Below are 144,179 nucleotides of genomic sequence, written 5' to 3' on the forward strand. Positions count from 1 at the left end.
GACAGGCGTGCGGCTTCGTACGCCTTCGGATCTTAGATGCAATACTTTGGCGCCCGCTGGGTGGAGTTTGCGTCGTTTTCCGCGTCGGGTATGCAAATTAGCGCTTTACGACGATCCAAGAACGTACACGCGGCCGTCGCATTTTCTAACGTCGTCTGTAGTCGTCTTTTTCCGGCGTATAGTTAAAGCTGGTATTTTGCGGCGTATAGATAGACTTGCCATGTTAAGTATGGCCGTCGTTCCCACGTCAAAATTAGATTTTTTTTTTTTTTGCGTAAGTCGTCCGTGAATAGGGATGGACGTAACTCACGTCTAAGTTCAAAAAATGACGTTGTCATTCGGCGGGGGAAGCGCTTCATTTATTTTTATTTTTTTTTAAAGTGTATTTTGTGCGTGTACTCGAGAGAGGAGCCGGACTGCAGGAGTTGGGAGTAGGCAGGCCTCCCCCAGAGGCAATCTGCCACCTTTCTCCATGCCCCGGGTGGCAATGGCGGGTGTGTGAGGGGGTCCTCCCACACAGCCCGCCCGCCCTACCTGCTCCGCTTTGAAGCCCAACAGGGCAGAGGGACTCCCTATAAGGGAGTGAGAGGATCTAGCCCACTCAACCAGCCCCGTTAGTCCTTCGCCTCTCTTTTTAGAGACCGCGTGGTCAAAGTGCGTGCATGTTAACCCAATTTCGAGTGCGTGTAAGTGTGGTGGTTTTTGTGGGAGGGGGGTGGGCTTACTAAGCGCAGGCTTACCTCGCATAGCACACCCACCAGGAGCCAGGCTGAGACCACCAAACTCAATTCACATGTAGCCGAGACCGGGATCCGAACCCCTGGCTGCAGAGGTGAATGGCTTGTCAGCGCAGTGCCAATCGCGTTGAGCCACCGCAGCTCCCTCGGGGGACGCGCTTCATTTAAATGAAACCCGTCCCCTGATCGCCGATTTGAATTCCACCGCCAGAAATACACTACGCCGCCGTAACTTACCGCGCAAAATCGTTGAGGATTCGAAATTCCGCAAGGTAAGGTACAGCGACGTAGCGTATCTCTGATATGCTGCGCGGATCCAACAAACATATGCCTAAAACCTTTCTCGGTTCACGTACACACGATACGGAAGTTACATTTCGTCCAACCTGCCAATTTTCGGATCATTAGTATGGTGCTTTTGACAGCCGATTCCGGTTTTTCGTCTGACAAAAGCTGGATGTGCAGACTATAACATTTTTGTCGTACGTGAACGTCAGATTTTCGTTTTAATTAGTACGGCTTTCATACGAAAAAAAATTGTAAGTGCAAGACTATGCAGGCTCAGAAACTAAAGAACACAAAACAAAACTATTCAACACATTACATCACTTCTGAAGTTGTATTCTGTCGTACGAGAATTTTCCTATGGTGAGTAACCGCTTCACTTTCGACATGAGACTAGCATGCCACAAAGAACGGACGAACGGTCATCCAAAAATCTGATCGTGTGTAGGAGACTTTATATTGCATTTCATGTTGGCTAACTATGTCAATGACCCTCCATGGTAGGGTGACCAGACATCCTGGTTTCCGGGGACAGTCCCCGGATTGCAGTGGCATGGAGGGGGGGCATCTGGTACTCTCGCGCCAGGTGCAACATTTGGAGGGCGCAAAATCATTACTGTGCCCCCAAGTGTGCTGTGTTGCCCCCTCCTGGCCCAGGGACTCCTGTAGTCCAGCCTGTCCCCCATGTAACGAATCACAGCACAGTGATTGGACAAAAGAGGCGGGATATATAATTTCTCCAATCACAAGCAGGGGCGGGGACTGTGCTCCTCCAGGTATTCCCGGCCAGGACAAGTACTGTCAGTGAGTAAAGCGGTGATGTGGTGGCCTTTTTTGGGGGCATCAGATTGGCCCGGGGGAAGGCTGTGTCAGTTTCATTCCGGGACACTGTATTGTCCTGGATTGAAGGTGCCTGGGACAGACCTGCAAAATGCGGGACTGTCCCGGGCAATCCAGGACACGTGGTCACCCTAGTTAGACCCCTTTCACACTAAGGAGTTTTTCAGGTGGTACATCGCTAAAAATAGCGCTGCTATACCGCCTGAAAAACTCCTGCCCAGCAACCTCAATGTGAAAGCCGGAGAGCTTTCACACTGAGGCGATGCGCTGGCAGGAGAGAAAAAAATCTCCTGCAAGCAGCATCTTTGGAGCGGTGAGAGGAGCGGTATGTATTTAAAACAATGGGAAACCGCGGTAATACCGCCCGCAATGCGCCTCTGCAGAGGCGCATTGCGGGCGGTATTAACTCTTTATCGGCCGCTAGCGGGGGTTAAAACCGCACCGCTAGCGGCCGAATCCCGCGGCAATTACGACGATATAGCGCCGCTATTTTTAGCACCGCTATACCGCCACCGATCCTCCCGCCCCAGTGTGAAAGGGGCCTTAGTGTAGTGGTCAGTGTAGGAATCAGGTAGGTCAGTGTAGGGATAGGATAGGTCAGTGTAGTGGTCAGTGTAGGAATCAGGTAGGCCCCAATAGCACACCACCAGCTGTAGACTATAGCCGGAAAATTTCTCTGCCCCATCTGTTACAGCATAACAAAAAATTACAGTCACTGCCACCCACATGCCCAGTTGTAAAAGCTGCTGGCTTTACAACTCCTGCCTGTCCGTCTGGTGGATTCTGCCTCCTTTCGTGAATTTGCAGAATGACCACTGTTACATAGGGAAAGTCTCGGAACTCATCCTAGGTCACAGGATAGGTCACAGTCTCATGGAAAGGCTATTTTTGAGGCTTCTGTTGGTCAAGACAGGAGCGGTGGAGATGGGGGCCACCTCAGTGATGCATTTCTGAATTTATTTAGTTCTCGCTGCCCAGGAAAGTCAGTTTCCACATCCCATCGGCAGCGTCTGCATCATATGGTGGGAGATAATCTAGGGTAGGGTGACCAGACATCCCCAGTTTCAGGGGACAGTCCCCGGATTGAGGACACTGTCCCCGGACCAAGTCTGTCCCCGGATTGAGGACACTGTCCCCGGACCAAGTCTGTCCCCGGACCAAGTCTGTCCCCGGATTGAATTTGTACAGGGGCTGGGGCAATTTCAAAGACAGTCAGTGCAAAATAAAAAAAAATGTAATCTGAATTACACCCCCCCCCGCGCGCGCTCCGCCACTAGTTTAGGGGGGTGTATTTTTCCCATTATCCGTGCCCCTTTCTGATGATCATGTGCTGGTCGAAGCAGAGGGAATATTTCCTCAGTTTCGGGTGCATGCCCATTCAGCTCCACTCGCATGTTCTTCTGCCTTGGCTCAAGTCCCGGCCAACCGCATGCCTGCTTATATCCTTGGCTTTCCTTTGTGATCTTCCTCCGCTCCCCACCCAGTAGTAGCCGGGGGCCCGGAGAGTAAGACTTGATGGGCTGTGAGGTGGTGCAGCAGTGGCGTGGGGGATTGAGCCACTTATTGCCGCTATTACTAGTAAAAAAAATATGTCCCCGGTTTTCATTTTAGAAATCTGTAGGTAGATTCAGAAAGAGTTAGGCCGGCTTATCAGTAGATAAGCCAACCTAACTCCGAATCTACGCCGCCGTATGTTTAAGCGTATGGTCAAACAGAGATATGCTTAAACATATCTAAGATAGGCCGGCTTGCGCCGTCCTATCTTAGATTGCAATTTTTCGGATGGCCGCTAGGTGGCGCTTCCATTGCGGCCGGCGTAGATTATGTAAATGAGCTTGTACGCCGATTCCCGAACGTACTCCCGGCCGCCGCAGTCGAATTACGTTGTTTCCATAAGGCCTTAGGCGGCCTAAAGTTATTCCACCTATGAGGTGGAATAACAATGTTAAAGTATGGCCGCCGATCCCGCCGCGAGGTTCGAATTTTTTACGTCGTTTGCGTAAGTCGTCCGCGAATCGGGAGTTACGTCGTTTACGTCCACGTCGAAATCAATAGGCCCGTACAGCATACTTAGCCGCAATGCGCACTGGGAAATGTAGGCGCCCGGCGCATGCGCAGTAGCAGATAAACGTCAAAAAACGTGAGGTCAAGCCTCATTACCATACAACACACCCCCCTCCAACCAATTTGAATTAGGCGCCCTTACGCCCGCCGCGATTACACTACGCCGCCCTAAGTAAGGAGGTAAGTGCTTTGAGAATCATGTACTTGCCTCTCTTACTTAAAGCGGTGGTTCCCCTAAAAATAAACTTTTAACATTGCTTTTCCCACATTAATTACAATTAGAATCGGCTGGTTTTATAAAAAAAAAACGTCCGTACATACCGTTTGCTATATTCGTTCTCACCGCCACTTCCTGGTACGATGCTGGCGGTGGGCGTTCCTAATTGATGGACAGGCATCCGACCGACGCATACATCGCGTCACGAGATTCCGAAAGAAGCCGAACGTCGGTGCGGCTCTATACGGCGCATGCGCACCGACGTTCGGCTTCTTTCGGCACCTCGTGACGCGATGTATGCGTCGGTCGGATGCCTGTCCATCAATTAGGGACGCCCACCGCCAGCATCGTACCCGGAAGTGGCGGTGAGAACGAATATTTTTTTTTTAATAAAATCGTATTTAATGTGGGAAAAGCAATGTTAAAAGTTTATTTTTAGGGGAACCACCGCTTTAAGGCGGCGTAGTGTAAACACGCTAGGCTACGCCGTTTTAACATTGCACGGCCGTACCTGAATCTACCTACTGGTCACCTTAATCTAGGGGCCAAAAACAGGTAGTGGGTAGTGTAGGAATCGGGTAGGTTAGTGCAGTGGTCAGATAGGTCAGTTAGGGTTGCCACATCATCCCTTTAAACCGTAGGAATCAAGTTGGTCAGTACTACTGTACTAGTGGAAGGGACTTAGGGAGTGTTAAAAGTCTGGCGGGGGAGGGGTTGCAAGTTTCTTGCCTTGTCCCGGGCGCTGACAGACCATGGCTACACCACTGACTGCATATATAATTTGAGGAAAATATGCATATAAAATAGTTTAACATTTGCCAATAAAAAAAAAATATGTCCCCGGATTTAATTTAAAAAATCTGGTCACCTTACTCCATGGCCTTTCCATACTCTCCTTCCTATGTGTGAAGCATGGAATAGGCCCACCTCAGAATACAATACTAACACACTCCTCCCATAGTGATTCTGTCTGTAGAGAGAGGACACAGTGTACAGTAAGTGAAAGCAGGAACTCAGTCACGTGTTTCCAGAATCCAGAGGGAACTTCCTGTCAGTTACACCCCCCACTTTTACCTCAAAGATTACCTCAGACAGTTACCTCAGAGAGATGAGTGTCCTCCATGTCATGTCAGGTAAGAGATCGTTCTCCGAGCCACAACTCCCATTATATCCCAGTAATATCTCATTCATGTTCCTGGGACACGTCTGACTGATATTCCATGTTATAGTTCAGTCAGGTACACCCGTCTTCTCTCACAGTGATTGGGCCTCCTCCGTTCCATTGCACCAAGCCCCCCATTCACACTCAATCCGACTTTGAAATCATGTGACTTCACTTAAACTCATATGATTTCAAGACTTCGGGGGGCTGACATCTTCGTGACTTAATGCACAGATGTCTATGCAAGTCGTACCTGAACTTGCAAACAATAGCGCAGAAACCTTTTTTTCCAAATCGCACCGATTTTAAAAGTTCCATTGCCCACAATAGAGTGAGACTTGTCATGCGATTTGGACCTGTCAAATCGCATGACAAGTTGCACCGGGGTCATGGGGTCATGGGGTTTTTAGCTAAATAGCTTCCTTTACCTTACTGCAGTTCTGGTTTCATGTCCTCATTGTACGTTTTTGCTTTGATTTTGCTGTAATTCCTCTCTGTTCACTTCCTGGTTGTCTGTTTCCTGATCACCAAAGTACTGGGAGATTTCTCACTGTGGTGACTAATCAAGGAGGTGTGATTACTGTGTGTCTAAAACTTCTCAGCACTGAGGCCCCATTCACACCTAGGCGTTTTTACGCCTGAAGCGCACTGCTCACAAACGCCAGAGGGGAGAATTAACATCATTCCCTATGGTGACTGTTCACACCTGAACGCCCAAACGCCTGTCGCGCGAAGCTCAAACAAGTCCCGGACCTTTTTTTGTCGCACGTATCGTGCAGTTTGGGCGTATTTGAGCGTTTTTTTTCCCCATAGAAAGTAATGGGAAACGCGCGAATTGAGCGTATCGCGCGACAACGGGCGTTTGCTACGGGCGTTTCGTCGCTTTAATAAATAGAACTTGTCGCCCATGCAGAAGATTAAAAAAATCTACCAACATAGCAACAAGTGATGAAAAGATGATAATTTTTCCTATTGGCTAAAATAAAAAACGCCGAAGTACAAAAACGTCGCACGACGCTGTATGCAAACGCGCGCGACAAAACGCCAGAAAAAAACGCCCAAAAAAACGACCGAACGACCGACGCTCAGGTGTGAATGCAGGATAAGGATGAGCTCCGGCGTGTTCCTATAGTACACGTGCAGAGCCCGCCAGGAAGTGAGCACGGCGCTGCGCTAATCACAGCCAGGGAGACATTGTCCCGATGCTCGGCTGCAGGGATCGTGCAATGTCTCCCTGGCTCCCTGGCTGTGATTAGTGCAGCGCCGTGCTCACTTCCTGGCGGGCTCCGCACGTGTACTATGCGAACACGCCGGAGCTCATCCTTACTCAGCACCAATTCAGTTTCGTTTTGCAAAACCTTCACTGCCCTCTATTGGCTCTTTGTCTCTGTACATCAGAGAACCAGGAAACAACAGCAAAAACGAAAATAAACTGTAGGTACATTATATGACTGTTTTTTTATCTATGTTTAATCATTTTTAAAAGGAATCAGTTAACTTTTATGTCTCTATACCCTGTAAACAGTCATTTCAGCAAAAACATTTTTTTCCTTTAGTGACTTTTTAAGCACCCACCCTGTTGTGCCCATTATTAGGGGTTCCCACCATCCCTGTGATGAGTTCCCAGGTCTGTACACCTGCTGTGCCCATTATGAGAGGTTCCCACCATCCATGTGCTGCGTTCCTGGGTCTGTACACCTGCTGTGCCCATTATGAGGGGTTCCCACCATCCCTTTGCTGATTTCCCAGGTCTGTACACCCGCTGTGCCCATTATGAGGGAGTTCCCACCATCCCTGTGCTGAGTTCCAGGGTCTGTACACCTGCTGTGCCTATTATGAGGGGTTCCCACCATCCCTGTGCTGAGTTCCAGGGTCTGTACACCTGCTGTGCCTATTATGAGGGGTTCCCACCATCCCTGCTTCATTCAAATAAGAAAACATTTCCATCTTGAATGTTTGAACTCTCTCATCTACACAGTCTAAAAGAAAATTGCTTTGTCCTCATTATCATTATTCATGATTAGAAATGTGAACAAATATTTTGAAACCAAACATTTTTGAACAAAAAAGTTGCAGTGTATGGCCGGCTTAACACCTAGGCCCCTTTCACACTGGGGCGGGAGGCGCGGTGGCGGTATAGCGCCGCTAAAAATAGCGGCGCTATACTGTCGGATTTGCCGCAGGATTCGGCCGATAGCGGTGCGGTATTAACCCCTGCTAGCGGCCGATAAAGGGTTAATACCGCACGCAATGCGCCTCTGCAGAGGACTTTTACAATGTACCCCATTACCAATTCACATTGGGGGGGGGCGGGATCTAGGGGTCTTCCAGATTCCAATAAGCCCCCCGCCCACAGACCACCACAACCACCGGGGAAGGGTTGTGGGGATGAGGCCCTTGTCCCCATCAACATGGGACTGTGATGTGCTGACCTCTCCCGAATCCTCCCACCACCCAACCAAGTGCACAGCAGGCTGAAATAGAAGCACGCATGGTCATGTGACCTTTTTTCCTCCCACGTTCTAATGTAAAAATGCTCAAGTAATTGGTAAAATACAGACAGAGACTGGAGTTCGGCCTATTTTTCTTTATTTAGTACAGCTACTTATATATCACTGACAGCTTACAAAAAGCATTACATTGGTTGTACATTCATGACAGTTTCTGCCCACAAGGAGCTTACAAAATACCATTACCAAAACAACTAAGCCATTGTGGCGCCCTAAAGGCAACAGGAATATGGAGGAGCCCAATGTCCTTCAGCACAAGAGTGGTGTTATTGACAGGGCTTCCGTTATCCAGAACTCTGAGATAGCCTAGTTTGACTAGTTGTAGAACTAAAAAGAACAATCACAACAATGAAGGGACAGATCACATGACACTGACATACTCTGTAAGCCAGGGGTCTCCAAACTGCGGCCCGAGGGCCAGATGTGGCCCTTTGCGAGCCTTTATCCGGCCCTTGGGGCACAATTCCTCCCACTGACATGAGGCACTATTCCTCCCATTGACACCAACAATGGGGCACTATATTATCCACTGATACCAATGATGGGATACTATTCCTCCTATTAATAGGGGGAATACTCCTCTTCTTATTGACCACCAACCCTAAGGCCATATTTGTTCTCACTGACGCCGGGCCCATGACATTTTCTTCCCTTGCTGGCCCAATCCGGCCCTCCTAAAGTCTGAAGGGCAATAAAGTGGCCCTTTGTTTGAAAAGTTTGGAGACCCCTGCTGTAAGCCATCGATGGGGATGACCTCCATATCACTGATGAAGATAATGATTGAAAGGCTTGGAGCCTATTGCCGCGTACACACGCTCGGAATTTTTGACAAAAAAATGCTGGATGGGAGCTTTTTTTCAAAAATTCCGACCGTGTGTAGGCTCCATCGGACATTTTCTGTCGGGATTTCCAAAATTTGAGAGCTGGATCTCAAATTTTCCAACAACAAAATCCGTTCTCGTAAATTCAGAGTGTGTGTAGACAATTCCAAAGCACAAAATTCCACGCATGCTCTGAATCAAGTACGAGACGGAAGCGCTCGGTCTGGTAAAACTAGGGTTCGTAATGGAGATAGCACATTTGTCACGCTGTAACGGACTGAAAATCACAAAGCTGAAAAACGCGAATTGTCTCTCACCAAACTTCTACTAACACGAGATTAGCAGAAGGAGCCCAAAGGGTGGCGCAATTGGTATGGAACTTCCGTTTTATTGTGCCGTCGTACGTGACCGCGTTCTTGACGTCCGCAATTTCCGACAACATTTGTGCGACCGTGTGTATGCAAGACAAGTTTGAGCCAACATCCGTCGGAAATGTATCCACGTTTTTGTTTTAGGAGTGTCCGATCGTGTGTATGTGGCATTAGAATTTGTGAAACTCTCGTATCGCTACTAAAACATCAATGAATGATCCTCTATGAACTGAGCATGATGACCTCCAAATCACCGATGAAGATAATGATGGAAATTGTGTATCCTATTACTGACCAAAGGGAATACCTTATGTGGTGCTTGTAGTGGTTCCACGTATTCATATAATTTGTGAGACTCTCAGTAATAAAACACCAATGGATGATCCTCTTCTAACTAAGCACAATGACCTCGATATCACTAATGAAGATAATGTTTGAAATTTTGGAGCCTATCGCTAACCACAAGAACCAAGATGGTATGATGGGAATATCCTATGTGGTATTTGTAGTGGCCATGTACCCGATAACCATTCACATTAGGGGGGGGGGGGACTGCAATCTGGGGGCTTCCAGATTTCTATAAGCCCCCCCGCCCGCAGACCCCTGGAAACCACCGGCCAGGGTTGTCCCCGAAGAGGCCCTTGTCCCCATCAACATGGGGCAAGGTGCTTTGGGGTGGGTGGGTGCAGAGCAGAGCCCCTCAGCGCCAAAGCACCCAACCCCCATGTTGAGGGCATGTGGTCTGGTATAGTTCAGGAGAGGGGGGGCTGCATGCTCGGTTAAGGGTCTGGTATGGATTTTGGAGGGGATCCCACGCCATTTTTTTGTTAAATGTTGGAGTAGAGGTGTCCCCTCCAAATCCATACCGAATCGAAGGTTTTTTTTTGTGAATTTATTTTAGCCGCCTGATAGCTTATGACTCATCTGTTGCTAAGGACACAGTGGCTGGCTTCCCAACCCGATCCTTAGCAACCAGCTATATACAGTGAATGTAAAAAGAAAGACGCAAAATCACAGTAAAAAACGTAGAAAGCATAGCAAAAAGCATGACAGAAACGCTCAAAAGCAACATGCATAAATGTGACTCGAGCCTTAATTTGGGCTGATCAGGGGTAAACTATAGTGTAATAAGGGGTTCAATAAGAACAAATTTTATTAAATAACAAAGAAAACAAACAATTTTGTCTGGTAACTTTGACATCATATGCAGATCAAAGCTCATCCTTTTGGTTTGCAGATGATTGGAACACAGTGGACTAACTTGCATATAAACAAATGGTCCCTTTTCTTTACATAGCAAATTCCGGCTGTCATTTTGACAGCTGGAAATCACCAGCAATTGATGTCAAATTAAGATTCCATTTATAATTAAAACATTTCCCACACTCCGATCATGCAAACCCATCCTCCTAATTGTGAAGTCTCTGGTGTTTAATAAGTTGTCTTTTCTCGAAAAAACGCTTTGCACACTCTGAACACGAATAAGGACGTTCGCCAGTGTGAATTCTCTGGTGCTTAACAAGGCTTACTTTGTGAATGAAACTTTTCCCGCACTCCGAACATGAATGACATCTCTCACCTGTGTGACTCTTCTGGTGTGTAAGAAGTGTCTTCTTCAGAATGAAACATTTCCCGCACAATGAACATGAAAAAGGGCGCTCGCCCGTGTGGCTTTTCTGGTGATTAAGAAGGTCTCCTTTTGTTGTGAAAGAATTGCCGCACTCTGAACATGAATAAGGTCGCTCACCCGTGTGAATTCTCTGGTGTGTGAGAAGTGTCTTTTTCAGAATGAAACACTTCCCGCACACTGAACATGAAAAAGGACGCTCGCCCGTGTGGCTTCTCTGGTGGTTGAGAAGGTCTCCTTTCGCAGTGAATGAATTACCGCACTCTGAACATGAAAAAGGACGTTCACCTGTGTGAATTCTCTGGTGTTTAATAAGGTTTCCTCTTTGACTAAAACACTTCCCGCACTCTGAACATGAATAGGGACGCTCACCCGTGTGAATTCTCTGGTGGAGAAGAAGTTTTACCTTATCGGTGAAGCATTTCACACACTCAGAACATGAATAGGGGCGCTCGCCGGTGTGATTCCTCTCGTGCCTGTGAAGCGATTGTTTCTCAGTGAAACATTTTCCGCACTCTGAACATGAGAAAGGGCGTTCACCCATGTGACGTTTTTCGTGTCGGAGAAGGTATATTTTCTCAGTAAAACATTTCCCGCACTCTGAGCACGAGAAAGGACGCTCACCCGTGTGACTTCTCTGGTGAGTAAGAAGGTCTTTGTTTTTATTAAAACATTTCCCGCACACTAAACAGGACAATGAGCTCTCTCCTGTGTGAAGTCCTTCATGACTTAAAGAAGATTCCTGGGGATTAGACGGATCTGTTGATCTAACCATACGCTGAGAATTTAGTTGTACTTCTGGAGTAACAGAATGTGATTGTTCGGAAGGTTTCTTGGGATTAGAAGGACCCGTTGATCTTAGATGGACATCTGAAGTCATAGTATGGGATTTATCAGAAGGTTCCTCAGGATTAGAGAGGTCCATTGATCTCCCCGATTGGTGAGGTCCCCGATATCTATTATGAGTAATGAGATTTACTTCTGGAGAAAATTGAGTGATGTCATTATCTTCTGCATTATAATTTGGAGATGAAATAAAATGTCCTTCAGAGATATTCCTGTTATAAGTATAGTGGCCATCTGTTGGAAAGCAATTTTTTAAATAAACATGTTATAGGTATTTATCATGCCTTACATTCAAGAGTCATAAATGATGGTACAACACTCAACAATTTCGCAGAGATCTGGCATGGAACTTAGAGCAGTTATGACACCAAACTATGAATACAAACCATAGCAATGATACAATACACCCCAACTATACGGGGTAAGAGTGTTTGTACGTTGATGATATTCCTGTTGTTAGAATAAAGATTGACCTTCCTTGACTTTTCATAAAGTGCACAAAATCTCAATCTTATTTGTTGGAAACATTACGTTATATTGAGGAATGGAGATGAACCTTTTATATGGTGTACAGTATCTCCTCATTTGTTGGGAACATGACGTTATATTGAGGAACGGAGATGGACCTTTCATATGGTGTACAGTATCTCCTCCTCATTTGTTGGAAACATGACATTATATTGAGGAATGGAGATGGACCCTTTATATGGAACATTTAGCTGTGGAGAAGATACATCGATGATGTTGTTATGGTCATCCTCTAAGTCTCCTCAATTTTTTTCCTTACTGAAAGCATTTGTTGGGAATATGATATTAAATTGAGGAATGGAGATGGACCTTTCATATGGTGTACAGTATCTCCTCCACATTTGTTGGGAACATGACGTTATATTGAGGAATGGAGATGGACCTTTCATATGGTGTACAGTATCTCCTCCACATTTGTTGGGAACATGACGTTATATTGAGGAATGGAGATGGACCTTTCATATGGTGTACAGTATCTCCTCCTCATTTGTTGGGAACATGACGTTATATTGAGGATTGGAAATGGACCTTTCATATGGTGTACAGTATCTCCTCCTCATTTGTTGGGAACATGACGTTATATTGAGGAATGGAGATGGACCTTTCATATGGTGTACAGTATCTCCTCCTCATTTGTTGGAAACATGACGTTATATTGAGGAATGGAGATGGACCCTTTATATGAAACATTTAGCTGTGGAGTAGATACATTGATGATGTTGTTATGGTCATCCTCTAAGTCTCCTAAATTTTTTTCCTTACTGAACGCATTTGTTGGGAACATGACATTATATTGAGGAATGGAAATGGACCTTTCATATGGTGTACAGTATCTCCTTCTCATTTGTTGGGAACATGACGTTATATTGAGGAATGGAGATGGACCTTTCATATGGTGTACAGTATCTCCTCCTCATTTTTGGAAACATGACATTATATTGAGGAATGGAGTATCTCCACGTTTTGCTTCATTGACATATGTAATTTTTCCATTCATGTAACAATATTGTAAAAATACAATTGTAAACTGTTTCTCTATTTATTGTTTATTACTTACTTGTATCTATATGTAGAGAAGGTTCCTCCTGTTTGCTGTTCATAATCATCTCCTCCTCCTCCATAGACTGCTGATCTCCACTCACCAATGTCTCCTCTTCTTCCTCTTTAATCTCAACTTTGATGGCTTTTAAATCTTCATCCTAAACCCCAAAGAAGGCAGAATACATTTGTAAAAAGGGACCCAGAGAGTGCATAGTATAATGTCCTCTTATTGATTGGAATACTTTTTGTAGGTCTAAATGCTCAGTCTCATCTACCTGATGATGGTGAGGGATGGTGTGATCTTCCTGTGTGGAATTCCGGGAATACAGAGGACGGGGACATCTCTCTGGTGGGTTCCCATTACTGGATCCATCTGTAGGAAACACACACACTGACTGAATACATTGTTTCTATGTGTTTATCAGATGATGGGGGATCTAGGTGGAGCCTCCGTACTGCTCTCTCCTTTACAATAAAGTCTCCTCTTACCCGGTGATGTGAGGGGCGGCTGATTCTCCATCATGACGTCCTTGTAGAGATCCTTGTGTCCTTCTAAATACTCCCACTCCTCCATGGAGAAATAGACAGTGACATCCTGACACCTTATAGGAACCTGACACACACAATGATACAGTCACCATCCAGACACATCCCTTGTCTGTTACTGGATAATGTCCCAGAATTCCCGGAATCCTCCTCACCTCTCCTGTCAGCAGATCAATGATCTTGTTGGTGACTTCTAGAATCTTCTTGGCACTGGTTACCTTTGCTGTCCGGCGGTGAGGTGGAGGCACTGTGATGGGTGATGTTCCATGAAGAATGCTGTTGGGTGTTAATGGTGTACCAGATATTTTATTCACGACTTTATAATCCTGATATAGAGAAGGAAAAAAGAAATATCAGTACAGACTTTACAGAATCCTCCTCATCTTCCTGGTCAGATAAGATAAGAGTGATGTCATGTGACCTCCCAGAATCCTCCTCACCTCTCCGGTCAGCAGGTAGATGATCTCCAGTGTGAAGTCCAATATCCTCTCAGTCACGTGACTTTGGTCTTTATCCATCCTTAATAATGTCATCATGTAATTTATTCAGAACTCTCCTCTCTATAGACAGATAAACTGAGAATTATCTGGACTGTAATGAATAATTTCTACGAATAGTTCCTCCATAAGTCTGACACCTCAGTCAACTTCTTAAACTATATTATGTCCTTTTGTGTTAATACAACGTGAAGAAAATGAGAGATCCCCCTTTAATAGGCAAACCTAGACAAGTTTTTTTTTGTAGGTCTGGATAGAGAGGACAAGGGTTATATCCTTCGTAAAATCTAAACTCTGGTCTTCCCTTCAGTTTTGCATAGGTGTACAGGCTCATCTCCTGGATCTATATTTAGGATGTATCTGGTCTATAAACCAGAGGCCCTGGATGGACAGTTGGATAAATAGTTCTATATTTAGGATGTATCTGGTCTATAAACCAGAGGCTCTGGATGGCCAGTTGGATAAATAGTTCTATATTTAGGATGTATCTGGTCTATAAACCAGAGGCTCTGGATGGACAGTTGGATAAATGGTTCTATATTTAGGATGTATCTGAATTATAAAAGACATTACAGTGACTATGGTGGAAGAGGATGGACATGACGGGGGGGGGGTTACTGGGTGTAAATATAAAATAATATCTTATTACCTCCTCTGTGCCAGTTCCATTAATGTCTTCTCTCTACTTCCTCCCAACTCACCTCTCACCCACAACTTCCTTTTTATATGTGACATCACTTCCTGTTTTTCCTCAAATTACTTCCTGTTTGTTCCTCATTACTTCCTGTCTCTGCGGTCCATTGACAATTCGTAGGATCACTCTACGGAGAATAGAAGATCAGCAGCCTACATTTCTACAGTACTTTGACTGCTGCTTCTTGGTGAATTTTTTTTCAGTTGTGTTGTCTATAAAAATTCAAATAATGAAAGTAATTTGTGTGTACAATTTATAAATGGAAAAAAAAAAACGAAAAAATAAATAAATAAAGTAGAATATTATCTTTACAAATATACACTCCTTAAAGCGGTGGTTCACCCTCCTTAACATCATTATACCATTACATCCGGCATCGTAGCGCGAGCTACGGTATGCCGGTCTTAAATTTTTAATCCCCGTACTCACTGTGCTATCGATCATTGAAGTTTCCGACTCCCGCGGGGAATGGGCGTGCCTATGGAGAGGGAGGATGATTGACGGCCGGCTCTGGCACGTCACGCTCCCCGAAGACAGCCGGAGTAGGTCTCGGCTCTTCACGGCGTCTGCGCACAGGCTATGCGCAGGCGCCGTGAAGAGCCAAGCCTATTTCGGCTATTTCCGGAGGAGCGTGACGTGCCAGGGCCGGCCGTCAATCACCTTCTCTCACCATAGGAACGCCCATTCCCCGGAATCTTCAATGATCCATATCACAGTGAGTACGGGGATAAAAAATGTAAGACCGGCATACCGTAGCTCGCGCTACGATGCCGAATGTAATGGTATAATAAAAAAAAATCATTTTTTTTTTTTTTAACAGGGTGAACCCCCGCTTTAATTATTTATTTTTTATACAGGAGCCTTCAAAGCATTGCACCTTCGATCAGTAGATTGCAGGTACAGTATCAGGCTCCTGCAGACACTTTCTCCAGCTTTCTGCCCATACCGCCATACAAGCTTTTAGTTACAATGCTGGAAGAAGTATCAATGGACTACATATGTGCTGATCACGGCACTTGTACTTCAATCAGAACTACATGTCTGTCTAATGGGGTGGTGGACGGGACCTCCCAGTTTTCATTATCTGCGCAGGTGGAGCCCTGTACAACTCCAAGTTAAACGTGACAGCGGCTGTGGGAGGAAAGGAACACCCAGCACACTGTCGGGGGATGGCGAATGAAGGGGGAACCATCTCTCAAAATGTTTGTTGTGGGAAATTCGACAGCAAATGTTCGATGGAGCCTACACACGATTGGAATTTCCGACAACAAGCTCACATCGAACATTTGTTGTCTGAAATTCAGAGCGTGTGTACGCGGCATTAGATTGTATCGTTTTTTTAAGCCTGGGTATGCCCAATATGCTTTGTTTAGTATAACTACATATTTTAAAGCCACTGATAGAGATGATCTCTGCACCACTGATGAAGATAATTACTGTGAAATTATGGAGCCTATCACTGGGACCATGAGGAGAAGAACCAATATGGCAGCCATGGAAATATTCCATGTAGAATTTGTAGTGGCTCAATAAATCCTCAGAATACTAGCTGACATGTGTGGAACTGAAATTTTCTGGACTCTCCATACAAGGAATACAATACCAATAGTTGACTCTCTATAAACTGAGCATGATGACCCCCATATCACTGATGAAGATAATGACTAAAATGATTGAGCCTATCACTGACCATGAAGAGGAAAACCAAGAAGGCAGCCATGGGAATTTTTCCATGTAGAATTTCTAGTGGCTCCATGAATCCCTAGAATATCAGCTGACACATATGGAAGTGGATCTTCTGGACTCTCCATACAAGGAATACAACACCAATAGTTGAATCTCTATGAACTGAGCATGATGACCCCCATATCACTGATGAAGATAATGATTGAAATTATGGGAGTCTATCACTGACCATCAGGGGGAGAACCAAGATGGCAGCCATGGGAATATTCCATGTATAATTTGTAGTGGCCCCATGAATCCTCAGAATATCAGCTGACACAAATGGAACTGAACCTTCTGGACTCTCCATCTCTCAAATACAACATCAATGGTTGATTCTTTAAACTGAGCATGATGACTCCCATATCACTGATGAAGATAATGATTAAAATTATAGAGCCTATCACTGGCCATCAGGAGGAGAACCAAGATGGCAGCCATGGGACTATTCCATGTATAATTTGTAGTGGCTCCATGAATCCTAATGCCGCGTACACACGACCGTTTTTCGGGTTCTAAAAAAATGAAGTTTTTTAAGGGTCTAGAAAAAACGACGTTTTTTTCAACCCGATCATTAAAACAGCCTTGCCTACACATGATCGTGAAAAAAAATGCTCTAGCAAAGCGCGGTGACGTACAACGCGTAAGACGGCACTATAAAGGGGAAGTTCCATTCAGATGGCGCCACCCTTTGGGCTGCTTTAGCTGATTTTGTGTTAGTGAAAGACAATTTGCGCTTTTCTGTCTGTTACAGCGTGATGAATGTGCTTACTCCATTACGAACGGTAGTTTTACCAGAACGAGCGCTCCCGTCTCATAACTTGCTTCTGAGCATGCGCATTTTTTTCAGAAATAGAGCATGTTCGAAAAAAAAATTGCCCATTTTTTAGATCGTGAAAAATGCTCTGAAGCCCACACACGATCGTTTTTAATGACATTAAAAACAAGTCATTTTTTAGAACCCGAAAAACGGTCGTGTGTACGCGGCATTAGACTACCACTTGACACACGTGTGGAACTGGACCTTCTGGACTCTCCATCTAAGGAATACAACACCAATAGTTGACTTGTAGTGGCTCCATGAATCCTTAGAATATCAGCTGACACGTATGGAACTGGACCTTCTGGACTCTCCGTCTAAGGAATACAACATCAATGGCTGACTCTCTATAAACTGAGCATGATGACTCCCATATCACTGATGAAGATAACGATTGAAATTATAGAGCCTATCACTGACCATCAAGAGGAGAACCAAGATGGCAGTCATGGGAATATTCCATGTATAATTTGTTGTGGCTCCATGAATCCTTAGACTATCACTTGACACATGTGTGGAACTGGACCTTCTGGACTTTCCATCTAAGGAATACAACACCATTTGAAATTATGGAGTCTATTACTGACCATGAAGAGGAGAACCAAGATGGCAGCCATGGGAATTTTCCATGTAGAAGTTATAGTGGCTACTTGAATCTTTAGAATATCAGTTGACATACGTGTCGAACTGGACACTGACCATGAGGAGGAGAACCAGGATGGCAGCCATGGGAAAATTCCATGTAGAAGTTGTAGTGGCTCCATGAATCTGAGCATGAGGACTCCCATATCACTGATGAAGAAAATGATTGAAATTATGGAGCCTATCACCGACCATCAGGAGGAAAACCAAGATGGCAGCCATGGCAAAATTCCATGTAGAAGTTGTAGTGGCTACTTGAATCTTTAGAATATCAGTTGACATACCTGTGGAACTGGACACTGACCATGAGGAGGAGAACCAGGATGGCAGCCATGGGAAAATTCCATGTAGAAGTTTTAGTGGCTCCATAAATCTGAGCATGAGGACTCCCATATCACTGATGAAGATAATTCTTGAAATTATGGAGCCCATCACCGACCATCAGGAGGAAAACCAAGATGGCAGCCATGGGAAAATTCCATGAAGAAGTTGTAGTGGCTACTTGAATCCTTAGAATATCAGTTGACATACGTGTGGAACTGGACACTGACCATGAGGAGGAGTACCAGGATGGCAGCCATGGGAAAATTCCATGTAGAAGTTGTAGTGGCTACTTGAATCTTTAGAATATCAGTTGACACACGTGTGGAACTGGATACTGACCATGAGGAGGAGAACCAAGATGGCAGCAAAAGGAATATTCTATGTGGTTTTTGTAGTATCCCCAGGTTAAGTTAAAAACTCTCTGTCTTAGTATTAAAACACCAATGGCTAACCCTCGGTGAACTGAGCACATTCCGATCACCAAAAATCTAAGAATTATGGCCATTTTTTTTTTTTAAAACAAGACTCAGAGTATTGTAAAGTAATAAGATTTTTTTATTTATTTTAGAAAACCAGAACAAATAATTAACACAATGAAATGAAGTTAGGATCTACGTACGTTAAATCTTGTATAACTAAAGTAAAAATAAATATATTGAAGTTAATACTGTACATTAAACCGATGAAAAGCCAAACAAAGAGCAATGACGTGCAGCAGCCAATAGCAACCCTTTAAAAAGAGATGTCTATGTATTCCTAGGCGTGGCCATATATTGGATTCCCGGGTGCTATCTGTGTGAGTGTGGGACCAACTCAGCACTGTTTGTTTAGAGGACTATATTGCTATAATGTAATCCATGCAGACCTACAGCTATCACATCACACCCTGAAAATTTACATTATTTAAACAGACTACTAATATGCCTATCTACCCCCCCCCCCCCCCCCCCCCGGAGAGTTCACTGGGTTACAGTCTTTTCCTACTATGCTTACATTTCTTGGTCTACATACCAACTAAGGGCCAGATCCACAGAAGAATTACGCCGGCGTATCTATTGATACGCCGCGTAATTTCAAAGTTCCCACGTCGTATCTCTGTTTTGTATCCACAAAACAAGATACGACGGAATCTGGGCTCGATCCGACAGGCGTAAGTCTTAGTACGCCGTCAGTTCTTAGGTGCCATTTTCCGCTGGCCGCTAGGTGGCGTTTCCGTCGAATTCCGCATCGAGTATGCAAATAAGCTAGATACGGCGATCCACGAACGTACGTCCGGCCGTCGCATTTTTTTACGCCGTTTGCGTTTGGCTTTTTCCTGCGTATAGTTACCCCTGCAATATGAGGCGTACTCAATGTTAAGTATGGCCGTCGTTCCCGCGTCGAATTATGAATTTTTTACGTCGTTTGCGTAAGTTGTTCGCGAGTAGGGATTTGCGTAGAATGACGTCGCCGTCGTAAGCATTGGCTTGTTCCGGTTTAATTTCGAGCATGCGCACTGGGATACCCCCATGGACGGCGCATGCGCCATTAAAAAAAACGTTGGGTCAAGACGTATTTACATAAAACACGCCCCCATCACATTGATTTAAATTGCGCGCCCTTACGCCGCCAAAATTACACTACGCCGCCGTAGCTTACGGCGCTACTTCTTTGAGGATAAGGAAAATACGCTGTAAGTTACGGCGGCTTAGTGTATCAGAGATACGCTACGCCGGCCGCAACAATGCACCGCGCTACGAGGATCTGGCCCAGAGTGTGTTACAAGGGGCACCTACTTCCCCTGATGATTTTATTCAATATTGTGGAGAATGCAAAATAGGCAATAAGGAACGCTCCAATGAGCAGGGTGCGAGTGCCAGGAACTGTAGAAAACGGATGTCACCAGCTAGCAGGACACAACCGGAGAGGCCCCAGTGATAACTGAAATGTCAATTTTGTCATTAACCACTTTAAGGTTCGGTTCCCTTCGGGTCTGGTATGGATTTTGAGGCGAATTCCAAACCACAGTTAAAAAAACAATTGCGTGGGGTCCCCCCCAAATGCATACCAGACCCTTATCTGTGCATGCAGATCAGAGGGGAATAGCAAGCGCCCCCCTTCCTCCTGAACCATACCAGGCCACATGCCCTCAGCTTGGGGGGGGGGGGGTGCTGTCCCAACCCCAAAGCACCTGGTCCCCATGTTGATGGGGACAAGGGCCTCTTCCCCACAACCCCGGACAGTGGTTGTGGGGGGGGGGGGCTAATCGCTTGTTTGTTCCCTCACTTTCCTGACCTGCTGGGCTGCATGCTTGGATAAGGGTCTGGTGTGGATTTGGGGGGGGGGGGACTCCATGTCATTATTTTTAAATCTTAGTGTAAGGTTCCTCTCAAAATCCATACCGGACCCTTACCCTTCCTCCTTAACCATACCAGGCCACAAGCCCTCAGCTTGGGGGGTGCTTTGGGGTGGGGGGGGATCATGCCATTTTTTTAAATCTTAATGTGAGGTTTCCCTCAAAATCCATACCAGACCCTTCTTTGAGTGCCCCCCCCCTCCTCCTGAACCACACCAGGCCACATGCCCTCAGCTTGAGGGGGTGCTTGTTTTGGGCAGGGGGGGTCCTGCCCTCCCAACCCCAAAGCACCTTGTCCCCGTGTTGATGGAGACAAGGGCCTCTACCCCACAATCCTGCCAGGGGTTGTGGGAGCTTATCGTTATCTGGAACAAGGTGCTTTGGGGTTGGGGTGCAGAGCCCCCTCCCCCATGTTGGAAGCATGTGGCCTGGTATGGTTTACTGGGGGGGGACGCTTGTTTGTCCCCTCCCTTTCCTGACCTGTTGGGCTGCATGCTTGGAAAAGGGTCTGGTATGGATTTTGGGGGGCTCCATGCCATTTTTTTAAAATCTTGACCCTTATCTGAGTGCCCCTCCTTCCTCCTGAACCATACCAGGCCACATTCCCTCAGCTTGTGTGGGTGCTTTGGGGCAGGGGGTGCTCTGCCCTCCCAACCCCAAAGGACCTTGTTCCCAGTGTTGATGGGGATAAGGGCCTCTTCCCCACAACCACGGCCAGTGGTTGTGGGGGCTTATTGGTATCTGGAAGCCCCCTTTACCAAGAGGAAGAGGCTCTTGGGAACAAGGTGCTTTGGGGTGGGGGCATGGTATGGATGGGGGGGCCATCCATGCCAAAGCTTGTTTCTACATTCAGCTGTCAGCGGGAAAGCCCGCTGACAGATGATGACTCATGAGTTGTTAAGGGGGCAGTGGCCGGCTGAAAGACGCATTGATGTGAACGTGTCCCATGGGAAACCATGTTGAATGGACTGCGGTACGTTTCTGCAAAAAGCATTATAAAACGCATAGGTGTGAACCGAGCCCAACATTTACCCCCCCTAAAAAATATATTGTTTTCATACATTTCTTCTATGGACTCACTAATTCCAGTTATCAACAGCATCCGAAGCTGTGAGTTCTCCGATGTCTGATTTCCTTTATCTTTAAAACAATTACCACACTCTGAGCCTGGAAAAAAAATCCTAATTGTGAGTTCCCTGGTGTAGAACAAGCTGTCTTTTCTCAGTGAAACATTTCCCGCACTCTGAACATGAAAAAGGACGCTCACGGGTGTGACTCCTATGGTGTGCTAGAAGTTTACCCTTCTCAGAGAAACGTTTTCCGCACTCTGAACATGAAAAAGGACGCTCGCCTGTGTGAATTTTCTGGTGTTTGACAAGGGCTCCTTTGTGAATGAAACATTTCCCGCACTCTGAACATGAATAAGGACGCTCCCCAGTGTGCCCTTTCTGGTGCTGAGCAAGGCCTCCTTTGTGAATGAAACTTTTCCCGCACTCCGAACATGAATAAGGACGCTCGCCCGTGTGACTCCTGTGGTGCTGAAGAAGCGTCTTTTTCAGGATGAAACATTTCCCGCACACTGAGCATGAATAAGGACGCTCACCAGTGTGACTTCTCTGATGATTAAGAAGGTCGGCTTTCATAGTGAAAGAATGCCCACACTCTAAACATGAAAAAGGACGCTCCCCCGTGTGAATTCTCTGGTGTTTAATAAGGTTTCCCTTTTGACTAAAACATTTCCCGCACTCGGAACATGAATACGGACGCTCACCCGTGTGGCTTCTCTGGTGCAGATGAAGTTTTACTTTATCAGTGAAACTTTTCCCACACACTGAACATGAAAAAGGACGCTCACCCGTGTGGCTTCTCTGGTGTTTAATGAGGCCTCCTTTGTGGCTAAAACATTTCCCGCACTCTGAGCATGAATAAGGACGCTCGCCTGTGTGACTTCTCTGGTGTGTAAGAAGTGTCTTTTTCAGAATGAAACACTTCCCACACACTGAGCAGGAATAAGGACGCTCGCCCGTGTGACTTTTTTGGTGATTAAGAAGGTCGGCTTTCATAGTAAAAGAGTTCCCGCACTCTAAACACTGAAAAGGGCGCACACCGGTGTGAATTCTCTGGTGTTTAACAAGGTTTCCTTTTTGACTAAAACACTTCCCGCACTCTGAACACGAGAAAGGGCGCTCACCTGTGTGACTTCTCTGGTGTATAACAAGGTTCCCCCTCAAAGTGAAACATTTTCCGCACTCTGAACATAAGAACGGACGGTCGCTCTTGTGACTTTTTCGGTGTACGCGCAGTGCTTTCTTTTTAGTGAATGATTTCCCACACACCGAACATGACAGTGATTGCTCTTCTGTGGGATTTCCATCGTGGCTTGAAGAAGGTTCCTTCGGATCAGATGGACCTGTTGACCTTCCCTTTCTCTGAGGTTTTAGATGTATTTCTGAAGTAACATTATGTGATTCATCAAAAGATTCCTCAGGATTTGAGGGATTCGTGGATTTATCTGAACTGTGAGGTCCGTGATGTATATTATCTATAATGGGATTTACTTCTGGAGGATATTGTAGGACGCCATAGACTTCTGGAGATACAATGAAACGTCCCTCAGAGGTATTCCTGTTCCCAGCATAGTGTCCATCTGTCGGAAAGCAATTAAAACAAAATGTTATCCGTGTGCTTCCTACCTTTCATATGGTGTACAGTATCTCCTCCTCATTTGTTGGGAACATGACGTTATATTGAGGAATGGAGATGGACCTTTCATATGGTGTACAGTATCTCCTCCTCATTTGTTGGGAACATGACGTTATATTGAGAAATGGAGATGGACCTTTCATATGGTGTACAGTATCTCCTCCTCATTTGTTGGGAACATGACGTTATATTGAGGAATGGAGATGGACCTTTCATATGGCCTTCTCCATGTCTGTCTGTCCACCTGCAAGGTGATTAATGTGGCCAGTCTCTGGGTGGAGACCAAACCTGATTTAAGCCAGCCAAGCCTGAAATCTCAGTATCTCCTCCTCATTTGTTGGGAACATGACGTTATATTGAGGAATGGAGATGGACCTTTCATATGGTGTACAGTATCTCCTCCTCATTTGTTGGGAACATGATATTATATTGAGGAATGGAGATGGACCTTCCATATGGTATACAGTATCTCCTCCTCATTTGTCGGGAACATGACGTTATATTGAGGAATGGAGAGAGACCTTTCATATGGTGTACAGTATCTCCTCCTCATTTGTTGGGAACATGATATTATATTGAGGAATGGAGATGGACCTTTCATATGGTGTACAGTATCTCCTCCTCATTTGTTAGGAACATGACATTATATTGAGGAATGGAGATGGACCTTCCATATGGTGTACAGTATCTCCTCCTCATTTGTTGGGAACATGACGTTATATTGAGGAATGGAGATGGACCTTTCATTTGATGTACAGTATCTCCTCCTCATTTGTTGGGTACATGACGTTATATTGAGGAATGGAGATTGACCTTTCATATGGTGTACAGTATCTCCACCTCATTTGTTGGGAACATGACGTTATATTGAGGAACAGAGATGGACCTTTCATATGGTGTACAATATCTCCTCCTCATTTGTTGGGGACATGATGTTATATTGAGGAACGGAGATGGACCTTTCATATAATGTTCATTTGTTGAGAACATTGGGCAGTGGGGCAAATACAATCATAATGTTCTTCTTCTTACCAGTTCGGGTTTTTCCCTTACTAAAGGATGTGAAGTTCTCTATGTTGAACAAGGGCAGCACAGACTTTGCCTAATCAGAGGAATAGCGGTCAAAATCTGTTACAGAAATTATCTGTTGCTGTAAAAGTAGTGAAAACGAAGAATGTTATTGAATTGCCTTTTTTCTATTGGGATTAGGAAGGAACTATTTAACTTTGTTGGACTAAATTTAGCCAAGCTTTATATACTGCCTTCCTCTGGATCAAGAGAAAGATTTTTTTTTTTTCGTCAATGAACTCGATGGCCATATATCATTTTTCTACCCATGTATTAACATTAAATACAAATGTAAAACGGACTCTACATTATAGGCTGTTATGCAACATGTTTTTTAAATACCTTCAGTGTTTATAACTTACTTGTGTCCAGATGTAGAGAAGATTCCTCCTGTTTACTTTCCATAATCATCTTCCCCTCCTCCATAAACTGCTGATCTCCACTCACCAACCTCTCTTCTTCTTCCTCTTTATGCTCAACTTTAATGTCTTTCAGTTCTTCACCCTAAGCCCCAAAGATAACAGAATATACTTGTTACAAGGAAAACGATTATATAGAAGAATGTCCTGTCAGAGCTTGGAATGATTTTTTATGTCTACAAGCTCAATTTTACCTACCTGATGATGGTGAGGGATGGTGTGACCTTCCTGTGTGGGATCCCGGGAATACAGAGGACGGGGACATCTCTCTGGTGGGTTCCCATTACTGGATCCATCTGTAGGAAACACACACACTGACTGAATACATTGTTTCTATGTGTTTATCAGATGATGGGGGATCTAGGTGGACCCTCGGTACTGCCCTCTTCTTTACAATAAAGTCTCCTGAGAGCCTCTCGTACTTCAGACTGTGGGATACAGACCTGCTGCTTGGACCTGGTTCCTGCACCAAAAATGTAAGCCACCAGGGATCAGGACCCTAAAGACTGCAGACCACCACGCGCCCAGGACAAAGGTTTGCGATATACCAGGTCTAGTGAGCGGATTCAGCTATGTTTGTTCCACTGCTAGTGATCCGATGCAACCAGAGACTACCTTTGCCTAACAACCCTAAAAGTAGTTCATTGTATGCCGTTCTAAAGAGATGGTAACATGTGCACCACCGTACAGTTTGGGCCCCACTGTTAGCTTGGAATAGAGGACATGGAAAAAAACATCTCTCTGGTGGGTTCCCATTACTGGATCCTTCTGTAGGAAACACACACACTGACTGAATACATTGTTTCTATGTGTTTATCAGATGATGGGGGATCTAGGTGGAGCCTCCGTACTGCTCTCTCCTATACAATAAAGTCTCCTCTTACCCGGTGATGTGAGGGGCGGCTGATTCTCCATCATGACGTCCTTGTAGATATCCTTGTGTCCTTCTAAATATTCCCACTCCTCCATGGAGAAATAGACAGTGACATCCTGACACCTTATAGGAACCTGACACACACAATGATACAGTCACCATCCAGACACATCCCTTGTCTGTTATTGGATAATGTCCCAGAATTCCCGGCACCGCTCACCTCTCCTGTCAGCAGATCAATGATCTTGTTGGTCACTTTTAGAATCTTCTTGGCACTGGTTTCCTCCGTTGTCAGGCAGTGAGGTGGAGGCACTGTGATGGGTGGCGTTTCATGAAGAAAACTGTTGGGTGTTAATGGTTCACCAGATGTTTTCTTCACTACTTTATAATCCTGTGTAAAGAGAGAGAAGCTATTATCAACCCAGACTTCTCGGGATCCTCCTCATCTCTCCGGTCAGGTCTGTGTTTTATTAATAGAGATAAGAGTGATGTCATGTGACCTCCCAGAATCCTCCTCACCTCTCTGTTCAGGTCTGTGTTTTATTAATAGAAATATGAGTGGTGTCATGTGACCTCCCAGAATCCTCCTCACCTCTCTGTTCAGGTCTGTGTTTTATTAATAGAAATATGAGTGATGTCATGTGACCTCCCAGAATCCTCCTCACCTCTCCGGTCAGGTCTGTGTTTTATTAATAGAGATAAGAGTGGTGTCATGTGACCTCCCAGAATCCTCCTCACCTCTCCGGTCACCAGGTGGATGATCTCCATAGTAAGGTCTATTATCCTCTCAGTCATGTGACTTTGGTCCTTGCCCATCATTGTAGATGTGGTCATGGGATCTGTACAGGACTCTCCTCACTGTAGACAGATAATAAACTGAGAATTATCTGGACTGTAGTTGGATGAGTAATGTCTGCACAGAGTTCCTCCATATTTCCAACATGCATTTCCCTCCATATTTTCAAACTGCTTACTATACTATATTACAGGCCTTGCGTAAGGATGCTACTGGAAGCAATTGGGAAATTCTATTTAAAGCGGGGGTTCACCCTATAAAATAAAAAAAAAAATTTTTTTTCTTCTAGCCTAAAATTCGGCATTGTAGCGCGAGCTACAGTATGCCGGTCTTAATTTTTTTATCGCCGTACTCACAGTGTAATCGTACATAGTAGATTCCGACTGCCCACGGGGAATGGGCGTTCCAATCCAGACGGAAGGTGATTGACGGCACGCTTCTCCGGAAATAGCCGAAATAGGCTTGGCTCTTCACGGCGCCTGCGCATAGTCTGTGCGCAGGCGCCGTGAAGAGCCGAGACCTACTCCGGCTGTCTTCGGGGAGCGTGACGTGTCAATCACCCTCCCTCTTGAAAGGAACGCCCATTCCCCGCGGGCAGTCAGAATCTACTATGTACGATTACACTGTGAGTACGGCGATAAAAAAATTAAGACCGGCAAACTGTAGCTCGCGCTACTATGCCGAATTGTATGCTAAAATGTTGTTCTGCAGGGTGAACCACCGCTTTAATTAGCAACCACAGACAAACTTTTTTTCTTAATCAAACAGCTTAGGACACAGGCACCTTTAAGTCTTGACCATGGATTATGTGCCACCACTTTTAGGTGAGGACACTGGCAAACAAAGTTGTAGGGACAACTCCTATATCCCTCTTACTCCCAGCAATCCTCAGTTTTTTGCAAGTGTCCTTAAAAGAGAAGTATGGGAATCAGTTTTTTTGCAGAATCATACTTACCTAGCTCTGATGCTGCATCTGTCTCCCGCCGGCTCTAACACTGAGAACTGAGCGATCAAACACGGCGGATCACTCAGCTCTCACAGTTCTTTGAGCAGACCAATGGTGACTGTCAGAAACTGGCTCTCTGCTCTGCCCCCCCCCCCCCCCTACGCTTACTAGAGTACCAGAGAATATAACAGGAGATTCTGAGCTGTGGAGACTGAGGTCTAGTTTTAGAGGAATGGGGATTACCAGAGGAGATAACGGGAGATTCTGAGGTGTGGAGACTGAGGTCTAGTTTTAAAGGAAGGGGAAGTACCAGAAGAGATAACGGAAGATTCTGAGGCTTGCAGACTGAGGTCTAATTTTAGAGGAATGGGGAGTATGTAGAAGGAGATGCGCCAAACGAAGTGCAGTATGCAAAAGTTTAATTTAAAAATTATGTCATAAACAATAAATTGGTTACTCACGAAACTGAGCAATAACACAGGCAAAATAGGAAAAGGAGCAGGCCCGGTGTCACAGTGTATCATCAGCAAATCCGAGGGTTCAAACCGGCAATTCTCAGCAACAAATGCTGGATGTAATCGAAATCCAGGGTCTCAGGAGCCTCGGGGAGCCACAGGAGAACAGGGAACCGTGGATGCTGCTTCAGAGCAGCGTGCGTTCCAGCGTGGAGCGCAGCATGCCGTCGTTACACCGGAAGTGACGTGGGGAGTCGGGCCAGCCAATGGGATGACGCGTTTCTCAGCATCCGCTGTTTCATCAGATCCATCCGATGGAAGCAGCATCCACGGTTCCCTGTTCTCCTGTGGCTCCCCGAGGCTCCTGAGACCCTGGATTTCGATTACATCCAGCATTTGTTGCTGAGAATTGCCGGTTTGAACCCTCGGATTTGCTGATGATACACTGTGACACCGGGCCTGTTCCTTTTATTATTTTGCCTGTATTATTGCTCAGTTTTGTGAGTAACCAATTTATTGTTTATGACATAATTTTTAAATTAAACTTTTGCATACTGCACTTAGTTTGGTGCATCTCCTTCTTTTCTACATATCTTCCAGAGCTTGCTTCTGCTTCAGGATTGCTGCCGCTAGTGCTTTGGACTATTATTGGACATTCGTTTTTTCCCAGTACCTTTTTCTAACATGGACCATATGATGATTAGAGGTCGACCGATATATCGGCCGGCCGATATATCGGCCCGATATTCAGTCATTTTGGAGAAATCGGCATCGGCCGATTATTATCCAAATGTGGCCGATATTTAGCAGATCTGCATCAGCAGAGTGTGGAGAAGGAAGGAGGAACATGGGGTTCCCCCTCCCTTCTCCACACTGTCTGCAGAGCAGTGCCGTGTGTGTGAAGGAGAATGGAGCTGTCGGACTGATGTCGGGGTGGGCGGGACCCGGGGTGGGCGGGACTCAGCTGTCCAACACCAGCCAATGGGATGAGATCATTGGCTGGATAGCTGCTGGGTCCCGCCCACCTCCAACATCACGATGAATCTGAGCTCCTCTCTCTCTCTGCTCTCACAGTTTCACAGCTAATGTGTGAAACTCTCTCTTCATACAGTTTCACAACTGCTGCAGAGAGAAAGAGGAGCTCAGATTCGTTGCGATGTTGAAGGTGGGCGGGACCCGGGGTGGGCGGGACTCAGCAGCTATCCAGCCAATGATCTCATCACATTGGCTGGTGGACAGCTGAGCCCCGCCCAACCCGGGTCCCGCCCACCTTCAACATCGCAATGAATCTGAGCTCCTCTTTCTCTCTGCAGCAGTTGTGAAACTGTATAGAGTTTCACACATTATCCGCTACATTATGTGCTGTGAAACCTGCCAGTGCCATCTGCTAATGCCAATGCCATCCAGTGCCACCTGCCAATGCCATCCAGTGCCACCTGCCAATGCCACCCAGTGCCATCCAGTGCCATCTGCCAGTGCCATCCAGTGCCAACTAGTGCCACCTGCCAAGGCCATCCAGTGCCACCTGCCAATTAGTGCCACCTGCCAGTGCCAACCAGTGCCATCTGCCAGTGCTAACTATTGCCAATTAGTGCCACCTGCCAGTACCATCCAGTGCCACGTGCCAATTAGTGCCACCTGCCAGTGCCAACCAGTGCCATCTGCCAGTGCTAATTAGTGCCACCTGCCAGTGCCAATTAGTGCCACCTGCCACTGCCACCGCCACCTTAGTGCCACGTGCCAACCAGTGCCACCTGCCAGTGCCATTCAGTGCCACCTGCCAATCAGTGCCATCTGATTTTGCCAATTGGTTCCATCCAGTGCAATCTGCCAGTGCCAATTAGCGCCACCTGCCAAAAAATAAAAAATCGGCCTAAAATATCGGCCGCAAAAATCGGCATCATATATCGGCCATCGGCCGCCCCAAATTCTAAATATCGGCATCGGTATCGGCCAGAGAAAAACCCATATCGGTCGACCTCTAATGATGATATGCTATTTATTTTAATTGCTGACCATTTGGCTATGCTCTTCTAATCATGTGCCATCCACCATTTTTTAACAAGGAATGGGGAGTACCAAAGGGGATAATGGGAAATTCTGAGGTTTGCAGACTGAGGTCTAGTTTTAGAGGAATGGGAGGTACTAGAGAAGATAATGGGACCCAGAGGTGTGGAGACTGAGGAAACTGAACTCTTCCCCTGATGCGCCACACCTTTTTTTCCCGTTATCTCCACTGTTACTCCCCACTCCTCTTAAACTAGAGAGGAAATTTCTGCCTCTATTGTAGACTTGATGTGGAAAGTCTCTACTCTGAATGACAATGAAATGCCAGAACCTCAGATTCTCTGTTTGTTCGACCTGTGGTCACGCATCTCGTTTAACCATCTCTAGGTGGATAAGCGTATGTTAAAACAAAAGTATCCCATGTCAGTTCTGATTTCACTCTGAATTAGAAACCGGCCCAGATGGACCTGAAAAAGGTCTCTTTTTATTTATATATATATATATATATATATATATATATATATATATATATATATATATATAAATAAAAGCAGCTCTGGATGTACAATAGGATAAATGGCTCTATACTAAGGTGACCAGATTTTTTAAATGAAACCTCGGGACATATTTTTTCTTTACTAGTAATGGCAACAATCAGCGACTCTCTGCCCGTCGCCGCCCGCCTCACAGTCTTACTCTTCGGGCCCCGGCTACTACTGGATGGGGAGCAGAGGAGGATCTCTCTGCCAGGGAAGGGAAGGAGATAGGCAGGTGGCTGGCCAGGATTTGAGCCAAGGCAAAAGAACATGCGAGCGAAGCTGAATGGGCATGCGCCCGAAACTGAAGAAATATTCCCTCTGCTCCGACCAGCACATGATCATCAGAAAGGGGCACAGATAATGGGAAAAATACAACCCCCTATGCTAGTAGGCACGGCGGAGCGGGGGGGGGGGGTGTATTTCTAATTTTTTTTTTTTAATTCTGCACTGATTGTCTTTGAAATTGCCCCTGCCCCCTATTAAATCCAATCCGGGGACAAAACCAGGGACAGACTTGGTCCGGGGACAGTGTCCTCAAACAGGGGACTGTACCCTGAAACTGGGGATGTCTGGTCACCCTACTCTATACTGCATATATATATATTGATAGATAGATATAGATAGATATATAGATAGATATATGTGTGTGTATAGCAGCTTCTTCTGGAGATAAAACACATCACAGAAACTATGGAGGAAGAGGACGGACATGACGGGAGTTACTGGGTGCAAATATAATATAATATCATATTACCTCCTCTGCTGCCAGTTCCAGCAATGTCTCCTCTCTACTTCCTTCAGATTCACCTCTAACCCAGATCTTCCTGTCTGTACCTGACATCACTTCCTGTCTGTCTAAAACCACTTCCTGCCTCTGCCTAGGATCACTTCTTTTCTCTGCTCCACTGACAATACGTAGCATCGCCTCCTTGTGGAGAATATAAAATCTGCAGTTTATGTAGTTTCTAAAAACTTCTTGGTGCGTTCTTCAATTTTATTGTCTATGAACCACCCAGGGTAAAATCCCCCAAAAAATTGAAAAAAATAAATAAAAATACGTTGTGATTTAAGATTCATGAATTAGTGGACAGTATGTTCAAGAGAGGAGTGTGGGGGTATAACAGTGAGCAGTATGTACAGGAGAGGAGTATGGAGGGTATGGCAGTGGGCAGTATGTACAGGAGAGGAGTGTGGAGGGTATGGCAGTGGGCAGAATGTACAGGCAAGGAGTATGGAGGGTATGACAGTGAGCAGTATGTACAGGAGAGGAGTGTGGAGAGTTTGACAGTGGGCAGTATGTACTCTGGAACTAAACCTTTGGGACTCCCTGAAACTGGACCTTTCGGGACTCCATGGAACTGGACCTTCTGGACTCCATGGAACTGGACCTTCTGGACTCCATGGAACTGGACCTTCTGGACTCCATGGAACTGGACCTTCTGGACTCCATGGAACTGGACCTTCTGGACTCCCTGGAACTGGACCTTCTGGACTCCCTGAAACTGGACCTTCTGGACTCCCTGAAACTGGACCTTCTGGACCCCTGGAGCTGGATCCTCTGGACTCTCCATCTCACTAACACTACACCAATAGGATGACTGTCTATGAACTGAGAACATTCTATTCTATCATTTAATAAGTATGGTCTATTTTAAATTAAAAAAAGCAGGACTATAAATAGTAAATTCTGGAGATTTCTTGTTTATTTTAGAAACTCAAAGTAAATAATCAAACTAAATGAAATCTCATAGAATTAAAGCAAAAATTATATCAAAGTTATACATTGGCTGGACCAATGAAAAAAACAGCTACTTCAGTTTAAAAAAACAAAACAAAAAAACCCAAATGACATGTAGCAGCTAATAGCAACCTAAAAAAAAGTGTTGCCTAAACACTTTGGACAAACCGATCGTGTGTACATGGCTGTGTGGAACACCATCGGAGAGAAATCCATGCATGCTCAGAATCGGAAGCATTGAACTTAATTTTTTTCGGCTCGTCGTAGTGTTGTACATCACTGCGTTTTGCCACGGTCGGATTTTTGACTAATGGTGTGTAGGCAAGACTGATGAAAGTCAGCTTCATCAGATATCCGATGAAAAAAATCCATCGGATTAGATTCCATCAGATATCCGATCGTGTGTACAGGGCTTCAGTATTCCCATACTTGCGCAGCATTCAGTAATTTGCCCAACCACACCTCACCGAGGAATATGACACTAATGGGATTACAATAAGTTCCTGCGACTCTCATATTACTTCAAAATGGACTCAACCCAACAGGCCTCACTGATAACTAGCCTTTGGCCACAGGAACTGTAGAAGCAGATCTGATCATTGGAGCCTTCAAAATGGACTCAACCCAACAGACCCCACTGATAACTAGCCTTTGGCCACAGAAACCGTAGAAGCAGATCTGATCATTGGAGCCTTCAAAATAGATTCAACCCAACAGACCCCACTGATAACTAGGCTTTGGCCACAGGAACTGTAGAAGCAGATCTGATCATTGGAGCCTTCAAAATGAACTTAACCCAACTGATAATTAGCTTTTGGCCACAGGAACTGTAGAAGAAGATCTGATCATTGGAGCCTTCAAAATGGACTCAACCCAACAGGACCCACTGATAACTAGCCTTTGGCCACAGGAACTGTAGAAGCAGATCTGATCATTGGAGCCTTCAAAATGGATTCAACCCAGCAGACCCCATTGATAACTAGGCTTTGGCGACAGGAACTGTAGGAGCAGATCTGATCATTGGAGCCTTCAAAATGGACTCAACCCAACAGACCCCATTGATAACTAGGCTTTGGCCACAGGAACTGTAGGAGCAGATCTGATCATTTGAGCTTTCAAAATGGACTCAACCCAACAGGCCCCACTGATAACTAGCCTTGGGCCAGGCCCATTTATTAATTTGTTTTTAAACATTTCCACCCGTGATATACCACCATACTTTTATCAAGAGCTGAATGTAGTAATTTACAACATTCTGGCGAAAAATGTCCTCCTAATTCTGAATTGTCTTCTTTTGAACAAGTTGTCTTTTCTACACAAAATGTTTACTGCACAATGACCATGAAAAAGGACGCTCAACCGTGTGACTTTCTCTGGTGTTGAAGAAGGTTTGCTTTTGCAGTAAAACATTTCCCACGCGCTGAGCATGGATAAGGACGCTCAACCTTGTGTCTTCTCTCGTGCCTAAGTGGCAGTGAAGTGTGGATTTTCTGGTGTTGAACCAGCTCTCCTTTTGTAGTGAAACATTTCTTGCACTCTAAAAACGAAAAAGGACACTCACCCCTGGGACTTCTCTGGTGTTGAACAGGGTTTCCTTTGTCAGTGAAACATTTCCCACACTCAGACAGAGCATGAATCAGGATGTTCACCCGAGTGGTGTTGAAGAAGCTCTCCTTTGGCAATGAAAGATTTCCCGCACTCTGAACATGAGAAAGGATGCTAACCCGTGTGACTTTTCTGGTGTTTTTGAAGGCCCACTTTCCGGGTGAAACATTTCCCGCATTCTGGACAGGAATAAGGACACTCCCCTTTGTGACTTTTCTGGTGTCTAAGAAGGTTTCGGTTTGCAGTGAAACATTTCCCGCACTCTGAACATGAATAAGGACGCTCGCCCGTGTGACTTCTGTGATGCCGAAGAAGTTCTCCTTTTGTAGTGAAAGATTTCCCACACTCTGAACATGAGAAAGGACGCAAACCCGTGTGAATTCTCTGGTGTTGAAGGAGGTTTCCCCTTTGACTAAAACATTTCCCGCACTCTGAACATGAAAAAGGACGCTCACCAGTGTGAATTCTCTGGTGCAGAAGAAGGTTTACTCTATCAGTGAAACATTTCCCGCACTCCGTGCATAAATAAGGACGCTCACCTGTGTGACTTCTCTGGTGTCTTAGGAGATTTCCTTGAACAGTGAAACATTTCCCACACACTGAGCATGAAAAAGGACTCACACCTGTGTGAACTATCTGGTGTATAAGGAGGCTTCCTTTCTGTGTGAAACCTTTCCCGCACTCTGAACATGAATGAGGACGGTCAGTCTTTTGACTTCTCTGGTGCATAAGAGGATCTCTCTTTTCATTGGATGAATGCATTCCTGTGTGAACTCCGTCATAGCTTGAAGAACATTCCTTGGAATTAGTCTGAGATTCTAGATGTATTTCTGGAGTAATAGAAGGTGATTTATGAGAAGGTTCCTCAGGATTAGAGAGGTCCATTGATCTCGATTGGTGAGGTCTGTGATGTCTATTATGAGTAATAAGATTTACTTCTGGAGGATGTTGTGTGATGACTTTATCTTCTGCATTATAATCTGGAGATAACATATAATGTCCCTCAGAGGTATTCCGGTTTTGTGCACAGTGTTCATCTGTCGGGAAGTATATAGAGAAAAGTGATGAGTATATTTTATGTCTTACAATCAGGAGTCATACTTGATGGTACAGCAATCAAAAGTTTTGCAGAACTCCGGCATGGAATTGGGAGCAATTATACCACCAAACTACGAGTCCAAACCAGATAAACAATACAGAACACCCAAACTACACCGGGTAATAGAGTTTGTACAATAATTACATTGGAGCTGATAGAACGGAGGTGGACCTTTCATATGGTGTACAGTATCTCCTCCTCATTTGTTGGGAACATGACGTTATATTGAGGAATGGAGATGGACCTTTCATATGGTGTACAGTATCTCCTCCTCATTTGTTGGGAACATGACGTTATATTGAGGAATGGAGATGGACCTTTCATATGGTGTAAAGTATCTCCTCCTCATTTGTTGGGAACATGACGTAATATTGAGGAATGGAGATGGACCTTTCATATGGTGTACAGTATCTCCTCCTCATTTGTTGGGAACATGACGTTATATTGAGGAATAGACATGTGCACACTGAAATATTTTGTTTACGAATTTCGTTTTCGTTTGAAAAATAAATGTATTTAGTTACTCCCGGAAAAAAAAATGCATTCATCCGAAAATCTAAATAAATTAAGGTCGAATCTGTCAATTGAAGGCTTATAATGTCTGTCGAATGTTCCAAGAAGATTAGACGAAGCAGCTAAACTGTACGACACCGCAATCGTACATTTCTGGTCAAATGCTCCGCCCACAAGCTATAGTAGAATTCTAATGTTGTATGACACTGGTAATAATTATATGTATAAATTATTATTACTAGTCAACCGACTCTTTTCTCTCTATGTCGAATCTTTTCTCTCTATGTCGAATCATCATGTCTCTATAATGTCTAATCTTTTCTCTCTATGTCGACTCTTCTCTCTATGTCGACTCTTCATGTCTCTATAATGTTGAATCTTTTCTCTCTATGTTGAATCTTCATGTCTCTATAATGTCGAATATTTTCTCTCTATGTCTAATCTTTTCTCTCTATGTCGACTCTTTTCTCTCTATGTCGAATCTTCATTTCTCTATAATGTTGAATCTTTTCTTTCTATGTCAAATAATCATGGACTAATAGAGTTAGGTTAGGCACATTCAACCGCAAATTCGATAGACACAGATCGCTATTGTCACCGTCATGTCGAATCTATATCAAACTGTTGTCGCAACAAAATGAAAATAAAGCATTTTTTAGGTCGGATCTTTCGGACTCTGCACATTCGTTATCGTTTGTTAAAACGAACGCGAAAATCCCAGAAATTCAGATGAAAATGCATTCGGACATAAACAAATGCACATGTCTATTGAGGAATGGAGATGGACCTTTCATATGGTGTACAGTATCTCCACCTCATTTGTTGGGAACATGACGTTATATTGAGGAATGGAGATGGACCTTTTATATGGTGTACAGTATCTCCTCCTCATTTGTTGGGAACGTGACGTTATATTGAGGAATGGAGATGGACCTTTCATATGGTGTAGAGTATCTTCTCCTCATTTGTTGGGAACGTGACGTTATATTGAGGTAAGTAAATGGACCTTTCATATGGTATACAGTATCTCCCTCTCTGTATTCCTTTCCTTTAAAATAAACTCTTCTCTTACCCGGTGATGTGAGGGGCGGCTGATTCTCCATCATGATGTCCTTGTAGAGATCCTTGTGTCCTTCTAAATACTCCCACTCCTCCATGGAGAAATAGACAGTGACATCCTGACACCTTATAGGAACCTGACACACACAATGATACAGTCACCATCCAGACACCCCCCTTGTCTGTTACTGGATAATATCCCAGAATTCCTGGCAACGCTCACCTCTCGTGTCAGCAGCTCCATCATCTTCTTGGTGAGCTCTAGAATTTTTTGCTCATCTTGTATCTCAGGCATCAAAGTAGAAGGCTCAGTAATGGGCCTCAGGCTGTTGCTCAACTTCGGTGACAAACGGTGATCTCTCCTCGTCGTGTTATGGTCTGCAGAAGGCCTCTTCTCTATTATACATTCCTGTGCAATAAAATAATAAATATGAAAATTCTAAAATCCCCCCACATCTTTGGTCCTCAAAGATGAAAGTGAGGCTACATCCCCGCATTTCTCACCTGACCAATCAGCAGCTCAAGAATCTTTAGAATGAGGTTCAATATATTCTTTCTCAAGTGAAATATTTTCTTTCCAGTTATAAGATCACTGAGTTTCTGATGATTGTCCATCATGACGTCCTTGTAGAGATCCTTGTGTCCTTCTAAATACTCCCACTCCTCCATGGAGAGATAGACAGTGACATCCTGACACCTTATAGGAACCTGACACACACAATGATACAGTCACCATCCAGACACACCCCTTGTCTGTTACTGGATAATGTCCCAGAATTCCCCTCACCGCTCACCTCTTCTGTCAGCAGCTCCATCATCTTCTTGGTGACTTCTAGAATCTTCTTGGCACTGTTTACCCCTGTTGTCAGGCAGTAAGGTGGAGGCACTGTGATGGGTGATGTCCTGTGAAGGCAGTTGCTGGGTGTGAATGGTGCACCAGATATTTTTCTCACGAGTTTAGAATCCTGAGAAACAGAAATAAAAATTATCACTACAGATTTTCCAGAATCCTCCTCACCTCTGCAATAAGATACGAGTGATGTCATGTGACCTCCCAGAATCCTCCTCACCTCTCCGGTCAGCAGGTAGATGATCTCCAGGGTGAGGTCCAATATCCTCTCGGTATTGTGAAGTAGGCCCTCATACATTCCTAGTGGTAATGTGACCTATACAGGACACTCCTTTCTATAGATATAAAAAAGCTGAAAATTATCTGGACTCTACTGGGATCATTTACTTCTGCACAAAGTCCTTCATTACTTCTGACATCTTAAGCCTCTTACACACGATCGGACTTCCAACCACCTTTTCCGTGGATTTCTGTCTGTCCGTGAACTTGGTATGCATACACACGGCAGGACTTTTTCAGCCAACAAACACGAACGTAGTGACATAATTGACATACTACGTGGTTTTTCTGCTTTTTAGTGCCACCCTTTGGGCAACTTCTGCTATTGCTGGTTGATCTTTAGCATTGGTTCTGAGCATGCGTGTTTGTACTCCGATGGACTTTTGTACACACGATCGGATTTTGCTCCATCAGACTTGTGTTGCCCGGAAAGTTTGTCTGTTTGCACAGCGAACATTTGTCCAAATGAAAACCGAAAAACTTTGTCCGATGGAGCGTGCACACAGATTTTCGTCAAAAACAGGTCCGTTGGAGGTCTGTTGTCAAAAAGTCAGATCCTGTGTATGGGTCTTTACGCTTACAGACATTGTGTATCAATGCAACTGGAACAAATCACAAGATTCTATCTAATAAGCAACTCTAACCAACATGTTTTATACAGTATATTAGTTGCATCTGGTCTATAAACCAGAGGCTCTGGATGGACAGTTGGATAAATAGTTCTATATTTAGGATGTATCTGGTCTATAAACCAGAGGCTCTGGATGGATAGTTGGATAAATGGCTCTATATTTAGGATGTATCCGCTCTAGAAACCAGAGGCTCTGGATGGACAGTTGGATAAATGGCTCTATATTTAGGATGTATCTGGTCTATAAACCAGAGGCTCTGGATGGACAGTTGGATAAATGGCTCTATATTTAGGATGTATCCGCTCTAGAAACCAGAGGCTCTGGATGGACAGTTGGATAAATGGCTCTATATTTAGGATGTATCCGGTCTATAAACTAGAGGCTCTGGATGGACAGTCGGATAAATGGCTCTATATTTAGGATTTATCTGGACACATATTATAAAATATCTCCAATATACAGGATGTGATATGTCTGTAGTAGTGGATCTTGGAAATAAAAGACGTCACAGTGACTATGGAGGAAGAGGACGGACATGACGGGGGTTACTGGGTGTAAATTTAAAATAAGATCTTATTACCTTCTCTGTTGCCAGTTCCAGCAATGTCTCCTCTTTACTTCCTCCCGACTCACCTCTCACCCGGAACTTCCTTTTTATATGTGACATCACTTCCTGTCTTTTCCTCATATCACTTCCTGTCTCTGCGTTCCACTGACACTACGTAGAATCGCCTCTTAATAATTTAGTAATATTAATAATATAAAATCGGCTGCCTCTATCGTTTTTTTTTTTTTTCTTAAATATTTTTGACAGTTGCTTCTTACTGCATTCTTCAATCCTCTTGTCTATAAAACAGCCAAGGTAAAATCCAAATACTGATAAAATATAATAAAAAAAATTGTAAAAACAAGAATTAAACCCGAACATTGCATTAAAAATAATATTTTCTTGTTTCTCATAAACATTTATTTAACTCTCCTAGAAGCCAGCAGCGTTTTTACAGAAAAAAATGGCTGACGCATGTAAAAGTGTCTAAAGTTTTTCCAAGCTTTTAACAGCTTTTACAGGAATCAGCCTCTTGGGCGTTAATTCATTCTATTGGTCAGAATAAATTATTTATAATTTATAATTACGCACTGGCAGTGGGGCTTTTTCCTGCCCCTAAAAGCCCCTGCCCCTATACATTGCTAAAAGCCTATTTGTGCATGAGCATATATTGTAGGTTAACAAGCAAGGGAGTTAGGAGGCAGGACAAATAAAAAAAAGCACCTGACGCCTCTAGGAGAGGCTGTAAAAACGTCCAGTTAAAAGCAAGCTTGGAGTGTGGAGGGTATGACAGTGGGCAGTATGTACAGGAGAGGGGTGTGGAGGGTATGACAGTGGGCAGTATGTACAGGAGAGGAGTGTGGAGGGTATGACAGTGGGCAGTATGTACAGGAGAGGGGTGTGGAGGGTATGACAGTGGGCAGTATGTACAGGAGAGGAGTGTGGAGGGTATGACAGTGACCAGTATGTACAGGAGAGGAGTGTGGAGGGTATGACAGTAGGCAGTATGTACAGGAGAGGGGTGTGGAGGGTATGACAGTGGGCAGTATGTACAGGAGAGGAGTGTGGAGGGCATGAGAGTGGGCAGTATGTACAGGAGAGGAGTGTGGAGGGCATGAGAGTGGGCAGTATGTACAGGAGAGGGGTGTGGAGGGTATGACAGTGGGCACTATGTACAGTATATATATATGTACTGTAAATATATATATAAAATCTATCACCCTGACCGTGAGGAGAACCAAGATGACGGTGGTGTGAACATTCTAAGTGGTATCTCTAGTGGCTCCATGTATCCGTAGAATATTAGCTGACACACATTTGTAACTGGACTCTTTGGACATGGACTCTCTGAAACTGGACCTTTCTGAACTCTCTGAAACTGAACCTTCTGGGCTCTCTGGAACTAGACCTTCTGGGCTCTCTGGAACTAGACCTTCAGGACTCTCTGGAACTGGACCTTCGGGACTCTCTGGAACTGGACCTTCGGGACTCTCTGGAACTGGACCTTCAGGACTCTCTGGAACTGGACCTTCGGGACTCTCTGGAACTGGACCTTCGGGACACTCTGGAACTAGACCTTCTGTGCTCTCTGGAACTGGACCTTCGGGACTCTCTGGAACTGGACTCCCTGGATCTGGACCTTCTGGACTCTCTATCTTACAAATGCAATACCAATAGATCACTCTCTAAACTGATCATATTCACCAATCATAATACATGAAACTGAACCTTCTGGACTCCCTGAAACTGGACCTTCTGGACTCTCTGAACTGGACATTCCGAACTCCCTGAAACTGAACCTTCTGGACTCTCTGAAACTAAACCTTCTGGACTCCTTGAAACTGAACCTTCTGGACTCTCTGTACTGGACCTTCTAGACTCCCTGAAACTGAACCTTCTGGACTCTCTGAACTGCACATTCCGAACTCCCTGAAATTTAACCTTCCGAACTCCCTGAAATTGAGCCTTCCGAACTCCCTGAAACTGAGCCTTCCGAACTCCCTGAAACTGAACCTTTCGAAACTGAACCTTCTGGAGTCCTTGAAACGGAACCTTTTGGTCTCCTTGAAACTGAACCTTCTGGTCTCCTTGGAACTGGACCTTCTGGACTCTCTGAAACTGAACCGTCTGGACTCCTTGAAATGGAACCTTTTGGACTCCTTGAAACTGAACCTTCTGGACTTCCTGGAACTGGACCTTCTGGACTCCTTGGAACTGGACCTTCTGGACTCCTTGAAACTGAACCTTCTGGACTTCCTGGAACTGGACCTTCTGGACTCGCTATATCACTAATGCAATACCAATGGATGACTCTCTGAACTGATCATATCCAATCACCAATCATATCATACACACGGTCTATTGTAGGAAGAAAAAAAAAACAGGACTCAGAAGATTGCAAAGTGTGGAGTTTTTTTGTTTATTTTATAAAATCATAATAAAAGATAATACTAAATCAAATCTTATATAATTAAAACAAATATTATAATCAAAGTTATTAATAACTGGACCAATGAAAAGCCAGCTACTTCAGTAAAACAAAACAAAAAAATGAGCAATGATGTGTAGCGGCAAAATAGCAACCAATAAAAAAAGTTGTCTAATTATTCCCATATTTGCCCAGTATTCAGTAACGCACTCACCGGCCTCTTTATTAGGTACGCCTGTTCAATTGCTCTGTAACACAAACTGCTAATCAGCCAATCACGTGGCAGCCACTCAATGCATTTAGGCATATAGACGTGGCAAAGACGACTTGCTGAAATTCAAACCGAGAATCAGAATGGGAGAGAAGGGGGATTGAAGTGGCTTGGAACGTGGCATGGTTGTTGGTGCCAGACGGGCTGATCTAAGTATTTCTGGGATTTTCACGCACAACCATCTCTCGCGTTTTTACAGAGAATGGTGGGAAAAAGAGAAAATATCCAGTGAGTGGAATTTGTGTGGAGGAAAATGCCTTGTTGATGTCAGAGGTCAGAGGAGAACGGGCAGACTGGTTCCAGATGTTACAAAGGCAACAGTAACTCAAATAACCTCTCGTAATTGTATTTTATTGGGATTTTATGTGATAGACCAACACAAAGTGGCAAATAATTGTGAAATGGAAAGAAAAATGATAAATGATACAAATAAATATGTGAAAAATATGGGGGGTACATTTGTATGGCGCCCCCCGGAGTCAATACTTTGTAGAACCTCCTTTCTCTGTAATTACAGCTGCAAGTCTTTTTGGGGGTGTCTCTACCAGCTTTGCACATCTAGAGAGGAACATTTCTCCCCATTCTTCTTCTTTGTAAAATATCTCAAGTTCTGTCAGATTGAATGGAGAGCGTCTGTGAACAGCAATTTTCAAGTCTTGCCACAGATCCTCAATGGGATTTAGGTCTGGACTGTGACTGGGCCATTCTAACACATGAATAGGCTTTGATCTAAACCATTCCATTGTAGCTCTGGCTGTATGTTTTGGGTCGTTGTCCTGCTGGAAGGTGAACCTCCCCCCCGGCCTCAAGTCTTTTGCAGGTTTTCTTCTAAGATTGTCCTGTATTTGGCTCCATCCATCTTCCCGTCAACTCTGACCAGCTTCCCTGTCACTGCTGAAGAAAAGCATCCCTACCACATGATGCTGCCACCACCATGTTTCACGGTTGGGATGGTGTGTTCAGTGCGATGTGCAGTGTTAGTTTTCTGCCACACATTTTTGGGCCAAAAAGTTACATTTTGGTGTCATGTGGCCAGAGCACCTTCCTCCACATGTTTGCTGTGTCCCCTCCCCCACATGGCTTCTCATAAACTGCAAACAGGACTTCTTGTGTCTTTCTTTCTCCAATGTCTTTCTTCTTGTCACTCTTCCATAAAGGGCAGATTTGTGGAGAGACCACTAATAGTTGTCCTGTGGACAGATTCTCCCCCCTGAGCTGTGGATCTCTGCAGCTCCTCCAGAGTTACCATGGACCTCTTGGCTGCTTCTCTGATGAATGCTCTCCTTGCCCGGCACGGTCAGTTTAGGGGGACGGCCATGTCTTGGTAGGTTCACAGTTGTGCCATACTCTTTCCATTTTCCGATGATGGATTGAACAGAACTCTGCGAGATCTTCAAAGCTTGGGAGATTTTATTTTATAACCTGACCCTGCTTTATACTTCTCCACAACTTTATCCCTGACCTGTCTGGTGTGTTCATTGGCCTTCGTGATGCTGTTTGTTCATTAAGGTTCTCTAACAAACCTCTGAGGGCTTCACAGAACAGCTGTATTTATGCTGAGATTAAATGACACACAGGTGGACTCTATTTACTAATTAGGTGACTTCTGAAGGCAATTGGTTCCCCTAGATTTTAGTTAGGGGTATCAAAGTAAAGAGGGCTGAATACAAATGCTCCTCCCCCCCACACTTTTTTCATATTCATTTGTATCATTTATAATTTTCCTTCCACTTCAAAATTATGTGCCACTTTGTGTTGGTCTATCACATAAAATCCCAATAAAATACATTTACGTTTTTGGTTGTAACATGACACACGTTGAACGTGAAAGAAAGGACGCTCAGCCATGTGACTTCCTCTGGTGTTGAAGAAGGTTCGCTTTTGCGGTAAAGCATTTCCCGCACGCTGAGCATGGATAAGGGCGCTCGCCCGTGTGACTTTTCTCGTGCCTAAGAAGGTTTCCTTTCGCGGTGAAACATTTTCCGCACACTGAACACGAATAAGGACGCACACCTGTGTGAATTTTCTGGTGTTGAACCAGCTCTCCTTTCGTAGTGAAACATTTCCCGCACTCGGCGCATGAAAAAGGACGCTCGTCCTTGTGACTTCTCTGGTGTTGAACGAGGTTTCCTTTGTCTGTGAAACATTTCCCGCACTCAGAGCATGAATAAGGACGTTCACCCGAGTGAGTTCTCTGGTGTTTATGGAGGCTTCCTTTCGCAGTGAAACCTTTCCCACACACTGAACATGAATAAGGACGCACGCCCGTGTGAATTCTTTGGTGTTGAAGAAGCTCTCCTTTGGTAATGAAAGATTTCTCGCACTCTGAACACGAGAAGGGGCGATCACCTGTGTGGCTTTTCTGGTGTTTTAGAAGGCTTACTTTCTGAGTGAAACATTTCCCGCACTCCGGACACGAATAAGGACACTCACCCGTGTGACTTCTCTGGTGTCTAAGAAGGTTTCGTTTTGCAGTGAAACATTTCCCGCACTCTGAACACGAATAGGGACGCTCACCCATATGACTTCTCTGGTGCTGAAGAAGTTCTCCTTTTGTAGTGAAAGATTTCCCGCACTCCGAACACGAAAAAGGACGCACACCCGTGTGAATTCTCTGGTGTTGAAGGAGGTTTCCTCTTTGGCTAAAACATTTCCCGCACTCCGAACATGAAAAAGGACGCTCCCCCGTGTGACTTCTCTGGTGCAGAAGAAGGTTTACTTTATCCACGAAACATTTCCCGCACTCCGAACATGAAAAAGGACGCTCACCCGTGTGACTTCTCTGGTGTCGAAGAAGGTTTCCTTGCGCAGTGAAACGTTTCCCGCACACGGAGCACGAAAAAGGACGCACACCTGTGTGAATTCTTTGGTGTATAAGGAGGCTTCCTTTCTGTGTGAAACTTTTCCCGCACTCTGAACATGAATGAGGACTGTCACTCTTGTGACTTCTCCGGTGCATAAGAGGACCTCTCTTTTTATTGGAAGAATGTCTTCCTGTGTGATCTCCTTCGTGGTTCAAAGAACATCCCTCGGAATTAGTTTGAGATTTGAGATGTATTTCTGGAGTAACAGAAGGTGATTTATGAGAAAGTTCCTCAGGATTAGAGGGGTCCATTGATCTCGATTGGTGAGGTCTGTGATGTCTATTATGAGTAATGAGATTTACTTCTGGAGGATGTTGTGTGATGACTTTATCTTCTACATTATAATCTGGAGATAACATATAATGTCCCTCAGAGGTATTCCGGTTTTGTGCACAATGTTCATCTGTCGGAAAGTATATAGAGAAAAGTGATGAGTATATTTTATGTCTTACAATCAGGAGTCATACTTGATGGTACAGCAATCAAAAGTTTTGCAGAACTCCGGCATGGAATTGGGAGCAATTATAACACCAAACTACGAGTCCAAACCAGATAAACAATACAAAACACCCAAACTACACCGTAATAGAGTTTGTACAATAATTACATTGGTGCTGAGAGAATGGAGATGGACCTTCCTCCAACTATTGTTTATGAAAGAGGGGTGGACCTTTCATATGGTGTACAGTATCTCCACCCCATTTGATGGGAACATGGCGTTATATTGAGGAATGGAGATGGACCTTTTCTATGGTGGACAGTATCTCCTCCTCATTTGTTGGGAACATGACGTTATATTGAGGAATGGAGATGGACCTTTCATATGGTGTACAGTATCTCCTCCTCATTTGTTGAGAACATGACGTTATATTGAGGAATGGAGATGGACCTTTCATATGGTGGACAGTATCTCCTCCTCATTTGTTGGGAACATGACGTTATATTGAGGAATGGAGATGGACCTTTCATATGGTGTACAGTATCTCCTCCTCATTTGTTGGGAACATGACATTATATTGAGGAACGGAGATGGACCTTTCCTATGGTGGACAGTATCTCCTCCTCATTTGTTGAGAACATGACGTTATATTGAGGAATGGAGATGGACATTTCATATGGTGGACAGTATCTCCTCCTCATTTGTTGAGAACATGACGTTATATTGAGGAATGGAGATGGACCTTTCATATGGTGTACAGTATCTCCTCCTCATTTGTTGGGAACATGACGTTATATTGAGGAATGGAGATGGACCTTTCATATGGTGTACAGTATCTCCTCCTCATTTGTTGGGAACATGACGTTATATTGAGGAATGGAGATGGACTTTTCATATGGTGTACAGTGTCTCCCCCTCATTTGTTGGGAACATGACGTTATATTGAGGAACGGAGATGGACCTTTCATATGGTGTACAGTAGCTTCTCCTCATTTGTTATGAACATGACGTTATATTGAGGAATGGAGATGGACCCTTTATATGGAACATTTAGCTGTGAAGTAGATACATCGATGATGTTGTTATGGTCATCCTCTAAGGTTTCTTAATTTTTTTCCTTACTGAATGCATTTGTTGGAAACATGACGTTATATTGAGGAATGGAGATGGACCTTTCATATGGTGTACAGTATCTCCTCCTCATTTGTTGGGAACATGACGTTATATTGAGGAATGGACATGGACCTTTCGTATGGCTTACTATTTTTTTTTTGGTCAGTTTAATGAACATATAATTTTTCTAATCATGTAACAAAGAAAACATTTGCTCTATTGAGGCCCCATACACACGAGAGGATTTATCCGCAGATACGGTCCAGCGGACCGTATCCGCGGATAAATCCTCTCGAGGATTTCAGAAGATTTCTATGCGATGGCGTGTACACACCATCGCATTGAAATCCGCGCTAAAATCCTCTGCCGATGACGTGTCGCGCCGTCGCCGCTATTATGACGCGGCGACGGGCGCGACGCTGTCATATAAGGAATTCCACGCATGCGTCAAATCATTACGACGCGTGCGGGGAATCCCTTTGGGCGGATGGATCCGGTAAGTCTGTACAGACGAGCGGATCCATCCGTTGGAATGGATTCCAGCAGATGGATTTGTTGAGCATGTCAGCAAATATCCATCTGCTGGAAATCCATCCCAGGGGAGATTTATCTGCGGATAAATATCCGACGGAGTGTACACACCATAGGATCTATCCGCAGAAACCCATTTGATGGGATTTATCTGCGGATAGATTCTATGGTGTGTATGGGGCCTTAGTGTTTATTACTTACTTGTGTTTATATGTAGAGAATATTCCTTGGGTTTACTTTTTATAATCATCTCTCCCTCCTCCATAGACTGTTGATCTCCTCTTGCTTCTTCTTCCTCTTTAACTTCAACTTTGATCTCCTTCAGTTTTTCATCCTGAACCCCAAAGATTACAAAATTTGTGTGTAATAGCAAACGAGATAACATTAAAGAATCTCTACATACAGCTTAGTCCCATCTACCTGATGATGGTGAGGGATGGTGTGATCTTCCTGTGTGGAATCCCGGGAATACAGAGGACGGGGACATCTCTCTGGTGGGTTCCCATTACTGGATCCATCTGTAGGAAACACACACACTGACTGAATACATTGTTTCTATGTGTTTATCAGATGATGGGGGATCTAGGTGGAGCCTCCGTACTGCTCTCTCCTTTACAATAAAGTCTCGTGAGAGCCTTTTGTGCTTCAGACTGTGGGGTACAGACCTGCTGCTCGGACTTGTCTGTTCCTGCACCAAAAAGGTAAACCACCAGGGATCAGGACCCTAAAGGCTGCAGACCACCAAGCGCCCAGGACAGGGTTTGTGGTATACCAGGACTAGTGAGCGGAATTAGCTGCTTGCCTAACAGCCCTAAAAATAGTTAATTGCATGCAGTTCTAAAGAGATAGTAACATGTGCACCACCCTACAGTTTGGGCCCCACTGTTAGCTGGGCATAGAGGATGGGGACATCCCATTAATGGATCCATCTGTAGGAAACACACACACTGACTGAATACATTGTTTCTATGTGTTTATCAGATGATGGGGGATCTGGGTGGAGCCTCCGTACTGCTCTCTCCTTTACAATAAAGTCTCCTCTTACCCGGTGATGTGAGGGGCGGCTGATTGTCCATCATGACGTCCTTGTAGAGATCCTTGTGTCCTTCTAAATACTCCCACTCCTCCATGGAGAAATAGACAGTGACATCCTGACACCTTATAGGAACCTGACACACACAATGATACAGTCACCATCCAGACACATCCCTTGTCTGTTACTGGATAATGTCCCAGAATTCCCGGCACCACTCACCTCTCCTGTCAGCAGCTCCATCATCTTTTTGGTGACGTCTAGAATTTTTTGCTCATTTTGTATCTCAGGCATCAAAGTAGAAGGCTCAGTAATAGGAATCAGGCTGTTGCTCAACTTCGGTGACAAACTGTGATCTCTCCTCGTTGTGTTATGCTCTGCAGATGTCCTCTTCTCTATTATACATTCCTGTGCAATAAAATAATAAATATTAAAATCTGAGGATCCTCCCTCTTCTCTTGCCCTCAAACATTAAAGCGAGTCCACATCCCAGCATTTCTCACCTGACCAATCAACAGCTCAAAAATCTCTAAAACGAGGTTCAATATCCTCTTTCTTAAGTGAAATATTTTCTTTCCCGTTATAAGATCGTTGAGTTTCTGTTGATACTCCATCATAACGTCCTTGTAGAGATCCTTGTGTCCTTCTAAATACTCCCACTCCTCCATGGAGAAATAGACAGTGACATCCTGACACCTTATAGGAACCTGACACACACAATGATACAGTCACCATCCAGACACAATCCTTGTCTGTTACTGGATAATGTCCCAGAATTCCCGGCACCGCTCACCTCTCCTGTCAGCAGCTCCATCATCTTCTTGGTGACTTCTAGAATCTTCTTGGCACCATTTACCCCTGTTGTCAGGCAGTGAGGGGGAGGCACTGTGATGGGCGATGTCCTGTGAAGGCAGTTGTTGGGTTTTAATGGGTCACCAGATACTTTTCTCACTACTTTATATTCCTGAGAGACAGAAAGAAAAATGATCACTACAGACCTCCCAGAATCCTCCTCACCTCTCCAATCAGATAGTATAAGAGTGATTATCATGTGACCTCCCAGAATCCTCCTCACCTCTCCAGTCAACAAGTAGATGATCTTCAGGGTGAGGTTTAATATCCACCCAGCCATGTGACTTTGGCCCTCATCCATTCTTATTGATGTGGTCATGTGATTTATACAGGACACACCTACAGAAGTAAAAAGCTGATAATTATCTGCCCTGTACTCGTATTAACCATTTCTGCACAGAGTTCCTCCATAGTTCTGACATCTCACACAGCTTCCTACTGTATATTAAGGTGGCCAGATTTTTCAAATGAAATCCGGAGACATATTTTTTTTTTTTTTACTAGTAAGTGTTATATGGGGGAAGAGAAGACATTTTTAACACGTGTCATGTGTTATGTCAATACTGTAGTCTCCTTCCCAGGCGCTTTGGGCCAGATTCACAGAAAAAGTACGCCGGAGTATCTGCTGATACTCCGGCGTACTTTCAAATTTGCCGCGTCGTATCTTTATTTGTAATTCACAAAAAAGATACAATGGCTTTTGGCTAAGATCCGACAGGCGTACGGCTTCGTACGCCTTCGGATCTTAGGATGCAATACTTCGGCCGCCGATGGGTGGAGTTTGCGTCGTTTTCCAGCGTCGGGTATGCAAATTAGCTTTTACGGCGATCCACGAAGGTACGCGCGTTCGTTACGTCGTCGCTAGTCGGTTTTTCCCGTCGCAAACTTAGGCCTGCTTTTTCATGGCTTAAATTTAGAACAGCCATGTTAAAGTATGGCCGTCGTTCCCGCGTCGAATTTCAATTTTTTTTTTTTTTTGCGTAAGACGTCCGGGAATACGAAAGTACGTTACGCACGTCGCTGTTCAAAAAACACGTCGGGGCGCCGTAATTTTGCGCAATGCACGTCGGGAAATTTTCACACGGAGCATGCCCAGAACGTTCGGCGCGGGAACGTGCCTAATTTAAATGGTACACGCCCCCTTTTGAATTAGGCGGGCTTGCGCCGGACGGCTTTACGTTACACCGCCGTAAGTTTACACGCAAGTGCTTGGTGAATCAGGCACTTGCGCTGAAAACTTGCGGCGGTGTAACGTAAAGACGATACGTTACGCCGCCACAGATCTCTATGAATCTGGCCCTTTGTTCCCAATATTCAAGACTCAGGTTTTCTTCCAAAGTACGAGGTTTATTCTTCAGATAGGCAAGCAAACAGTCAATGCTTACATAATTACAGCTGATAACACATGGTAAGATGATAATTCAGAAGGAGGAAATAGATGTTATGATATTATGATGGTACGTCTTTCTGCTCGCCTTCCATAGAGAAAGCTTCCTGCTGGGTGGGCTTTCTACCCCCATCTCCCTGTAGGGTCGGGTGACCCCAGAGTTTCCTAGCTAGCTACTCAAACCACATGGATTCTTATACTGTTCTAAAAGCCAAGCTAAGCATATTTTCTTTTAGAATAGCCCCAAGAAAGGTGGTGATGCTCCTGTCAAACGTAACACCCACTTGTATATATTAAAGTGTAAGTAAACCCCCCTATCGTTTTCAGCCAAGGAAGCTGCTATCTTTGCCTCTGTTTAATCCACAACTGTCATGATGCTGTACATGTGATCAGTCATGACGTCAGCCATTGGATGGTTTGACAGTTTGATTAGGAGCACAACCAATGGGAGTGTTACATTTCTGGCACGTGCCGTAAATGAAACTGTTTTATTAATGTGTTTACTTCCGCTTTAAGTAACACATCTCCACCCATTGTCTTGACGTAGAACTCCAAAAATACATGTAACCTACACAGCAACTGACCTTCGTCTGTCCTCAAGAAACCTCAAAATGGCCATGTTTAAATATTAATTCTCAGAAACCTTTATCACATAAAATAATAATTAATTCAAAATCTAACAGTAAGTAATGGCGGCAATCGGCGACTTTCTGTCCATCGCCGCCGCCGCCCGCCTCACAGCCTGTCAAGTCTCATTCCGTGTACACACGATCGTTTTTTCTGATGAAAAAAGTCTGATGGACTTTTTTCATCAGAAAACCGATCGTGTGTGGGCCCCATCGGACTTTTTTCCATTGGTGTAAAAAAATAGAACATGTTTTAAATTTTTCCGATAAAAAAAAAAAAAAAAGATAATAAATTCCGAAAAAAATTCTATCGGATTTTACTCCATCATAAATCTGATTGTGTGTACACGGCATTACTCTCCGGGCCCCCGGCTACTACTGGGTGGGGAGCGGAGGAAGATCACTCCACCAGGGAAGGCAAGGAGATAAGCAGGCAGGCGGCTGGCCGGATTTGAGCCAAGGCAGAAGAACATGAGAGCGGAGCTGAATGGGCATGCTCCCGAAAATGAAGAAATGGTCCCTCTGCTCCAGCCAGCACATGATCATCAGAAAGGGGCACAGATAATGGAAAAATTACTCCCCCTAAGCTAGTAGGAGTGGTGGAGCGGGGGGGTGGGGGTGTAATTCAGATTTTTTTTTTTTTATTCTGCATTGACTGTCTCTTTGATATTGCCCCAGCCCCTGTTCAAATCCAATCCGGGGACAGACTTGGTCCGGGCACCATGTCCTCAATCCGGGGACTGTCCCCGGAAACGGGATATCTGGTCACCCTATCCTATATTATCTCAAAGACAATGGGTTGAGTGCAAAATCTGGTGAAAGCTGTGCATGGTAGTCTATATTTAGGATGTATCTGGTCTATAAACCAGAGGCTCTGGGTGGACAGTTGGATAAATGGTTCTATATTTAGGATGTATCTGGACACATATTATAAAGTAACTCCAATATACAGGATGTGATATGTCTGTAGTAGTGGATGTTGGAGATAAAAGACGTCACAGTGACTATGGAGGAAGAGGACGGACATGACGGGGGGGGGGGGGGGCTTACTGGGTGTAAATATAAAATAATATCTTATTACCTCCTCTGCTGCCAGTTCCAGCAATGTCTCCTCTCTACTTCCTCCCGACTCACCTTTCACCCGGAAATAACTGTATGTGACATCACTTCCTGTCTTTTCCTCTTATCACTTCCTGTCTCTGCGTTCCACTGACAATATGTAGGATCACCTCCTTGTGGATAACATAAAATTAGCCGCCTATATATATATATTTTTTTTTACAATACTTTTGACAGTTCCTTTCTACAGTTCTCGTGTCTATAAAACATCCTAGGTAATATCCAAACAATAAAAAAATATAAATGATTTTTTTTTTTTTTTTTTTTAAATAAATTGATAAAATACACCTATGATACAAAATTATAGACCCTTCATTTCTTTGTAAGTGGGCAAACTTACAAAATCTGCAGGGAATCTAATTTTCCCCACTGTATGCAGGAGAGGAGTGTGGAGGGTATGACAGTGGGCAGTATGTACAGGAGAGGAGTGTGGAGGGTATGACAGTAGGCAGTATGTACAGGAGAGGAGTGCAGAGGGTATGACAGTGGGCAGTATGTACAGGAGAGGAGTGTGTAGGGTATGACAGTGGGCAGTATGTACAGGAGAGGAGTGTGGAGGGTATGACAGTGGGCAGTATGTACAGGAGAGGGGTGTGGAGGGTATGACAGTGGGCAGTATGTACAGGAGAGGAGTGTATGGCAGTGGGCAGATTGTACAGGAGAGGAGTGGGGAGGGTATGACAGTGGGCAGTATATACAGGAGAGGAGTGTGGAGGGTATGATAGTGGGCAGTATGTACAGGAGAGGAGTGTGGAGGGTATGGCAGTGGGCAGATTGTACAGGAGAGGAGTGTGGAGGGTATGACAGTCGGCAGTATGTACAGGAGAGGAGTGTGGAGGGTATGACAGTGGGCAGTATGTACAGGAGAGGAGTGTGGAGGGTATGATGGGGGCAGTATGTACAGGAGAGGAGTGTGGAGGGTATGATGGGGGCAGTATGTACAGGAGAGGAGTGTGGAGGGTATGACAGTGGCCAGTATGTACAGGAGAGGAGTGTGGAGTGGAGGGTGTGACAGTGGGCAGTATATACAGGAGAGGAGTGTGGAGGGTATGGCAGTGGGCAGATTGTACAGGAGAGGAGTGAGGAGGGTATGACAGTGGCAGTATGTACAGGAGAGGAGTGTGGAGGGTATGACAGTGGGCAGATTGTACAGGAGAGGAGTGTGGAGGGTATGACAGTGGGCAGTATGTACAGGAGAGGAGTGTGGAGGGTATGACAGTGGGCAGTATGTACAGGAGAGGAGTGAGGAGGGTATGACAGTGGGCAGATTGTACAGGAGAGGAGTGTGGAGGGTATGACAGTGGGCAGTATGTACAGGAGAGGAGTGTGGAGGGTATGTCAGTGGGCAGTATGTACAGGAGAGAAGTGTGGAGTGGAGGGTGTGATAGTGAGCAATAACCGACACCAATGAAAGGTACAATTCCTCCCAATGACATCAATGATGGGGTACAATTCCCCCCAATGATTGAGCACAATTCCTCCAAATGACACCAATGATGGGGTACAATTCCTCCCAATGACATCAACGATGGGGCACAATTCCTCCAACTGACATCAATGATGGGGCACAATTCCTCCCAATGATGGGGCACAATTCCTCCCAATGATGGGGGATTGTTTACTCCCACTGATGTTAGGAAATGTTGAAGGCCATAGTCCGGTCCCCCTAAAGTCTGAAGGACAGTAAACTGACCCTTTGTTTAGAGCGTTTGGAGACCCCTGGGTTGTTCACATAATTCAGGGACAGCATGCCTGCTACACGAAGAACACAATAGGCTGATACTTGAATAAAAAATTGATGCATGGTCGAGTTGCTGGAAGAAAACTTTACTGCGTCCAATGCCGCAAAAAGGCCGGTGAGGCATGTCAAGGTGTTGTTGGGTATACAGTGCATCCGGGAAGTATTCACCGATTACCAAAAAAAATGTATGTTACAGCCTTATTCCAAAATGGATTAAATTCATTATTTTTCCTCAAATTTCTACAAACAATCCCCCATAATGACAACTTGAAAGAAAAGAGTATTGTTGGAGATATGGGACTTTAAAGGTGCCTTACCATATAAGAAGTCACTCAAAATGTATGTAAAAAATATAGAAAAGTGTTTATTAAATAAGCAATATAATAAAACGGATGGATACAGTACGATCATAGCCATAGGTGTACACAAACACACCTACTATTGACAATAAATAACTGTAATCGCATACATATTTTTGTCACGGTTATATTTTTTTTTCTACACGTTTCGCCATAATGGCTTCTTTAGGACAGAACGTAAAGATTTGTTTTTAAATATTGAAGATCAACCATCGATCAGCTTCAAATGTGTACAGAAAAAAGAAACAAAAAGAGTTAATATATCATGAAAAATTTTAATATTTTAAATGCATGACTGCAAATTGCACACATCACAGGAAAACCTGGTACCAGAGAGACTCCTACCTCTTGGACTGAGTGTAATGCCTCGTACACAAGACCGTTTTTTCTCAGCAGGAAAAAAAACAATGTTTTTCCCGACAGGAGCCTGCCTTGCATACACACATTCAGGCCAAATCCCGCCCATCCCAAGCACGGTGACATACACCACGTACGACGGCACTATAAAGGGGACACTCAAAATTTATCTCAGGTGCCTCCTGTTTCCACTGATCGTCCTTGAGATGTTGAGGGAGTTTGGGGTGAAGGAACTTGACTGGACTTGGACGAGAAGGCCTGGCTTGCAGTCTCCGTTCAAATGCTCTTCTGGAAGGACGGTCAAACATTCCCATAGACACCCTCCTAAACTTTGTGGACAGACTTCCCAGAAGCTGTTATAGGTGCAAAGGGTGGGGCCAACTCAATATTGAACCCTACAAACTAAGACTGGGATGCCATTAAAATTCATGTGCGTGTAAAGGCAGGCGTCCCAATACTTTTGGTAATCCAGTGTACAGTAGTTCCGTTTTTTTTAAGGCTGTGTTATGATGACAGAATACTGACATGTTTCGCCCGCTGGGCTTCTTCAGGGCATATATTGTTTGCTACTGGTCAAGGGTGGGCCAACTCAATATTGAACCCTACGGACTAAGACTGGGATGCCATTACGTTTACGTCTATTAGCCTCTTAGCTGAGGCCTCAGTCTCATCATTCGAATAAAGGAGCTAACCCGTGTGACTTTTCTGGTGTCTAAGAAGGTGATCTTTCACAGTGAAACATTTCCCGCATACCGAGCATGGAAAAGGGGGCTCGTCCTTGTGACTTCTCTGGTGTTGAACGAGGTTTCCTTTGTCCGTGAAACATTTCCCGCACACGGAGCATGGAAAAGGGCGCTCGCCCGTGTGAAGTCTATGGTGTTTTAGTAGGCTTCCTTTTGAGGTAACACATTTCCCGCACACTGAGCATGAATAAGGACGCTCGCCTGTGTGAGTTCTCCCGTGTCTAAGAAGATTTGCTTTCCTGGTGAAACATTTCCCGCACGCTGAGCATGGAAAAGGACGCTCCTCCGTGTGACTTCTCTGGTGTCCAATAAGGCTTTTTTTATCAATGAAAGATTTCCCGCACTCTGGACATGAAAACGGACGCTCTCCCGTGTGACTGTTCTGGTGTTTCAGTAGGCTTCCTTTGTCAGTGAAGCACTTCCCGCACTCTGGACAAGAAAAGGGATGCTCACCGGTGTGACTTCTCTGGTGCTTAAAAAGGCCCGATTTGCCAATGAAACATATCCCACACGCTGAGCATGAATAAGGACGCTCAGCCGTGTGACTACTCCGGTCTGCATTAAGCTCTTCTTTCACGGTAAGAGATTTCCCACACTCTGTACATGAAAAGGGAAGCTCATCTGTGTGAGTTCTTTGGTGTTTAAGAAGACCTCCCTTATCAGCGAAACCTTTCCCACACTTCGGACATAAATAGGGGCGCTCACCCGTATGAGTTCTTTGGTGTATAAGAAGACCTCCTTTATCAGCGAAACCTTTACCGCATTTGGGACATAGATAGGGGCGCTCACCCGTGTGACTTCTCCGGTGTCTCAGAAAGTGTGCTTTCATGACAAAACTTTTCCCGCACTCTGAACATAAATAAGGACGCTCGCTGGTGTGAATTCTCTGGTGATAAAAAAGGTATCTTTTCGCAGTGAAACATTTCCCGCACTCTGTACATGCGAAAGGACGTACACCTGTGTGTATTCTTTGGTGTATAATGAGCTCGTTTTTCGCAGAAAATGATTTTTCACACTCGGAACATGAAAAAGGACGCTCACCCGTGTGACTTCTCTGGTGCTTAAGAAGGTCTGCTTTATCGACGAAACCTTTCCCGCACTCTCGACATTGATGGGGACGTTCCCCTGTGTGAATTTTCTGGTGTCTAAGAAAGTGATCTTTCGTAATGAAACGTTTCCTACACACCGAACATGGAAAAGGGCGCTCGTCCGTGTGAATTCTCTCGTGTCTAAAAAGATTTCTTTTGCTGCTAAAACATTTCCCGCACTCTGAACATGACAATGAACTCTCTCCTGTGTGAACTGCTTCATGCCTAAAAAAAGATTCCTGGGGACTGGATAGATCTGCAGATCCATCCGTACTCTGAGATTGTAGATGTATCTCTGGAGTCACAGAATGTTCCTCAGGATTAGAAGGATCCATTGATCTTAGATGGTCATCTGATGTCATAGTATGGGATTTATCAGAAGGCTCCTCAGGATTAGAAGGATCCATTGATCTTAGATGGTCATCTGAGGTCATAGTGTGGGATAGATGGACATCTGATGTCATAGTATGGGATTTATCAGAAGGTTCCTCAGGATTAGAGAGGTCCATTGATCTCGATTGGTGAGGTCTGTGATGTCTATTATGAGTAATGAGATTTACTTCTGGAGGATGTTGTGTGATGACTTTATCTTCTGCATTATAATCTGGAGATAACATATAATGTCCCTCAGAGATATTCCAATTTTGTGGACAGTGTTCATCTGTCGAAAAGTAAATAAAAAAAAAGTGATAAGTATATTTTATGTCTTACAATCAGGAGTCATACTTGATGGTACAGCAATCAACAGTTTCACAGAACTCCGGCATGGAATTCGGAGCAATTATAACACCAAACTACGAGTCCAAACCAGATCAACAATACAAAACACCCAAACTACATTGGGTAATAGAGTTTGTACTACGATTACATTCCAACTATTGTTTAGAAAAGAGGGGTGGACCTTTCATATGGTGTACAGTGTCTCCTCCTCATTTGTTGGGAACATGACGTTATATTGAGGAATGGAGATGGACCTTTCATATGGTGTACAGTATCTCCTCCTCATTTGTTGGGAACATGATGTTATATTGAGGAATGGAGATGGACCTTTCATATGGTGTACAGTATCTCCTCCTCATTTGTTGGGAACATGACGTTATATTGAGGAATGGAGATGGACCCTGTATATGGAACATTTAGCTGTGGAGTAGATACATCGACGATGTGGTTATGGTCATCCTCTAAGTCTCCTCAATTTTTTTCCTTACTGAACGCATTTGTTGGAAACATGATGTTATATTGAGGAATGGAGATGGACCTTTCATATGGTGTGCAGTATCTCCTCCTCATTTGTTGGGAACATGACGTTATATTGAGGAATGGAGGTGGACCTTTCATATGGTGTACAGTATCTCCTCCTCATTGGTTGGGAACATGACGTTATATTGAGGAACGGAGATGGACCCTTTATATGGGACATTTAGCTGTGGAGTAGATACATCGATGATGTTGTTATGGTCATCCTCTAAGTCTCCTCAATTTGTTTCCTTACTGAATGCATTTGTTGGGAACATGACGTTATATTAAGGAATGAACATGGACCTTTCACAGGGTGTACAGTATCTCCTCCTCATTTGTTGGGAACATGACGTTATATTGAGGAATGGAGATGGACCTTTCATATGATGTACAGTATCTCCTCCTCATTTGTTGGGAAAATTATTCTATATTAACCGCTTGCCGACTGCCTTACGCACTTATAAGTCGGCAGAATGGCACGGGCAGGCAAAGCGTTGCTTTAAATCTGTCGCCAAGCAGGTGCAAGCGTCCGCCCGCCGCGGTCTCCGTGACCGTGCCCGCGGACTGGATGTCCGCCGGTGTCCCGCAATCGGGTCACGGAATGGCAGAACGGGGGGGGGGGGGGGGGGGATGCCTGTGTAAACAAGTCATCTCCCCATTCTGTCTAGTGACAGGACAGTGATCTTCTGCTCCCTCTCATTGGGAGCAGCGATCAGTGACGTGTCCCAGTAAGCCATGCCCCTAACAGTTAGAATCACTCCCTAGAACACACTTAACCACTTCCCCACCCCCTAGTGGTTAACCGCTTCACTGCCAGTCACATTTACACATTAATCAGTGCATATTTATAGCACTGATCGCTGTATAAATAACAATGGTCCCAAAATGGTGTCAAAAGTGTCCGATGTGTCCGCATAAAGTCGGTCACGATAAAAATCACTGATCGACGCCATTACTAGTAAAAAAATTATAGACGCTATAACTTTTGCGCAAACCAATCAATATATACGCTTATTGCGATTTTTTTTACTAAAAATATGTAGAAGAATACGTATCGGACTAAACTGAGGAAAAAAAACTTATTTTATTTATTTTTTGGGGATATTTATTATAGCAAAAAGTAAAAAATATATATATATTTATTTGTTTCAAAATTGTCGCTCTATTGTTGTTTATAGCGCAAAAAAATAAAAACCGCAGAGGTGATCAAATACCACCAAAAGAAACCTCTATTTGTGGGGAAAAAAAGGATATGCATTTTTTTTGGGAGCCACGTCGCACGACTGCGCAATTGTCAGTTAAAAACGACGCAGTGCTGAATCGCAAAAAGTGGTCTTTGGCCAGCCAAATGGTCCAGGGCTGAAGTGGTTAAAGAGGTGACATCTCCCTGGTGGGTTCCCATTACTAGATCCATCTCTATAGGAAACACACACACTGACTGAATACATTGTTTCTATGTGTTTATCAGATGATAGGGGATCTAGGTGGACCCTCCGTACTGCGCTCTCCTTTACAATAATGTGCACCACCCTACAGTTTGGGCCCCACTTTTAGCTGGGAAATAAAGAGGACGGGGACAGCTCTCTGGTGGGTTCCCATTACTGCATCCATCTCTATAAGAAACACATACACTGACTGAATACATTGTTTCTATGTGTTTATCAGATGATGGGGAATCTAGGTGGAGCCTCCGTACTGCTCTTTCCTTTACAATAATGTGCACCACCCTACAGTTTGGGCCCCACTTTTAGCTGGGAAATACAGAGGACAGGGACATCTCCCTGTTGGGTTCCCATTACTGGATCCAGCTGTAGAAAACACACACACTGACTGAATACATTGTTTCTATGTGTTTATCAGATGATGGGGGATCTAGGTGGACCCTCCGTACTGCTCTCTGAATATACTATGGGTCACCTGTGCTATTCTCTGTAGAAGTGTCCTCCTCTATGAATGTCCACGTCATTCCAGCCTCCTTCATACATTGCTGATCATCCCTCACATACGTCTCTTCTGCTTCATCCTCAACTTTAATGTTCATCAGATCTTCACCCTAAACCAAGAAAATATCTTGTAGGATCCATACACCACCTCCACAAGTCATTTTCATGTTCTAGACGCTTCATCCCACCAACCTGATCTTCCTGTGTGGAATCCCGGGAATACAGAGGACGGGGACATCTCTCTGGTGGGTTCCCATTACTGGATCCATCTGTAGGAAACACACACACTGACTGAATCCATTGTTTCTATGTGTTTATCAGATAATGGGGGATCTGGGTGGACCCTCCGTACTGCTCTCTCCTTTACAATAAAGTCTCCTCTTACCCGGTGATGTGAGGGGCGGCTGATTCTCCATCATGACGTCCTTGTAGAGATCCTTGTGTCCTTCTAAATACTCCCACTCCTCCATGGAGAAATAGACAGTGACATCCTGACACCTTATAGGAACCTGACACACACAATGATACAGTCACCATCCAGACACATCCCTTGTCTGTTCCTGGATAATGTCCCAGAATCCTCCTCACCTCTCCTGTCAGCAGCTCCATCATCTTCTTGGTAACTTCTAGAATCTTCTTGCCACTGGTTACCTCTCTTGTCAGGCAGTGAGGTGGAGACCCTGTGGTGGGTGATGTTTCATGAAGGCAACTACTGGGTGTTAATGGTTCACTAGATACTTTCTTCACTAATTTACAATCCTGTGTAAAGAGGAAAGATTTTTTTAAATATATCAGTACGGACTTCCCAGAATCCTCCTCACCTCTCCGGTCAGGTCAGGTCTGTGTTTTATTAATTGAGATATAAGTGCTGTCATGTGACCTCCCAGAATCCTCCTCACCTCTCCGGTCAGCAGGTAGATGATCTCCAGTGTGAGGTCTAATATCTTCTCAGTCATGTGACTGTGGTCCTCATCCATCGTTGTAGATGTTGTCATGTGATCTCTGTAGGACTCTCCTCTCTGTAGACGGATAATAATTTTAGAATTATCTGGACTGTACTGGGATGAAGAATGTCTGCACAGAGGTCCTCCACCAAAATAGGTCGGGGGGGCATAGGGTTGCCACCTTTTCTTAAAGCCAAACCCAAACACTTTAGCGGCCTGGGACACCTTTGTGTGTCCCAAGGAGACTAGTAATGTGTTGTGCATAGCGTGCCGCAGCAAACAATGGGTGTGGCCAAATTGCTCTTTCTGACATCATCACCCTGCCACCCAGTGATGCCGAACTTGCCCAAAGACAGCCGCCTGAATCTCCCGGATGGCAACAGATTTGTGCGACTATTTTGGTTACTTGATGAGCCACTGCCTGGTTTGAATAATGTGTCTGGGTTTCAGTCTGCCTGAACCCTGGACACATGATTCCAAACCCGGATTTTCCTGGTGAATCCTGGACAGGTGGCAACCATAGTGGGGCATCTATGCTGTGACTGGTGTTCAGGATCAAATCACAAAGCATGCTTTCCAGTTGGATATATGGCTCTATATTTTTTTTTTTTTTTTAAAGCCTATGGCGTGTGAACACACCCAAAAAACTCCACCCGGTGCAGAAAAAATGTGCACACACATAAAAAGTGTTCACAAAAACGTGCAGACGGGTGCAACGTCAAGTGGTCCTCCTGTGAAGAAGGGACACAAAAACCCTGATCCCCGGGGCGTTAGGCTCCAGACGGGGACTGAGGTACTGTGGTCCGAGCAACCGACACGGACCCAACTTCCTTGGAGGGACTGCCGAAACAGAACCCTCCCAGTACTAGGTGGGGCTCCCCCGAAGGGAGACCCCATGAGAGCAGGTGAACTAAGCCAGAAGGCCATGTCCACCCACTCCCAAGACGTTCAGGGCTGGCCCGAGGACCGGTGTAGTGTCACAGTTTGCTGCCTATCGTAGAATGCTGCGGAAGTCACGTGGCGGCCAACTGCGCATGCGCGATGCGTTCCAAACGCAAGTGCGATGCGTTCCAATGGATTTACGACAGTACACACCAGCGAACCCGGCATTCATGGCGACATGGATTTAGAGGAAAGTGGCCAGTCGGTCTCACGTCCTCGCGTCGCTCGGACGGCTCGCTTCGCTCGGCCTCCTGGCTCTTTTTTTAACATTCTCCAATCCACGGGGATGTTAAGGAAAGAGCCTGGATGCTGACCGAGGTTTCACTGGTGTGTACTGTCGTGAATCCATTGGAACGCATCGCATTTGCGTTTGGAACGCATCGCGCATGCGCAGTTGGCCGCCACGTGACTTCTGGAGCATTGTACGATAGGCAGCAAACTGTGACAATACACCAGCACCCTACTAATCACACAGTGAACAAAACGTGCACAAACAAAAAAAGACAAAAAAGTGACAAACATAGGCAATAAATAAAATAAAGTGGGGGAAAGGGATAGTGAAGCGGAGAGTGAAAGAAGTGGTCATTGTGGTATACAATGACCAGGCCCTATATTTATTGGTCTATCAACTAGCAGCTCTGGATGTACAGTTGGGTTAATGGCTCTAAATATTTTATATATATATATATATATATATATATATATATATATATACACACACACACAGAGACAGAGAAAGCCTCATCTGCTGGAGATAAAAGACGTCACAGTGACTATGGAGGAAGAGGACGGACATGACGGGGGTTACTGGGTGTAAATATAAAATATCTTATTACCTCCTCTGCTGCCAGTTCCAACAATGTCTCCTCTCTGCTTCCTCCCGACTCACCTCTCACTTCCTGTTCACTTCCTGATGTAACTGACATCACTTCCTGTTTCTGCGTTCCATTGACAATATGTAGGATTACCCTATTATTATTATTATTATTAGAGATGCACCGAAATTTCGTCCACTGAAACATATTGGACGAAAACGGTGTTATCAGCATTTTGCCGATAACGGCGCCGAAAAATGCATGTGATTTTGCAGCAAATTCACAATGAATCTTACACAAGCTTTTCTTGCGTTAAAGGTGCCAATAATGACCGCCAATAAATTCATATTCATTTATAATGATGATATTAATAAAAAGGTCAAATATAATATAATTATATATATATATTTTTTTTAAAAACTCATTTTTGGCCAAATGCATCCTGCATTTTTTGGTTTCCGTTTTGTCCAAAAAAAAATTCCATTCGGTGCACCTCTAATAATATTATACAGGATTTATATGGCGCCAACAGTTTGCACAGCGCTTTACGACACGAGGGCAGACAGTGCAGGTACAATACAATTCAGTACAGGAGGAATCAGAGGGCCCTGCTCGTTAGAGCTTACAATCTAGGAGGGGGGGTCAAGTGATACAAAAGGTAATAACTGTGGGGGGGTGAACTGATGGAGGTACCAAATGTGCAGTTGTTAGGTGGAGGCAGGATAGGCTTCTCTAAGGCCCCTTTCACACTGTGGCGTATTTCAGGCGTTTTAGCGCTAAAAATAGCGCATAAATAACGCCTGAAATACTCCTGCCCCAGCATTCTCAATGTGAAAGCCTGAGGGCTTTCACACTGAGGCGATGCGCTGGCGGGAGAAAAAATAAATCTCCTGCAAGCAGCATCTTTGGAGCGGTGAGAGGAGCAGTGTGTATACCACTCCTTCACCACTCTTGCCCATTGAAAACAATGGGACACCGCTGTAATACCGCCGGCAATGCGCCTCTGCAGATTCCTCTGCAATTCCGCGGCAATTCCGACGGTATAGTACCGCTAAAAATAGCGGGGCTATGCCGCCGCTGCACATACTGCCCCAGTGTGAAAGGGGCCTTAAGAGAAGGGTTTTCAGGGATCGTCTAAAAGTGGAAGATAGACGGATAGATTGAGGTAGAGTGTTCCAGAGGATGGGAGAGGCCCGGGAAAAGCATTATGGAGAATATAAAATCAGCAGCTTCTGTTGTTTTTCGATACTCTTGATTGCTGCTTTGGAGCTTTTTACAATCTTATTATTTATATTAAATCTGAAGTAAAATCCAAACAACATTAAAATATAGCAAACATAATTAGAATTTTTATAAAAGAAATCACAGAATGGAAATCTAGATTCAAAACATTATTTTAAAAATAGAATTAACTCAAACCCATCTCCTGGCCAAACTGTAGAGGAGAGGAGTGTGGAGGGTATGACAGTGACCAGTATGTACAGGAGAGGAGTGTGGAGGGTATAAGAGTGACCAGTATGTACAGGAGAGGAGTATGGAGGGAGTGACAGTGGGCAGTATATACAGGAGAGTAGTATGGAGGGTATAAGAGTGACCAGTATGTACAGGAGAGGAGTGTGGTGGTTATGACAGTGGGCAGTATGTACAGGAGCGGAGTGTGGGGGGTATGACAGTGGGCAGTATGTACAGGACAGGAGTGTGGAGGGTATGACAGTGGGCAGTATGTACAGGAGAGGAGTGTGGAAGGTGTGACAGTGGGCAGTATGTACAGGAGAGGAGTGTGGAAGGTGTGACAGTGGGCAGTATGTACAGGAGAGGAGTGTGGAGGGTATAACAGTGGGCAGTATATACAGGAGAGTAGTATGGAGGGTATGACAGTGGGCAGTATGTACAGGAGAGGAGTGTGGAGGGTATGACAGTGGGCAGTATATACAGGAGAGGAGTGTGGAGGGTATGACAGTGGGCAGTATGTACAGGAGAGGAGTGTGGAGGGTATAAGAGTGACCAGTATGTACAGGAGAGGAGTGCGGAGGGTATGACAGTGGGCAGTATGTACAGGAGAGGAGTGTGGAGGGTATGACAGAGGGTGGTATGTACAGGAGAGGAGTGTGAAGGGTATGACAGTGGGCAGTATGTACAGGAGAGGAGTGTGGAGGGCATGAGAGTGACCAGTATGTACAGGTGAGGAGTGTGGGGGGAATGACAGTGGGCAGTATGTACAGGAGAGGAGTGTGGGGGGCATGATTGTGGACTGTAAGTACAGGAGAGGAGTGTGGAAGGTATGACAGTGGGCAGTATGTACAGGAGAGGAATGTGGAGGGTATGATGGGGTAGTATGTACAGGAGAGGAGTGTGGATGGTATGACATAGGGCAGTATGTACAGGAGAGGAGTGTGGAGGGTATGATGGGGGCAGTATGTACAGGAGAGGAGTGTGGAGGGTATGATGGGGGCAGTATGTACAGGAGAGGAGTGTGGAGGGTATGACATAGGGCAGTATGTACAGGAGAGGAGTGTGGAGGGCATGATGGGGGCAGTATGTACAGGAGAAGAGTGTGGAGGGTATGACAGTGGACAGTATGTACAGGAGAGGAGTATGGAGAGCAGAAATGATGTGTTGTAACCTCTAGTAACCGATCAGTGAGCGGTAATGATAGGCTGTAAACTCTGGCAACCAATTGCAATTGCGTGATCTGCTGCAGTAAACTACTGATTTTGAGTATACCTGCTATTTTTTTGTATGTCTCAGAATGGAGGGGGGCCCAAGAAAATGTTTGCCTAGGGTCCAATCAAATTTAAAGATGGCCCTAAAAATTGCAATAAGCGTATATTGATTGGTTTGGGCAAAAGTTATAGCATCTACAAAATAGGGGATAGTTTTATGGCATTTATTTTTTTATTTTTTACTAGTAGTGGCAGCGATCTGCGATTTTTATCGTGACTGCGACATTATGCGGACACATTTTTGGGATTATTATAATTTTTACAGCGATCAGTGCTATAAAAATGCACTGATTACTGTGAAAATGGCAGTGAAGGGGTTAACCACTAGGTGGCACTGAAGGGGTTAAGTGTGTCCTAGGGATGTGTTCTAACTGTAGGGGGGATGGGCTGTGTGTGACACGACACTGATCACCAATTTCGATTACAGGAAGCGGTGAACAGTGTCCTGTCACTAGGAAGACTGGGGAAATGCTTGTTTACATCAGCATTTCCCCATTCTTCCTCTCCGTATAGGCAAACTTTTTTTTCCCATTTTGGATGGAGTAAGGAAGTGTTATAACCCCTGTTGGTTAATTTTTCGCCATCTGTGCCCATTAGAGAGATTTACCTTCACTTCCTGTCCCATAGGCAAAACAGGAAGTGAGAGGAAATCCCTGCAAATTAACTGCTTCCCCACCATTGCACGACGATATACGTCGGCAGAATGGCACGGGCAGGCAGATGGTCGTATATATACGTCCCCTTTAAGAAACGGCACCGTGGGGCCGACCGCGGGTTCTGCGGACTAGATGTCCGCGGGGATACCCGCGATCGACTTACGGAGAGGATGAATGGGGAAATGCTGATGTAAACAAGCATTTCCCCAGTCTTCCTAGTGACAGGACACTGATCACCGCTTCCTGTAATCGAAATCGGTGATCAGTGTCGAGGATTTGTCATACCAAGTCACTGCTGTCTCATCAGATGTGGTCTTTCTGAGCACCAGGGGTGGGAGGGGGGCAATGTATACCCCCTGGGCATGAGTGGGAGCCCAGAAGATTGTGGGGGAAAAGAGTTAAAAGGATCTCACGCCTGAATTGGCCCATGGTACAATATAATACCAATGGAGGACTCTATGATCTGAGCACGTCCAATCATCTAAAAATTAGGGTCATTTGTTAAAACGTAATAAAAAAACAGGACTCAGTGAAGAACTTTACGGTTTATTTTACAAAACCAAAACGAATAATTACCACACAGCAAAACGAAGATTGAAATCTAAATCAAATCCTGGTGATGGGAGGTATATAGCTCCACGACTTCTTCAATATTCATATTAAGATGAAGCCAGAAAGTCCCAGATGGTAAAAAATTCACGTTCCTTGGCTCATTGTGTAGAAAATTTGTTCCAGGGTGCTGGTCTTCATTGGCAACCCTTAGGAGATTTGGGTGGGATATACGGCTGAGCGAGTTTGGGGTGGAGGAACTTGACTGGCCTGCACAGAGGCTGGACCTCAACCCGATAGAACACCTTTGGGATGAGCTAAAGTGGAGACTGCGAGCCAGGCCTTCTCATCCACCATCAGTGCCTGACCTCACAAATGCTCTTCTGGAAGAACGGTCAAACATTCCCATAGACACACTCCTACACCTTGTGGACAGCCTTTCCAGAAGAGTGGAAGCTGTTCTAGCAGTAAAGGGTGGGTCAACTCAATATTGAACCCTACGGGCTAAGATTGGGATGCCATTAAAGTTCATGCGCGTCCCAATACTTTTGGCAATATAGTGTATTCTCAAACCCATGGACCGAGTTTTGGTCTTTCCCACAGGTTCTGCGATTACTACTGCTGTAGGTCAAAGAGACATGGTGGGCCTGGAGAGCTAAAGGATCTTGTGAATGGACCACTGTACTCAATATTGAACCCTACAGACAAAGACTGGGATGCCATTAAAGTTCATGTGACTGTCAAGGCAATACTTTTGGCAATATAGCGTATTCTCAAACCCTTGGACCAGGTCTTGGTCTTTCCCAGAGGTTCCGAAAATTACCACCGCTGGTCCATGGTGTAGGTCAAAGAGGCTTGGAGAGCTAAAGGCTTGCTAAACATTTTCCAGTGGGAAAGGATCTTGTGAATGTGGACCACTGTACTCAATATTGAACCCTACGGACTAAGACTGGGAAGCCATTAAAGTTCATGTGACTGTCAAGGCAAGTGTCCCAATACTTTTGGCAATATAGCATATTCTCAAACCCATGGACCGAGTTTTGGTCTTTCCCACTGCTGTAGGTCAAAGAGACATGGTGGGCCTGGAGAGCTAAAGGATCTTGTGAATGGACCGCTGTACTCAATATTGAACCCTACGGACTAAGACTGGGATGCCATTAAAGTTCATGCGACTGTCAAGGCAGGCGTCCCAATACTTTTGGCAATATAACGTATTCTCAAACCCTTGGACCAGGTCTTGGTCTTTCCCAGAGGTTCCGAAAATTACCACCGCTGGTCCATGCTGTAGGTCAAAGAGGCCTGGAGAGCTAAAGGCTTGCTTAACATTTTCCAGTGGGAAAGGATCTTGTGAATGGACCGATGTACTCAATATTGAACCCTACGGACAAAGACTGGGATGCCATTAAAGTTCATGCGACTGTCAAGGCAGGTGTCCCAATACTTTTGGCAATATAGCGTATTATCAAACCCATGGACCAGGTTTTGGTCTTTCCCACAGGTTCTGCGATTACCACTGCTGTAGGTCAAAGAGACATGGTGGGCCTGGAGAGCTAAAGACTTGCTAAACATTTTCCAGTGGAAAGGATCTTGTGAATGGACCGCTGTACTCAATATTGAACCCTACGGACTAAGCCTGGGAAGCCATTAAAGTTCATGCGACTGTAAAGGCAGGCGTCCCAATACTTTTGGCAATATAGGCCCAGATTCTCGTAGGAGTTACGCCGGCGTATCTCCAGATACGCCGTCGTAACTCTGAGTGTGAGGCGTCGTATCTATGCGCCTGATTCTTAGAATCAGTTACGATTCTTAGAATCAGATCCGACCGGCGTAAGTCCCTTACGCCGTCGTATCTAAGTTGCATATTTATGCTGGCCGCTAGGTGTCAAATATGGTAATGAGCTAGATACGCCGATTCTCAAAACGTACGTGCGGCCGGCTCTTTTTTTTACGTCGTTTACGTTAGGCTTTTTTGGGCGTAAAGTTACCCCTGCTCTATGAGGCGTAGATGAGGCGTACCAATGTTAGGTATGGACGTCGGAACAGCGTCAAATTTTTCACGTTTTACGTCGTTTGCGTAAGTCGTCCGTGAAAGAGCCTGGACGTAAGTTACGTTCACTTCGACTAGGCATTGAGCGGGTGCAATTTAATTTGAAAATTCAACGTGATACTGAGCCTGCGCGCGCATGCGCCGTTCGAAAAAAAGCGTCAATTACGTGGGGTCACGATTAATTTCCATAAAACACGCCCACCACTTCCACATTTGAATTAGGCGGGCTTACGCTGGCCCAGTTACACTACGCCGGCGTAACTTAAAGCGCAAGTTGAGAATACGGGACATGCCGCTCTAAGTTACGGCGGCGTAGTGTATCTCAGATGCGCTACGCCCGCCTAAAGATAGGCGATTCTACGAGAATCTGGGCCATAGCGTATTCTCAAACCCATGGACCAGGTTTTGATCTTTCCCACAGGTTCGGTAATTACCACCGCTGGTCCATGCTGAAGGTCAAAGAGACATGGTGGACCTGGAGAGCTAAAGGCTTGCTAAACATTTTCCAGTGGGAAAGGATCATGTAAATGGACCGCTGTACTCAATATTGAACCCTACGGACAAAGACTGGGAAGCCAATAAATTTCATGCGACTGTCAAGGCAGGTGTCTTAATACTTTTGGCAATATAGCGTATTCTCAAACCCTTGGACCAGGTTTTGGTGGTTCCGCTTGTCCATGCTGTAGATCAAAGCGGCCTGGAGAGCTAAAGGCTTGCTGAACGTTTTCCAGTGGGAAAGGATCTTGTGAATGGACCGCTGTACTCAATATTGAACCAGGTTTTGGTCTTTCCCATGGGTTCCGCAATTACCACCCCAACTACCATGCTGTAGGTCAAAGAGACATGTGGACCTGGGAGAGCTAAAGGCTTGCTGAACGTTTTCCAGTGGGAAAGGATCTTGTGAATGGACCGCTGTACTCAATATTGAACCAGGTTTTGGTCTTTCCCATGGGTTCCGCAATTACCACCGCAGTTACCATGCTGTGGGTCAAAGAGACATGTGGACCTGGGGGAGCTAAAGGCTTGCTGAACGTTTTCCAGTGGGAAAGGATCTTGTGAATGGGCCGCTGTCGTTCTAAAAAGGAACTTTACCCAAAACAAGGGACTTTTTGTTCACAAACTTGGACTAAACAAGGCTTGGCGGAGCAAATTTTTGCTTTATCTTCGCCTTTGGAAGCCTGTTGCTATGCGTTTTGCTATCCTAAAACAAACACACAATTGTATGGCTACTTCAAGTCTAATCCTCACATTGGTTAACTACAAAAAAATATGTCAAAGTTACAATTATACATTGATTGGACCAATGAAAACCCATCTACTTCATACGAAGGAAAAACAATAAGGTACGGCATTCAAAAAAAAAAAAAAAGAAACGTCGTCGACGTATTGCCATACTTGCCCATTAAATTGGTTCTATGGAGCCATGTGTGAGTGTGGGATCAAGTCAGCACTACTTGAATAAGGACGCTCATCTGTGTGACCTTTCTGGTGTTTAAGAAAATTTCCTTTCTGTTTGAAACTTTTCCCGCACACCGAGCACGAGAAAGGACGATCGCCTATGTGACTTCTCTGGTGCCTAAGAAAATTTCCTCTTTGCTTAAAACGTTTCCCGCACTCCGAGCACGAGAAAGGATGCTCGCCTGTGTGACTTCTCTGGTGTATAAGAAGGCTTCCTTTCGTAGTGAAACATTTCCCGCACTCTGAACAAGAAAAAGGACGCTCGCCCGTGTGAATCCTCTGGTGTTGAAGGAGGTCTCCTTTCGTGATGCAAGGTTTCCCGCACTCCGAACACGAAAAAGGACGCTCCCCTGTATGAATTCTCTGGTGCACAAGGAGGCTTCCAGTTGTAGTGAAACACTTTCCGCACTCCGAACACGAAAACGGACGCTCACCTGTGTGACTCCTCTGGTGTCGGTGGAGGTCAGCTTTCGCAGTGAAACATTTCCCGCACTCCGAACATGAAAAAGGACGCAGACCTGTGTGAGTTTTCTGGTGTTTAAGAAGGCTTTCTTTATCAGGGAAACCTTTCTCGCACTCTGGACACGAAAAGGGGCGTTCACCTGTGTGACGTCTCTGGTGTCTAATGAGGTTTCCGCTCGCAGTAAAACATTTCCCGCACGTTGAGCACGAATAAGGACGCTCGCCCGTATGACTTCTGTGGTGTTTAAGAAGGTCCGCTTTTGTAGTGAAGCATTTCCCGCACTCTGAACATGAAAAAGGACGCAGGCCCGTGTGAATTCTCTGGTGTGCAATAAGATTGCCCTTTTGAATGAAACTTTTCCCGCACTCCGTACACGAAAAAGGACGCTCGCCTGTGTGAATTCTCCAGTGCATGAGGAGGTTTCCTTTCTCAGCGAAACATTTCCCGCACTCCGAACACGAGATAGGAAACTCACTCTTGTGAGTTTTTTGGTGTAAAAGAAGGTCTCGGTTTTCGGCGAAAGATTTCCCACACACTGAACAGGACAATAAATGCTGTCCTATCTGAACCCCTTCATGCCCTAACGAAGATTCCTTGGGATTAGACAGATCGGTCGATGCTCCTATAATCCCGGTGTACACATATATTTGTGGAATTACAGTATTCGGTTTATCAGAAGATCCCCCGGGATTAGAGAGATCCATCGATCTTTCCGGATGATAAGGTCTATTTTGAGTAGTGGTATTTCCTCCCGTATTATAATCTGGAGATACGATGAAATGTCCCTCAGAGATGGTCCGGTTCTGAGTGTAGTGTCCATCTGTTGGAAAGCAATTTACAGTATTAACATTTTTTATAGGTACGTTTCATGCCTTAAATTAACGCGTCATATATATTGGTACAGCGATTAAAAGTTTCCCAAAGCCCTGGCAGAAAAAAACTGGGAACAGTTACAACGCTAAACTATGAAAACCACCCAGATCAATGATACAAGACACCCCAACCACACTGAGTAATAGTGTTTCTACACCGATGACATGTGTTACTGTGATAATGGAGATAGACCTTGTGACGGGAGGGCCCTTGGAAACCCAGAATCCCTTGGAAAGTATGGCATACCCTTGTTACCCCCCCCCCCCCCCCCCCCAATGCACCTCTTATATCTAAGTCACCCTGTGCCTAGGGTGAGCAAGAAAATAATAAAATCCGGGCGTCCAGTCGCAATTGCGACAAGAAATTGTGTCCTGGCGCCTGGGGAAGCTTAGGCCTGCAGAAGGCCGCAAAGCCACGGCCTCAATTACCGGCCGGCGCGGGTAAATCTCCATAGGCGACGTTTAAAAAATTCTACAGGTTGCATGTTTTGAGTTAGAGAGGAGGTCTAGGGCTAGAATTATTGGTCTCGCTCTTACGATTGCGGCGATACCTCATATGTGTGGTTTGAATACCGTTTATATATGCGGGCGCTACTCACGTATGCGTTCGCTTCTGCGCGCGAGCTTGGCAGGACGGGGTGCGTTTTGTGGCTCCTAACTTTTTTAGCTGGCTCCTAGATTCCTAGCAAATTTGTCAAACCCTGCATTAACAATATCTCTCAAGAAATACGAAGATTTTATCCCCTGTACACTGTGAGGGCTATGACCAGGAAGTACAACTCCTAATATGGGCATTCTAGGACGTTCAATGTAAGAGTCATTAGATCCCCATTGTTGTTTTAATTAACTCTGATATTGTGTGAAGAAGTTCTGTGTTGATTTGTGATAATGTTGATTGTGCCTTCTGAGCTACAAGACTGCAAGTCTGGCCTAAAGGTCCTGTCTCTGAGTCATCTAGGCCAGTGTTTCTCAACTCCAGTCCTCAAGGCGCCCCAACAGGTCTTGTTTTCAGGCTTTCCATTATTTTGCACAGGTGATTTGATCATTTTCACTGCCTTAGTAATTACCACAGCTTTTTCATTGGAGGGAAATCCTGAAAACATGACCTGTTGGGGTGCCTTGAGGACTGGAGTTAAGAAACCCTGATCTAGGCTGTCAAAAGGGATTAGTTAATGAGCTCATGTTAATTAGGTTTCTGGTCACAGGTGTATTTCCAGAGTAATATGAGCATATGCACCTCCTCTTTTGACTGTGTATAAAACTTGTATTGCTTTCAATAAAGATTCATTCCTACTTGACCCTCAAGACGGAGCTTCGTCTCGTATTTGGGGAGAATAAATCGTATGGGTTTCTTGTTCGGCTGGTTGGCGTGTTCGGTAGCTGTCTTTGTGTTCGGGAATGGAATGTCCTAAACGACTTTAACCCCTTTCATGCTCGGGGTATCGTTATAGACCTTCCTCCACATAATTTCTAGGAAGCATACTGAAGATGGACCTTTTACGTGTTGTACAGAATACTCAATATTGAACCCTACGGACTAAGACTGGGATGCTATTAAAGTTCATACGCCCCAATACTTTTGGCAGTATAGCCGTATTCTCAAACCCATGGACCAGGTTTTGGTCTTTCCCACAGGTTCCATAATTACCACCGCTGGTCCATGCTGTAGGTCAAAAACCTGAAGAGCTAAAGGCTTGCTGAACGTTTTCCACTAGGGAAAGGATCTTGTGAATGGAACGCTGTCATTCTAAAAAGGAACTTTACCCAAAACAAGGGACTTTTGTTCACAACCTGGACTAAATAAGGCTTGGCGGAGCAAATGTTTCTCAGAAAATGTTGGCTGACGCGTTTCGAAGGGATACCTTCTTCCTCAGAGCCTACATCCCTTCCAAATGCGTCAGCCAGCAGTGGTCCTGATGTTCTCTTCTCTGTCATCTGGAGACTGTAGCACCTAGACCTATTGCCACCATTTGAAGGCTTTTTCAAAGCGGGTTTTCTTTTTTACATATTGGTGAGTAGTTTTTTTTATCTGTTTTTATAATTACATTTACTAAGGATAATGCAACAAGGCTGGTGCGCCCTCTTTTTTTCTATTCCTTTCCTGCTAGGATACCCCTATCCTGGAGGGAAGCAAGGCCCGAGAAATGATCATTTTGAAAACTTGTGCGCAAGAGTATTTGTTTGTTTGCTGCTTGCAAGAATTATGGTGGACAGTATATTCTCCTCAGGAATGGATATAGAACATATATGAGATGTCCCGTACCTCTACCTCATTTGTTGACGTTATATTAAGGAATGAAGATGAACCTTTCATATGGTGGACAGTATCTTCTCCTCATTTGTAGGGAACATGACATTATATTAAGGAATGAAGATGAACCTTTCATATGGTGTACAGTATCTCCTCCTCAGGCCCCCGTACACACGAGAGGATCGATCCGCTGGAATTTATCCGCGGACCGGTTTCAGCGGATAGATCCGCTGGTGTGTACGATCCAGCGGATATTTATCCGGGCGATGGATTTCCAGCGGATCAAAATTTCTTAGCATGCTAAGAAATCTATCCGCTGGAATCCAGTCCAGCGGATTGATCCGCTGGTCTGTACAGACTCAGCAGATCAATCCGTCCGATTCCCTCCCTCGCATGCGTCGTAATGATTCGACGCATGCGTGGAAGTCCTTATATTACAGCGTCGCCGCGTCATCATCGCGGCGACGGCGCGACACGTCACCGCGGAGGGAATTCCGCTGGGATTTTGATCTGATGGTTAGTACAACCATCAGATCAAAATCCGCCAGAGGATTTATCCGAGGACCCTCTTGTGTGTACTAGGCCTCAGTCCTTGGGAAAATGATATTCTTTTAACCTCTTGACCACTGGGCACTTAAACCCCCTTCCTGACCAGACCAATTTTCAGCTTTCGGTGCTCTCACAATTTGAATGACAATTACTCCGTCATACAACATTGTACCCATTTGAAATTTTTGTCCTTTTTTTCACACAAATAGAGCTTTCTTTTGGTGGTATTAGATCACCTCTGGGTTTTTTATTTTTTGCGCTATAAAAGAAAAACGACCGAAAATTCTGTAAAAAAAAAAAATAATAACTTGTTTCTGTCATATTCGCAGGTTATTTCTCACACACAGCATATGCATACCACGAATGACACCCCAAAACACATTCTGCTATTCCTCCCGAGTATGGCGATACCCCATGTGTGCAACTTTTACACAGCGTGGCCACATACAGAGGCCCAACATGCAGGGAGCGCCATCAGGCGTTCTGGAGCACCCAGACCAATTCTGACATTTCTCTCCTACATGGAAAAATCACAATTTATTTGCTAGAAAATTACATAGAACCCCAAAACATTATATATGTGGAGTATTGGGGTATTGCGGAGTATTTGGGTATTGCAGAGTATTGGGGTATTGGGGGTATTGCAGAGTATTGGGGTATTGCGGAGTATTTGGGTATTGGGGGTATTGCAGAGTATTGGGGTATTGCAGAGTATCGCGCAGGGTATTGGGGTATTGCAGAGTATTGCGCAGGGTATTGGGGTATTGCAGAGTATCGGGGTATTGCAGAGTATGGGGTATTGCAGAGTATCGGGGTATTGCAGAGTATCGGGGTATTGCAGAGTAACGGGGTATTGCAGAGTAACGGGGTATTGCAGAGTAACGGGGTATGGCAGAGTAACGGGGTATGGCAGAGTAACGGGGTATGGCAGAGTAACGGGGTATGGCAGAGTAACGGGGTATGGCAGAGTAACGGGGTATGGCAGAGTATGGGGTATGGCAGAGTATGGGGTATGGCAGAGTATTGCGCAGGGAGGGATGGCAGAGTATGGGGTATGGCAGAGTATTGCGCAGGGAGGGATGGCAGAGTATGGGGTATGGCAGAGTATTGCGCAGGGAGGGATGGCAGAGTATGGGGTATGGCAGAGTATTGCGCAGGGAGGGATGGCAGAGTATGGGGTATGGCAGAGTATTGCGCAGGGAGGGATGGCAGAGTATGGGGTATGGCAGAGTATTGCGCAGGGAGGGATGGCAGAGTATGGGGTATGGCAGAGTATTGCGCAGGGAGGGATGGCAGAGTATGGGGTATGGCAGAGTATTGCGCAGGGAGGGATGGCAGAGTATGGTGTATGGCAGAGTATTGCGCAGGGAGGGATGGCAGAGTATTGATGGTACTGCAGAGTATTGCGCAGGGAGGGATGGCAGAGTATGGGGTATTGCAGAGTATTGATGGTACTGCAGAGTATTGCGCAGGGAGGGATGGCAGAGTATGGGGTATTGCAGAGTATTGATGGTACTGCAGAGTATTGCACAGGGAGGGATGGCTGGATCTGTGACTGCAGTTGTCACAGATCCAGCCCACAGCAGCTGCTGACACCCCGCGCTCCCCCCCCCCCTCCTCTCCTCTCCTCTCCTCTCCTCTCGCACTGTACCGAACGGTACAGAGAGGAGAGGGAGGAACCGGCGTCATCAAATGACGCCGGTTTGTTTACAAGTGATCGCTCCGTCATTTGACGGAGCGATCACGTGGTAAACAGCCGCGATTCGCGGCAATTTACCGTGATCCGTGATGCGCCGGGTCTTCTAGACCCGGCGAGCACGGACACTTCCGCGAGCGCGCCCCAGGGGACGCGCAAACGCGGAAGTGCACGAGGACGTCCCAGGGACGTCCTGTCACAGTAACTCGACCGCGCTGTAGCAGTATTTTTGCTATAGCGCGGTCGGCAAGAGGTTAAAGAATGGATATAGAACATTTATGTGATGTCCCGTACCTCTACCTCATTTGTTGACATTATTGTGAGGAATGGAGAAGGACCTTTCATATAGTGTACAGTATCTCCTCCTCATTTGTTGGGAACATGACATTATATTGAGGAACGGAGATGGACCTTTCATATGCTGTACAGTATCTCCTCCTCATTTGTTGGGAACATGACGTTATATTGAGGGATAGAGATGGACCTTTCATATGGTGTACAGTATCTCCTCCTCATTTGTTGGGAACATGACGTTATATTGAGGAATGGAGATGGACCTTCCATATGGTGGACAGTATCTTCTCCTCAGTCCTTGGGAAAATTATGTTCTTTTCAGAAATGGATATAGAACATTTATGTGATGTCCCGTACCTCTGCCTCATTTGTTGACATTATATTGAGGAATGGAGATGGACCTTTCATATGGAGTACAAGATCTCCTCCTCATTTGTTGGGAACATGACGTTATATTGCGGAATGGAGATTGACCTTTTATATTTTTGATTCGTCACTTGCTAATAATAACATAAATATAAGCTGTTTCAGCATTTAGTGTTTATTACTTACCTGTGTCTATTAGTAGAGAAGATTCCTCCTGTTTAATTTTCATAATCATCTCCCCCTCCTCCATAGACTTCTGATCTCCACTCACCAATGTCTTTTCTTCTTCCTCTTTAACCTCAACTTTGATGTCTTTCAGTTCCTCATCCTAAACCCCAAAGATGACAGAACACAGAGATTACTCAGAAGAATGTTATCTCATAGCTTAGAATACATTTTTAGGCCTCAAGGTCAGTCCCACCTACCTGATGATGGTGAGGGATGGTGTGATCTTCCTGTGTGGCATCCCGGGAATACAGAGGACGGGGACATCTCTCTGGTGGGTTTCTGTAGCTGGATGACTCCAACATATTGTCCTGGTGCAGATCTTTTGGAAATTCTGACTCCATCATCTCATCCTCATCATCCGTCTCTTCTTTATACTCTTCTTTAATCTCAACTTTAGCATCTCTAATGTTTTCACTCTGAATATATATAATAAAAATTGCATTAATTGTAACAATGCAGATAATGTACAGATCCTTATGGTACTATCAGTGATTGTTCCTCATCTACCTGATGATGGTGAGGGATGGTGTGACCTTCCTGTGTGGAATCCCGGGAATACAGAGGACGGGGACATCTCTCTGGTGGGTTCCCATTACTGGATCCATCTGTAGGAAACACACACACTGACTGAATACATTGTTTCTATGTGTTTATCACATGATGGGGGATCTAGGTGGACCCTCCGTACTGCTCTCTCCTTTACAATAAAGTCTCCTCTTACCCGGTGATGTGAGGGGCGGCTGATTGTCCATCATGACGTCCTTGTAGAGATCCTTGTGTCCTTCTAAATACTCCCACTCCTCCATGGAGAAATAGACAGTGACATCCTGACACCTTATAGGAACCTGACACACACAATGATACAGTCACCATCCAGACACACCCCTTGTCTGTTACTGGATAATGTCCCAGAATTCCCGGCACCGCTCACCTCTCCTGTCAACAGTTCAGTGATCTTGTTGGTGACTTCTAGAATCTTCTTCTCTTTTCTCTCTGTTCTCTGACAGTGAGGTGGAGGCACTGTGATGGGTGACGTTCCGTGAAGATGGCTGCTGGGTGTTGAAGGTTCTCCAGGTGTTTTCTTCACTACTTCATATTCCTGTACAAAGCGGAAAGTAACATTAATCTCTACAGAATTTCCAGAATCCTCCTCACCTCTCCGGTCAGGTCTGTGTTTTATTATTAGAGATAAGAGTGATGTCATGTGACCTCCCAGAATCCTCCTCACCTCTCCTGTCAGGTCTGTTTTTTATTATTAGAGATAAGAGTGATGTCATGTGACCTCCCAGAATCCTCCTCACCTCTCCGGTCAGGTCTGTGTTTTATTAATAGAGATAAGAGTGATGTCATGTGACCTCCCAGAATCCTCCTCACCTCTCCTGTCAGTTCTGTGTTTTATTAATAGAGATAAGAGTGATGTCATGTGACCTCCCAGAATCCTCCTCACCTCTCCGGTCAGGTCTGTGTTTTATTAATAGAGATAAGAGTGATGTCATGTGACCTCCCAGAATCCTCCTCACCTCTCCGGTCAGGCCTGTGTTTTATTAATAGAGATAAGAGTGATGTCATGTGACCTCCCAGAATCCTCCTCACCTCTCCGGTCAGCAGGTAGATGATCTCCAGGGTGAGGTTTAATATCCTCTCAGTCATGTGACTTTGGTCCCTGTCCATCTTTATTGATGTGATCATGTGATCTATAATGAAATCTCTGTAGACGGATAATAAACTGAGAATTATCTGGACTGTACTGGGATGATCAATGTCTGAACAGAGTTCCCCCATAGTTCTGACATCTCAGATTGGTTTTATATAATATTACAGGCCTTATGTATCAACGCAATCTGAAGAAAACATGAGATTCCATTTAAAGTAGAACAAAAGGGCAATTTTGTTCTACAAAATAAATTCTTGTGGTAGTATGTGAAATGTAGTGCTGCTGCATTTGTGTGTGGACAATCCTTTGTTCTGAGTATGAAGGCCTCTGACCAGGAATGCTGTGAGTGGCCTATGGCCAGAAGATGTGTGTCCAATATGGCAGTTACAGGGGGAATGGGTTCGCTATCCATGAAGAAGCGGGCTTAAGACTGTACAATTTGTCATCCAATCACAAGTCCCTCTATACATGATATTTACTGTAGGGATGTGCGTTCCTTCTACTGCCTTCATTAGGACTTGTACTGTAGTTCAGGCTTCTTCCTCCCCATATCCTGAGAAGACATGGTGTCCATTATCTCACAGTGATGAGAGCCAACAACCCCAGAGACAGTTGGATAAATGGCTCTATATTTAGGATGTATCCGGATTATCAATCAGAGGCTCTGGATGGACAGTTGGATAAATGGCTCTATATTTAGGACGTATCCGGTCTATAAACCAGAGGCTCTGAATGAACCGTTGGATAAATGGTTCTATATTTAGGATGTATCTGGTCTATAAACCAGAGGCTCTGGATGGACAGTTGGATAAATGATTCTATATTTAGGATGTATCTGGTCTATAAACCAGAGGCACTGGATGGACAGTTGGATAAATGGTTCTATATTTAGGATGTATCTGTCTACAAACCAGAGGCTCTGGATGGACAGTTGAATAAATGGTTCTATATTTAGGATGTATCCAGTCTATAAACCAGAGGCTCTGGATGGACAGTTGGATACATGGCTCTATAAACATACTACATATCTATGAAGTAGCATCCGCTGTAGATAAAAGATGGACATGACGGGGTTTACTGAATTTTATAATCCAAAATAAGATCTTATTACCTCTTCTGCTGCCAGTTCCAGCAATGTCTCCTTCTTCCCCTCAGCGTACCTCTCACCCGGAACTTCCTGTCTGTGTATGACATCACTTCCTGTCTGTGGTTCCTATCACTTCCTGTCTCTGCGTTCCACTGACACAATACGTAGGATCACCTCCTTGTGCAGAACATAAAAATAGATAAAAACATAAAATGTTCTTCAATTTTATTGTGTCTAAAATTCCCAAGTTTAAACTTAAACAAACTTAAACAATTAAAACGTATTGAGAAAATAATTAAACCTTAGATTGTAAGCTCCTGGAGGGCAGGGACTGACGTGAATTTACACTATAGGTAAAGCGTTGCATAAACGGACAGCACTATATAAGTACCTATAATAAATAAAATAAAAAATTGTGTTTTCCGGGAAGTATTCCCCATTTTTTGGGTACCTGAAGTTATTAAAGATGCAACTTTCTAAATTTCCTATAAATGGTTCTGAAACCCACATATTTATAGCAATGATTTACAACTCTTGTCTGTCCATCCTTTTGGTCAAAGATTTCCGGGAAAAAAAAAATGAATTAAGGTCTGAAAATGATTAAAACCATAATGCCACAAAAAAGTACTGTCCTGATTTGGACACCCGTCCAAAGTTTTGAATTTGTCTAGGAATTCTACCCATTCTAGGCTCTCTTTCCTTGTCTTGAAGTTCCTCATCGGTTATATGATTTGCGCAGGGCTGGTGAAAGGATTTTTGACACCCCAGGCAAAACCTAATTTTTCCGCTCTGCCCCTGACTCCACCCCTTTGACCTGCCCTTGTATACCCCATCTTTTTATAGACTGCTAACATTTTGGTGGTGGAGTCAATCACTGGCTCGGCGCATTATGCGCATGCAGCGTATATGTAGGAGCTTGGAGGTGGCGCGCAGGGTCGGGAGGGCATCAGCGCCACGCCCCTGACTGATGTGTGCTCTACCTTGCACATAAATGTACATAGATAATCAAGGCACTGATGATCAGTGCAGGCCCATTATTGCTGTCTATCAGTGCACATTGGTGCCACCTATCAGTGCCACTTATAAGTCTTCATCAGTGCCCATCAGTGCAGCCTATCAGTGGCAATCAGTACAGCCTACCAGCTGTTTTTTTTTCCAGCTCCGCAGTGTCTTCTCTTTTGAGGTTGTGCGTACGCACTACAGTCCCGTAAAAGTCTTTAGGGCTGTAATGCGCTCGCATGGCCAGGAGTAAGAGGACCAGCAGTGTTGAATTTCAACAAACTCCACGGCCATTGGATTTCGATAAGAATACATACTGTATATCAGGGATATGCAATTAGCGGACCTCCAGCTGTTGCCAAACTACAAGTCCCATCATGCCTCTGCCTCTGGGTGTCATGCTTGATGCTGTCAGAGTCTCGCTATGCCTCATGGGACTTGTAGTTTGGCAACATCTGGAGGTCCGCTAATTGCATATCCCTGCTGTATATGGTGAGGCTGGGTCAGTTTAAGTCAGGGCAAAGGGCAAAACGAATAGGTCCACTTTGTCTGAAAGTGCTCTTATTCTATAAAGTGACACTAAATGATATCCTCAATCTTCAAAAATATTCCCTACACATCCAATAGGACTTCTCTTGGACTCTCTCATTTGGTTTTGGTCTGGTGCTTCTTCTTGGTTTTCTATGGCTTGAGCTACTGTTGGGAGCTCATTGATGGAAGCCTTGCTGTGTGGATGCCGCCTCGCCAGAGTTAAGAAGCTTGTTTGACATTTTCCTTCATCTGACTATACATACTGTACAAGTATGAAGGTTCTCAGAGACTCTTGAAATATGTTGTCTCACTCACATGTCACTAACATACCTTGTAAGTCTCTATAGGGGGGGGCTCCAAGACACTGGTGAAGATAATGACTGTGAGATTATGGAGTCTTTCACTGTAACTACGAGGAGGAGAACCAAGATGGCAGTGATGGGATTATTCTATGTGGTATTTTTAATTGCTGTATCCTTAGAATATCACCTGGCACACGTATGGAACTGGACCTTCTGGACTTTCTAAAACTGGTCCTTTTGGACTTCCTGAAGCTGGTCCTTCTGGACTCCCTAAAACTGGTCCTTTTATAATTTCTGAAACTGGACCTTCTGGACTTTCTTGAACTGGACTTTCTGAAACTGGAACTCCTGGACTCTCTGAAACTGGACCTCCTGGACTCTCTGAAACTGGACCTTCTGAACTCTCTGAAACTGGATCTTCTGGACTCACTGAAACTGGACCTCCTGGACTCTCTGAAACGGGACCTCCTGGACTCTCTGAAACTGGACCTTCTGAACTCTCTGAAACTGGACCTTCTGGACTCACTGAAACTGGACCTTCTGGACTGTCTTAAACTGGACCTTCTGACTCTCTGAAACTGGACCTTCTGGACTTTCTTAAACTGGACCTTCTGACTCTCTGAAACTGGATCTTCTGGACTCTCTTAAGCCTCATACACACGATCGGACTTCCAACTGACTTTTCCGTGGATTTTTGTCTAAAGGGGCATTGGCAGTGAACTTGGTATGCATACACACGGCAGAACTTTCTCAGCCAACATTCATTGGATTTCAGCTCTTTACCACCACCCTTTGGGCAACTTCTGCTATTGTTGTCTGATCTTTAGCATTGGTTCGGAGCATGCTTGTTTGTACTTTGGACTTTAGTCTGATGGACTTGTGTACACACGATCGAATGAAGCTCCATGTTGTCGGAAAGTTTGAGAGCATGCACAGCAAACATTTGTCCATTGAAAATCCGACAACAATTGTCCTATGGAGCGTACAGACGGTCGGATTGTCCGATAAAACACGTCCGTCGGACCGATGTTGTCGAAAAGTCAGATCATGTGTATGGGCCTTTAAACTGGTCCTTCTGGACTTCCTGAAACTGGACCTTGTGGACTCACTAACATGAATGACTCTCTATGAACATGTCAAATCATCAATCATTTAAGAATTATGGTCATTTGTAAAAGAAAAACACTGAGGGCAGAATATTGTAAAGTATAGAGTGTTTATTTTATAAAACTGGAATGAACGATTAACATATATAATACGAAGATTAAATACAAGTTATGTTTTATATAACTAAAATAATAAATATATAAAAAGTTATTAATAATTATACATTGGCTGGACCAATGAAAAGGCAGCTACTTTAGTAGAACAAATGACAAACAATGACATGCAACAACCAATAGTCACCTATAAAAAAGAGTTGTTTGTGTATTCCCGTACTTGCCCATGTATTATTTCTATGTTGCCGTGCGTCATTGTGGACCAATTTAGCACTGTTTGTTTAGACCAGGGTTTCATAACCAATGTAACACTGAACCCTAGGGTTCCTTAAGAAATTTCATGCCTCCTATTTAAGTTCCAAATGACACCAATACTCTTTTTAGCTCTCTGTAAGGGGGTAATTATCCCCAATGACCACAAGTCTAAGGAGTATTCTTCCTCAACCAGGCTCCATGGAACCCTTTGATTCCTCCAGAGGTTGCTAGGTGTTCCTTGAGCAATAGGCAATTTCTGCTTCTCAGATGAGTAACCACTGACACCATTGATCTTTTTATCTCTCTGTAAAGGGGGTGATTCTTCCCAATGACCACAAGTGTAAGGAGCATTCTTCCTCAACCAGGCCTCCATGAAACCCTTGGGGTTCCTCCAGAGGTTGCTAGGGGTTCCTTGAGCAATGATCAATTTCTACCTCTCAGATAAGTTCCCACTGACACCATTGATCTTTTTAGCTCTCTGTAAAGAGGTAATTCCATCACACTAATGAAGCCTTTCTCACCCTTCTCAATAGTGTTGAGCGGAATACGCCATATTCGATTTCGCGATATATCACGAATATATAGCTGAATATTCGAGAAATATTCGCTAAAATCGAATATTCGTGATATTTTATCCAAATGAAATTTTTGCGAAATTTCGCTATTGCGAAAATAATTGCGAAATTTCGACAAGTGCGGTAGGAGAACTCTGATTGGCTCTGATGCAAAAGAAGGGCGGAGAAAATAATCGCGCAATATTCCTATTGCCGAATATTCGCATTGCGAATATTCGGCAATATAAAATGATTGCTTCAGCTACTCGGCCCAGTGTCTCTAATCATACCAGCAATGCTTTTAGACGTCGATGGAGATCACTAGGATGTGATCTGTTTTAAAAATAAAATTGAAAAAATAAGAATATTCGGAAAACAATATTGCGAAATTGCGCTAATGCGGATGCGAAAATGATAGCGAAATTTTAACAACTGTGGTAGGAGAACTATGATGCAAAAGAAGGGCGGAGAAAATAATCGCGCAATATTCCTATTGCCGAATATTCGCATTGCGAATATTCGGCAATATAAAATGATCGCTTCAGCTACTCGGCCCAGTGTCTCTAATCATACCAGCAATGCTTTTAGACGTCGATGGAGATCACTAGGATGTGATCTGTTTTAAAAATAAAATTGAAAAAATTCGAATATTCGGAATAGCGAATATTGACCGCGAAATTCGATATATTCGCGAATACTCGAATATGCCATATTCGAGCCGAATATTCGCAATACGAATATTCGTGAGCAACACTACTTCTCAATACAGAGGAACCCTTAAAATATCTTTCCTTTCTCAGGGAACACCTTCTAAAAAAATCCATATCTACAACTTATAATACATTAGTACTATTGTCAGTGGGATGAATGCTCCTTATGCCGCGTACACACGACCGTTTTTCAGGTTGTAAAAAATGAAGTTTTTAATGGTCTAGAAAAAACTAGACCAAGTTTTTTTCAACCCAATCGTTAAAACGGCCTTGCCTACACACGATCGTGAAAAAAAAATGCTCTAGCAAAGCGCGGTGACGTACAACACGTACGACGGCACTATAAAGGGGAAGTTCCATTCGGATGGCGCCAACCTTGGGGCTGCTTTTGCTGATTTCGTGTTAGTAAAAGACGATTCGCGCTTTTCTGTCTGTTACAGCGCGATGAATGTGCTTACTCCATTACGAATGTTAGTTTTACCACAACGAGCGCTCCCCTCTCATAACTTGCTTCTGAGCATGCGTGTTTTTTTCACGTCATTAAAGCGCAAAATACCGGCTGGCCCTTAGACTCCACGCCCAGGGGGATCCCGTGTCACCTGCTCGCCTGTGGGCTCACGCCAGTAGCACCATGACAGAACTTATCTGAGAGGAAGGAATTGCTCATTGCTGAAGAAACCCCTGCCAACCTCTGGAGGAACACTAGGGTTCCATGGAACCATGGTTGAGTAACCCTGCACCTACGTATCGTGAGTTGAATATGTAGTAATTTTCTTGCAGGGGTTCCCTGAGACCAGAAAGCTATTTCAAGAGTTCCTCTGTGTTGGAAAAGTTGGGAAAAGCTGATTTGAAGGATGAAAATACTATATTTGAATCCCTGACCACTCCTATCACATGACGCCCGGAACACTTTCCATACTTTCATAATACTGATAAAATGCTCTTCCACCTCCTTCCCCGTAAAATCTGAAGTTCGTAGAGTTACGACCATTCCCTGGCATGCTTATATATCTTGAGTTCCCAAATCTACATACCCACTGAGCCCAATACAAGGGACTCCTCTCTGCTGGACTTTAAAAACGTGAAGAATGCAAAAAGAGGAATAAAGAACACCCCCCAACGTGGGGTGGGGGGACACCGTGGGTGGTGGGGTACGAGTACCAGGAACTGTATAAAGCTAATCTTACCAGCTCAAGAGACTCCACTGATAACTAAAATGTCACTTCTGATATGTACCCCTTTATTAATTCATTGTTATTTTACGTCTCTGGTTTTTAAGAAGGTTTCCTTTTGTAGTGAAGGTTTCCCGCACGGTGAGCATTATTAAAGATGCTCAACCGCGTGACTTTTCTCATGTTCAAGAAGGTTTTCTTTCGTAGGGAAAGACTCCCCGCACTCTGAGCATAAATAAGGATGCACATCAGTGTGACTTCTCTCGTGTTCAAGAAGGTTTTCTTTCGTAGTGAAAGACTTTCCGCACTCCGAGCATAAATAAGGATGCGCATCTCTGTGACTTCTCTCGTGTTCAAGAAGGTTTTCTGTCGTATTGAAAGACTTCCCGCACTCCGAGCATAAATGAGAATGCACCTCTGTGTGACTTCTCTCGTGTTCAAGAAGGTTTTCTTTGGTAGTGAAAGACTTCCCGCACTTGGAGCATAAATAAGGATGCACATCGGTGTGACTTCTTTGATGTAAAAGAAGGTTTCTTTTCTCTGTGAAACATTTCCCGCACACGGAGCATGAATAAGGACGCTCACCTGTGTGACATCTGTGGTGCCTAAGAAGGTTTCCTTTTGCAGCAAAACCTTTCCCGCACACTAAGCATGAATAGGGACGCACACCTGTGTGACTTCTCTGGTGTACAATAAGGTCTCCTTTCACTATGAAAGTTTTCCCGCACTCTAAACACGAGAAAGGACGTTCACCCGTGTGGCTTCTCTGATGTCTAAGAAGGCCCCCTTTCGAAGTAAAACATTTCCCGCACTCCGGACATGAAAAAGGTTGCACACCTGTGTGACCTCTCTGGTGCCTAAGAAGGTTTCCTTGAGCAGTGAAACATTTTCCGCACAATGGGCACGAAAAAGGACGCTCACCTGTGTGAGTTCTCTGGTGTTGAAGAAGCTCTTTCTTGGCAGTGAAAGATTTCCCGCACTCAGAACATGTGAAAGGGCGCACACCCGTGTGGATTCTCTGGTGCGCAAGAAGCATTCCCTTTTGACTAAAACATTTCCCACACTCTGAACAGGAAAAAGGTCTTTCACCGGTGTGACTTCTCTGGTGCAGATGAAGGTATACTTTATCAGTGAAACTTTTCCCGCACTCTGAACATGAAAAAGGACGCTCCCCTGTGTGATTTCTCTGGTGTCTGAGAAGACCTTTTTTGTCAACGAAACATTTCTCGCACTCTAAACATGAGAAAGAACGTTGAGTCTTCTGACTTCCTCTGCGTCTCCTAGGGGACATGATTTGTATTTCTGGGGTAACAGTATGTGATGTATGAGAAGATTCCTCAGGATTTGAGGGGTCCATTGATCTCACCCAATGGTAAGGCCCCTGATGTATGTTATTAGTGAAAGGATTTACTTCTGGAGAATATTGTGTGAGGACATTATCTTCTGCATTACAACCTGGAGATAAAATCAAATGTCCCCCAGAGGTATTCCTGTTCCAAATATAGTGTTCCTTGGCATCTGTTGGAAAGCAATTTATTAAAACATGTTATAGGCGTTTCTTGTGTTACATTCAGAAGTCATATATGTTGGTCCAACACCCAAATGTTTCCTAAAGATCTGGCACTAAATTGGGAGCAATTAGAACACCAAACTATGATTACCTGGTGTACAGTATCTCCTCCTCATTTGTTGGGAACATGACGTTATATTGAGGAATGGAGATGGACCTTTCATATGGTGTACAGTATCTCCTCCTCATTTGTTGGAAACATGACGTTATATTGAGGAATGGAGATGGACCTTTCATATGGTGTACAGTATCTCCTCCTCATTTGTTGGAAACATGACGTTATATTGAGGAATGGAGATGGACCTTTCATATGGTGTACAGTATCTCCTCCCCATTTGTTGGGAACATGACGTTATATTGAGGAATGGAGATGGACCTTTCATATGGTGTACAGTATCTCCTCATTTGTTGGGAACATGATGATATATTGAGGAATAGAGGTGGACCTTTTATATGTTTTTTTTTGCAAAGTTCGATGAACTCATGGCATTTTTCCACTCATGTAACATTGTAAAACACACATGTGAATTAACACAATTATTGTTTATCACTTACTTGTGTCCAATTGTTGAGAAGATTGATCCTGTTTACTTTCCATAACACTCTCTCCCTGCTCCATATACGGCTGATCTCCACTCACCAACATCTCTTCTTCTTCCTCTTTAACCTCAACTTTTATGTATTGCAATTCTTCACCCTAAACCCAAATGATGACAGAATATATTTGTAGAAAAAAAAAAGAATAAGAGATTACATAGAAAACTGCCCTTTTATTTCTTGGAATTAAACTTTAGGTCTACATGTTTTGTCCCATCTACCTGATGATGGTGAGGGATGGTGTGACCTTCCTGTGTGGAATCCCGGGAATACAGAGGATGGGGACATCTCTCTGGTGGGTTCCCATTACTGGATCCATCTGTAGGAAACACACACACTGACTGAATACATTGTTTCTATGTGTTTATCAGATGATGGGGGATCTAGGTGGAGCCTCCGTACTGCTCTCTCCTTTACAATAAAGTCTCCTCTTACCCGGTGATGTGAGGGGCGGCTGATTCTCCATCATGACGTCCTTGTAGAGATCCTTGTGTCCTTCTAAATACTCCCACTTCTCCATGGAAAAATGGACAGGGACATCCTGACACCCTATTGGAACCTGACACACACACAATGATACAGTCACCATCCAGACACATCCCTTGTCTGTTACTGGAAAATGTCCCAGAACTCCCAGGACCGCTCACCTCTTTAGACATCAACCCAATTATCTTGTTGGCAACATCTAAAATTTTTGGTTTATTCTGTATTTCATTTATCAAAGAAGGCTGCTCAGTAATAGAGGTCGGGCTGTTAGTCAAGTTTGAAGGCAAATCGTGATCGCTCTTTGTTGTGCTATGCTCTGAAGATGGCCTTTTCTCTATGTTACAATCCTGTGTGATAAAATAATAAATATGAGATTCTTAGAACCTGACACCTCTCAGGTCAGCACATCGCTCTCTTAACGACGATAAACAAAGTTGGTAAATGCTAATCCCCAGAATTCCTCACCTGACCAATCAGCAGCTTGATAATCTCATGAGCGAGGTTCAAAATCATCTCCTTCAAGTAAAAGTATTTCTTTCTAGTTATTAGTTCACTGAATCTCTGTTGATCCTCCATCTTGACGTCCTTGTAGAGATCCTTGTGTCCTTCTAAATACTCCCACTCCTCCATGGAGAAATAGACAGTGACATCCTGACACCTTATAGGAACCTGACACACACAATGATACAGTCACCATCCAGACACATCCCTTGTCTGTTACTGGATAATGTCCCAGAATTCCCGGCACCACTCACCTTTTCCATCAGCAGATCGATGATCTTGTTGATGACTTCTAGAATCTTCTTGCGATGCTCTACCTCTGTTGTCAGGCAGTGAGGTGGCGACCCTGTGATGGGCGATGTCTCCTGAAGAAAGGTGCTGGATGTTAATGGTTCCCCAGGTTTTTTCTTCACTATTTTATAATCCTGAGAGAGAGAGAAAGTAACAATTATAATAAATGACTTCTCAGAAACCTTCTCACCTTTCCGATAAGGTCTGTGGTTTAGTTACAGATTAGAGTGATGTCATGTGACCTCCCAGAATCCTCCTCACCTCTCCGGTCAGGTCTGTGTTTTATTAATAGAGATAAGAGTGATGTCATGTGACCTCCCAGAATCCTCCTCACCTCTCCGGTCAGGTCTGTGTTTTATTAATAGAGATAAGAGTGATGTCATGTGACCTCCCAGAATCCTCCTCACCTCTCCGGTCAGGTCTGTGTTTTATTAATAGAGATAAGAGTGATGTCATGTGGCCTCCCAGAATCCTCCTCACCTCCCCGGTCAGGTCTGTGTTTTATTAATAGAGATAAGAGTGATGTCATGTGACCTCCCAGAATCCTCCTCACCTCTCCGGTCAGGTCTGTGTTTTATTAATAGAGATAAGAGTGATGTCATGTGACCTCCCAGAATCCTCCCCACCTCTCCGGTCAGGTCTGTGTTTTATTAATAGAGATAAGAGTGATGTCATGTGACCTCCCAGAATCCTCCTCACCTCTCCGGTCAGGTCTGTGTTTTATTAATAGAGATAAGAGTGATGTCATGTGACCTCCCAGAATCCTCCTCACCTCCCCGGTCAGGTCTGTGTTTTATTAATAGACATAAGAGTGATGTCATGTGACCTCCCAGAATCCTCCTCACCTCTCCGGTCAGGTCTGTGTATTATTAATAGAGATAAGAGTGATGTCATGTGACCTCCCAGAATCCTCCTCACCTCTCCGGTCAGCAGGTAGATGATCTCCAGTGTGAGGTCCAAAGTCCTTTCAGTGATGTGACTCTGGTCCTCCTCCATCCTCACTGACGTGGTGTATGATCTAAGAAAAGAGCTCCGTTCCGAGTTTTATATTACATCATAGGCCCTGTGTATCGATGCAACTGCAAGAGAATGAGAGATTCCATTTAATAAACAACCCTAGACAAAACTTTTTATTCTAGGCTTAGATAGAGCGGAGAAGGGTTAGATCTTCTGTTAAGGGTTTTATCACTAGATGGGCTTTCTAGAGAAGTATTACACTGTAAATATTGGTTTGGAGAGAAATAATACTGAACATGTGTGATAAAGGATATGTAGACATGACATTGCCGGGAATATCTATATTGTGAGCCCCGTCACATTAAGTCCCGTACACACAATACGAAAATCGGATAGAAAAATTTGTACGACGAGCTGTCTGCCGATTTTAGGATCGTTAGTACGATGCTTTCGACAGCCGATTTTGCTTTTTTCGTCAGACAAAAGCTGGATGTGCAGACTATTAAACTTTTGTCGGATGTGAACTCAACGTCCAGTTTTCGTTTCATTAGTACGAAGAATATCGTAAGAGCATGCACAGAAATTAAAAAATACATACAAACCTATTCAACACATTGAAGAAAGAACACATCCTGGACTGCAGCACTGGCGTCTTTATTGTATAATAACAATATAATCCAATATACAGTCAAATGAAAAGTGGACAAAACAAGGACAAGGTGGCTAACGCGTTTCACATCGTGAGATGTGTTCTTTCTTTATGGACCTGTGCAGAGCCAGCACCTGTCGGTATTGAGTAGGGCGGGAGCAATGTGAGGGATCAGAAGCTTCGTGAGCGGTAATTTTTCTTTCTACTATTCAACACATTATGTCACTTCTGACGTTGTATTCTGTCGTACGAAATTTTTAATATCGTGAGTAACCTCTTCACTTTTGACATGAGACTAGCATGCCACAAAAAAAAAAGGACGTTTGGTCGTCCGAAAATCTAAGCTTGAGTACGAGGCTTTAGTGTCGCTGGACGCTGCATGTACTGCGCACATTGATGTCACCCTGACAGCCAACTCCACCAAAATAGGTCTGTGGGCATCTATTTTGAGGATGTATCTGGTCTATAAACCAGAGGCTCCGGATGGACAGTTGGATAAATGGTTCTATATTTAGGATGTATCCAGTTTATAAACCAGAGGCTCTGGATTAATATTTCGATAAATGTTTCTATATTTAAGATGTATCTAGTCTATTAACCAAGAGGCTCTCATCGAACAGTTGGATAAATAGCTCTATATTTAGGATGTATTTGGTCTATAAACCAGAGGCTCTGAATGGACAGTTGGATAAATAGTTCTGTATTTAGGATGTATCTGGTCTATAAACCAGAGGCTCTGGATGGACAGTTGGATAAATGGTTCTATATTTAGGATGTATCCGGTCTATAAACCAGAGGCTCTGGATGGACAGTTGGATAAATGGCTCTATATTTAGGATGTATTTGGTCTATAAACCAGAGGCTCTGGATGGACAGTTGGATAAATGGTTCTATATTTAGGATGTATCCGGTCTATAAACCAGAGGCTCTGGATGGACAGTTGGATAAATGGTTCTATATTTAGGATGTATCTGGTTTATAGACCAAATCAGACGTCACAGTGACTATGGAGGAAGAGGACGGACATGACAGGGTTACTGGGTGTAAATATAAAATAATATCTTATTACCTCCTCTGCTGCCAGTTCCCGCAATGTCTCCTCTTTATTTCCTCTCGACTCACCTCTCACCTGGAACTTTCCCTCTGTTTTATTACGTCACTTCCCGTCTTTGCATTCCTTTGACAATACGTAGGATATAAAGTCTGTTTGCATTACAATATTCTAACAGATTCTTGGTGCGTTTTTTTTTGTTCAATTTGAAATCCAGATAATAAGTAAAGATAATGAAAATCTATTTTATTGCTTTTTTTAAATTCAGTAAAATTGACCAATCGGAGAAACATACCACATACGCCCAAATAAAATTAAAACATAAAGAAGAATGGGAATGGCCTGAAAGGTCTCGGTGGTCATAGGTGCTCTAAAGAATCCTAGACCAGCAATAGCACTAGTAAAAGTGACAGGCTGATCCTCTAGTTTCGAGATAGTGTTTACCTCATCAACAAGAGCCAAAATGGTCTCTTTCAGTTTAGGAGTGATGGCAGAAAACTGTGACTTCTCAGAGAAAGGTTCATCCGGTAAAGACGGGAGAGACTCAGCATCAGAGCCTCAGTGGCAGTTGGCTTAGAGGCCACTAAAGCCGCAGGGATCGGATACTGTATCCACAGGAGAGGAAGCATTGAGCACTTGTGGCCCCTTTGACAGAGTTGGCAAACACCAGAGCTATTTGGTCCCAACAGTCATGCATGACTGAGGTGAGAGCAGTGGCGGGACAAGGTCATCCAGCGCCCAGGGCAAAGATGCAAATATAGTATTTTTAGTGTCTCTACTGTATGTATCCTTAGATATCAGCTGACACACAAATGGGTCCACAGGGCTTGAGCCCCTGGAGTTACTGTGAGGGGGGCTCACTTTGATTTTGATGGCATCTAAGTCACAGCATTTCTTGCATGCTTTCTTCACACCTGCCTCAAGGGCTTGGCCTTTGGCCGGGACTGCCGGAACCTTTGTAAGGCCAGCCATTGTATATCATTTTGATGCTTGAAGCACATTTCCTTTTCCCTTATTCCCTGTTTTTTTATGTTGTATGTCTTTTGCACAGCACAATGACACTTTACTTACTCCCAATTAGTAGGGTGTAGGCCTGCCCTAAAAATCTTGGAACGTGGCCTTATGGTCAGGTTCTGCCTTTGGGGGACCCTGTTTAGTAGTTGGGCAAATCTTGCATCAGCAGGTCTCCCGAAGTAAGGGGTCTGGCTGGGTGGAACATGAGTACCCCAGTCCCTGTCAGCAGTCTTCTATTCTGGGGTATCAGGGCTAGGGTCCTTTTTCTTTGGAGGAGAACCATGTGAACACCCTGTGCACTTTTTGTGTGATTTACTTCCGGGAATCACTTTTTTTGTGCACAGTCTTTGTTTCTTGTGTGCGCATTGGATCTCAGAACAAAAAAAAAAAAATTGTGGATCTGGACCTTCTAAATCTAGACTCTACAAAAGACTCTACTTTACACTTATAAAATAAAACACCAATGGATTCATCTCTAGGGACTAACCACGATTCAATTCAATCTATCCAAAACCAAGCTCATAATTTTTGTTCCCCCACGTAATTCTTCCCCTGATCTCTATCTCAAGATCAATGGCAGATTTATTAGTCTGTCACCACATGCCAAGGTTATAGGTGTAATCCTGGACTCTGAACTATCCTTTCGGCCCCACGTCCAATCACTGTCCAAATCATGCGCCTCAACTGCCGCAACATCTCCAAAATATGCCGCTTCCTAACCAATGACACCACAAAGCTCCAAGTTCCCTCCCTGATCACCTCTCGCCTTAACTACTGCAATTCCCTCCTCACTGGCTCACCTTTACATAGGATATCCCCCCTTAAGTCCATCATGAATGCTGTTGCCAGGCTCATCCACCTTACCAACCTCTTAGTGTCTGCTACCCCTCTCTGCGAATCCCTCCATTGGCTTCCCCTCACCCAAATTAAATTCAAAATGCTAACAATAACTTACAAAGCCATCCACAACCTGACCCCCAACTATATCACTAGCTTAGTCTCGAAATAACAACCAAATCTTTCTTTTTGCTCCTCCCAAGACCTCCTGCTGTCCAGCTCCCTTGTCACCTCATCCCATGCTCGCCGATTATCTCCTATTCTGTTAGCTTTTAGACGATCCCTGAAAACCCTCCTCTTCAGAGAAGCCTACCCTACCCACACCTGACAACTGTATTTACATTTTCTCCATCAGTCTATCGCCCACAGTTATTACGTTTTGTGTCACTTGACCTTCCCTCCTAGATTGTAAGCTCTAACGAGCAGGACCCTCTGATTCCTCCTGTATTGAATTGCATTGTAACTCTACTGTCTGCCCTCATGTTGTAAAGCGCTGTGCATGTTGGTGCTATATAAATCATGTATAATAATAATAATTCAATCACCAATCATCCGAGAAATTGTGGTCATTTATAAAAAAAACCAAAAAAACACAGGACCAGAATATAGTGACGTCTAGAGTTTTCTTGTTTATTTTAGAAAATCAGAATGAATGATTAACGCACAATCTTGAATAACTAAAGTAATAAATATATCAAATTTATTAAATATTTCACATTGACTGGACAAACAAAGCCGGCTACTTCTGTAAAACAAAGAGCAATGACGTTCAGGAACCAAAATAAACCTATAAAAAGGAGTTGTCTATGTATTCCCATACTTGTCCATATGGTGAGTGTGGGACCAAGTCATCAGTGTTTGTTTAAAACACCATATTACTATATTGTAATACCTGAAAACCAAGAACTATCACATCACACCACACAAAAAACGTTTAATATCTTCACCATAGTGCTACCTTAAAAGCCAAACCTCCTAGGGTTCCCATTATTTCCTGGTATAATTATATCTCTTGACTTCCTGGGTCTACGTATGGATTCTTTATTTAACATTGATGAAAAACCAAAAAAACGAGGATCGGGATGCCAGGAACCGTAGAAACCAAATCTTACCCCATTGGCGTCTCCAAAAAGAGACTTAAACCAAGAGACCTCAGTGATAACGGAAAGGCCATTTTTGCCGTTTACCCTTTCTCATGTACACCAGTGATAACGGACATGCCCATGTACTCCTTCGTAAATGACTTGTTTTGATATATTATTTCTATGGAGAAACGATAGAAACATTTAATATCTTCATAATGCCAATACGCCTATCCACCTCCCTCCCCCGTTGAATCTGAAGCTCCTAGGGTTCCGATCATTCCCTGGTATACTTAGATCTCTTGACTTCCTACGTCTACGTATCCACTTGGACCATTACGAGAGGGATCATCCTTGCTGGATCTTTATTTAACATTAATGAAGAACTGAAAAAAGAGGATCGGGAGCCAGGAACCGTAGAAACCAAATCTTACCCAATTGGCTCCTTCAAAAAGAGACTCAAGCCGAGAGATCCCAGCGATAAATGTCCATGTACTCCTTCATAAATGACTTGTTTTGATATATTATTTCTATTGGGTAAACCATAGAAACATTTAATATCTCCATCACATCATAATACACCTATCCACCTCTCTCCCCCATTGAATCTGAAACTCCTAGGGTTCCGATCATTCCCTGGTATACTTCTCTTGACGTCCTGGGTCTACGTATCCACTTGGCCCATTACGAGAGGGATCATCCTTGCTGGATTCTTATATAACATTGCTGAAAACCCCCCAAAAAAACGAGGATTGGGAGCCAGGAACCGTAGAAACCAAATCTTACCCCATTGGCGTCTCCAAACAGAGACTTAAACCAAAAGACCTCTGTGATAACGGAAAGGCCATTTTTGTCGTTTACCCTTTCCCATGTACACCAGTGATAACGGAAATGCCCATGTACTCCTTCGCAAATGACTTGTTTTGATATATTATTTCTATGGAGAAACCATTTAAACATTTAATATCTTCATCATGCTAATACGCCTATTCACCTCCCTCCCCCGTTGAATCTGAAGCTCCTAGGGTTCCGATCATTCCCTGGTATACTTAGATCTCTTGACTTCCTACGTCTATGTATCCATTTGGCCCATTACGAGAGGGATCATCCTTGCTGGATCTTTACTTAACATTAATGAAGAACTGAAAAAAGAGGATCTGGAGCCAAGAACCGTAGAAACCAAATCTTACCCCGTTGGCTCCTCCAAAAAGAGACTCAAGCCGAGAGACCCCAGTGATAACAGAAATGCCCATGTACTTCTTCATAAATGACTTGTTTTGATATATTATTAAGAAGTAAACCATAAAAACATTTAATATCTTCATCATGCTAATACGTCTATCCACCTCCCTTCCCCGTTAAATCTGAAGCTCCTAGGGTTCCGATCATTCCCTGGTATTCTTAGGCCCCGTACTCACGACCAAACATGTCTGCTGAAACTGGTCCGCGGACCAGTTTCAGCAGACATGTTTGGCCGTGTGTAGGCCCGAGCAGACCATTTTCGGGCGGATCGGACAGGTTTCCAGTGGACAACTGTTTCCTGGACTTGCTTTAAAACAGTCCGCTGGAAACCTGTCCGCCCGGACATGTACGGTCGTCTGTACAGACCTACCGTACATGTCCTGCCGCCCGCCATCCCTCGCATGCGTCGAATGACTTTGACGCATGCGTGGAAGCATTTTAAAGGCACCGACGCGGCGAAACCGCGGACACGCCCCGCGTATTGTTTACGCGCGGACCTCTGTTCGATGGTGTGTACAGCCATCGAACAGAAGTCCCCGGGCAGTCCCCGGGCAGACATGTCCGATGAAAACGGTCCGCGGACCGGTTTCATCGGACATGTCTGCTCGTGAGTGCTCGGCCTTAGATCTCTTGACTTCCTGGGTCTACATATCCACTTGGCCCATTACGAGAGGGATCTTCCTTGCTGGATCTTTAATTAACAATCATGAAGAACCCCAAAAAAATGAGGATTGGGAGCCAGGAACTGTAGAAACCAAATCTTACCCAATTGGCATCTCCAAAAAGAACCTTAAACCAAGAGTTTAACCAGTGATAACGGAAATGCCCATGTACTCCTTCGTAAATGACCTGGGTCTACGTATCCACTTGGCCCATTACGAGAGGGATCATCCAAGCTCCATCTTTATTTAACGTTATGAAAAACCCCAAAAAAGAGGATCAGGAACCATAGAAACCAAATCTTACCCTGTTGGCGTCTCCAAAAAGAGAGTCAAGCCAAGAGACTCCAGTGCCACTTTTGACGTTTATGAAGAACCCCAAAAAAAAGGCCCAGGAGCCAGGAACCGTAGAAACCAAATCTTACCCCGTTGACATCTCCAAAAAAAGACTCAAACCAAGAGACCCCAATGATAACGAAAAGGACACTTTTGCCATTTACCCTTTCTCATGTACTCCTTCGTAAATTACTTGTTTTGATATATTATTTCTATGGAGTCAACCATAGAAACATTTAATATTGTCATCATGCTAATTAATACACCTATCCACCTCCCTCCCCCATTGAATCTGAAGCTTTTAGGGTTCCGATCATTCCCTGCTATACTTAGATCTCTTGACTTCCTGGTTCTACGTATCCACTTGGCCCATTACGAGAGGGATCATCCTTGCTGGATCTTTACTTTACATTAATGAAGAACTGTAAAAAGAAGACCAGGAGCCAAGAACCATAGAAACCAAATCTTACCCCGTTGCTCCTCCAAAAAGAGACTCAAGCCGAGAGCCACCAGTGATAATGGAAAGGCCACTTTTGCGGTTTACCCTTTCCCATGTACTCCTTTGTAAATGACTTGTTTTGATAAATTATTTTTATGGAGTCAACCATAGAAACATTTAATATCTTCATCATGCTAATACGCCTATCCACCTCCCTCCCCTTCTGAATCTGAAGCTCCTAGGGTTCTGATCATTCCCTGGTATACTTAGATCTCTTGACTTCATGGGTCTGCGTATACACCTGGCCCATTACGAGAGGGATCATCCTTGCTGGATCTTTATTTAACATTGATGAAGAACCCAAATTGGAGAATTGGGAGCCAGGAATAGTAGAAACCAAATCTTACCCTATTGGCGTCTCCAAAAAGACACTCAAGCCGAGAGACCTCAGTGATAACGGAAAGGCCATTTTTGCCGTTTAGCCTTTTCCATGTACTCCTTCGTAAATTACGTGTTTTGATATATTATTTCTAAGGAGTAAACCATAGAAACATTTAATATCTTCATCATGCTAATAGGCCTATCCACCTCCCTCCCCCGTTGAATCTGAAGCACGTAGGGTTCCGATCATTCCCTGGTATACTTAGATCTCTTGACTTATTGGGTCTTCGTATCCACTTGGCCCATTACGAGAGGGATCATCCTTGCTGGATCTTTATTTAACATTATGAAGAACCCAAAAAAGAGGATCGGGAGCCAAGAACCGTAGAAACCAAATCTTACCCCGTTGGCTCCTCCAAAAAGAGACTCAAGCCGAGAGCCCCCAGTGATAACGGAAAGGCCACTTTTGCGGTTTACCCTTTCCCATGTACTCCTTCGTAAATGACTTGTTTTGATATATTATTTCTATGGAGTCAACCATAGAAACATTTAATATCTTCATCATGCTAATACGCCTATCCACCCCCCTCCCCTGTTGAATCTGAAGCTCCTAGGGTTCCGATCATTCCCTTGTATACTTGGATCTCTTGACTTCCTGGGTCTACATATCCACTTGGCCCATTAGGAGAGGGATCATCCTCACTGGATCTTTATTTAATATTGATGAAGAACCCAAATAGGAGGATCAGGAGCAAGGAACCGTAGAAACCAAATCTTACCCTGTTGGCCTCTCCAAAACAGACTCAACCCAAGAGACCCCAGTGATAACGGAAGGGTCACTTTTGCCGTTTACCCTTTCCCATATACTCCTTCGTAAATGACTTGATTTGATATGTTATTTCTATGGAGTAAACCGTTCCATCTGTGAAATATAACAACAGCATTAGCAGCTGAGTGTTCGAGATTGGTGAATTTTCTGGTGCTGAACAAGTTGTCTTTTTTCAATAAAACATTTCCCGCACAACGAGCAAGGAAAAGGACGCTCGCCCGTGTGACTTCTGTGGTGTATTAGAAGTTTTGCTTTCTCTGTGAAACATTTCCCACACAGTGAACATGAAAAAGGACGCTCGCCCGTATGAATTCTCTGGTGCGTAACGAGGCCTACTTTGTGAATGAAACATTTTCCGCACTCCGAACATGAATAAGGGCGCTCGCCTGTGTGAGTTTTCCGGTGCTTAACAAGGCTTCCTTTGTGTATGAAACATTTCCCGCACTCGGAACACGAATAGGGACGCTCGCCCGTGTGACTTCTCTGGTGTGTAAGAAGTGTCTTTTTCAAAATGAAACATTTCCCGCACACTGAACATGCGAAAGGGCGTTCACCCGTGTGGCTTTTCTGGTGATTGACGAGGTCTCCTTTCGCAGTGAAAGAGAAACCGCACTCTAAACATGAGAAAGGACGAACACCCGTGTGACTCCTCTGGTGTTTAACAAGGTTTCCCTTTTGACTAAAACATTTCCCGCACTCTGAACACGAAAAAGGACGCTCCCCCGTGTGAATTCTCTGGTGAAGAAGGAGTTTTACTTTATCGGTGAAGCATTTCTTGCACTCTGAACACGAATAAGGACGCTCACCTGTGTGACTCCTCTGGTGCAAAAGAAGGTTTCCTTTATCGGCAAAGCGCTTCCCGCACATTGAACACGAATAGGGGCGCTCTCCCGTGTGGCTTCTCTCGTGCCTAAGAAGGCATCTTTTCTCAATGAAACATTTCCCGCACTCTGAACATGAGAAAGGGCGCTCGCCTGTATGAAGTCTTTGGTGTCTAACAAGGTTTCCTTTCAAAGTGAAACTTTTTCCGCACTGTGAGCATGAGAACGGGCGCTCTGCTGTGTGACTTCTCTGGTGTGTAAGAAGGTCTCTGTTTTCAGTGAAAGGTTTCCCGCACAATGAATGTTCTGCTATGGGAACTCCTCCATGCCCTAAAGAAGATTCCTGGGGATTAGATGGATCTGTTGAGCTCTGAGATTTTAGATGGATTTCTGGAGTCACAGAATGGGATTTATGGGAAGATTCCTCAGAGGGGTTCAAGGATTTCTCCGAATTGTAAGATCTTTGACGTATATTGTGAGTAACGAGATTTGCTTCTGGAGAACATTGAGTGACGCCATTATCTTCTGTAGTATAATCTGGAGATAAAACAAAACGTCCCTCCGAGGTATTCCGGCTCCAGTTCCGCTTCCGGCTCCGGTTCTGTTCATCTGTTGGAAAGCAATTAAAAAAAAAAAATGTTATAGTTATGTTTCTGCTTTACATTCAGGAGTCATATACACTATATAACCAAAATTATTGGGACGCCTGCCTTTACACGCACATGAACTTTAACCACTTAAGCCCCCGGCCACTTTTTGCGATTCGGCACTGCGTCGCTTTAACTGACAATTGCGCGGTCGTGCGACGTGGCTACCAAACAAAATTGGCGTCCTTTTTTTCCCACAAATAGAGCTTTCTTTTGGTGGTATTTCATCACCTCTGTGGTTTTTATTTTTTGCGCTATAAACAAAAATAGAGCAACAATTTTGAAAAAAAATTATATTTTTAAATTTTTGCTATAATGAATATCCCCCAAAAATATATAAAAAACATTTTTTTTCCTCAGTTTAGGCCGATACATATTCTTCTACATATTTTTCAGAAAAAAAAAATCGCGATAAGCGTTTATCGGTTGGTTTGCGCAAAAGTTATAGCGTTTACAAAATAGGGGATAGTTTTATGGCATTTTTATTAATATTTTTTTTTTTACTAGTAAATTGGCGGCGATCAGCGATTTTTATCGGTACTGCGACATTATGGCGGACACATTGGACACTTTTGACACATTTTTGGAACCATTGGCATTTTTATAGCGATCAGTGCTATAAAAATGCATTGATTACTATAAAAATGCCACTGGCAGTGAAGAGGTTAACAGTAGGGGGCGAGGAAGGGGTTAATCATGTTCCCTAGGTGTGTTCTAACTGTAGGGGGGGGGTGGACTGACATGGGGAAATGACAGATCGCTGTTCATACATTGTATGAACAGACAATAGGTCATTTCCCCCCTGACAGGACTGGGAGCTGTGTGTTTACACACACAGCTCCCGGTTCTCGCTCTGTAACAAGCGATCGCGGGCGCCCGGCGGTGATCACGACCGCCGGGCACACACGTCGGCATCAGGGGAGAGCGGCGGGGCCCCTATTGGCTGCTGGGAGAGGTGACGTATAGCTACGTGCTCTCGCCCAGCAGAGCCGTATAACTGCGGCGGCTGGTCGGCAAACAGTTAATGGGATCCCAGTCTTACTCCGTAGGGTTCAATATTGAGTTGGCCCAACCTTTGCAGCTATAACAGATTCAACTCTTCTGGGATGGCTGTCCACAAAGTTTAGGAGGGTGTCTGACCATTCTTCCAGAAGCGCATTTGTGAGGTCAGGCACTGATGTTGGACAAGAAGGCCTGGCTTGCAGTCTCCACCCACTCTAAAGGTGTTCTATCGGGTTGAGGTCAGGACTCTATGCAGGCCAGTCAAGTTCCTCCACCCCAAACTCACTCATCCATGTCTCTATGGACCTTGCTTTGTGCACAGTGCAAATAACTAACGTGTTTTGGATGTCAGGCCTTAATCATAGCATGGGTAAGGCCTGTCGGGCCGAAACGCGTTAGGGCATTTGCACTGTATTTAACCATGTAGTCAATAAAGTAATTTCAATTTTGATGACACCAAGTTGCCACCTCCATTTGACCCTTGAATGGTATACAAGCGCGGCACCTCACCCTTACACACCATGATTAATTTGCAGCCATACTTCCAATAAATTACAAAAGAACCCGATACAGAAATGGTTCTTTCTTCTAATCGCTGTGAAAACGAGGAATATTATTATCTTTTGAAAGCAAGAGGTGGTAGAAAATTGGGTCAAACTTCCTATGGATTTTTTGCCTTCCGTTGGATCAGCAGATTTCAATTTTTTATGTTCTTTTTTTTTTTTTTGCTTTTTTCCACACATGTATTGATAAATGCACACTTTGTACTCATTGTAGAAGAATGGAAATGTGAAATTTACTGTTTATGACTTACTTGTGTCCATATGTAGAGAAGATTCCTCCTGTTTAATTTTCATAATCATCTCCCCCTCCTCCATAGACTGCTGATCTCCACTCTCCAACCTCTCTTCTTCTTCCTCTTTTATGTTTTCTGGCTTTTCAGGCTAAACCCCAAAAGTGGTAGAATACATTCCCAAAAAGAGAAAAAGTAAAAGAATGTAATTTCGTACTTTAGAATGATTTTTGACCTTCCCCCAGCCTTCAGTCCCACCTACCTGATGATGGTGAGGGATGGTGTGATCTTCCTGTGTGGAATCCCGGGAATACAGAGGACGGGGACATCTCTCTGGTGGGTTCCCATTACTGGATCCATCTGTAGGAAACAAACACACTGACTGAATACATTGCACTGCTCTCTCCTTTACAATAAAGTCTCCTGGCAGCCTCTTGCATAACAGCCCTGCATTTCTAAAAAGACAGTAACATGTGCACCACCCTACAGTTTGGGCCCCACTGTTAGCTGGGAATACAGAGGACGAGGACATCTCTCTGGTGGGTTCCCATTACTGGATCCATCTGTAGGAAACACACACACTGACTGAATACATTGTTTCTATGTGTTTATCAGATAATGGGGGATCTAGGTGGACCCTCCATACTGCTCTCTCCTTTACAATAAAGTCTCCTCTTACCCGGTGATGTGAGGGGCGGCTGATTCTCCATCATGACGTCCTTGTAGAGATCCTTGTGTCCTTCTAAATACTCCCACTCCTCCATGGAGAAATAGACAGTGACATCCTGACACCTTATAGGAACCTGACACACACAATGATACAGTCACCATCCAGACACATCCCTTGTCTGTTACTGGATAATGTCCCAGAATTCCCGGCACCGCTCACCTCTCCTGTCAGCAGCTCAATCATCTTCTTGGTGACTTCTAGAATCTTCTTGGCACTGGTTACCTCTGTTGTCAGACAGTAAGGTGGAGGCACTGTGATGGGTGGTGTCCCATGAACAAAGCTGCTGGGTGTTATTGGATCACCAGATGTTTTTTTCACTACTTTATAATCCTTTTTAGGAAGAGACAGAAACAATTATTAATACAAACCTTCCAGAATCCTCCTCACCTCTCCAGGCAGGTCTGTGTTTTATTAATAGAGATAAGAGTGATGTTATGTGACCTCCCAGAATCCTCCTCACCTCTCCGGTCAGGTCTGTCTTTTATTAATAGAGATAAGAGTGATGTTATGTGACCTCCCAGAATCCTCCTCACCTCTCCGGTCAGGTCTGTGTTTTATTAATAGAGATAAGAGTGATGTCATGTGACCTCCCAGAATCCTCCTCACCTCTCCGGTCAGCAGGTAGACGATCTCCAGGGTGAGGTCTAATATCCTCTCAGTCATGTGACTTTGGTCTTTATCCATCCTTAACAAGTGGTCATGTGATTTCTTCAGGACTCTCCTCTCTGTAGACGGATAATAAACTCGGAATTATCTGGACTGTATTGGGATGAAAAGGTCTACATAGTGTTCCTTCACAGTTCTGACACCTCAAAATGCTTCTTGTACTATATATCCCAGGCCTAAACTATCAATGTAACTTTACTAAGTTTTAGACAAAATAGGACCTGGGGATAAACTGAAGAGAAAGAGGAAAGAATGTAAGCCCCAGCCTTGTCAGTGGATGCAATAATAACCATCAACATAGGAGCGCGAGTCACTGTCACCAAAGAACAGCTGGAGCTGAAAATAAATATAGAACATTTCCAGCTCTGCAAACAATATCTAGGATGAATCTGGTCTATAAACCAGAGGCTCTGGATGGACAGTTGGATAAATGGTTCTATATTTAGGATGATCTGGCCTATAACCAGAGACTCTGGATGGACAGTTGGATAAATGGTTCTTGTAATAGACGCTCTCTTGTCACCGTATTGCATTCTGCGCTGGAACGCATACGGCGGCCGCGCGATGACGTCATCGCCCGGCGCCGCGTGCGTTCCAGCGTGGAACGCGGAAGTGCGGGTCGGATTAGTGCTTTATGCACTACACATGCCTCCCTCCTATAAAGAGGACAGCGTGGATAGTACACGCTGTCCTATTACTGTCGGCCATAGCCGGCTTGGCTACAAACAAGGAACAGCTACTATCTATCCCTAAAACTGGAAAGCGCCCCACACCTGGATCTACGCTGGCAAGCTTATAACAGTTGCTGTGGACACCCCAAGATATCCCCCACCAGGAGACCCTGCACTACAGAATCCCAAGGCTGCTGCAATATTTGCTTACTGGATAACACTCATCCCTGAAAACGGATAAGTACCATTACTATGTTACAATTATTGCTGTGCAATTACCCGGTTCACATATACCTTCTTCTAAGTACTGTATTCGAATCTGCCTTTACTGTATATTACAGTACTGCTTGGGATTACTTGGTGTGCTTTACCTGTCTGCTGTGCAATATCTTATAGGGACATACACTTTGGAACCATCTGAGCTATAATTGCCTCTCTCAAAGTATATGTCAATTGCATACAGTATTTTCATATGCTACGTGCTTGACATTCGTTGTTGCCTGTGTACGGACTTCCTCCCTTAAATACTGAACATGTTCGTTATACCTTTTTTGGGCTAAGGTTAGAAGGGATGTTGTAATACCTCCTCCCTTAGTAGCCCATTGCATTTTTTTATGTTAAAGTGGAGGTTCACCCGTAAATAAAAATTTTTACCCTTAGATTCCTGCTCATTTTGTCAAGGGGAATCGGCTAGTTTTTTTTTAATCGAAGCTGTACTTACCGTTTTAGAGATGCATCTTCTCAGTGGCTTCCGGGTATGGGCTGCGGGACTGGGCGTTCCTATTTTGATTGACAGTCTTCCGAGAGGCTTCCGACGGTCGCATCCATTGCGTCACGATTTTCCGAACGTGGCCGAACGTCGGTGCGCAGGCGCAGTATAGAGCCGCACCGACGTTCGGCTTCTTTCGGCTACTCGTGACGCGATGGATGCGACCGTCGGAAGCCTCTCGGAAGACTGTCAATCAAGAAGGAACGCCCACTCCCGAAGACCCATACCCGGAAGCGGCGGAGAAGATCGCTCTCTACAACGGTAAGTACTGCTCGGATTTTAAAACAACTAGCCGATTCCCCTAGACAAAATGAGCATCAATCTACGGGTAGAAATTTTTTTATGGGTGAACTCCCGCTTTAAGTTAGATGATGTAGTGAACCCCCAAACTCCTGTTCTCTGATTGGAGTGACGCCTGGGGCCGCGTACTGATAATCACTTGCATAGAGAAGTGCATTGGAATCTTTAATGCAGTTGTGCTCGTTGATCCTTATTGTAATTTTCTATGCTAAGTGGTTGAAGGCATGTAGTAATACCTCCACCCTTAGTAGCTCAACTAGGGTGACCACATTTCCAAACTGCCATTCAGGGACACCCCCCCCCCATTTTTTTTGCAGATTTTGGGGGCAGGGGCGTATGAAATCAGCGGCCCATGCGCAAGATCAAAAGTGGGCCCTAGGCATCAAGAAGAACAACTGAGTGGTCAGGGGGGGGGGCACAGAGTAGTCAGAGGGGCAGTGCGATGGACAGGGGGACCGTGGGATGGACAGGGGGACCGTGGGATGGACAGGGGGACCGTGGGATGGATAGAGGCATACCTCCCAACTTTCTGAGATGGGAATGAGGGACACCTATTAGCAAAAATATGTAGGAGAATTATAAACAAAAATAAAAATGGTTAAACCCACAGGTGCTTTTTTACCACTACTATTCTTTTATATTGGCTCCTTGAGGGACAAACAAAGAGGAAAGAGGGACAGAGGGACAATGCCCTAAATGAGGGACAGTTCCTTCAAATCAGGAACAGTACAGGAGGGGGGGACTGAAGAACAGCACAGGTGGGACCAGAGGACAGCACAGGAGGGGGGGGGCTGAAGAACAGCACAGGTGGGGCCAGAGGACAGCACAGGAGGGGGGGGGGACTGAAGAACAGCACAGGTGGGACCAGAGGACAGCACAGGAGGGGGGGGCTGAAGAACAGCACAGGTGGGGCCAGAGGACAGCACAGGAGGGGGGGGGGGGGACTGAAGAACAGCACAGGTGGGACCAGAGGACAGCAAAGGAGGGGGGGGCTGAAGAACAGCACAGGTGGGGCCAGAGGACAGCACAGGAGGGGGGGGGGACTGAAGAACAGCACAGGTGGGACCAGAGGACAGCACAGGAGGGGGGGGCTGAAGAACAGCACAGGTGGGGCCAGAGGACAGCACAGGAGGGGGGGGGGGGACTGAAGAACAGCACAGGTGGGACCAGAGGACAGCAGAGGGGGGGGGGGACTGAAGAACAGCACAGGTGGGACCAGAGGACAGCAGGGGGTTGGTGAATGGGGGGTGAGGTGGGAGAGAGCAGAGAAGTTACTGGGGAAGATCAGCCAGGAGAGTGTTGAGGGACCTGTGGGCAGCAGAAGGAAACTGGATAAGAGGGGTGGCATATAGAGAAACTGATGCCCCCCCCCCCATGTTCTTCTTGCAGCCACTGAATGCCCGCTTTTCCTCCTTTACCTCCTGCAGGCATTCAGTGGCTGCAAGAAGAACATGGAGGGCATCAGTTCCTCTATATGCCACCCCTCCTATCCAGGTTTAGAGGGAAGCTGCATGGACCATCCTGGAGTATGAGGCTGGGTTGCAATGGCGCCCCCTGTAGTTACACCGCTGCAGTGGAGTAACTAAAACATTTCTGGCAGTTTGAAGGAGCAATGAATGGAATGCTGGCAGGACTCTGAGGTTGTGATAGTCGCTGATGAGCCACTCCTGAGAGGATTGCTTGGTATACAGAGGGGGTAACAAGACTAGAAGGTGAAGAGGTGGCAGAACATGAAAGGCTGAGGGTGAAGGAGGAGGGGGGGGGCTGCTGCAGTGAGAGGCAAACAAGTAGTGGGAGAGAAGAGACAGGGAGCAGCCGGACAGGACTGGGTGTGAGGAGTTATCATGTGTGCAGGAAACATCTTCAGCTCTGAGGAGTTCATGCTGGGACCTGTAGTTCTTCACTTTTGGGGGGGGGGGGAGTCACATCCCCAAAAGTGAAGGATTACAAGTCCCAGCATGAACCCTGCCCTGATATCTAAGGAAGTTTCCTCCTTCCATCCAGGGTGTCATGTGTCAGTGTCTCTCCTGCCGACCCTTATCTGGAGCAAGCCTCTGAGTGTACTGTGCAGAGTGCAGACACACACTCCAGTGTCTTACTGAACTCTGACTGCTGAGGGAGAGCCGACAGGATTAGAACACGGATGGATCTGCTGGTCAGTGCTTTGCAATGTTACTTGCCTTAGTTTGTACCATCTCTCATCTGTACACTGCAGTCTGTCTCAGAGTCCGATGTTTCTTCTGGCTGCCTGGCTGGACTCCAGAGCATACACGAGGAGGTGGGTGGAGCTGAACAGAAGGCGCGGAGGAGGAAGTTAAACTCTCATCTGCTGCTATAGGTCTCTCCCTCTCTCCTGCTCTGACGTCACTGGTTGCTACACGCCAAGCGGGAGGCAGGAGGTAGCAACCAGTTTGGGCACTGAGCCAGCGGTGGAAATAAAGTAAAAAGGGGTCTCACTCTCTGTCAGCTAGGGGTCCACCACAGGCTGAGACAGAGAGGATGTATGCAAAGGCTATTTTAGGGGGCATTAGATCGGCCCAGGCCAATTCCGGGACTCTGTATTGTCCCGTAATGAGGGTGTCCGGGACACGGGACGCAAGTATTAATTAAGGGACAGTCCCGGGCAATCCGGGACACGTGGTCACCCTAAGCTCAACGCATTCCTATATGTTATTTTTTTCTATTAAAAAGCCTGTGGCGTGCAAAACACAATCCAAAAACTTCACCCGGTGCAGGAAAAATGTGCACACACATAAAGAGTGACACAAAAAACTGTAACGAGTGCATCGTCAATTGGCCCTCCGAAAAGGGCCCAGCTCTGATCCCCCGGGGCGTTAGGCTCCTGGCAGGGAAAAGAGTGATCTGTGGTCCATGCAGCCAAAGCCACATGGACCCAACATCCTCGGAGGGACTGCCGAAACAGAACCCTCCTCGGTGAGGCTCCCCCGAAGGGAGACCCCATGAGAGCAGGCGAACTAAGCCAGAAGGCCATGTCCACCCACTCCTAAGACTTTCAGAGCAGGCCCGAGGACCAGCACCCTACTCATCACACTAAACGTGCAGATGCCGTCGTATCTTGTTTTGAGGATTCAAAACAAAGATATGACGCAGGAAATTTGAAAGTACGCCGGCGTATCAGTAGATACGCCGGCGTACTCTCTTTGTGGGTCTGCCCCTGTGAATGTATCTGGTCTATAAACCAGAGGTTCTGGATGGACAGTTGGATAAATGGCTCTATATTTAGGATGTATCAGGTGTACAAACCAGAGGCTCTGGAATAAAATTTGGATAAATATCTCTCAGTTTGGGACGTATTTGGTCTAGAAATGTACAATATGGTTCATGGCGAAGCATATACATTATAAAGAGAAAGACGGAGAAAGAAAACAGCATCTGCTGGAGATAAAATACGTCACAGTGACTATGGAGGAAGAGGACGGACATGACCGGGGGGGTTACTGGGTGTAAATATAAAATAATATCTTATTACCTCTTCTGCTGCCAGTTCCAGCAATGTCTCCCATCAACTTCCTCCTGACTCACCTTTCACCAGGAACTTCCTGTCTGTTTGTTACATCACTTCCTCTTTCTACGCAATATCACTTCCTGTCTCTGCGTTCCACTGACAATACGATTACGTAGATCACCTCCTGCTTGAGACAGTAAAATCTGCAGCTTATGTTGTTTTTCCGTACTTTGACAGCTGCTTCTTGATGTTCTTCGATTTATTTTGTCTATAAAACACCTGAGGTGAAATCTAAACAAACATGTAAAAATTTTATGAAAAGAACTTGACTGTGTTCATAAATAGGTGAAATTACAAAAACGAAAATTAAAACAGAACATTATGTTAAAAAAACTATATTCTATAACCCTTTCTCCAAGCAAAAATGTACAGGAGTGGAGTGCGGAGGGCATGAGAGTGGGCAGTATGTACAGGAGAGGAGTGTGGAGGGTAGGATAGTGGGCTGTATGTACAGGAGAAGAGTGTGGAGGGTATGACAGTGAGCGGCATGTACAGGAGAGGAATGAGCAATTTCTGCCTCTCAGATAAGTTCCCACTGACACCATTGATCTTCTTGGCTATTTGTAAGGGTAGACTTCCTCCCAATGACCACAAGTGTAAGAAATATTCTTCCTCAACCAGGATTCAATGGCACCATTGGGTTTCTCCAAAGGTTGCAAGGGGTTCCTCCAGAGGTTCCTACGGGTTTCTTGAGGAATGAGCAATTTCTGACTCTCAGATAAGTTCCCACTGACACCATTGATCTCCTTGGCTATTTGTAAGGGGGGACTTCTTCCCAATGACCACAAGTGTAAGAAACATTCTTCCTCAACCAGGATTCAATGGAACCATTGGGTTCCTCCAAAGGTTCCTACAGGTTCCTTGAGGAATGAGCAATTTCTGCCTCTCAGATAAGTTCCCACTGACACCATTGATCTTCTTGGCTATTTGTAAGGGTAGACTTCCTCCCAATGACCACAAGTGTAAGAAATATTCTTCCTCAACCAGGATTCAATGGCACCATTGGGTTTATCCAAAGGTTGCAAGGGGTTCCTCCAGAGGTTCCTACGGGTTTCTTGAGGAATGAGCAATTTCTGACTCTCAGATAAGTTCCCACTGACACCATTGATCTCCTTGGCTATTTGTAAGGGGGGACTTCTTCCCAATGACCACAAGTGTAAGAAACATTCTTCCTCAACCAGGATTCAATGGAACCATTGGGTTCCTCCAAAGGTTCCTACAGGTTCCTTGAGGAATGAGCAATTTCTGTCTCTCAGATAAGTTCCTATTGACACCATTGTTTGTTTAGCTATCTGCAAAGGGGTAATTCTTCCCAATGACCATACGTGTAAGGAGCATTCTTCCCACTGACCATCACACTGATTTATCATAAGTTGTATTCATTTTTAGCAGGGGTTCCTCTTTGTTGAAAAGATTGAGAAAGGCTGTCCTAGAACATCATCAGTTTCCACAAATGTGTCTGAACCTTCTGGACTCTACGTCTCAATATAAAAAACCTAAATGGATTAACCTGCGCAAAAACCAATCACCAATCTAAGAATTTTGGTCATTTGTAAAAAGAAAAAAAAATTGACTAGAATGTTGTAAAGGGTCGAGTTTTATTGTTTATTTTACACAATTTTGCAGAATTTGAATGAACAATTATCACACAATACCACGAAGCTTGAATTTAAATTAAATCTTGTAAAAGTAATAAATATATCAAAACTATTAATAAATATACAGTACATTGATGGACCAACAAGTAACAATGACGTACAACAACTAAGAGGACCCTATATAAAGAGTTGTCTATGCATTCCCATGTATTTGTTCTATGGAGTCATATATGAGTGTGGGATCGTGTCAGCACTGTTTGTTTAGAGGACCATATTACTATAACGTAATCCCTGTTAACATACACTATATTACCAAAAGTATTGCGACGCCTGCCTTTACACACACACGGGGCCGGATTCAGAAACGAGATACGACGGCGTATCTCCTGATACGCCGTCGTATCTCTGAGTCCGGCCGTCGTATCTATGCGCCTGATTCATAGAATCAGGTTACGCATAGATATCCCTAAGATCCGACAGGTGTAAGTGACTTACACCGTCGGATCTTAGGCTGCAATTCCAGGCCGGCCGCTAGGTGGCGCTTCGGTATTATTACGTGAGGAATATGCAAATGCGGATTTACGCCGATTCAGAAACGAACGACCGGCCGGCGCTTTTTTTTTACGTTGTTTGCGTTCGGCTTTTTCCGGCGTATAGTTACCCCTGCTATATGAGGGGTAGCTAATGTTAATTATGGCCGTCGTTCCCGCGCTGAGTTTTGAAATTTTTACGTAGTTTGCGTAAGTCGTTAGCGAATACGGCTGGACGGAATTTACGTTCACGACGAAAGCATGATGATTTGCCGACATCATTTGGAGCATGCGCACTGGGATTCATTCGCGGCCAGCGCATGCGCAGTTTGTTCGGCGCGGGGACGCGCGTCATTTAAATGATACACGCCCCCTACCCGCCAAATTTGAATTCCGCCGAGTGGATTTACGCTACGCCGCCGCAACTTTACAGGCAAGTGCTTTGTGAATACAGCACTTGCCTGAAAAATTTGTGGCGGCGTAACGTAAATGAGTTACGTTACGCCAGCAGAAGATCTGCTGATCTTTCTGAATTTGGCCCATGAACTTTAATGGCATCCCAATCTTAGTCCGTAGGGTTCAATATTGAGTTGGCCCCGCCCTTTGTACCTATAACAGCTTCAACTCTTCTGGGAAGGCCGTCCACAAGGTTTAGGAGTGTATCTATGGGAATGTTTGACCATTCTTCCAGAAGAGCATTTGTGAGGTCAGTCTGCGCTCTAAAGCCTCGTACACACGATCGGATTTTCCGACAACAAATGTGTGATGGCAGGGTTTTGTCGGATAATCCGACCATTTGTATACTCCATCGGACAATTGTTGTCGGATTTTCCAACAACAAATGTTTTATAGCATGCTTTAAAACTGTCCGAAAACAAATGTGTGATGTCGAATTATCCGAATTGTTTGTACACAAGTCCGTCGGAAAAAAATCCAAAGTAACAAACACGCATGCTCTGAACCAATGCTAACCATAGCACAACAGTAGCAGAAGTTGCCCAAAGGGTGGCGCTAAAGAGCTGAAAAAACACATAGTTTTGTGTATGTTGGCTGAAAAAGTTCTGCCGTCTGTATGTATACCAAGTTCACGGTCAACACCCTTCGCACAAAATTCCACGGATTTGTCCGATGGAAATCCAATCGTGTTTATGAGGCTTGATTAATCCCAAAGGTGTTCTATAGGGTCTGGTGCGCAGTCATGCTGGAACAGGAAGGGGCCATCCCCAAACTGTTCCCACAAAGTTGGGAGCATGAAATTGTCCAAAATTTCACTTTTTTGCAATAAAAGAAAATTACATAATCAAAAGATCACTGTCCAAAATGTCTTGGTATGCTGACTCCTTAACTTCACTGGAACGAAGGAGACAAGCCCAACTCCTGAAAAACAACCCCACACCATAATCCTCCCTCCACCAAATGATTTGGACCAGTGCACAAAACAAGGTCCATAAAGACATGAATGAGCGAGTTTGGGGTGGAGGAACTTGACTGACCTTCAAAGAGATCTGACCTCAACCCGATAGAATACCGTTGAGATAAATTAGAGTGGAGACTGCTAGCCAGGCCTTCTCATCCAACATCAGTTGCCTGACCTCACAAATGCGCTTCTGGAAGAATGGTCAAACATTCCCACGCTCGGTTTTCTCGGCCAGAAACAGCAAGAAAACTGCTGGCCGAGCTTTCTTGCAGAGTAAACTGTGCGTGTGTACGAGGCTTTGAGGTTTCTCATTGAGAAAACTGCCCAGAATCTAGACGAGAAAAATTGAGAACCTGCTCTCTATTTTCTCGCCGTGATTCCCGAGAAACCTGAGCTCGAAATGACTTTGATGCATGCGTGGTAGCTTCCAAGGCAAAGGTAGGGCGAAGCAAGATGGCGGCGATGGCATCGAATGTGACGAGCGCAAGCTCGTCTTAGTCAATGACGTCACTGTGTCATCGACTACGGCGGTTCTTTTGAATCGTACGCGTGTACACTCGGCCGGCAAGAAAACCAATGGTTGTGTTGTTGATAATAATGGTGAAGTCATGGGGGGGGGGGGGGGGGAGGGAGGAAATATAACAAGCTCAGTTTTAGAAAGTTTGAGTTTTAGGAAGTGGTGTGACATCCATACTGATATGTCATTCAGTAAGTTTGAGATCCGTGAGGAGATCGAGGGGGTGAGTTGAGAAAAGGAGAGCTATATCTGTGTGTCGTCGGCATAGAGGTGGTATTGGAAGCCATGAGAGGTTATCAACTGGTCTAGGGAAGAGGTATAGAGTGAGAATAGGAGGGGCCCAAGGACGGTGCCTTGGGGTACCCCAACAGAAAAAGGAAGAGGAGCGGAGGAGACAAAGTTGTAAGTGCCACTGAAAGTGCGCTGAGATAGGTAGGAGGGAGGAGAACCACTAGGATGCCATTAAAGTTCATGTGCATGTAAAGGCAGGCGTGCCAATACTTTTGGTAATATAGTGTATAAAGGGTAGAAGAGACCATCAGAGAATGGCCAGAGAAGACGTTCAGAGGATGGCCAGAGAAGACCTTCAGAGGATGACCAGAGAAGACCTTCAGAGGATGACCAGAGACGACCTTTAGAGGATGACCAGAGAAGACCTACAGAGGATGACCAGAGAAGACCTTCAGAGGATGACCAGAGAAGACCTTCAGAGGATGACCAGAGAAGACCTTCAGAGGATGACCAGAGAAGACCTTCAGAGGATGACCAGAGAAGACCTTCAGAGGATGACTAGAGGAGACCTTTAGAGGATGGGGAATAGATGATCCGCCCTCTGGTTGTTGCTCTTTAAAAAATCTTTGTTTTTATTAACAAGCCACAGTGAACAAACGCAAATGAGAACAGTTGACGTGTTTCAGACTATAAGGCCTTAGTCATAACCCAATGACCAGAGAAGACCTTCAGAGGATGACCAGAGGACGACATCAGAGGATGTTGTTACAGAAATTCTAAGCAATGATTGATGTGATGTTCGGTATGATCAGGGGGTTTTCTTACCCAACCCAAAATGAGAAGATTGCCAGTACCAGGTTCCTGAAACCAAGCCGCCTTCGGACGGCGAGGGGGAATTTTCCATTACAGGTCGTCACGTCTCAAGAGCTTTCAATATTTCACCTAAAGTTGATATTCCTATCCACCTCCCTCCCTTGGAGAATCTGAGGCCTATGTCTCGGTGTTCGAATCTTGTGAGCTCCCGCAAATCTAACCCTGGTATGTACATTACTAATGAGGACGCTTACCAGTGTGACTTTTCTGGTGTATAACAAGCCCAGCTCTTTGAATGAAACTTTTCCCGCACTCCGAACATGAATAAGGACGCTCACCCGTGTGACGTCTATGGTGCTCAACGAGGTTTACTTTGTGAATGAAACATTTCCCGCACACCGAACACGAATAAGGACGCTCACCTGTGTGACTCCTCTGGTGTGTAAGAAGTGTCTTTTTCAGAATGAAACGTTTCCCGCACACTGAGCACGGATAAGGACGCTCGCCCGTGTGACTTCTCTGGTGGTTAATAAGATCTCCTTTGACAGTGAAAGAATTCCCGCACTCCGAACATGGAAACGGACGCTCGCCCGTGTGACTTCTCAGGTGCTTAGTAAGATTCCCTTTTTGGCTAAAGCGTTTCCCGCACTCTGGACACGGGAAAGGACGCTCACCTGTATGAATTCTCTGGTGCGCTACAAGTCCACCTTTGTGAAGGAAACATTTGCCGCACTCGGAACATGAATAAGGAAGGTCACCAGTGTGATTTTTCTGGTGTAGAAAAAGGCCTCCTTTATCAGCGAAACTCTTCCCGCACATTGAACATGGATATGGACGCTCGCCCGTGTGTTTCCTCTCATGCAACAGGAGGTTTCCTTTCTGAGCGAAACGCTTCCCGCACGTGGAACACGAAAAAGGACGCTCACCGGTGTGACTTCTCTCGTGTCTATCAAGGCCAGTTTTCTGAGTAAAGCTTTTCCCACACTCTGAGCATGAAAAAGGACGCTCACCCGTGTGATGTCTCTGGTGTCTAAGAAGGTTGCTTTTCAAAGCGAAACACTTCCCGCACACCGAACAGGAAAAGGGGCGCTCACCCGTGTGACTTCTCTCGTGTCCGTGAAGATTTTTTTTATCGGTGAAACATTTCCCGCACTGTCCACATGTGAAAGGACGCTCACCCTTGTGACGCCTCTGGTGTCTAACAAGGTATCTTTTCTCAGTGAAGCTTTTACCGCATTCTGAGCATGAGAATGGACTTTCACTCTTGTGACTTTTCTGGTGTCTAATAAGGTATCTTTTCTCAGTGAAACTTCTACTGCACTCCGAGCACGAGAAAGGACGCTCGCTTTTGTGACTCCTCTGGTGTATAAGAAGGTCTTTGTTTTTAGTGAAAGATTTCCCGCACACTGAACAGGACAACGAACGCTCTTCTGTGTGAACTCCTTCATTACTTATGGATGTCTTGGAATTAGATGGACCTCTTGACCTAACATTTCTAGGAGTCTCTAGCTGTATTTCTGGAGGAATAGTTTGTGATTGGTCAGAGGATTCCTCGGGATTAGAGACATCTATTGACTGATCTAAATGGTGAGGTCTTTGATGTCTATTATCAGTAATGGGATTTACTTCTGGAGAAGGCTCTGTGAGGCCATTATCTTCTACAGTATAACTCGGAGGTAAAGTAAGTCCTTCAGAGGTATTCCTGTTCTGTGCAGAGAGGTCATCTGTTGAAAAGTAATTTATAAAAACATGTTAAAAATATTTTTTTTCCTACATTTAGGAGTCATATACTGTATGTTGGCACCTCAGGTCTAAGAAACATACTGTAGAACAGAGATGGACCATATGGTGTACAACATCTCCACCTCATTTCTTGGGAACAGACAGGGCATGAAACATTACTGCAGATTCATTACAATTATATTGAGGAATGGAGATGGGACCTTTCATATGGTGTACAGAAGCTCCTCCTCATTTGTTGGGAACATGACGTTATATTGAGGAACGGAGATGGACCCTTTATATGGAACATTTAGCTGTGGAGTAGATACATCGATGATGTTGTTATGGTCATCCTCTAAGTCTCCTCAATTGTTTTCCTTACTGAACGCATTTGTTGGAAACATGACATTATATTGGGGAATGGAGATGGACCTTTCATATGGTGTACAGTGTCTCCTCCTCATTTGTTGGGAACATGACGTTATATTGAGGAATGGAGGTGGACCTTTCATATTGTGTACAGTATCTCCTCCTCATTTGTTGGGAACATGACATTATATTGAGGAATGGAGATGGACCTTTCATATGGTGTACAGTATCTCCTCCTCATTTGTTGGGAACATGACGTTATATTGAGGAATGGAGATGGACCTTTCATATGGTGTACAGTATCTCCTCCTCATTTGTTGGGAACATTTAGGATTTATTACAAATAATAGATTGCACTTACAAGAAGCGAAGATAAAAAACATCCATAAAAGATTTACCGGCTGGCTTGCAGACACCCGTCCGCTCACAAGGTACACCGCAATGACGTCAGCACATCAACCTCCCAACGTACGTTTCGTCACAGAATGACGTCTCCTCGTCATTTGTTGGGAAGATGACGTTATATTGAGGAATGGAGATGGATCTTTCATATGGTGTACAGTATCTCCTCCTCATTTGTTGGGAACATGACGTTATATTGAGGAATGGAGATAGACCTTTCATATGGTGTACAGTATCTCCTCCTCATTTGTTGGGAACATGACATTATATTGAGGAATGGAGATAGACCTTTCATATGGTGTACAGTGTCTCAACGTTATCTGTTCGTAACAATGTAACACTGCAGAATGAAGATGGAATTTACATACCACATCCAGACCATTGAGGTAAACATAAAGAATACTTTTTTCTGATGATAATTGGAAGTTTGTATATTATACAATTGTTGTGGACACTGGGTAGTGGGGTAGGTATATTGATGATGTTTTTACATTGTCAGTACTTAAGGGTTATCTATCTTTGTCAAAGTAAAGGATGTGAAGTTTTCCCGTGTTAAACAAGGGCAGCACAGACTGTGTGTGATTGAAGGAAAGTGGAACCTAATACAGAGAGGATTATTTCCTGTAAGAGCTGTGAAAATTCGGATTTTTTATTTTTCTGATTTTCTTTTTTTTTTTATCGGGAATCAATAAATTTATCTGTTGGAAAATTGAGCCAAGCTTTATATGGGGTTTTTGGCCTTACTTTGGGCCAACAGATTTTCTAAGAGCGAAGCTTGCCCCTAAGGTTTATGACTTACTTATGTCCATATGTAGAGAAGATTCCTCCTGTTTACTTTTCTTTTTCTTTTTCCTTTCAGCCTTTTTCATAGACTTCTGAGCTCCCTTCACCAATGTCTCTTCTTCCTCTTTAATGTCTTTTTGTTTCACACCCTAAACCCCCAAAAATGATATAATACATTTTCAAAAAGCAACAATAGAGATTTACATAAAAGACAGTCATCTCATCCTTTAAATGATTTATGAGCCTCGTCCTCCAGTTATACCTACCTGATGACAGTGAGGGGTGGTGTGACCTTCCGGTGTGGAATACAGAGGATGAGGACATCTCTCTGGTGGGTTCCCATTACTGGATCCATCTGTAGGAAACACACACACTGACTGAATACATTGTTTCTATGTGTTGATCAGATGATGGGGGATCTAGGTGAACCCTCCGTACTGCTCTCTCCTTTACAATAAAGTCTCCTCTTACCCGGTGATGTGAGGGGCGGCTGATTGTCCATCATGAAGTCCTTGTAGAGATCATTGTGTCCTTCTAAATACTCCCACTCCTCCATGGAGAAATAGACAGTGACATCCTGACACCTTATAGTAACCTGACACACACAATGATACAGTCACCATCCAGACACATCCCTTGTCTGTTACTGGATAATGTCCCAGAATTCCCGGCACCGCTCACCTCTCCTGTCAGCAGCTCAGTGATCTTGTTGATGACTTCTAGAATCTTCTTGGCATTGCTAACCTCTGTTGTCAGGCAGTGAGGTGGAGGCACTGTGATGTGTGATGTTCCATGAAGACATTTGCTGGGTGTTAACGGATCACCAGATATTTTCTTCATAACTTTACAATCCTGAGAGAGAAAAAGTAACAATTATTGCTACAGACTTCCAAGAATCCTCCTTAAAATTGTTGTAAACCCTTACAGACCACTTTAACCTACAGGTAAGCCTAGATTAAGGCTTACCTGTAAGTGCAACAAATATCCCCTAAACCTGCATGGTTTAGGAGATATTTGCAAAAGAAAGTCACCGATGTCTATGGCGCATGCGCTGTAGATAGCGGCACGCAGGCGCACTGAGTGTAAGTGATGAAATCGCGAGTGGCGGCACACACGTGCATGCACGGGAGTGACGTCACGTGACTCCGGACAGTCACAGAACCGGAGTTTGCGGCCCCTGGAAGAAGAGGGGTGAAGATGGACGCTCACTACTAGCGAGGAAATCAGGGACATCGCAGGCTTCTCCTGCAGGTAAGTGACACATAATGGGCTACTATGAAATGCATAGTAGCCCATTATGCTTTACCTTTGCAGGGAAACAAAGAGAAAGTAACACCCATCAAGGTTTACTTCCTCTTTAATGCATAGATGTGGTTTTGGGTTTAGTTACAAAAATAAGAGTGATGTCATGTGATCTCCCAGAATCCCCCTCACCTCTCCGATCAGCTCTGTGTTTTATTAATAGAGATAAGAGTAATGTCATGTGACCTCCCAGAATCCTCCTCACCTCTCCGGTCAGGTCTGTTTTATTAATAGAGATAAGAGTGATGTCATGTGACCTCCCAGAATCCTCCTCACCTCTCCGGTCAGGTCTGTGTTTTATTATTAGAGATAAGAGTGATGTCATGTGACCTCCCAGAATCCTCCTCACCTCTCCGGTCAGGTCTGTGTTTTATTAATAGAGATAAGAGCCATGTCATGCGACCTCCCAGAATCCTCCTCACCTCTCCGGTCAGGTCTGTGTTTTATTAATAGAGATAAGAGCCATGTCATGCGACCTCCCAGAATCCTCCTCACCTCTCCGGTCAGGTCTGTGTTTTATTAATAGAGATAAGAGTGATGTCATGTGACCTCCCAGAATCCTCCTCACCTCTCCGGTCAGCAGGTAGATGATCTCCAGGGTGAGGTTTAATATCCTCTCAGTCATGTGACTTTGGTCTTTACCCATCCTCATTGATGTGGCCATTGGATCTGTTCTGCACCCTCCTTTCTGTGGATAAATAATACATTGAGAATTATCTGAAGCATAAGTCTTCATAACGTTCGATGTTTTAATAGTGGTAACATTAACTAATAAAGCTGAACTTCCAGGAAAACAAAAAACCCTTGCAGTGGGGCTCCCCTTTTCGCAGCACCACAAGGGGTAAATGATAATTTAAGGTATCAGTAAAAAGGACATTTCCTCAGATAATACGGCTCTGAATATACAATTGCATAGTAGGCTCTATATTTAGGATGTATCTATTCTATAAACCAGAGGCTCTGGATGGACAGTTGGATAAATGGTTCTATATTTAGGATGTATCTGGTCTATAAACCAGAGGCTCTGGATGGACATTTGGATAAATGGCTCTATATTTAGGATGTATCTGGTCTATAAACCAGAGGCTCTGGATTGACAGTTGGATAAATGGCTCTATATTTAGGATGTATCTATTCTATAAACCAGAGGCTCTGGATGGACAGTTGGATAAATGGTTCTATATTTAGGATGTATCCAGTCTATAAACCAGAGGCTCTGGATGGACAGTTGGATAAATGGCTCTATATTTAGGATGTATCTGGTCTATAAACCAGAGGCTCTGGATGGACAGTTGGATACATAGTTATATATTTAGGATGAATCTGATCTATAAACCAGAGGCTCTGGATGGAAAGTTGGATACATGGCTCTATATTTAGGATGTATCTGTTTTATAAACCAGAGGCTCAGGATGTATCTGGTCTATAAACCAGAGGCTCTGGATGGACAGTTGGATAAATGGCTCTATATTTAGGATGTATCTGGTCTATAAATCAGAGGCTCTGGATTGACAGTTGGATAAATGGCTCTATATTTAGGATGTATCTGGTCTATTACAATATAAACATTGCTATACAGTATATACACATAAAATATCTTATTACCTCCTCTGCTGCCAGTCTCAGTAATGTCTCCTTTCTACTTCCTCCCGACTCACCTTTCACCCGGAACTTCCTGTCTGTTTTTTCATTACTTCCTGTTTTTACCTCAGATCATTTCCTTTCTCTGCGTTCCATTGACAATACATAGAATCGCCTGTTGTAGAGAATATAAAATCTGTAGCCTAACACATTCTTCGTTCTTTTGTCTATTACACTCTGGGAAAATAAAAAACAATGTAACATATAAAAAAATTATTTATTAAATTATTAAGAATTTAGCAAATTGTAATAATTAAAAACACAAATTGAAGTCGAATATTAAATTTAACCGGAATTTTACCCCCTGACAATTAGTCACGTGACGCTGTACCCAAACCAATTTTATATATTGATAGAGCTTTCCTATAATCACTATTGTTTTTGTTTTTTTAATTGAATAAAAATGTCAGAACAATACAAACACCCCTTAAATGACCCGTTTTTGGAAAGTAGACACCTCAAGGTGTCTCCTTATCAACTTTATATTATTCATCTTCTGCCCCTTCCTCTAACCGAGTTGGAAGTTTTTTCTTTTTGGAGGGGAGAATACATTTTTTTGGGACCCCTCTCCCTGCAGCTTTCTAATTTCTCGCAAGAATTACGTGTTCAGTGCCCGCCGGCTCCTGGGATACCCAAATCACAGGTCCCAGGAGGTTTTGGGGTATTCTATGGTGCCTGACTCATGTCGTTGGATAGCCTGGCTGCTAGTCATGTTTTTTTCGGCCGCCTCCTCCCTTCCCGATGATGTGGCATCACATGACCCTGCACAACCCAGAAGAGACAGCCGGCACCTTCTGGTGACACCAGATGAAGGTGGTGGTATGGGATTGGTTGTGCTGTTGAGAAGCGTTGGATCCCTTGGGAACAACGCTGGATCTATAAAAGTGACCTAACACCGGATCACCTCCCTATCCCCCTGGTCCCCGCTGTACTTACCTCCAGTGATCCTGAGCTGTCATGGTTTTCGCAAAGGGGTTCTTCCAGCCCGGGGATTTGAAATCCTTGCTCCTTTCTCTCCTCTTCATCCAGCGCTGCCAGGATGGACCAGATGGATTGTGATTTGTCAGAACCTTCACATGAGAGGTAAGTACAGTGGGGACTGGGTGGGAGGGTGTTTGGTGTTAGGTCAACTTTACAGATTTTCTGTAAAGGTGAACTAATATTTTAATGTATAGGTCATACAAAGAGGTCGGAGGAGGTGAAGGTCACATTCAATGAGAGCTTGGAGATGAAGGGGTCAATGTATTTTCTGGATAAGGGAGGTGAGGTGTTACATATACCGTAGAGGGGTGAATGATAGTAGATGGGTAGACGTTAATACTATTGGTGTTGGTCTTTGGTCAAGAGGCTTTCTATCCTCTCAAAAACTGGTCAGAGTGTGAGGCCTTCCTGACCAACAAGTTTCTGGATAACGTACTGGCATAGGCGTTCGGAGCCTATCGCATTAGGGTGTGCACTCCAAAGCTCAAATACACACTACCGATCACTCATTAGGTTCATTCAGAAAGGGAAGAAGGGGCTGATAAATACATATTTGCCGGCCCCTTCCCTCACTCGTCCTAAAACATCTCTGCAGCAACATTCGGCAGGAGAGGAGGGAAGCCAGAAGGGTTGCAGAGGGAAGGAGGGGGGAGCCAGGGCAGTAAGGGAAATCTGTGCTGCACATAATGATTAGGGTGTGCCTTGGCACACCCGGCACACCCCGTGCACACGCCTTTGCATACTGGTACATCCTTCCATAACAGTACTTCAGAGGTCCTCTCTGGAGAGCGGGAGTCTTTTCATATTAACAAGCAGGTAATCGGGTGAGGACACACGGATTGAGAACAGCCTCTGACTTGCCAATGGTAGGAGTTCTGTGCAGGGGAGGCAGATAACACCACTTTTACAAAGTGGTGCTATGGTTACACCAGATTAAAAACAAATTATCTCCAAGTCGTAGATAATGTTTTGAAGAAGCACTATTGACAGTGTGAAACGTGTTAACTTCCCTGGTTCCTGTGTCTTTGTCTTGGTGGTTGTCATGTGACTGCTGTTTGAACAGTAAAACTACATTGGAACGGCTTTGTTGGTGTGTGTAACGGTCAGGGGTTAACACCGTTTACGATATTCCATTCCACCAACCCAAGACAGCTTATCTGACACTCCACAATCCAGCAGACACGATTCATATGGATTTTCCCAGAATAACGAGACACAAGCTCTGTTCTCTGGTTCCAAACGAATGAATACTTTAATGGTAAACTCAGCTCTTCTTATACAGTTAGCAACCAAATATGGACAATGACTCAACTCCACCCACAAAATGACACAAGGAACTTCAATACACATTCCTTTAGATAATGACATTCAGATAATCTACATGAACTAATTACTATTACCCAGACGTTCTGACTCTGCGATAAGTTATTCTCACCTGCTACACAATCTACATTCTTTTAGTGAACGTAATTGACATGCTAATTCACATTCCACATCTATCATCAATAGACTTTCACACCATACAATGTCAATTAGCATAGCACAATGAAATATCTTAGGAGCCAGACTCAATTAACACCACATTGAAGGAGACACTCTCCTATTGACCTGTTGGGGTCAGAATAAACAACTTGTAATATTTCAAGATATCCTGCAATACATGAATTATCATTAATGTCCCATCTCATGTAATCCGAGATATAATTTCTCATTCATCCTATGCCCCATAGGATGACCCTAGACCCAAGAGTCATTGGTGAAGCTGGCACAGGAGTACCCCGCATCCTTCAAAAGTCTCTGGGTATCACGGGCCATTCCGTTACAGTGTGCAACATATTTAAAAAAATTTCCTCGTAGATAATGTAACTATAGTAATTAAGACCGAATCTATGTTGGCATAGAGAAACAGGCAGAGGGCCTGTCTCTGTACCTTGTATGGCAGGCAGCATGTTTGCCACCACTACTCTTGCCCCTCCGCACCTTTCACCGGTTGTCAAGGAGGCTATTGGCTGTTCGCTTGACAGTGGATGGAGCCCGATGGGCATTCAGAAACACGTCCGGCACAGTAAAAGACAAGTACGTTAACACTTCTCTTATGGAAGTGCCAGTGCAATGGATATCTTTCCCATCTTCCAACTGGCACAAAAATCGATAATGAAATGCCCATGGGGTGATTAGGGTGTGCCCAGGCACATCCAGCACACCCTGTGCACATGCCTATGGTGACTGCATTATATTTGTTCTTTATTCAATTACTAAAAACTACATTTTAGGAGCACCCTCTCTTTATTTTTTGTGGCTATTTACAGGGCTACCCAGGTTCCTTCAGTTGAGAGGAGCAGGAGCTTAAAGTGTTCCCTTTGGCCACATTTGGACTTTTTGTGGCTTGATTTTGGGCAGTTAATGACAAGAACTTACTCATTGTTGCATCTTTTTTTCACATATTGGAGCTGATTTACCATAACTGGAGAGTGCAAAATCTGGCGCAGCATAGAAATCAATCAGCTTCTAGTTTTTTTGGGCAAAACCTGAACAAGCTAAAGGTAGTAGCTGATTGGCTACCATGCAGAGCTGCACCAGATTTTGCACTCTCCAGTTTTAGTAAATCAACCCCTATTATGTTACTTGTATAACCCCACCTCTGCTCAGCATGCCTCGGTTTTTGCTAGTGTCCTAGAAGTTTGCATGCCTTTTCTTCAGCTCTCCTAAGCAAAGTCTAAACAAACCTTTTTGGTTGCCTTCTAACTTCTGTGACTTTAATCAAGACTCCTCGCCGTGTCATCTTTACATAGCAGCTATCCAGATTGACAGCTCCCCAATACTGATTAGCTTTGAAGGTCATAACCAGATCCCGCTAGACTGGGCCTACAGGGTTAGCCAGGAATGTGACCTTTGCGGATTGGGCTCTGCATTGTGGAACTTTTCAGACCTAAGCGTACTGTGTTAGTTAGCGTTTTGTGGGCCCAGAGCCATGGGCACAGTGAGTCCTGGTCGTATATCGTGATTGACCTATTGGGGCCAGTGGCGGCTGGTGTTCAATATTTTGGAGGGGGCGGCCATCTGCCTCCTAAGGAGGCCTCAGAGCCTTCCTGTCCGTTGGACGGGAAGGTGGTGCTCTGAGGCCTCTTTACCTTAGGAGGCAGATGACAAGTTCTGGTCAGGATGACACTCTGATCTCCCCTCCGCCTCCCTCCACTTTCCGAGCCGGGGAGTGCTGGTTGTGGCTACAGGTGAGCCGTCCCTGGAGATCTCACTCTAAGCTATGATTAAGCACTAATTTATAGTGCGAAACGCGTCAGCTGTTTTACTCCCATGTTGTGTGCTGTGACTTGTAGTGCAGTTTTCCTTTTTTTTTCAAATAAAGACAACATCAAGGTTTTTTGGAGTGCGGCTGTCCATATTTTCTTTTTCCGTTTGTTGCCTTGTGCATTGCCAGCACCCTTGATCTCCTGAGACCATACTGATCACCCTAACACAATCCACATGGAGCGGTAACTTTCTTTCTCTCACTCTGGGACCTTTGCTTTTCCTCCTGGCCCAACATGAAGGGGGTCCTGAGACACCGGGCCCAACCGGGTCTCAGGTCTCGCTTCCTGATTGTCCGGGAGGAGAATCAGGAGGACAATGGGGAATATTATTTTGCTATGGTCACACAACTGGGTGGGCTCAGGAAGCAGTGCTTTGCGCCCCAAGCCTACCCTTTTTTGAAGCCAATTAGAGCTTCAGGCTCTAATCGTGTGCTTAAAAATAAATAAATAACACATTGGAGTCCATGGGTCCAGTGCCCCGCATGTAGATTAGGGGCTGGGTGCATGGAATAAGGGGGGCGGTGCCCCTTATGGAGCGGCCGCCACTGATTGGGACTCTAGACAAGAAATACATGAGTTCTAAAGAAAAAGTAGGGCTGGCCAACCCTTCGAGAGCACAAATAGGTCAGTTCAACGCAAGTAGTTCAGTAGACTGTCGGGATTTTGGTAAAAACCCAACAAGTCTGGGGTGTTTCCTGCTGCCAGATGGTCACTGGACTGCTGATTTGGTTTTGATCTATTTTGATGCCGTCTTGGGCGATGTGATCTCCTGGCCGGCAGTTCTGGCAGAGATAACGTGAGACACAGAGCAACAGTAATAAAAAAAAGGACCAGAATATCGTAAAGTATGGAGATTTCTTGTTTACTTTCAAAATTCAGAACGGACAATTGCTACATAATAATACACAGCTTGAATCTGAATCAAATCTTCAGAACTGAAGTATCACATACATCAATATCAAAGATAATACGTGTACATTGACTGGACCAATGAAAAGTCGGCTACCTTAGTAAAACAAGCACAAGCAATTACATACAGCAGCCAATAACAACCTTAAAAATAAAAAAAACAGTTGTCTATGTATTCCCATATATTAGTTATATGGCACCATGTGTGATTGTGAGACCATGTCAGCTTGGCCATGGATATGGAGGTAACACCAGTCCTTCTGTACAGGGCTCAGGCTAGCAGGGGGCCCAGGCAGCAGGGCTGTGGATAAGGGGGTTATGTTGTATGGGGCTCAGGCCAGAAGGGCTGTGGATAAGGGGGTCCTGCTGTACAGGGCTCAGGCTAGTAGGGGGCCCAGGCAGCAGGGCTGTGGATAAAGGGGTCCTGTTGTACGGGCTCAGGCCAGCAGGGGGCCCAGGCAGCAGGGCTGTAGATAAGGGGGTTCTGCTGTATGAGGCTTAGGCCAGCAGGGCTGTGGATAAGGGGGTCCTGTTGTATGGGGCTCAGGCCAGCAGGGCTGTGGATAAGGGGGTCCTGCTCTATGGGGCTCAGGCCAGTAGGGGGCCCAGGCAGTTGGGCTGTGGATAAGGGTGTACTGTTGTACAGGGTTCAGGCCAGCAGGGGGCCCAGGCAGCAGGGCTGTGGATAAGAGGGTCCTGCTGTACGGGGCTCAGGCCAGTAAGAGCCAGGCAGCAGGGCTGTGGATAAGGGAATCCTGCTCTATGGGGCTCAGGCCAGTAGGGGGCCCAGGCAGCAGGGCTGTGGATAAGGGGGTCCTGCCGTATGGGGCTTAGGCCTGCAGGGGGCCCAGGTAGCAGGGCGGTGAATAAGGGGGTCTTGCTGTACGGGTTTTGCTGTACGGGTTTAGGCCAGTAGGGGGCCCAGGAAGCAGGGCTGTGGATAAGGGGGTTCTGCTGTATGGGGCTCAGGCCAGTAGGGGGCCCAGGTAGCAGGGCGGTGAATAAGGGGGTCTTGCTGTACGGGTTTTGCTGTACGGGTTTAGGCCAGTAGGGGGCCCAGGAAGCAGGGCTGTGGATAAGGGGGTCCTGCTGTATGGGACTCAGGCCAGTAGGGGGTCAGGCAGCAGGGCGGTGGATAAGGGGGTCTTGCTGTACGGGGTTTAGGCCAGCAGGGGGACCAGGCAGCAGGGCTGTGGACAAGGTGGTACTGCTGTATGTGTCTCAGGCAGCAGGGCTGTAGATAAGGGGGTCCTGCTGTATCGGGCTCAGGCCAGCAGGGGGGCCCATGCAGCAGGATTGGTACCAATCACTCACTGTGTCCATTCATACCTAAAGCATAGTATACTGTGATTATTTGGGGGGGGGGGGGGCTGTCAGGTTGGCTGTATAGGGCCTTGTGGTTTCTAACAGCAGCTCTGCATGTCAGTACTTATTGTTTAGAAGACCATATTCCCACCCAACTCCCTCCACAAGAGAATGTGAAACGCGTAGGTTTGCAATAATTTCCTGGAATGCTTATAAGTCTTGGGTTCCTGGGTCTACAAACTCAGTGAGTCCATTACAAGAGTCTCAGACCCTCCCTGCTGGACTTTTTATTTAATATGGAGGAGCATGCACAAAGAATAATGAGGACACCTCAATGTTGGGGGGGTGAGAGAGCCAGGAATTGTAGAAAGCAGATCTCACCACTGGAGCCTTCATCAGTGACTCAGTCAAACTAACTCTCAGAATGAACAGCCATCCTTCTATTTGTGAGTTTTCTGGTGTTGAGCAAGGCCCCCCTTGTGAACAAAACTTTTCCCGCACTCCGCGCATGAAAAAGGACGCTCACCCGTGTGACTTCTCTGGTGTATAACAAGCGCAGTTTTCATAATGAAGCCTTTACCGCACACCGAACATGAATGAGGACGCTCGCCTGTGTGAAGCTTCTGGTGTATACCAAGTGCTCCCTTCTGGGTGAAAGATTTCCCACACACCGAGCATGGATAAGGACGCTCCCCCGTATGACATCTGTGGTGTATCAGAAGTTTGGCTTTCTCTGGGAAACTTTTCCCGCACACTGAGCAAGAATAAGGACGTTCACCGGTGTGACCTCTCTGGTGTGATACAAGGCCTGCCCTGTGAGTGAAACTTTTCCCGCACTCTGAACATTTATAAGGACGCTCGCCTGTGTGGCTTCTCTGGTGTGAAATAAGGCCTGCTCTGTGCGTGAAACTTTTTCCGCACTCGGGACACGAATAAGGTCGTTCACCTGTGTGGCATCTCTGATGTTCCACCAGATTGATTTTGTGAGTGAAGCATTTCCCGCACGCTGAACATGAATAAGGACGCTCGCCCGAGTGACTTCTCTGGTGTTGAAGAAGAGTCTTTTTCAGAATGAAACATTTCCCGCACACTGAGCACGAATAAGGACGCTCACCCGTGTGACTTCTCTGGTGATTAATAAGATCGGATTTCGCAGTAAAGGAAAACCCGCACTCTAAACATGAAAAAGGGCGCTCACCCGTGTGACTTCTCAGATGTTTAGTAAGGTTTCCTTTTTGACTGAAAGATTTCCCGCACTCTGAGCATGGAAAAGGACGCTCACCTGTGTGATTTCTCTGGTGTGCAACAAGGCTTCCTTTGTGAACAAAACTAATCCCGCACTCTGAACATGAAAAAGGACGCTCCCCCGTGTGATTTCTCTGGTGCGAAAGAAAGTGTCCTTTCTGAGTGAAACACTTCCCGCACTCTGAACATGAAAAAGGACGCTGCCCTGTGTGAATTCTCTGGTGTAGAAGGAGGTTTCCTTTATCCGCAAAACACTTCCCACACACCGAACATGAATAGGGGCGCTTGCCCGTGTGACTTCTCTCGTGTCTCTGAAGACATCTTTTCTCACTGAAACGTTTCCCGCACACCGAACACGAAAAGGGACGTTCGCCTGTGTGAGTTCTTTCGTGTATATCAAGCGATTTTTTAACGGTGAAACCCTTCCCGCACTCTGAGCACGAGTAAGGTCGCTCACCCGTGTGGAGCCTCTTGTGTCGAACAAGGTTTCCTTTTAAAGTGAAACATTTCCCGCACTCCGAACACGAGAAAGGACGCTCGCTTTTGTGAGTTCTTTGGTGTATAAAAAGGTATTTTTTTTCGGTGAAGGATATCCCACACACTGAACACGACAAGGATTGTTCTCCTGCGTGATTCCCTTCACGTCTTGAAGAAGGTTCCTTGGACTTCGATGGCTTTGTTGATCTCTCCGTACTCTGAGATTTTAGATGTCTTTTTGGAGTAATGGAATGTGATTTATCAGATTTCTTGGGCTTTGAGGGATCCATTGATCGTTTTTTATCACCAGCTCTGTGATGGGTATTATGAGTAATGGGATTTACTTCTGGAGAAGGTTGTGTGATGTCATTATCTTCTTTATCATTATCTCCTTCATCATTATCTTCTTCATCATTATCTGGAGATAGGATAGATTGTCCCTCAGAAGTATTCTCGTTCTGAGCATCATGTCCATCTGTTGAAAAGCAATTTAAAAAACGAATGTTATGGGTACTGTGACGGGAATGCCCGTGGAACCCAGAATCCCTTGTTGGAAAGGTTGGGAAACCCCTTGTTTCAGCTCCCCATGCACCTCTTATCTCTAAGTCACCCTGTGCCATCCTGGCCCAGGGTGACAGAAAATATATCTTGGATTACGAAAAATGGGACAGTAATATTTATCCACAATATGTCCCAGGATATATGTAAAGACCATTCTTGGTTTGTTTGATTCTGAAGTCAACATGTTAATATATCATAACAATGACCAGGCTGCCTAAAGGGATTAGTTAATTAGCTCATGTTAATTAGGTTTCTAGTCACAGGTGTATTTTCAGAGTAATGCACTTCCTCTTCTACTGTATATAAGACTTGTATTCTGGTTCTAATAACGAGTCTGATTCCTGCTTGACCCTCAATACAGAGCCTCATCTCGTACTTGGGGGGGAGAATTATTCTTATGGGTTTCTTGTTCGACTGGTTGGAGTGTTCGGTAGCTGCCTTTGTGTTCGGGAATGGAATGTCCTAAACGACTTTAGCCCCTTTTATACTCAGGGTGTTGTTACACTAATTGACCCGGCAATTGTATGAAGGAGTTGTGTGTTAATAATGTGTATTGTAGTTAGAGAGTCACACCGGCTGCTTAAAGGGATTAGTTAATTAGCTCATGTTAATTAATGTTTCTGGTTACAGGTGTATTGTTAGAGTAATATGAGCAGGAGGGGGGAACCTCCTCTTCTACTGTATATAAGACGTGTATTCTTGTTCTAATAAACTGTCTGTGACTGAAGGGCCCGTGGAACCCAGAATCCCGTGTTGGAAAGGTTGGGAAACCCTTCTTTCAGCTCCCCATGCAACTCGTACTAAGTCACCCTGTGCTATCCTGACACAAGGTGACTGAGAAAATATATCTTGGATTATGTAAAATGGGACAGTAATATTTATCCACAATATCTCCCAGGATATATGTAAAGACTATTCTTGGTTTGTTTGATTCGGAACTCAACATGTTAATTGAGAGAGCCGATCACATTGGCCTCTGTACAATGTAGGAGACGGGCCGACTCCTGCTGGAGCTCCTGCTATTGTGAGAATGCGTCCTGTGTTTAAACTTATGATAATGTATCATCTACTGTGTGAAGCTCGGTGACAACAAGTCTGACCTGTAGTGAAATCCTGATTTATCATAACAATGACCAGGCTGCTTAAAGGGATTATTTAGTTAGCTCATGTTAATTAGGTTTCTGGTCACAGGTGTATTTTCAGAGTAATATGAGCAGGAGGTATGCACCTCCTCTTCTACTGTATATAATACTTGTATTCTGGTTCTAATGAAAAGAGTCTGATTCCTGCTTGACCCTCAATACAGAGCCTCGTCTTGTACTTGGGGGAGAATTATTCTTATGGGTTTCTTGTTCGGCTGATTGGAGTATTCGGTAGCTGCCTTTGTGTTCGGGAATGGAATGTCCCAAACGGCTTTAACCCCTTTCATACTCGGGGTGCCGTTACAGGTACTTTTCATGCTTTTACATGCAGAAGTCATATACGTGTACGTAGTTAGAGTACTCAACTGTTTCAAAGAACCCTGGCAAAGAATTGGGAGCAATTGCAACACCAAACTACAGTATCTCCTCCTCATTTGTTGGGAACAGACAGGGCATGAAACATTACTGCAGATTCATGACGTTATATTGAGGAATGGAGATGGACCTTTCATATGGTGTACAGCAGGGGTGGCCAACCAGTGGCCCGCGGAGCCCTCTGATGTGGCCCGCAACCTCCTGCTCTGGAATGGCGGGTTGGCATGCAAAGATCACAGGTTGCCGACCTGCCATACCACAGCATCAGTGTTGTGATATGAAGCTGGTGGTAGAGGAAGAAAGTGGCTGTGGAGCAGAGCCACATAAGCCCATGCTTCCTCTACAGCGCCAGCTTTTGCCACAGGCGGAGTCTATGGAAAAGTTCAGCTAACCCTCAGGATAGACACAGCTGGGTAAACCGCAGCACATCTGTGTGAAAGCATTCTTGGGCCCTTTTCACACGATCAGCCCGGCCAAATGGGACCCTAAATTCACCTCTACAGAGCGACAGATGTCCGTTTTACTCCCATCTACCTCCAAACTTGAAAAACATTTGTCCCCTTCCATCTGGGCAGATTGGAGGGCCTATAGAGTAGCCAGGAACTGTCATGCGTCCGCTTCACTCATTGTGGCTCACGACTGGTTACCAAGGTGCTTAAGTGGCCCTCGCTCTTCAAAAGGTTGGGCACCCCTGGTGTACAGTATCTCTTCCTCATTTGTTGGGAACATGACGTTAAATTGAGGAATGGAGATGGACCTTTCATATGCATTTATTAGATAAAGTCTCCTCTTACCCGGTGATGCGAGGGGCGGCTGATTGTCCATCATAACGTCCTTGTAGAGATCCTTGTGTCCTTCTAAATACTCCCACTCCTCCATGGAGAAATAGACAGTGACATCCTGACACCTTATAGGAACCTGACACACACAATGATACAGTCACCATCCAGACACATCCCTTGCCTGTTACTGGATAATGTCCCAGAATTCCCGGCACCACTCACCTCTCCTGTCAGCAGCTCCATCATCTTGTTGATGACTTTTAGAATTTTCTTAGCACCGGTTACCTCGGTTGTCAGGCAGTGGGGTGGAGGCAACGTGATTGGTGACATCTTCTGAAGACAGCTGCTGGGTGTTAATGGCTCACCAGAAATTTTCTTCACTACTTTATAATCCTAAGAAAGGAAAAAACAAAAACAAAAAAAAACCTCTACAGTTTTATCAGAATCCTCCCCAACTCTCAGATCCAGTCTGGGGTTTAGTTACAGAGGCCAGAGTAATGCCAAGAGACCCTCCCAGAATCCTCCTCACCTCTCCAGTCAGTAGGCAGATGATCTCAAGGGTGAGGTCTAATATCCTCTCAGTCATGTGACTTTGGCTCTTGTCCATACTTACTGATGGGGTCATGTGATCCATTTAGGTGGTCATGAGATCTATACAGGACTCTCTTCTCTGTGGAAGGATAATAAACATAAACTATAAACCAGAGGCTCTGGATGGACAGTTGGATAAATGGTTCTATATTTAGGATGTATCCGCTCTATAAACCAGAGGCTCTGGATGGACAGTTGGATAAATGGTTCTATATTTAGGATGTATCCGGTCTATAAACCAGAGGCTCTGGATGGACAGTTGGATAAATGGTTCTATATTTAGGATGTATCCGGTCTATAAACCAGAGGCTCTGGATGGACAGTTGGATAAATGGTTCTATATTTAGGATGTATCTGGTCTATAAACCAGAGGCTCTGGATGAACAGTTGCATAAATGGCTCTATATTTACGATGTATCTCATCTATAAAGCTATACATTTTATTACCTTTTCTGCTGTCAGTTCCAGCTTTGTCTTTTCTCTATTTACCTCTCACCTGGAACTTCCTGTCTGCATGTTACATCACTTCCTGTTTCTTTCTATTATCACTTCCTGTCTATGCGTTCCACTGGCGATAAGTGAGATTGCCTCCTTGTGGAGATTATAAAGCCTGCAGCTTACGTTGTTTTTCAGTATAGACAGCTGTTTCTAGGACCATTCTTTAATGTTATTGTATGTATTAGCACTTACGTAGACTTTTAAAAGTGTTTTTGCACATTTTTAATGCATTCTAATGTGTTAGAAAATGCTTATGTTCCGCATTTAACAGGCAAGGCCATTAAGGCTTAAAGGGGTTGTAAAAGTAAATGTTTTTTCACCTTAATGCATTCTATGCATTAAGGTGAAAAAACATCCGAGAATTAGCGGCCCCCCCGAGCCCCCATTTACCTACCTGACCCTCTCGAAAGTCCCGCGCCCTGAACGCGCTGGCTTCTCGGCTCATTCACTGGTTTATTGATAGCAGTGCAGCCATTGGCTCCCGCTGCTGTCAATAAAATTAATGACGCGGCGCGCCGGGGGCGGGGCCGAGTGATACAGTCGGCCGGTATGGCCGCAGGCTGTATCACGGGAGCGCGCCAGCAACAACTAACCCCCATGGGAGAGAGCTCCCACGAAGGGGGTTATTTCTTGTGGGGAGGAGCCGAGGGACTCCAGAAGACCAGGATTGGGGCCACTCTGTGCAAAACGAGCTGCACAGTGGAGGTAAGTATGACATGTTTGTTTTTTGTTTTTGAAAGGTAACCTTTAGTGTCACTTTAAGTTACAAAACAATGAGGGGCTCAGTGTTCAAGCAATACATGTCTGTGCTTCAGCCAAGTCACCTCCTGCTACTGCACTCATCTGTATCCTCATGTTAACTACGTCCTTCATGCCAGCCTCCAGTCCTCGTGTCATGCCAGTGACTGTGATTGCCTATGACTCCAGGGCACCCTGAGCATCCTGTGTGACCCTGCGACTCCAGAGCAACCTGAGCATCTTGTGTGTCCCCTGTGATTCCAGAGCACCCTGAGCATCTTGTGTAACCCCTGTGATTTCAGAGTGCCTTGAGCAACTTGTGTGACCCCTGTGATTCCAGAACACCCTGAGCATCCTGTGTGATTCCAGAGCACCATGAGCATCCTGTGTGACCCCTGTGATTCCAGAGCACCCTGAGCATCGTGTGTGACCCCTGTGATTCCAGAGCATCCTGTGTGATTCCAGAGCACCATGAACATCCTGTGTGACCCCTGTGATTCCAGAGCACTCTGAGCATCTTGTTTGACCCCTGTGATTTCAGAGCACTGTGAGCATACTGTGTGATCTTTATGACTCCTGAGCACCTTGAGAGTCCCTGTGACTCCAGAGCACCCTGAGCATCCTGTTCGATCCCTAGGACTCTGGCCACTCTAGTCTTAGTGGCGGGGAGTGACAACTTACTTCCGGGTTCAGTCCTATCCCTAATCACTTTTTGTTGAATCTCAATAGGGAGACATCCCTTCACTTCCTATACTGTAGGCTCAATGGGAAATAAGTAGGGACAAGCTCAGGTTTGGTCCGAACTTGGGTTTGGACCAAACCCAGAAGGGAAGCTGTCACTCCCGACCACTATGGCCCATGTGGTCAATTGTATCACAAGCATTCACAAAGCTGTGTAGTGGGGAATTCCCTGGCCTCAGTTGTCTGGGCAGCAGTGGGTGGGAGAGACAGATTCCTTCTGGGTTCAGTCCAAACCCAAGCTCATCCCTCCCTAATGGCAAACCTTGAGTTTTAAACCTCCCTCGCTTTCCAAAACTTGAGAAAAAATGTTTTGGCTTCAGATATACTTTAACCATCCAAACTGACCCAGCCTTCGTAAAACCATCTCCAGTATGAAAGGATAAGAGATCTTGAACTGGTAGAAAGCAGGAGGCCTTCAAATAAGTGGTAACTGCAGATGCCCTGGAGATACAGCAGAGCAATAACTCAAAGACCAACTTCTGACAATGTCCTCAGTTCTGATAAGACATCGAATGAGGGAAAGTAAAGTTGGTTGTGCTGTCTGAAGATCAAGAACCCAAGGAACATCTGGTTACACCTGGCTACCACGTTATATTTTACTGTATTGTTCATGTTTTTGTTAAAAGAACATTTAGTTCTTTAAAATACACTATTAAATATATTTATTAATCCAAAAGCCAAAACAGAAAAAAAAAATAAAAAAGTCTCCTTGAACTATCTAGTATCATATACATAACATTATTTTATATTGTTGATAATGTTGTAGTTACATTTTCAATTTTCTTTTTTCTTTTTTTTTTTTTAAAACATAACTATATTAATATGTTTATATATATATATGTTTATATATATATATATATATATATATATATATATATATATATATATATATATATATATATATATTTAATGATATGGTTTTTTTTTTGTTTGTTTGGGTTTTAACGCAGGTGTAATATCTGCAACACAGTTGAAGAACGCCCCACGACGTAGTTTCAAAGTATTGAAAACCATAGCCGAATACAGGTTTTATATCCTTCACAAGGAGGTGATTCTACGTAATTGTCAATGGAACGCAGAGATGGGAAGTGATAGGAGCCACGGACAGGAAGTGATGTAAAGTACAACCAGGAAGTGATGTCACATATAAATGAGAATTTCCGGGTGAGAGGTGAGTCAGGAGGAAGGAGAGAGAAGACATTTCTGGAACTGGCAGCAGAGGAGGTAATAAGATCTTATTTTCTATTTACATCCAGTAACCCCCGTCATGTCCGTCCTCTTCCTCCATAGTCACTGTGACGTCTTTTATCTCCAGCTGATAATAATACCTATAATTATAGATAACACTGTAATATGAGCTTGGAAAAGTCCTAATTATAGAACCATTTATCCAACTGTCCACCCAGAGCCTCTGGTTTATAGACCGGATGCATCCTAAATATAGAGCCATGTATCCAACTGTCCATCCAGAGCCTCTGGTTTATAGACCAGATACATCATAAATATAGAACCATTTATCCAACTGTCTACCCAGAGCCTCTGGTTTATAGACTGGATGCATCCTAAATATAGAATCATTTATCCAACTGTCCATCCAGAGCCTCTGGTTTATAGACCGGATGCATCCTAAATATAGAGCCATGTATCCAACTGTCCATCCAGAGCCTCTGGTTTATAGACCAGATACATCCTAAATATAGAGCCATGTATCCAACTGTCCATCCAGAGCCTCTGGTTTATAGACCAGATACATCATAAATATAGAACCATTTATCCAACTGTCTACCCAGAGCCTCTGGTTTATAGACTGGATGCATCCTAAATATAGAACCATTTATCCAACTGTCCATCCAGAGCCTCTGGTTTATAGACCAAATACATTCTAAATATAGAACCATTTATCCAACTGTTCATCCAGAGCCTCTGGTTTATAATCCGGATACAGTACATCCTAAATATAGACCTACGGAAAGGTCCTGTGTAGACCAGCAGGAAGTGAGGAGGATTCTGGGACATCACATGGCATGACATCAGAGGTGAGGAGGATTCTGTGAAGTCTGTAGTCAATTTTTTTTTCTTTTTTTCCCACTCTCAGGATAATAAAAAGTAACGGATGAGTCATTAACACCCAGCAGCTGTCTTCATGGTACATCAACCATCACATTGCCTCCACCTCACTGTTTGACTCTTCAGAGCAAAGCAAAGAAGATTCCAGAAGTCACCAACAAGATCATTGATCTGCTGGCAGGAGAGGTGAGCGGTGCCGGGAATTCTGGGACATTATCCAGTAACATACAAGGGATGTGTCTGGATGGTGACTGTATCATTGTGTGTGTCAGGTTCCTATAAGGTGTCAGGATGTCACTGTCTATTTCTCCATGGAGGAGTGGGAGTATTTAGAAGGACACAAGGATCTCTACAAGGACGTCATGATGGAGAATCAGCCGCCCCTCACATCACCGGGTAAGAGGAGACTTTATTGTAAAGGAGAGAGCAGTACGGAGGCTCCACCTAGATCCCCCATCATCTGATAAACACATAGAAACAATGTATTCAGTCAGTGTGTGTGTTTCCTACAGATGGATCCAGTAATGGGAACCCAGCAGAGAGATGTCACCATCCTCTGTATTCCTGGGATTCCACACAGGAAGGTCACACCATCCCTCACCATCATCAGGTAAATGAGTACAGTAACAATCACTGGTAGTTATGATGTCTATACAAGCTTGTTTGGTAAATCATTGTCTTATTATATTATCCAGAGTGGAAATCTCGGAGATTATAATATTGTTGTTAAAGAAGAGTTAAATGATGATGAAGAATATGGTTCTATCGATGAGTTTTCAGGAGGACACAAGGATGTCATAAAGGAGTCACTTAGAAACACAAAACCAGCAGAGAAATGTCCCAGTCCTCTGTATTCCTCACGGGAAGATCACACCATCTTTTACCATGATCAGGTAGATATTAAGCTATGAGTTGACATTCCTTTATGTTATCTCTTGTTGCTCTTTACAAATGTATTCTGTCATCTTTGGGGTTTAGGATGATGAAGAGCTGAAATACCTAAAAGTTGAGGTTAAGGAGGAAGAAGAAGAGAGGTTGGTGAGTGGAGATCAGCAGTCTATGGAGGAGGAGGAGATGATAGTGAAAAGAAAACAGGAGGAATCTTCTCTATATATAGACACAAGTAAGTAATAAACACTAAATTCAAAAACTTTTCAAACCACATGACCTTTAAAAAAAAAAAAAATTCTGGGGCCCCTTCTCAAAATTCATATAAGACTCTTAATAACAATAATGTCATGTCCCCTGCAAACGAGGTGGAGATCATGTAAACCGTATGAAAGGTCCATCTCCATTCCTCAATATAACGTTATGTTCCCAACAAATGAGGAGGAGATACTGTACACCATATGAAAGGTCATCTCCATTCCTCAATATAACGTCATGTTCCCAACAAATGAGGAGGAGATACTGTACACCATATGAAAGGTCTATCTCTATTCCTTATTATAACGTCATATTCCCAACAAATGCGTTCAGTAAGGAAAAAATTGAGGAGACTTAGAGGATGACCATAACAACATCATCGATGTATCTTCTCCACAGCTAAATGTTCCATATAAAGGGTCCATCTCCATTCCTCAATATAACGTCATGTTCCCAACAAATGAGGAGATACTGAGATTGCAGGCTTGGCTGGCTTAAATCAGGTTTGGTCTCCACCCAGAGACTGGCCACATTAATCACCTTGCAGGTGGACAGACATGGAGAAGGCCATATGAAAGGTCCATCTCCATTCCTCAATATGATGTCATGTTCCCAACAAATGAGGAGGAGATACTGTACACCATATGAAAGGTCCATCTCCATTCCTCAATATAACGTCACGTTCCAAACAAAAGAGGCCATACTGTCCCGTCCACATTGTGAATTGTCCATCTCCATCCACTGTCTAATCGCAAAATTAGAGCTAGGACAACAGATATGACTCCTGAATAAAAGGCATGAAGAATAATTATACTTTTTATTTCAAAACTCTTTTCTAACAGATGGAAACTATGCCCGAAATTCCTCTGGACTTTTATCTCCCGATTATAATGGAGAAACAAAAGGTAACAGACAGCATCCTCCAGAAGTAAATCGAAGTAAAGTACCTCACAGACCTCGCCCTTTGGAAAGATCAATGAAATCCTCTAATCCTGAGGAATCTTCTGATAAATCACATACTGTTAAACCAGATAAACACCATAAAAATACATCAAAAGATCCATCTAATTCCAAGGAATCTTCTTCAAGCCAAGAAAGCGTTCATGCGGGAGAGAGTTCATTGTCCTGTTCAGTGTGTGGGAAATCATTCGCCGAAAACAAATCACTTCTTCGACATGAGAGAAATCACAAGAGTGGGCGTCGCTTTTCATGTTCAGAGTGCGGGAAATGTTTCATTCAGAAAGGACACTTTCTTACGCACCAGAGAAGTCACACGGGCGAGCGCCCGTTCTCCTGTTCCGAGTGCGGGAAATGTTTCATCGAGAAAGGCAAACTTCTTATACACCAGAGAACCCACACAGGAGAGCGCCCTTACTCATGTTCAGAGTGTGGGAAATCTTTCAGTGAGAAAAAAACACTTCTCACGCACCAGAGAAGTCACACGGGCGAGCGTCCTTATTCGTGTCCTGAGTGCGGGAAATGTTTTATTCAGACAACCGACCTTCGTAAACACCAGAGAAGTCACACAGGCGAACGTCCTTATTCCTGCACAGAATGTGGGAAAAGTTTCATTCTGAAAGGAGACCTTCGCAAACACAAAAGAAGTCACACGGGCGAGCGCCCTTACTCATGTTCTGTGTGCGGGAAAAGTTTCACTCTTAGAAATGCACTGGTTAGACACCAGAAAATTCATACGGGTGAGCGTCCTTACTCGTGTTCAGATTGTGCTAAATCTTTTATTCAGAGGGGAGATCTCGTTAAACACCAGAGAATTCACACCGGGGAGCAGCCTTTCTCATGTTCAGAGTGCGGGAAAGGTTTCACAGAGAAAGCAAAGCTTCTGAAGCACCAGAAAATTCATACAAGCTAGCGTCCTTTGTCATTTTCAGGGTGCGGGAAATGTTTTACAGGGAAAAGTGGCTGTCCATTTGCAGATGAGTCATCAGCTGTCAGCTAAATGTAACAAAAACAATTACCGGCGTAAAAAGAAAAATCATAGATACGGCATGGGTGACTCCACCCTAGATCTATACCAGGCTCTTTGGTACTGGTATTAATTGTGGGGGGGGGGCTATTTTATTTTTACATTTAGGAGTGTGGGTTCTCTTCAAAATCCATACCAGACCCGAAGGGCCGGCATTAAAAGAAAAACAGAAAAAATGGCATAGGCTCCCCCAATTCTTACCAGACCCAAAGGGCTGGCATTAAAAAAAAAATGGCGTAGGGTCTCCCCCCAATCCATACCAGACCCAAAGGGCCGGCATTAAAAATAAAACAGCCTCCCCCCCCCCCCTCCCAAATCCATACCAGACCCAAAGGCCCGGCATTAAAAGAAAAAAAAACTGTGTGGGGTCCCCCCCAATCCACACCAGACCCGAAGCACCAGCATTAAATAAAAAGAAAATAAAAAACAGCATGGGGTCCCCCCACTCTTTACCAGACCCGAAGGGCCGGCATTAAAAAAAAACAGGGAGAAACTGTGTGCAGCCCCTCCCCCAAATCCATACCAGACCCGAAGGGCAGGCATTAAAAAAACAAAACAGGGAGAAAACGGCGTGGGGTCCCCCCAATTCATACCAGACCCGAAGGTATGGATTTCCCTTGAAGATGGAGGAACCAAATCACTGCTCGGTATGCAACTTTGTCCGGCATGACACTTACTCCATTACTCTTAGCTCTAACTATAACTCACCACGGCCTACTAATTGGCATGCATATTTTGAAGATATTCACCTATAAACCTGTGAAATTTCAGATCCCTAGCACATCGAGATCATGGTGAGGGTAAGAACTTATTGGCCTCCCTCTCATTAATGTAACACAAGTTACTATCTGTTGCTGTAAATTATTCCTTTTTTTTTTTCTTTACTTTATCATTCTAGCTAATAAGAAATTGTTAATAAATCTGAAATAAATTTTACTTTCCTTATACAAGATTTGATTAGATTCATGCATCATGTATTAATCAGTTATTCTTATTTGCTAAAATAAACAAGAAATCTTTACAACATTCTGTTCTCGAGTGCCTTTTAATAAATTAAATTCCAGTTCGCAAGAGTCCAGAAGGTCCAGCTGGCAAGAGTCCGGAAGTTTCAGCTCCAAAGAGTCCGGAAGTTTCAGCTCCAAAGAGTCCGGAAGTTTCAGCTCCAAAGAGTCCGGAAGTTTTAGCTCCAAAGAGTCCAGAAGGTCCCGTTCCAAAGAGTCCAATAGGTCCAGCTCCATAGATTTCAGAAGGTCCTGTTCCAAAGAGTCCAGAAGGTTTAGCTCCAGAGAGCCCAGAAAGTCTAGTTTTGATTATGTGTCAGTTGATGTTCAAAGGATATATGGATTCAATTCAAAGGCCACATAGAATATTCCCCTGGCTGCCATCTTGGTTCTCCTCCTCCATGGTCACAATAATTGGCTCAGGTCATCGTCATCATCAGTGGCTTACTGAGTAGGTCAATGTTGTTTCACAGGTTTCATCATTGTCAAACTGATTTTTCCAATGTAAGGATTCTCTTAGATTGGTGGTCAGTGGAGAAGGGTCTCTTACTTTTGGAGTTAGTGGAAAAAGGGCCCCCTTACATGGGTGAAAAGTAAAGAAGGGCCCGCCTTATATTAATGGTCATTGAGGAAGGTCCACCCTTCATTGATGATCAGGGCCTACCTGAGAAATGAGGGGAGATGCACCACTGGTGCCACACTGTTGTCTTTACCAAATGAGGTTGGAGCTAGATCTAGCAGGCAGCATGTCAGTGTCATTTGATTGGTCCTGTCTTTATCAAAGTGATTGTTCCAGTGCAAGGATTCCCTTACATTGGTGGTCAGAGGAGAAGGGCCCCCTTACCTTTGGAGTTAGTGAAAAAAGGTCACTCTTACATAGGTGGTGAGTGCAGAAGGCCCCCTTACATTGATGATCAGTGAAGAAGGGCCACCTTATATTAGTGGCCATTGAGGGAGGTCCACCTTTCACTTATGATCAGGAGGAATGCCCGAGAAATAAGGGTAATGGCACGACTGGTGAAACACTGTTGTCTTTTCAAAATCAGGTTGGCATTGGATCTAGGCAGACAGCATTGGGAAGGAGATCAATCCTCTATAATCTGTTATGCTGAGGTGTGAAGAAGAACAGATAATATAACCACCCAGGGGTACTCTTAGGTAATGCAGGAATACTGTCAGTGACCTGTTCAGATCTGAGAGACACCCATTGAAAACACATGGAAAAAGTTGTCTGGTGTATTGAGCACAGTATTTATGCAGTTGTAAAGACGATAAAGTGGGGGCTAGGAGGGACTTCCTATATGTTATCAGAAAAAGACACACGATGTCTCTAGCAAACATCTGCTTCCACCCTGATAATGCAGGTTCCTGTTTTCATCTCAATGACTTATGTTACAGTTAGAACAGGAAATGTATTCTGGGACTTCGGCCTAACCTCAGGCCATAAGATAAAAAGTCTATGTAGAAAAGAAACAGATGTTGCCTATAGATAAAGACATACTATAGCCTATGTCTTCACAGAAACAGGAAGCTTATAACAAATAACCGACAAACTCTTAATTCTATGTAAACCAAAGATGAGTTTGGCTAAGGCAAAACTCATATATACCGTATTTATCGTGGTATAACGCGCTCCCGCGTATACCGCGCACCGCTAAAGTGGCCCCCAATCCTGTGGAAAAAAAGTTTTTTTGTTTTTTTGTACTTACAGTTTTGGTGTCTTGCGCGGCGTCCATCGGCGGCCTCGTCGGGTCCGGCGTCCTTCTGCGGCTTCGGGTGTCCTCTTCGGCGGGTCCGGCGTCCGTCTTTGGCGGGTCGGGTGTCCTCTTCGGCGGGTCGGGTGTCCTTTTCGGCGGGTCCGGCGTCCTTCTGCGGCGTCCTCGCGTCCTCCCGGCTCGTTTCCCGCCACGAGTTTGAATACTGCGCCGGCATTTATACCGAGCGCAGTACACTCGTGAATCTTCGGGCAGGCTCGGCAACTGTCTCGCTGACGTCCTGTACGCTCAGGACGTCAGTGCGAGAGGCGCCGAGACTGCCCGAAGATTCACGAGTGTACTGCGCTCGGTATATGCCGGCGCAGTATTCAAACTCGTGGCGGGAAAGCGGGTATCGGCGTATATCGCGCACCCACGATTTTGCCCTGATTTTCAGGGCAAAATAGTGCGCGGTATATGCCGATAAATACGGTACATATCTACTTAGCAAAACTATCCAATCCACTGCAGGTAGTTGTGAGCAGATTTTGCCTGGTAATGATAATAGGTTGGTCTCTTTATATCCAGAGAACCAGTTCATAGAAACATGCAATGGATCCAGGAGGGACTTCTAGTTCCTTGTTATTAGGGTTCCGGGACCCGCGGACACAATCGCCGCCGGTGTCCCACGATCGGGTCACAGAGCTGAAGAATGGGGAGAGGTAAGTGTAAACAAACCTTTCCCCGTTCTTCCTAGTGTGAGTGTCACTGATCGTTTGTTCCCTGTCATAGGGAACGACGATCAGTGACGTCACACGCCAAGCCACACCCCCCCTCCCCCAAGTAGTAATCACTCCCTAGGAAACCACTGATCACTGTAAAAATGACAATGGTCCCAAAATAGTGTCAAAAGTATCTGATGTGTCCGCCATAATGTCGCAGTCACAATAAAAATCGCTGATCGCCGCCATTGCTAGTAAAAAAAAAAAAATATTAATAAAAATGCCATAAAACTATCCCCTATTTTGTAGAAATATAACTTTTGCGCAAACCAATCAATAAACGCTTATTGCGTTTTTTTTTTTTTTTTTAACCAAAAATATGTAGAAGAATACGTATCGGCCTAAACTGAAGAAAACATTTTTTTTAATATATTTTTGGGGATATTTATTACAGCAAAAAGTAAAAAATATTGTTTTTTTTTCAAAATTGTCGCTCTATTTTTGTTTATAGCGCAAAAAATAAAAACAAACATTTCAAAAAAATTAACAGAGGTGATCAAATGCCACCAAAAGAAAGCTCTATTTGTGGGGAGAAAATGACGCCAATTTTGTTTGGGAGCCACGTCGCACGACCACGCAATTGTCAGTTAAATCGACCCAGTGCCGAATCTCAAAAAAACACAGAAAGTATTGCAACAATCGCCATTTTATTCTCTAAAAAAATTATACAATGTTTGGGGGTTCTAAGTAATTTTCTAGCAAAAAAAAAACATTTTAACTTTTAAACACCGAGTGTGAAAAATAGGCCTGGTCCTTAACTGGTTAAACCACAATCAAATTATTTTCATGGAATGTCTCCATTGTCTGAGTTTTCACAAAATAAGTGAAACAAACCTAATCCACGAACCAAGAAGCAACAACCAAGAAGCAACACTGAAAAACAAGGGTAAGCTGCATTTTTTTTACTCTCCACAAGGTGTGATTTCATTTGTTGTCTGTGGAACGCAGAGACAGGAAGTGATGTCACATATAAAGTTCCAGGTGAGAGGTGAGTCGGGAGGAAATAGAAAGAAGACATTGCTGGAACTGGCAGAAGAGAAGGTAATAAGATCTTATTTACACCCAGTAACCCCCCCTCGTGTCCGTCCTCTTCCTCCACAGTCACTGTGGTGTCTTTTATCTCCAGCAGATGATGATCCATATAAAATATGGAGGACATGAGCTTGGTGGAGTCTTCAATATAGAGCCATTTATCCAACTGTCCATCCAGAGCCTCTGGTTTATAGACCGGATACATCCTAAATATATAGAACCATTTATCCAACTGTTTTCTGGAGTTTCTGTTTTTCTTTCAGTGAGATTCACATATATCTATTATATAGTATAAGAAGCAGTCTGAGGTGCCATGGTAGAAGAACATTGTACAGATATTATTCATACTAGTACAGTCCAGATAATTTTCAACTCCTTATTCGCTAACAGAGAGAAGATTCCTGTGCAGATCACATGACCATTGTATCAAGGATGGACAACGATAACGCTCAAATAACTGAGAGGATATTGGACCTCACCCTGGAGATCTTTTATCTGCTGACAGGAGAGGTAAGGGGGATTCTGGGAGGTCACATGGCATCACTCTTATCTCTATTAATAAAACACAGACCTGACCGGAGAGGTGAGGAGGATTCTGGGAGGTCACATGACATCACTCATATCTCTATTAATAAAACACAGACCTGACCGGAGAGGTGAGGAGGATTCTGGGAGGTCACATGGCATCACTCTTATCTCTATTAAAAAAACACAGACCTGACCGGAGAGGTGAGGAGGATTCTGGGAAGTCTGTTGTGATAATTGTTTCTTTCTCATACAGGATTATAAAGTTATTTATTTATTTTTATTTTTTTGAAAAGCCTATGGCGTGTGAACACACCCAAAAACTCCACCCGGTGCAGAAAAAATGTGCACACACATAAAGAGTGTTCACAAAAACGTGCAGACGGGTGCAACATCAAGTGGTCCTCCTGTGAACAGGGACCCAAACCCTGATCCCCCGGGGCGTTAGGCTCCAGACGGGGACTGAGGTACTGTGGTCCGAGCAACCGAAGCCGACACGGACCCAACTTCTTCGGAGGGACTGCCGAAACAGAACCCTCCCAGTACTAGGTGGGGCTCCCCCGAAGGGAGACCCCATGAGAGCAGGCGAACTAAGCCAGAAGGCCATGTCCACCCACTCCCAAGACGTTCAGGGCTGGCCCGAGGACCCGCACCCTACTAATCACACAGTGACACAAAACGTGCACAACAAAAAAAGACAAAAAAGTGACAAACATAGGCTTAAAATAAATAAAGTGGGGGAAAGGGATAGTGAAGAGGAGAGTGAAAGAAGTGGTCATTGTGTTCAACAATGACCAGGCCCTCCGGCCAGGAATAAAAAATTAAATAATTGTTTCTTTCTCATACAGAATTATAAAGTTATGAAGAAACAATCGGGTGAGCCATTAATATCCAGCAATTTTCTTCATGGAGCATCAATCAAATCACTGCCGTCACCTCGCTGTCTGACAGCAGGGTTAACCAATGGCAAGAAGATTCTAGAAGTCATCAATAAGATCACTGATCTGCTGACGGGAGAGGTGAGCAGTGCCGGGAATTCTGGGACATTATCCAGTAACAGACAAGGGGTGTGTCTGGATGGTGACTGTATCATTGTGTGTGTCAGGTTCCTATAAGGTGTCAGGATGTCACTGTCTATTTCTCCATGGAGGAGTGGGAGTATTTAGAAGGACACAAGGATCTCTACAAGGACATCATGATGGAGAATCAGCCGCCCCTCACATCACCGGGTAAGAGGAGACTTTATTGTAAAGGAGAGAGCAGTACGGAGGCTCCACCTAGATCCCCCATCATCTGATAAACACATAGAAACAATGTATTCAGTCAGTGTGTGTGTTTCCTACAGATGGATCCAGTAATGGGAACCCACCAGAGAGATGTCCCCGTCCTCTGTATTCCACACAAGAGGATCACACCATCCCTCACCATCATCAGGTAGATTATCAATGGCTGGCAGTTCTGATTTGTACACAACCTATTACAATTATCGTTTAATTTTATATTCAGGGTGAAGATCTTGGGGATTATAATGTTGTTAAAGAGGAGTTTAAAAAAGAGGAAGAGCAATACAGTTTGATGGAAGAGTTTTCAGAAGAACACAAGGAACTGAACAAGGAGTCAATAGCTAGGGAAAACCCACCAGAGGGATGTCCCCGTCCTCTGTATTCCCGGGATTCCACACAGGAAGATCATACCATCCCCCACCATGATCAGGTATGTAAGGCTAATGGTAAACAACACTAAAATTATAAGCTATGAGATAATATTATATGTAATCATTTCTGTTACTTTTTGCAAATGTATTCTGTCATATTTGGGGTTTAGGGTGAAGAACGGAAAGACATCAAAGTTGAGGATGAAGAAGAAGAGAGGTTGGTGAGTGGAGATCAGCAG

General features: G+C 44.5%; 7 protein-coding genes, 2 long non-coding RNA genes and 1 pseudogene across 9 annotated transcripts in view; 3 read left to right on the forward strand and 7 right to left on the reverse strand.

Annotated features, from left to right (window-relative positions):
- Positions 1 to 10,142: 10,142 nt before the first annotated feature.
- Positions 10,143 to 86,671, reverse strand: LOC120910576. The gene is made up of 25 exons (XM_040322335.1): positions 86,357 to 86,671; positions 84,398 to 85,749; positions 81,430 to 81,445; positions 80,508 to 80,845; positions 76,679 to 76,846; positions 59,546 to 59,653; positions 59,087 to 59,119; positions 58,869 to 59,004; positions 54,574 to 56,373; positions 48,516 to 48,631; positions 48,297 to 48,404; positions 46,609 to 46,741; positions 44,230 to 44,727; positions 43,894 to 44,102; positions 40,478 to 41,041; positions 40,077 to 40,416; positions 39,040 to 39,090; positions 34,322 to 34,819; positions 33,936 to 34,213; positions 33,739 to 33,877; positions 31,804 to 32,048; positions 25,917 to 26,087; positions 25,021 to 25,056; positions 13,066 to 13,207; positions 10,143 to 11,714 (listed from the first exon to the last, which is right to left on the reverse strand). Exons 1-25 carry the CDS (start codon positions 86,445 to 86,447, stop codon positions 10,417 to 10,419), a joined length of 8,868 nt encoding a protein of 2,955 aa, XP_040178269.1. The 5' UTR covers positions 86,448 to 86,671; the 3' UTR covers positions 10,143 to 10,416.
- LOC120910071 (zinc finger protein OZF-like) lies at positions 43,224 to 46,862 on the reverse strand. The gene is made up of 2 exons (XM_040321925.1): positions 46,609 to 46,862; positions 43,224 to 44,727 (listed from the first exon to the last, which is right to left on the reverse strand). Exons 1-2 carry the CDS (start codon positions 46,790 to 46,792, stop codon positions 43,301 to 43,303), a joined length of 1,611 nt encoding a protein of 536 aa, XP_040177859.1. The 5' UTR covers positions 46,793 to 46,862; the 3' UTR covers positions 43,224 to 43,300.
- LOC120910113 (gastrula zinc finger protein XlCGF57.1-like) lies at positions 67,970 to 75,849 on the reverse strand. The gene is made up of 2 exons (XM_040321984.1): positions 75,706 to 75,849; positions 67,970 to 70,311 (listed from the first exon to the last, which is right to left on the reverse strand). Exons 1-2 carry the CDS (start codon positions 75,767 to 75,769, stop codon positions 68,984 to 68,986), a joined length of 1,392 nt encoding a protein of 463 aa, XP_040177918.1. The 5' UTR covers positions 75,770 to 75,849; the 3' UTR covers positions 67,970 to 68,983.
- Positions 86,672 to 95,130: 8,459 nt separating the features above from the next.
- LOC120910117 (zinc finger protein OZF-like) lies at positions 95,131 to 100,712 on the reverse strand. Its single transcript, XM_040321989.1, has 3 exons — positions 100,678 to 100,712; positions 100,437 to 100,566; positions 95,131 to 98,582 (listed from the first exon to the last, which is right to left on the reverse strand). The coding sequence occupies exons 2-3, from the start codon at positions 100,498 to 100,500 to the stop codon at positions 97,267 to 97,269; spliced, it is 1,380 nt and encodes a 459-aa protein (XP_040177923.1). The 5' UTR covers positions 100,501 to 100,566; positions 100,678 to 100,712; the 3' UTR covers positions 95,131 to 97,266.
- A 10,588-nt stretch (positions 100,713 to 111,300) lies between these two features.
- On the reverse strand, positions 111,301 to 115,963 carry LOC120910046 (gastrula zinc finger protein XlCGF57.1-like). The gene is made up of 4 exons (XM_040321898.1): positions 115,931 to 115,963; positions 115,726 to 115,814; positions 115,476 to 115,608; positions 111,301 to 113,907 (listed from the first exon to the last, which is right to left on the reverse strand). The coding sequence occupies exons 1-4, from the start codon at positions 115,959 to 115,961 to the stop codon at positions 112,421 to 112,423; spliced, it is 1,740 nt and encodes a 579-aa protein (XP_040177832.1). The 5' UTR covers positions 115,962 to 115,963; the 3' UTR covers positions 111,301 to 112,420.
- Positions 115,964 to 125,162: 9,199 nt separating this feature from the next.
- The window catches only part of LOC120910202 (gastrula zinc finger protein XlCGF26.1-like), a 1,148,070-nt gene continuing 1,129,053 nt past the window's right edge, over positions 125,163 to 144,179 (reverse strand). The window contains exon 3 of the mRNA XM_040322083.1: positions 125,163 to 127,102. Coding sequence (XP_040178017.1) covers positions 125,346 to 127,102 — 1,757 coding nt within the window. The 3' untranslated portion in view covers positions 125,163 to 125,345. The remainder of the gene's footprint in view (positions 127,103 to 144,179) is intronic.
- On the reverse strand, positions 129,582 to 130,675 carry LOC120910230. The gene is made up of 3 exons (XR_005741432.1): positions 130,526 to 130,675; positions 129,710 to 130,157; positions 129,582 to 129,623 (listed from the first exon to the last, which is right to left on the reverse strand). It is a non-coding gene; the product is annotated as an uncharacterized LOC120910230 (long non-coding RNA).
- On the forward strand, positions 133,238 to 134,435 carry LOC120910252. Its single transcript, XR_005741456.1, has 3 exons — positions 133,238 to 133,279; positions 134,151 to 134,308; positions 134,395 to 134,435. It is a non-coding gene; the product is annotated as an uncharacterized LOC120910252 (long non-coding RNA).
- LOC120910157 (gastrula zinc finger protein XlCGF17.1-like) lies at positions 134,695 to 137,521 on the forward strand. The gene is made up of 4 exons (XM_040322038.1): positions 134,695 to 134,732; positions 134,818 to 135,015; positions 135,101 to 135,245; positions 136,111 to 137,521. The coding sequence occupies exons 3-4, from the start codon at positions 135,182 to 135,184 to the stop codon at positions 137,136 to 137,138; spliced, it is 1,092 nt and encodes a 363-aa protein (XP_040177972.1). The 5' UTR covers positions 134,695 to 134,732; positions 134,818 to 135,015; positions 135,101 to 135,181; the 3' UTR covers positions 137,139 to 137,521.
- LOC120909805 overlaps positions 143,686 to 144,179 on the forward strand; it is a 19,546-nt pseudogene continuing 19,052 nt past the window's right edge.

The sequence above is a fragment of the Rana temporaria genome, chromosome 8 (assembly GCF_905171775.1).
Source record: "Rana temporaria chromosome 8, aRanTem1.1, whole genome shotgun sequence".
NCBI lineage: Eukaryota > Metazoa > Chordata > Amphibia > Anura > Ranidae > Rana > Rana temporaria.

What these genes read in the sequence shown, in the direction of transcription:
- LOC120910157 (XM_040322038.1), top strand. Translation starts at nt 135,182, where the DNA reads ATGGAGGAGGAGGAGATGATAGTGAAAAGAAAACAGGAGGAATCTTCT. An exon ending in TTCTCTATATATAGACACAA is followed by an intron (nt 135,246 to 136,110) that starts GTAAGTAATAAA and finishes CTTTTCTAACAG; the next exon opens with ATGGAAACTATGCCCGAAAT.
- LOC120910576 (XM_040322335.1), bottom strand. Translation starts at nt 86,447, where the DNA reads ATGTTGGTGAGTGGAGATCAGCCGTATATGGAGCAGGGAGAGAGTGTT. An exon ending in ACACCAGAAAAGTCACACGG is followed by an intron (nt 48,632 to 54,573) that starts GTTAGCTCCTTT and finishes TTACTTCTGTAG; the next exon opens with GTGTGTCCTGTATAAATCAC. An exon ending in TCCAGAAGGTTCAGTTTCAT is followed by an intron (nt 40,417 to 40,477) that starts GTATTATGATTG and finishes TGCATTTGTAAG; the next exon opens with ATAGAGAGTCCAGAAGGTCC.
- LOC120910071 (XM_040321925.1), bottom strand. Translation starts at nt 46,792, where the DNA reads ATGTTATCTCGTTTGCTATTACACACAAATTTTGTAATCTTTGGGGTT. An exon ending in TTCTCTACATATAAACACAA is followed by an intron (nt 44,728 to 46,608) that starts GTAAGTAATAAA and finishes ACTTTCCGACAG; the next exon opens with ATGAACATTGTGCACAAAAC.
- LOC120910046 (XM_040321898.1), bottom strand. Translation starts at nt 115,961, where the DNA reads ATGGACAATCAGCCGCCCCTCACATCACCGG. An exon ending in GCCGCCCCTCACATCACCGG is followed by an intron (nt 115,815 to 115,930) that starts GTAAGAGGAGAC and finishes TGTTTCCTACAG; the next exon opens with ATGGATCCAGTAATGGGAAC. An exon ending in CCACCCCTCACTGTCATCAG is followed by an intron (nt 115,609 to 115,725) that starts GTAGGTATAACT and finishes TTGGGGGTTTAG; the next exon opens with GGTGTGAAACAAAAAGACAT.
- LOC120910113 (XM_040321984.1), bottom strand. Translation starts at nt 75,769, where the DNA reads ATGGAGGAGGGGGAGATGATTATGAAAATTAAACAGGAGGAATCTTCT. An exon ending in TTCTCTACTAATAGACACAG is followed by an intron (nt 70,312 to 75,705) that starts GTAAGTAATAAA and finishes GCTTTCCAACAG; the next exon opens with ATGGACACTACACTCAGAAC.
- LOC120910117 (XM_040321989.1), bottom strand. Translation starts at nt 100,500, where the DNA reads ATGGAGGAGGGGGAGATGATTATGAAAATTAAACAGGAGGAATCTTCT. An exon ending in TTCTCTACATATGGACACAA is followed by an intron (nt 98,583 to 100,436) that starts GTAAGTCATAAA and finishes GCTTTCCAACAG; the next exon opens with ATGAACAGAACCGGAGCCGG.